The 110,702-nt window shown below is 36.7% G+C and overlaps 3 protein-coding genes across 5 annotated transcripts; 1 reads left to right on the top strand and 2 right to left on the bottom strand.

The window, feature by feature from the left end:
- Positions 1-12,625: 12,625 nt before the first annotated feature.
- LOC140157128 (peroxisomal targeting signal 2 receptor-like) lies at positions 12,626-46,548 on the bottom strand. The gene is made up of 11 exons (XM_072180206.1): positions 46,506-46,548; positions 42,925-43,106; positions 41,570-41,627; positions 39,446-39,560; positions 39,125-39,160; positions 35,956-36,033; positions 35,072-35,180; positions 34,211-34,320; positions 14,029-14,142; positions 13,410-13,565; positions 12,626-13,178 (listed from the first exon to the last, which is right to left on the bottom strand). Exons 2-11 carry the CDS (start codon positions 43,049-43,051, stop codon positions 13,113-13,115), a joined length of 969 nt encoding a protein of 322 aa, XP_072036307.1. The 5' UTR covers positions 43,052-43,106; positions 46,506-46,548; the 3' UTR covers positions 12,626-13,112.
- A 244-nt stretch (positions 46,549-46,792) lies between these two features.
- LOC140157129 (uncharacterized) lies at positions 46,793-92,317 on the top strand. The gene is made up of 12 exons (XM_072180207.1): positions 46,793-46,889; positions 52,272-52,362; positions 53,048-53,148; positions 54,703-54,763; positions 55,845-55,920; positions 57,680-57,723; positions 59,041-59,463; positions 60,184-60,274; positions 62,817-63,020; positions 64,568-64,806; positions 65,428-70,499; positions 92,122-92,317. The coding sequence occupies exons 2-12, from the start codon at positions 52,329-52,331 to the stop codon at positions 92,221-92,223; spliced, it is 6,447 nt and encodes a 2,148-aa protein (XP_072036308.1). The 5' UTR covers positions 46,793-46,889; positions 52,272-52,328; the 3' UTR covers positions 92,224-92,317.
- Positions 92,318-100,472: 8,155 nt separating this feature from the next.
- Positions 100,473-106,605, bottom strand: LOC140157130 (uncharacterized). 3 transcript variants are annotated; one of them, XM_072180209.1, is made up of 6 exons: positions 106,302-106,605; positions 105,416-105,589; positions 104,892-105,071; positions 103,607-103,789; positions 102,547-102,624; positions 100,473-101,891 (listed from the first exon to the last, which is right to left on the bottom strand). In XM_072180209.1, exons 1-6 carry the CDS (start codon positions 106,557-106,559, stop codon positions 101,562-101,564), a joined length of 1,203 nt encoding a protein of 400 aa, XP_072036310.1. In that variant the 5' UTR covers positions 106,560-106,605; the 3' UTR covers positions 100,473-101,561. The 3 variants fall into 3 exon arrangements, with proteins under 3 accessions (XP_072036310.1, XP_072036309.1, XP_072036311.1); XM_072180208.1 differs by having other exon boundaries at positions 102,547-102,627; positions 106,302-106,603; XM_072180210.1 differs by lacking the exon at positions 104,892-105,071 and having other exon boundaries at positions 102,547-102,627; positions 106,302-106,603.
- Between the last annotated feature and the right edge of the window lie 4,097 nt (positions 106,606-110,702).

Raw genomic sequence — 110,702 nt, forward strand, 5'->3', positions numbered from 1 at the left:
GAAAACATCTCAGAAGACATCCTGCTCACAACCGTCGTCTTCCACATGTTTGTCCATCTCTTCTAGCATCTGTATTAAGGGTGGTCTGAACCCTGGAATTATGGAAACTGTTGGGCCTCATAACTGCTAAATTATTAGTCTAAAGAATATAAAAGTATACATTTTTAGAATGGAAATGACTTCCAATTTTGGCTAAAATGCTCATTTTTGAGAAAATCACAAAAACAGGTTTTTGGTTTTTTTGTTTGGCTAAAAATTTTTTATTAATTTTTAAAAACTAGATAAAAATATCTAGGGACCGTTTTTTTTTTTTTTTTTAAATTTTGACCAACTTCACCAAAAATAAAAAAAAAAATGAGCATTTTGGTCCAAATTGGACCTCACAGATGAATTCATCAAGTCATTTCCATTCTAAAAATGTATACTTTTATATTCTTTAGACCAATAATTTAGCAGTTATGAAGCCCGAAAGTTTCTATAATTCCAGGGTTAAGACCAACCTTAATGTGTCCTTCTCTTTTTCTGTATGCAGAGACCCCTTTGTGGAAGTTGGCTCAAGTCTTTGGGTTTTTTTGCTGACTTAAATTGTCATCTCTTCCATGGCTGGGCTCCCGGGCCCTGTTCGCTGATGTCCTTGGTTTGCCCTGCTTATATGGACAAATATGTCTGAAAATATGGAATCGGCCATTCAGGTAACCCCATTCTGTATCTACATATCTTCTGTATATATAAACTTCAACTGAAAAGCCCATTGTGAGGAAAATTTCTAATATAAAAATACTGGAAAATAAATGGACAAGCTGTTTTTTGAAAAAAATAAGAATTATCTTGAATACTAACTGAAAGTTGTTCCCATGGAAGTTTGATTTCCTGTGTAAAGTACATCGGTTGTTTTGTGGTGTACAAATAATCCAACATAACATTAATGTTCTCTTCCATCTGTGTCTCTCACAGCTCCATTTCTTCCTCCATAAGGGGATTTGTAACCCTCAAAATACAATACAGGGGTGTGAAATTTCAGCTTTTAAGCTGATTTCAGCTTTTTTTATTGATAACATTTACGCGTTTTCTTTTATTTTCAGCCCATATTTGATGTTTTTACCCTGCTTTTACGCTGTTTTTCAGCTTTTTTTTAGTAATTCTCAGCTTTTTTGGTCTGAGGCCTCTCCCACCCCTGACAATAACAATTTTAAAAAACCACCAAATTTAGGCTTCCCCAGTTGGCACCAAGAAAATGCCAAATTTAAGATACAATGTTCTGACCCCTCAGATTTCACCCCCCCCCTCCATGCTATTACACCAATGGTTGGCAGCTCTGTGCAATGGAGTTAAAACTAGATTACAGATGGTTGACAAGTGGTGAATTATTATGGGTTTTTTTTTAATAAGTTAAAAGGTATTATAATATTTTTGAGGTCTTTACAGTTGACCAGTGTTTGTTTTTTGTTTTCAACTCCCTCAAATTATACTTAATATTTCATGTGTGAAAATGAAAGCTTTTGCTTTTATCAAAAGGTACAGGAATGTGGTAATAATAAGTCAGAATGACACAGCAGCTTTGTTTGAAATAAAGGTGTGGTTCTTGTTCCATTTGAAGTCTATACACCCCTATCAAAGACATGACTTAAATCTTCCACACAGGGAGTGTGAATTTCAAATGGGGTCAATTGAATGGGGGACTCCATATGAAATTTACACCCCCTGTGTGGGAGATTACGGTAATGTTTTCTATAGGGGGTGTATGGATTTCAACTGGAATAGCCCAAGCTTCTCAGACAACCACTAATAATATTTGGCTCTTGACCAACCCTAAAATGTACAGGAAAACTACAAAACTGTAGTTTATTTGGCCCTGTCAAGCATGTATGTTTGAAAGGGCCTATTCCATTTAAAATCAAAGACACCCCCAAGATGGAAGACATGACCTTATAATAGGGATGCCCACTCTCAATACAGTTTCCACTAGAACGATTTTTCATTTACTGTGTGCGTGCTCTCACACACGTATTGTCTATGGAGAAACTGATCGATACAAGAAATCCCAGGCCTGTCAAATGGCGTACATACTTGTTTTGATCCAAATGTAGGCCTATAGGCCTGCATGAAGAGATCAACTTTTTTAATGAAAAATTTAATGAGATGAGAACTACAACAGGTTGAAGTGACACCATTCCGTGCATCAGGTGTTCAAACGCAATTATCTCCGAATTTGGAGTGAATCAGACAAGCAAACTTACATACTCATAAAATTTAACTATTTATGAAGACAAAATGTGTAGGATGTTAAAGGTGAACCTCATTGAAAATAAAGTTATATATCAATGGAAAGCTTATGATGTCAGGAAGCAGAAAAGAATATTTTTATTTGCATAGCGTACCAGGCTAGACATAATCTCCATGCAAAGATTGGATATTGGCACCCCCTAAATTACAAAACGAAATCGTTCAAATTGGGCGCTTTAGTTGATGACGCAGCCCAGGGACACACATTTACTTCGGGTTTGATTGTAAACACAATGTCCGTGTATTACTGTGGCATGCATCGGGCCAATGCACGAATTCAGTCATTGTCAACTTACTTTACATGAAAACTATCTTCAATAAAATAAGAATAACATGAAGGAAATATCATGATCAAATTAAGAATGAAGTTCCTGAATAAAGTGTGTGGATTTAAAAATGGGAAAAGTGCTGGCCGGGGTGATTTGGGATAGGCCAAGCCATCCACGATGTGCATAGGGAATATTACAGTAAAGCACGAAGAGCGAAGATTCGCCAAGAACCAAATGAAAACAGATTGCAAAAAATAACTGCTAGTGCTACCAGTACAGATCGTCACACCAAGTTGAGATGAACTTATCACAATGAGAAAATGAAGGAATAGAATAAGGTACATGTACAGGATTTTTAATTATTTCTTAGCTTTACAACCAGTCATGGCGGTCATGTATGATAGGCGAACTCAGTATAGATACATACGGGATGAGCTCAGTGACTGCACTGAGTCTCACTACGCCGAGTGTTCAGTATCCGCGACTGTACTGAACTTGCAGACAAAATGACCGATTTGATATTCACATTCTGATATTTCCAACTTATTGCTACTTCATCAGCAAAATTTATTCCTGTAAATGTTCCAAATATAAGGGAACGATTGATCAAATCTGCTGAAACACCCCATGAAACACGGAGGACGAAGCCCGAAGCGAGTCGCTGTGTTTGTGCATATCCGTCCCTGCAATTCAGCAGCAATTTACGCATCGTGTTCGGTAATCCATAAAACATGAATGTTTCACTTTTTCAGTACCGTACACTGATTGTACTATCATTAAAGAATCATGACACAAGTGACAATATTTTAATTTTATTCAGATTTCAGAATTCCATCAAATAACGGCATACTAAGCCTAAATTGTATTTATTTTATAATAAAGTATCTGCCCGAGTATCTGTTTCTTTCAATCGCGATGCGATTGTGTGGAAAGAATGTATTACCGCAATACGCTAAATATGAAAACCTTTTATGGGCTGGATTTGATGAAATCGGCGTTTTTTTATTAATTTTTTAATTACTGCAAGACGATATTTTTTTTAATCAGACATTTTAAAATGAATCAAGAATATATAGGGAATGTCACAAACAACTATTTAATTTGTTATTCGATCATGTTTATTCAGTCCATGACATGAACGGTAGCAGCATTTGCGCATGGGATTGATCCCAGCGCGAAATTCAAACTCAATTACCCAGTTATACCCAGCCAGTTATGACTGATTTTGTCAAAAATGTACGGACAATTTATGTGTTGACAATAATTCTATTATTTCTAATATATAGAAGGAACCAGCAATTTGAAGATTCCTCTAATTTCAAGCTTTATTGTGAAAATCAGACTTGCCGGGCAGCTTGCAAAGTACAGGAAGCAAGTCTTGTTTACATGTTTCCGAGTAGGATCACGTGACTGCGAACCCTGAGCTTACGTCACGAGCATTCCCAAGGTCATAGACGATTGATTTGGGTGCTTTTTGAGCGCCTTAAAAAATACCAAAAATTCAATAATTTTGTTTAATTTTTCAGCTTTATTAGCCATCATAAAAATCGGAAAAAATAATTTTTAATATCCTGACATCATAAGCTTTCCATTGATATATAACTTTATTTTCAATGAGGTTCACCTTTAAGAAATTTAAGAATGTTTAAGCCTACCGCGGCCCATCTCAAATCATGCACTTCCCCGTTCACCTCTCACTACCATGTCCATTTCATAGGGAGTATAAAAACCGGGGACCATCATGTCTTCCATGCACACACAGTATTGCTCAATGTAGTAAAGATAACCTTTGAGTTGGAGCAAATTTCTCAAAATTGGTAGTGATTAATGTTACCAAACTTATGCCATGATGAAATATAATAATTTTTGAAGATAAAATGTGCTGACCTTAAAAGATTGAACAATGTTTAAGACTACCGCTTTTCATTTGAAATAATGCACTTATTGTTCATCTCCTCTATGGAGATATTTTCCATGGCGGCCATCTATGATCATGCTTGAGGTTTCACCAAACAAACCATGGGTTTTGAGGTCTTATATTTTTTTGTTGTATGTCAACAAAATCGATAAAATTTTCAGGATGATCTTATTTTCATGTTGTTATAAGCAAATATAATGTTCCAGATCAGATAGTTAATAAATACATTAAGAAAAAGTACCTTAAAGTTGCACTTTCTGTTAGTATTCCTTTTTTTTTTTTATCTTTTTAAGATGTTCTAGCAGCCCTATATAAAACCGTGACACTCGAAAGGCCATATCTCTGGAATGAAACGTCCGATTAAGATTATTTAAACGCCAAAATGTTTCTTTCATCAATTGCCATCCAATAAGTTAGGTCTGAATCAATTTAAAAGTACTTCAATTTTTAGTGGACATGCCTACTTATAATCATGTGAATTACAAATTGGGTTTAAATGGAATGGGGACTCCATATGAAATATACACTCCCTGTGTGGTAGATTATCTTTCAATACATGTCTTTAATAGGGGTCTATGGATTTCAACTGGAATAGACCATTTTGTTTGGCCCCTGAAGAAATAAGAGTCGAGACCCCCTGGTCTAACATCATTGGTGTAGAGAAAAGTTGTCACTCAATCCTGTAGTATAATTTCTGTATTGTGCATAAGACATTTTGTGATATTACTATGAATATTGTATCTGGTATAACATTGAATTAAATGGGCTTGTTTTTCATATTAGTTCTTCAAAGCTGTTCTGCCTTGGGTATAATATATATTTTAACTCTATTTTTACTTCACTTATAGCTAAACGTTTCAAGAAATAAGAACTTCTACATTTGTAAAATAAACAATGTAACAAAAGATTGTAAAAGCATTAGTTTCTGGAAATGTGAAAAAGGCTCTTTAAGAATGTAATAAAAGAAACTTGGACCTTTGCTCAATTTCTTGTTGTCAGTGCCAAAAAATATGCTCTTATGAGATTTTTTTTTGTTGGAGCAGTCATCAGTCAACTATTTGTATCTAGCTGAGTTCGCCAAATGTTTGACAAACATTTAGCGATCACAACAAATGTTTGCAAAACGTTTGTAATCGGCGTTTGTTGGCCAAACGTTTGGCGTAAAAATGGCTGGGGTATCTTTACATGTTCCACATTTTTTTCAGGAACAAAAGCTTAACAGTTACATCGTTGGGCAGGAAAAAACCTCATATGTGACATTGGCCTCTGAACATGTTTAAAGCAAAACCGGCTATGTAACTTGTGGGCAGTTTTGTTTAAACATGTTCAGGGGCCAAAAGCTAACAGGTACACCTGTAATATTAAATATGTGATCCATCACATCAAATCAGGACAGCTGCCTTAAAAAAAAACATTAAGATTTCTTACCCATCTATCTGGCTTATGATCAGTGGCAGCCCCATGGGAGCATAGAGACAATCCCCCAGTCAGAATCTTAACCCAAAATTACGAAAATGTCCACTTTTTGCAGCAATTTTGTGCAAAATTAGTTGATTTTCCCCCTGAAATTCACCCCGAAAAAAAAAATTCATGGCGCCGCCACTGCTTTTGAGATACACCACACATTGATGTAGAATATTGATTTTACGTTCTAACAGTTCTGCCTTGTTTTGGTGTGATGGATAGTATATTTACATTGTAGGATAGCAGTTTTGCAACATGTTTTTGGAGGGTACATTTTTAAATAATTGTGTGATATGTTTGTATGTATACGTACAGATACATGTAATGTAATAAAGGTGCTATTTATTGAATAAATTATATTTAGAAATTGACAACTTTTATGATTTATCTTTATCATGCTTATTGTGTGTATGTGTCATGATAAGGTACTGTAGAGGTAAATTTTTTATTTCAAGTATTAAAAAAAAACCTCTGAATCCAGTACAGCTTGGTTTGATATTTGAGAACACTGATCATATTTCAAAAGAAAAAGTACTATATTAGGGAACAAACTAAAAAAATCAATAACATCCTATTTACGAAACTACTCCCCATTCCAGAAAAATACAGCACTAATATTTTGGGATTAAAAAAATATTAAGTTCTGTCAAATGAAACTGGAGATAAAAGAAAAAGTTCACTATTTATTAATTTCTTGAAAAAAGGGCCAAAAACGTGCATTTTCGAACATGTGTTCTGACAATCGAGTCGCAAAAATCAGACTTGGAACAAGTCAAAGCAAAATCTTGAGTATATGCCGAAATTTTGCTTTAATTTTCACTTTTTGTGTTACATTTTAATAAATGGTTGGTTATAAGAATAAAAATTAGAATGCATAAACTGAAATTAATCTTAGTACAAGTCTTTGGACTTGATTGTCACAGCATACAAAAACTACCCTAAAATGTGTGTTTTGGCCCGTATTTCCAAAAATTGGCCAAACATTAAAATTTGACTTTTATTGCTAGTTAGGTCTAAAGGATTAGGATTATGTGGCAAAACAGAATTATAAAACCTGCACACAACCACCAACACAATGAATTTCAATTCCTGACCATAACAAATGAACTACAGCACCATTGGTGCTCTTGTTTTATTCACAAAAATTAGTTCTGCATTTTTCTGGAATAGGGAGTAGTTCTGTTTCTTGGCTGACACCCCTGCCAGAAATGTTATCCTAAACTGTTGAAAAATGTGGACCTGTATCTATAGGTACAAAGTAGTATATCGGGTAAAAAACAGTTTGTCTCATCTTCCTTTTGCCAAAAAAAGTGCAGGCATGAAAACTGGTCTAGAAAAAAACACTGAAACCCATGTTTTTTTACCATGCTTGTAGATTTATGCACCAACAAGATCCCAAAAAACTTACTTCATCCCAAACAAAAATCACTTTGAAAAATATTTAGGATCATGTTGGTGCCATATTGATGAGATGAGACACTGAACCACTCAAGAAATACATCAGTAGAAGGGTAAAATATGTATTTATAATCATAATTACACATGTAGTACTTTTATTTCATGATTCCATGAATATTACATTTTCACATTTTGCTCTACATCAAAACAAATAAAAATAAAAATCAGTGACTAAAATATGATTATTTCTGTTCATATCATATAAAATTTTATTTCCCTCATCCGAAATCCCAGGTGCCACTCAAGAAATATACTGCACACTTGCATGACCAAAAAACAAGTGAAAAGGTGTTTTTTGCGATAAAGCAAATAGCACATGTGACATATTTAGGGGCTAAAAAGCACTGATTCAAAAAAAAAAAAAGGGTAGTTTGTGGCCAACAACTTGCTATCCAGGGCAATTTTTTGTGTAACATTTTCTTGTTTAAAAGCTTTTTTTGCTGGAAGGGTAAAACTAGTCTCCACGGCAGCCAGTTTGGTTCCGCTCCCTCCACACAAACAGTCTGCCAATGATAACGAATTCGAACTGGTCCTTTTTGATTGGCTAACGGTTTTCTGACGACGTCATCCAGCTTGACGTCAAACAAAGCTTTCAATTGGTCGATCGGCTAGACGGCTACTTCATTATTCATGAGCAATTTTGACCCGCCATCTCGCCAGTTCCTGCATGTACAGCTCTACAGCTACATACGTGTAGCCAATCAGAAACGGCGTTATAAGTGGCCATTGGCAGACTGTTTGTGTGGAAGGAGCATAACCAAACTGGCTGCGGAGGAGACTAAGGTAAAACAGGAGTATTAAAATAAATTGGCCACGTATGTGTACACTATCCTACTTGAGTGCCTTAGGGTGTGGAACTTTCGCTGTCATGTCCATCACCATAGACCTGTCAGGAGATGGACTCAAAATACCACAACAGAATTGACCCCATGGACACTCCTACCTTTCTTATATTGCCGCTGATTGGCTAATAACATGATAAAATCATTTGAGTAACCAATCAAAAGATTTCTCAGCAATTTTAAGCTTTTCCCCTTCACCTTGACTGACTATCCTTACTAGATATCTGATTGGCTTAATATGTCAATATAACTGTCTTTGTAACCAATCAAAATAGTTGATAAGAGGCTGATAATTCAGCCATACTGACCATGGGGTTACCTATAGTTTGATCAGCTCGTAATTGTGCGTAGACCCATGTTAGAGTGATAATAGTATCTGGTCTATTGTGCATATTAAAGAAAGTAGATAATGTATAGGACTTGAATTAATAATTCCTGATGCTTCTCGTAAGATGTCACAAGACTATTCTCGAAATAAAATATTGATATTAATCTGTGATGTTATAAGGCCCACCGATTACCAGCTGATCAAACTATATAATGTGTCATTTTGATCATATTTTGGCTCTACAGACAGATTAAATTTCTCATTATACATATGCAAGACAATCTATGGCCAAAATTATAACTCAATTATTATCCAAATTACAAAAATATACGGTATACATGTAGTGGAATAATGTGACATAACTTTGGAATTTGTCGCCGTTTGAACAGGGTGTAGCAAGCGGGTGGACAAAGTCGAGGGGCCAAAAGTAAAAATGAAATAAGATTGATAAAGGAGATGTTAAAAGGGCCCGCCCTGCTCCTTGTCCATGCCCCCAGGCTCTTGCTATGCCCCTGCCTTTGAATTGTGACCCAGTTCACCCCTAACCATATAATGATAAAGTCATAACAAGATAAGAGTAACCACAGATATAGAGTAACTTAATTATGAGCAGTATGGAAAGGTTTTTATCACAAATAAAAAGCAAATACTGTAAAACAATTTCACAGCAACTTGATTTGGCGATTTGTACATCTTTTTATACAATTTAAATTGTAAAACCATTATAAATGCACTATTTAGCACAATTTAATTTAGCGATTGAAGTCGCTAGTGAAATAAGAGTGCTGGCGAAATTAAGGGGGTACTACATCCCTGCCCAATTTTGTGCCTATTTTTGCATTTTTCTCAAAAATTACAGCACATTAGTGAAAAGTAAGATATGTATATTATAGGGGCAAGGACTACAACTACTGCACTGAAAATTCAGCAACTCAAAGCAAGTAGTTATTGATTTATTGATCAAATATTGGTTTCCTCCTTTTTGACTGTAACTCCACAACTGTTGTCTGCATGTGCTGAAATAAAATTTCCAGTGCAGTAGTTGTAGTCCTTGCCCGGGGTCCTTGCCCCTATAATATACATATCTTACTTGTCCCCAATGCACTATAATTTTTGAGAAAAATGCAATAATAGGCACAAAATTGGGCAGGGGTGTAGTACCCCCTTAAGTTGTTTTACAGTAGCTTCATAATTTATACACTTCCATAATAATAAAAAATTATAAAATAATCAAGTTCAAAACAACAGGTACATGATAATATTAGAGTCAAAACTTCCATACTATGAGGGTCATTCAATAAGTTTTACTTCCTCTCTTATAACTTTGCATGATTCTACATTAGAATGTCACCTACAATTTATACCTTTTCAAATTTTTGTCGGTGAAAATAAGATTTGATACACCGGAAATGGTAAAAAAGCATAACAAATTTATGTGTATCCCAAACCACATGATTAGCTCGATATGCAAGTGTTATGACTGTGCTAACAGTAATACAAATGCATTTTAACTTAAAAAACCTATGCACACATCCAATTTTTCCTGTTATGTCTGGTGATCCTTCAGAACATGAGAATCTGCTCTTGAGACCACCTGTATTAAATGACTATTAAGTTCTGTCTCAGAGATGAAGAATACAAAATAAAGACACCCAGCCACTTTTTGTCACTTGCTATTTTCAAATTAGTTTCCTTGATGTCCAAGTACCAAATGACATTTCCATAGCAGGTTTAAAATGCTTCCAATTTAGCCCTTTTTCTTAATACACACAATTTCTGCATTAATGTCTTTTGGACATTTTTAAGAAAAATGTTAAATTTGATCATAGTTCTTATCTGCTCTTATCTTTTCTTTGCTAAAAACCAATGGTTTTGATGAAGTGAACAAGCTTTTTTTGTCATCAACACAATTTTCAATATGTGTATTTTATGTCAGTTTCAGTTTAAGCCAACTGTAGTGACCAAATGGTATTTTAATGGTCACTTCAATTTGGTCTACTTATTATGTCCTCTGTGTAGATATATGTTCAGATTTTTCCATTTCCGCGACACCAAAATCAGATTTCAATTTTACTTCGCCTACAACAAATGGAAAATGATATGAAAGTGCTACTATATATATGTGAAGTTGAGATATAGGCCTAAGGGTTGAACTTTTTGAACAGTTATTCAGGAGTTTACCGTCAACAGTGCAACCTTGTTTCAATACTAAAATTCATGAAAATCCTCCATTTTATCAGGCTCTGTGTACGGATAGAAACCATTGCATCATCTACCACCACTTACAATCCTTTGAAAGTGTGATGACATGGTTGTATCCTTTTAGGGTGCATCCTATATTATAGCTTTGGTTCCCTGCTGGTCATTTGGGACAGATCTTCTTTTTTTATATCAAATACACTTAATTGCAAATCTGCAGCAATTTAAATTGATACAATTTAACCTGCTTGCATTATAATATTATATCTTCTAAAATGATCTGTGTACATTCTGGAACTTGCATATTGAAACCTACACAATCAACTTTGGAATATGAGGCATATTTAGGTCTTTACACATACAGTACTCAGGGATGCCAGTTTTCCGGATATTTCCGAAATCCGGACCGCACGCTTAAAAAAAAAAAAAAATTCGGTCGGCCAGTCGCAAAAAAAATCTCCCGTTGGAAGGAAAAAAATCTGAGGAAATCTCCAATTTTAAAATGAAAATTCCTTAGAACCCTGACTGGATGACTCAACTAGATAATGGTACTCATTTAACATGCATGTGGTCAAATTGTTATATTATTGAGAACACCTTTTCATGCCCAAAATTGATGAATTTTAGTCCATTATCGGACCAGCATATTATACTGAGTGTGTCGGCTTTTGCGTTCAAAAAACTCATCTCTTTTTCCTCAACAAATATTACCCAATCAAGAAGTATGTAATGTGTATTAATGAACGATGACGTTTGAGATGATGCTGGACTGATGATGCTGATGCCGTATAGGCCTATGTATACTCTAATATCAAGTCATGTTTAAGTCTAAATGGAAATGAACTTCGGTCAAAGGTTTGATATGAACCTTTTAGCTGTATCCTTTGGCTTTGTGTAGCCGTCGTTGTGAACATGGGGAGGTTGGGTGGGGGTGGTTGAGTGTGTGTAGGCCTATGTATTTCCTTTTTAGGCCTACTATTTTAGTCCCAATTTGTAGTGACATCACTCTGTCTCTGTATGTTTAACATACCGAATTTTACAAATTACTCTTATCATACAATGTCCGGGTACAATGTATTCTTCATGCACAATCATAATGTCCCCCCCCCCATGTGGGCCCCCTCCCACATACCCGAAGGGGGGGGGTAAAATTTTTTTTGATGAATCATTGTTTTTATATTGCGCATTACATATATCAATTTCAATCATGTAGGCCATCTTATTAGGCCAAAAAAACTTTTTGAAGAATGTCTCCCATGTACAAAAGTATAGGAAACAGAACATTTAAAACCACTTTTTTAGGATGAAGGAAGCATTTTTTCAAAAAAAGTCTAAAACAGGTTTTTTTTAAATCAAAAATGGTCTCTTTTGGGGTGCTAAATCTGCTAAAATGTTTGTCGTCCTGAAATTTTAACCAAAAGGTGGGGGTGGGTGGGGTGGGGTGGGGTGGGGGAGGCAGTGGATGCCAAGCACAAATTGTTAATTATTGTTTTATTTTTCTGCTTCACATATATCAACATCAGCCATATTGGTCATGTAATAAAGCCAAAAAACATTTTTTAAGAGTGTCTCTTGTGCATAAAAGTATAGGAAACTCAAAACTTTAAAGCATGTTTTCTGGAAGAAGGAAGCACTTTTTATTAAAAGTGTAGAAAAAGCCAGGAGCTTTGAAATGTTCTTTTTACCCTCTGAAATGGCCTTTCCTGTGGTGCTAAATGTGCAGAAACGACCCCCAACAGGGGCTTTGCCCCTGGACCCCACGCCGTGAGGGACGAGAGCTCTGCTCGCTACGCTTCGCATTTAGTATTTTATGAAATATTTTTTCCTTCCCAACTTCAGGAGGCCACTGGTATCCCTGAGTACTATGCAATCATTACATTACAGTACTCTAAAAGTAAATATTTTGTGTGATTAATCTTTCCCACTTTGCCAATGTTTAACTGTTCACTTGAGTCTAATGTTCTATACATTGTATTACACACAAATTCACACACTATTATTTCCAATGTAGCCGCTTAGAATTCGAAAAGTGCTTAAAAGAAATGTTGCGCAAAAATTTCTACTTTTACAGTAAATGCAGGTGACATGATCAACATTGATATAATTGTGACACAATCTCATCCAATCAGAACAAAATTTGACAATTTTGAAAATTGATTTATTATTACGGATTTTTTCATTGTTTTTCCTCCCCTTAGTTCCACCTGTATGTCAATTTCGTTATTGCCGACTTTGGTCCGCTTATATTATTAGATTGAGTCACATACAGAAGAATTACTTCACACTTTAAATCTGACTGATAAAGAATGTTTTCTATCCAGAAATGTTAATACAGACTTGTAGATTAAGCATTACGATGGTTGGAAGGATCTTGGGTTGTATACCATTGTCTTCTCATCCCAGGCACAATCTGCAATCTGAAAGATAGGAAAAGGAAAATAAACAATTAACGTAAATTTAATAATTTATTACTTTTCCGGTTTGATTGCTTTCAGCACATTTAGGTTAATATCCCCTAAACACACCAACTGGAAGTTTAAAAACATCCCTTTTTTTCGAAAACAGGAATTTTGCCCCCCTAAATGTGATTTGTGTTCACTTTCTGAATGGCTCCCAGGTCTTTATTGCACATCAATAATCATACTCACTTGTCCTGGAACATGAAGGTTAAAATCTAATCCACACACAAACTCTGTATGATGCTCTATGGTTTCTAAAGGAGTACTGTTGGTAGCAAAATCCCACATTCTTACAGTGAAATCATAGGAACATGAGGCTAGGTGGGTCCTGCTATGTGGGGAACACTGAAATATAAAGAAATAAATAATTTGATGAGTTCTTGTTGCACATATCTCTCGTCAGTAGATACAATGCAAGTAAATGGCTTCTCTGGTCATGTATTCATGATGAAAACTTCCCTTAATAAACAAACTTTCCCTAATACAATCGGTAATAGTTATAATTACTCAATGTTTGCACGGATGTTGTGTGTATATTGATATCGCTTGTCTGGAATTGAACATAATGTTTACATAAATTATTTACAGTATCAAATAATTCAACTCAAAATAAATTCTACATAAATTATAATCTCTGATTTCTCATCTTCAAAAGTTTTTAGGGGGGTTATCCCCTGTGGGCTCACAATCCACAGGTGCAGAAGCCTCACCTACTTGGACACCACAAGTCAAAATAGCTACAAATTCAAATGCCCAAAAACATCACTAAAGCCATGTATCTACTTATATAGGCCTACAGGTGACTTACCTTTACTCGTCGTATTGCATGAGTGTGTCCCCCTAATTGAAACATTGGCTGTCTTGGATTGCGTAGATCCCAGCCACGAATCTTACTGTCTACAGATCCAGTGACAAGAATATTCTAAAAGATGAAAACACAGAATTCAAACTTAGTTCTTTCATTTACTGTCAAAGCATTTTGACATACATTTTGAAAAACCCTGAGCATGCTTGTATCAGGATTGTGGCAATGGTGAATGGTAAAGGCCAACACTCAATTCTGGACCCCACCATTAAATGTTAATTTCAGTGCTGGAGCCCACAACTCTAAACTCAAAGAACAAGTGTAGGCCTATTTATCCTAACTGTGCCCAGTATTAGTAAAATCTTGCTAAAATATCAAGTTTCTGTAAGGTGCTTCCCCACACTCAAACTCTGCTAGCAACAAACCTGCTTGTATGTTTTTCTATGCATTTGACACATAGCCACTGACATCAGAGTTTGTTTTTAAGTTGCACTTTTAAAGTGCAGCAATATGCAGTATTATAATCAATGGACTACAACTGACATACTTTCTGTAAAGTTCAACTGAAATCTGGCCTACATGTAGCTTGTTTTCAACAGATCCAGGAACCCATTCTGTATCACTTTATAAGGCACATATACTAGGAGAAGTGAAATGGCGCCGTTTTCCCAATATTGGCGTCAAAAGGCGCCAATTGGAGTCAAAAGGCGCCAAATGGCGCCACTTGGCATCACTGGCGCCAAATGTTGGCGTCATTGGATCCATTTTAGCGTCAGTGGCGCTGTTTTGTCATCAAGTGATTTTTTTGGCGTCATTGGCGCCATTTTGGCGTCATCGGCGCCATTTTGGCATCATCTGCGCTATTTTGGTGTCAGGGTATTTTCTCACATCACATATGGCGTCAGTGGCGCCAAAATGGTGGTTCTGGTGCCAAATCGGCATACTTCGCCAATTCTAACATTGCAATAATAAAATTTAATATGATTTTGATATACTAAGAAGCCAAGTGCGCATGTTACTTCTATTCCTCCTGATGAAAAGGTAACAAAATTTCAGGTCAGGTGTTCAGGTTTACTCCCTTTACTATACTGTGCCAAAATAGCTCCCCAATTTCTACTGGATAGTCCCAAGACATGCCAGAAGTTAAACTGGTAAAAATCTTAATGCTTGGTCAATGTTTCTGAAAATCTTCAGAAAATCACTTTTGTGCAATCATGAAAACAGATACAGCATATAAACAAATGTGAACAATATACGATAGTGCCAGCTAAAATATTATGCACAATTATACTCTTGTATTTTATATTTTAAGGCATTCAAGAGGCCTTGTAATAGTACAGAATGTAATTGTAGATAAACAATTGAATACATGAATCCAAAACCCACCCAAGTCCATGGGAAGTGATTTTGAGAAAAAAACCGGTGTATTATTTTAATTCCTTTAGTTAGATTTACCTGGTCAATATGGTAAGTTTTACGTGCAAATGGGTGGGTTAAACTGTATTAGGTATGACGATTAGCATTTCAGGGACTTCGTGGGGTTCATTTTAAATTCTGGACTTGGGTGGTTTTTGAATCATATACAAAGACAATAATGTTGGAATGAGATTACCACTAGTAAGATAATACAAATTAAAGCACACAGTTATGTATAATGTTGATAAGCATTCTGCCATGTAATATAAACCACACACTTTCCTTGATTAAACCCATTCTTTTTTCAAAAGTCACTCTCCAGCAATAAATGTGTTACAAGTGGACTTTTATACATACTGAATTTCAATCAATGTGTTACAAGACTCAAATCATGGACTTGGGTTGATTCTTTCATACATGCTATTTTTCACATGCTCAATAGACACAGAGGATGAATTTGATTTGTTCTTTCATACATATGACAGGCCTATGTATAGCAACACTTTCCCATGCTTAACTCAATTTGGCCAAGTATAGACTTGGGTGGCTTTTGTATTCATATATTCAATTTAGTGTTGAACAAAGGATTAGCAGAGTACAGTTACATTAATTGGGTCACAAAGACAACTGCCTTTATGTTCTCTGATTCCTGGCTATGATTGCATAGGTGAATTACATTGGAAATAGGCTGCATTGTTCTGAATTTCAAATATTGATGAGTCTTGTGAGCAAATCAAGTTGATGCAATTCAGCTAAAAAGATGTTTGCTTCTGCAGGTTGGTCGTCGGATAAAAATTGCTTTAAAATGTCATAGGCAGCATGATGTTATGGGATGGTAATTTACCATCCCCTAAAATTTTTTTAAAATGGTTCCTAGATGTTTTTATCTAGTTTTTAAAAATTATAGAAAAATGATTTTGGCCTAATAATTTTTTTGTTACGTTGAACGAAAAAGAAGTGGGCCAAAAAACCTGTTTTCTTAGGATTTGGGGCCAAAATTGTCATTTTGACCTCACATATGAATTGATCAAGTCTTTGCCATTCTAAATATGTATACTTTTATATACCTTAGACCAACAATTTAGCAGTTATGAGGCCCGAAAGTTTCCATAATTCCAGGGTTAAGACCAACCTTAAGACCCACATTTGGATCATGCTCTAGTCTTTGTGCCTCAAACTCTGAGAATTGTAGCTTTTCGCCAGCCCATACGCGGGGCTGGTATCTATTTCTGAGATTGGGTTTGTATGCTCAAGAGATTAACTTTATTGGTATTGGTAAGAATTATTTTATTTTACTTTTTTGAGGTGGAATGTTTTAAAATTATTGTTATTCGATTTGTAAGGAAAAGTAAGTATGTTTTGCCGTTTCAACGAACGAAAACGAGTGAGTATTACCAAAGTTATGTTTGAACTAATTATAACTTTAAAAGTTCTAGGTATAGGCCTAAATGTAACAATAATAGTTAATATATAGCATCATATGGTCAGCAGAAGAAAATTACATCACCTATGATGTCATATCAGTGTCCTGTGTCCTTGACCGGGGGTCCTTACTCCTTGACCACTGAACAGCGTGATATCATGTTGATAACAGATCTATAGAATCAAATTCTTCATCATATCCTCGGATCATATCACAGATTCTCAACAATCTGTGATCATATGGACCATATTGATGTGAAAGTAGTTATCTATCATATCCTGTGTCGTTTTATGGATAAAAATGACTCAAAATGTTATTGATGAAATGGTTGCTATCATAAACATCAGTTTTGTCTTTTCAACGGGAAAAATCCGATGCAAAATAAAGTTTTTAGGGCCTAGCTATAATATGGGCATAATTTATGCATGTAGGCCTATAGTATTGATTGAACAATGTACCCCATTTGACATGCACTTATAGATAAATAAATTGTCTTACTTTATTAATTTAATAACTTCTTTATTATATAATTAAAATGACACATAAATTATGTGAAGTCACTTTCTATCTTTTTTATTTGATTCATAAAATTACATTCAACAAAATGATTGAAGAGAAAACACACAAGGCACTAGGCAGACTGTTATAGAATGGAGTAGGTAAGATGCCATGTCCATAGCTTCGCAGGAGTTTCCGACTAGCAATCAACATGATCAGCACATTCAGAAAAACACAGTTTAAGAGTGAAGATTGTAGTGAGTAACCAGTAACTGGCCACTATCTATTATAATATAGTAGGCTTTTACTATATATTGCGAATTAATATCAAGTTATTTTAAAATAAAATGTACATGTAAGTTAACTCAAACCGGCAGTGTATTTGTGACGTGGTATATCGAAAGCAGTGAAATCGGACATTCCTAAGCGAAGGTATTGAGTTCGTAAGTTCTGGTATTACAAAATAGGAAATTGAGATATCGTGGGTAAAAAGCTGAAAAGACAAAAAAAAAACAACAACAACAACAACAACAACAACAACAACAAAAAACAGACCAGAACAATTTGGAGTAATGAATTAAAGAGTTGACATGAGATTAGGAATTAATGTTTTCTGCTGTTTCAGTGTGCATGTTCTCATCGTTGATGGTTTGGTGGACTGTCATGTAACATGGATGTAAGCGTGATCCTAAAAATGCCTTTCATATTGACCAAAACTAATTACAAGACCTCTTCTACATTGAGGCTGGCTTTCCCTTTTAAAGGGAATTTTATTAGTTCAAATTTGGAAAGTTTTTGAATTGTTAGCTACCCAGCCTATAGTTTGACCTAATTTTAGTTAACAATACCCCCCATGTTGAAATTTAAGTTCACAAAGTCCCTATTTTGCCTGAAAATTGGTTCTTGTACCTTGCACACCCCTACCAAAATCTTAGTTGAGTGCCCCCCCTGCCTGAAAGCTCCTGGATAAATAGGGTGGAGCAAAAATAGAAAGGGCCCATTGCGATACCCTGGTAGAATTGGGTCAATGTGGAACCAGGACTGGCCCTGCTTATGACAGCATTCAATGAGACTTTGTTTTTTTTTGTGGTAATGAAATGGGTGTGTAAAAAAATTAGTTACGTGTGAAAATATCAAAAATGTTGCTTGAAGTATTGTTTTCTTTTAGCATTGTAAAGTGCACAAGTTGAGATTGAGATTTTGACCATTGTATGGTCAATTTTGGCAGAAAAGCAGCTTGCTTGCTTGTGAGCTCTTGTGTTACATGGAATGTTTGACTTCCAAGTAGTAGGGACTGTGCCACAGTACCCGGTGGGGTCACTCCCTGGCAGGGGGGATGCATAGGACCGTTACCACAAGTACAAATTACCCCCTTATGTAGTTGATTTCAAGGACAAATCATGAAATTTTGCCCCCTTTTTTACTCCAAAACAAGGACAAAATGGTACTCTGAAACACACCAATTTTTTAGATTCCACGGACACATTTGCAATTTTGACCCTATTTCAACATTTCAAGGACGAGGCTTTTATGAATGTTTTTTCAGTAATTAACAGGGCATCACAGAATTCAAGTAGTACACCTTGCATATAAATCAGAGATACATAGTGGTGGTTGTTGAAATACAAATATTTCTGTGACACCCGAATAATTACAGTGCTAAATATTCCGAAATCAGTAACAGAACCAGCTACTGGTATGTAGAGCCTTCCCGTGGCTATAGCAAGATTTCTGCGAATCTATGCTAAGGCTACGCATGAAATAGAACCAAGAACAATATTGATTACGGGATGAGTACGAAGTAGGAAACCAAATTTATTCCTGTGATTTATTTATCTGGCCAGCTATCCACGGGATCGGGAGAAAATAATAAGAACCCCTTTTTTTCAATTTCGCAGACATTTGTGCAATAAAACACCCCTATTTTTCCAATTTCACAGACAATTTTTGTCCGTGGACAAGCCCTAAAAATGAACCCTTTTTCCGCGATTATGGTAACGATCATGCGGTCAGTACTGCAAGTTGAGTGACCCCACCGGGCCACAGTATTGGGCTATTCCAGATATTATCCACAGTCCACACTCCCCTCAAAGATGACATGGTTTTAAAAAAATTAATGTGGGATTTCCCATGGGTGAATTCACAAAACCATGTGGGATTTCCCTAGGTTCTCATAATATAGTAGTGAAAACATTTGTTTAAAAAAATGTTTCACTTTCAAGATGGGAAGTATATTATTTTTATTTTTTATTCTAATATAGTTTTTGTACAAGAAACAAACAACAACAAAAAATCAAAAAGATGTATTGTGCAATTGATGGAGCACTAAATGAAAAGGCATCAAGGCCCACAAATACAGAACTTTACTCATCAGGGAAGTAATATATACCTGGGATTATTGTAGGCCTACACTGTTAATAAATTATTATCATGCAAGACAAACACATTTGCAAATAAGAAACTCATATGTTCAACTTCAAATTGACATATTAACATTTCCTTAACCAGAAACTAATACTATTCAGTCATACTATAATTTAAAACTGTCCATATTAAAAATTGTATTGTACGGCTATGTACGCTATTGTATTCATACATATAGGTTTATGTAAGGCCTAAAAATGTTTGATTGCCGTAATCTGACTGACCCTAGAATTAGGCCCGACCCTTGAGTTTTTTTTGCAAAATTGAATTTACAATTTACAGCTTTATTAAGTAAAAAAAAGTCCCGACCTACCTACCCTAATTTTTTTTATGTTACAAACAATATTTTTAGGCCTAATTAGTGCTAAAGTATAAATTGAGATACCTAATATATGAAGAACACAACCTTTACACAGATCTTAAAAATGGCTGTTTTCTTAGAAAGCGAATGTGATTGAATTTGCCACTTAATTGTTGCTATTTTAGATTATTCTAGTCTTTTATTCATGTAACTAATTTAAATACATTGCACACAGAGAAGGCATATATTTTAAACACCTGATTCACTGCTATATTTATGGGGTAAAACACTAGAATGTGTTTAATATTAATAATTTACTCTAAATATACCAGTGCACCTTTAATAGCAGTGCTGGAATTCAAATGCCATTACAAAGCATGTTGACCTCTTGCCCCTAGCTCGCCCTATTTGACAATCATGATAAATAGTGGTAAATTTGAACTATCTTTTAACACTGTGGTTGTCTCAGAATTGTCTTATTTTTAACACTGTGGTTGTTCCAGAAAGTGAAATTATGACCATAACTTTATCCATATTTAATGAGTAATGTTTTTGTGGATTTGAAAATATATTATCCTGTTTTGTCAAATAAATCATAGCCCAATCCTACACCAATGAGGATTGCACATAAGTTTCTTTGTAAAATATTTCCGTATACTGTTCCTTCCTATACTACTCAAAAATGTAGTTCCATCTTTTATAGCTCTACTAGTAGTACTACTACTAGTCATAACTTGCTACTACTGTGACACAGTATACATATTTTATAGGAAATTTAAAATAAATTTGAACAAGAGTATGGTGGCCTATAAACTTATTTGCAGAGATATTCAAATTAGGTTTTGAATGCCTTTCAGACTCAAATTCATACAGCTGCAAACTGCATGTTTATTTTGGGCAGTTTTTCAATATTTATCATCATCTCTTCAAAAGAAAAAAAGAAATGTACATGAAAGTATTGACATTTATTAAAATATGGAAGACAAAGATATATGCAATCAGATTTTGGAAGAATCATGTGTGTTGTTCATAGGTCTAGGAAGGGGGCACCAATTTTTTTTCAACTGTCATCCTCCCCCCCATATTGAAAATCTTCCTAAGCCAATGTAGTGTATGTTAGAAATAACTTTTCAGACCTTCTAAAGGCCTGAATAGCCCTTGAAAATTTGGTTCATTTTTCCAACAAACAAAATAAAATAACCATAATATTACCTAATATTCTGAAGTTGGGTTTGGGCCTGTTAAAGTTGGTGAAGGCCAGGCCCGTACACACACATATCGATCTTTATAGAAATTTTGTCTTATTTTTAACACTGTGGTTGTCTCAGAATTGTCTTATTTTTAACACTGTGGTTGTTCCAGAAAGTGAAATTATGACCATAACTTTATCCATATTTAATGAGTAATGTTTTTGTGGATTTGAAAATATATTATCCTGTTTTGTCAAATAAATCATAGCCCAATCCTACACCAATGAGGATTGCACATAAGTTTCTTTGTAAAATATTTCCGATACTGTTCCTTCCTATACTACTCAAAATGTAGTTCCATCGAAACACTGAATGATAATATCATAATTCTTTCCACAGTGTTTCCTTTCTAAGAAAATAAGCATTATACCCTTTGGAATTTCTAGCTACATTGATTTAACAAAAATTGTTTTCTGTAACCCATTCATAAACATTTTGTTTTAAAATATACTTTTGATATAGGCTATCAGGGGCGGATCCAGGAATTTTTGATAGAGGGGCGCCTTTTGGTCGATTTAAAAAAATGGTGTCAAGGGGTTACCCCTCGAAAACTCAACGGTTTTGGCCCATTGTTTGCTGTTCATGGCCGATTGTTTGCTGTTCATGGCCAAATTTGTTTTAAAAAAATTATTTATTTCATTTTTTGTAAGTTAGGCCGGCGCCCTTTGCTAGTCAAAAATAGAGGGGCGCGCCAGCTGCGCCCCTAAATCCGCCACTGGCTATACATTGTTTGCAGCAAGCAAAATGAATTAACGATTAATGTGTAGATTTATAATATTAGTTTCAACATTGCAATATCAATCAAAATTTGCTACACAAACTTATAATTTTTTCTTTTTTAGTTTGAAATACTTATTTTGTAAACAAAATCTAGTTTTGGTTTTCAGGCCACCAGCAAAAAACAAATTAACTTGTTTGAATAAGTAGGCTATACTTTGAATAAAAACATATTATAACATAAGTCATGACCCTTCCCATACCCCTAGATCCTCGCACACATACAAACAAACACAAACACCACTACCAACAAACACACCAAGAAACAAACAATAAAAAATTATTATAAATAAATGTATAGATAGATAAACTAAATAAATATCAAGAATAATCAAGAATGATAGAATAAAACAAATATAATAAATTCAAAATAGGCAAAGAATGTACTGTACATGTATTTCTAAGCTAGGCCTATAGAGTTCTGAAATCCTTAGTTCATCTTGGCATTACAACAATGTTTCAACACAAATTCCTCGCAAATATTGCTATTTTGCCCGTCAACATTTGGAAACAAATTGTCCCATTGCATTAATAATTATTGGAATGATCGATCTAAAATTCAACAAACAAATTCATGGTACCCAATAATCTACAGCTTTGTAAAATTGATCACTGGAAAAAAAAATCAAATTTGATGGTGTTTTTCATCAGGTTCTTCAAGTTGAAACAATATCCTGATGAAAAAAAACGTAGCCAAATTTGACGGTTTCACACAATCAATTTTAAAAATTAGGTTATCGGGTACATACCATGAATTTTCTTGAAGTAATTTAATTCCTGATTTTTCACATTTAGGCTTAAATATATTGTCACATTGTTAAATATTTAATAAAAGTTAACTTATAATAATACATAAGTTGTACTCCCAGGGGGGCCATTTAAGTTTCAGTGTACACTGTGAAGAATTGGAGAACGAACGCAAATTGTGTGAATCCCGTTTAGGGGGTCAAAAACACCTGTTTTCAAGAAACAGGGGTCTTTTTTTAAACTTCTAGTTGGTGCATTTACGGTCATTTTAATGATCCCACTATTTCATAAAGCGTGTTTCCCTCGCATGTTTTGCATCAGGACCATCACCCAAACATAAATATTAGGAAATTATAAACAAAAACATGTAGGCCTACTTTAAAGGGACCATTGAAAGAAAATATGATTTGGTATCAAAATAAAGCCCATAAAATATAGAATCAATATCTAAAACAATTGAAGAACTAACTATTTTAGGAATAAAAATACAATGAAAACAACGTGCGGTACTCGATTTACCCCCTTCCGACGCTTACATCGCTGCAATCAATTATCAAAAGTAGAAAATTGGGCGCTTTCCTGATGACGTCGTTGTGGTTACGCGTTTTGTGTTGCTTTGACATTTTTGCCGGGATAATTTGACAACAGCGATCGCGATCTAAATATCAGATGCAATAATCATGGTAATACAACCACTTATAATTATTTAAAGGTCAAGTAAAAACAAAATTCCAGTTGATTGTCCACATGTTATCAAAAAGAGGAAGTGGAGGGCCTTTTTATTTATCATTTATGATTTTTTACAATGCAAATGGTTCATTTAGGCCTATGTATTATTCCCGGACATTACTAGTTGTGTAATTTGTAGAGGAGGAGGATAGGATCGAGGCTCTTGTTATTTGATGGTTCTCTGAGGAGATGATTAAAACAAAGCCTCTAAATTGAAATGTTTATTGGACAGAAGCAAATCTAAACTATTGATAATATTATTAACTTTTGAAACTTATAATAAAGAAAATACCATTGAACATTTCAGACTCCCTCAATTACAATGCCATGCGAAAGGAAGCGGGCGGGGACGATCAATTGTTTTTTTTAAATCATCATCAAGCATGCAGCTTCCTATTTTACTTATTCATAAATTCAACCCGGTCAACATGACCAAGATATGATTCCGATGACTTTATGTAGGCCCTACGTGGCATATATAAAACCATAAAACTAATTATGAGTATGCCTAGGCCTATGATAAAGTGACGATGTTGAGGGGAATATCGCCAAGATTTGTCGCAATACATAAATTGCCGATGATGTGCCGGCGCGAGCACCTCCCATGGGTATTATTATTATAGGCCTATATATTTTTTTCCGTAGGACCTACCATAAAAAATATTCAAGAGATGATTATTTTTTCCAAAACCTGACAATTGGTATAAAAAAAGCTTTTTCTTCCATAAGTTAACTTTCAAAAGTGCTTATTTTCATACCCCAAACAATGCAAAGTAGGCCTAGGCCCTTTTATTTTGCAAATTTATTCCCCTATTATGCCTACCATGTGTTATACGGGAGACTTGCCAATATTATTTGAGCCGTTGGCACTGGGGCAGTAGCTGAACGACAGATGAAGAAGTTGGTTCAGAAGAACATGACATGCAAGCTGTTCTTGAAATAAATTACGAGGAGCGCCTACAAACATACATAGGTCTTCAAAAAGCCTATTATGCTACAAACATCAAATGGGAAATATTATAGGCCTACACTTATTTTAATCCATGGATGGTTAGGACCGGGGTAGGCCTAGGCTATGCGAAATTTTCTTTTCTAAAAACGAAATATTCAGCCAGGCGCGCTGTATTTTACAAGATTTACCCAATCAACATTTAACTTTGTAACTGTAGGCCTACCTTTGATAAAACGCTCGGACACTTTGCACTTTCAAGTATCAGTGGGAGTTGAGATTGTATTAGGCCTATAAGCATTTCCATAACGTAAACTAAAGGCTGACAGTAAAATATTGTTCATATGATTGTTTGGAGTGGCCTTTATATGTTCCTCTCGTGGTTCTTTATCTTCAAATTTGGTTCTCATTTTTCATAGGCTTTTTCGGCTTTTATATAATAACGCCTTTTCCCAGATCTCGGAGGGTTCAAAGCGCTGTAATTTCGCTGCCATAGTAGGCCTACAATCAGATCGCATCATCTAGGCTGGATGCTGCCGAACCTGTCGCAAATCTAGCCGCACTTCGATTGTAACATCCACCAATTATCTTTTCAGCTCCCCAAATTTCATTGGGTGAAGGAAGTTTTTGATAACCAAACAACTAATCACTGATTTTTGAGAAGCAGGAGGAAACTGGAGATCCCGAAGAAAACCTGCATGGATCGAGATAAACCAAGTTCACATGAGTCTTTGGGCCAGCAGCCAGGGGCTTGAAGTTGAACCCGAACCTCAGTAGTGGTGCAAGGCGAGGAAACAATCACGCCAACTCGCTCTCCCGAGCCTGACTTTTGTTTTGAACCTGGTCCCATAAGTGTCTCTCTACACGGAGCGATTTTTTTAAATAGATTTTTCAATTATTTTAGACTTTGGAATGATTGATGAATTTTTCATACATAGGCCTATAAATAAGTTTATTAGAGAACAAGGGCCACTTTCAAGTCTTTTTGTGGTAGGGCCTACTCTAGGGGTTTATCCTCAGAATCTCACATTTGAAAAAAAAAAGTGCGTCATCGCTTCCTCGAGCACTGTTGGAAAAGACCGAAAACTGCAGACAATGCTGATTTTACACTGAAAAAAAACACCCTCCCTCATTAATTCATGAAAATCCTCTGGACGAGAACCAAAATATTAATTTTATACGGCCTAACCTAGGCCGCACGCCCGGGAGGTAGGCTAATTAGGCCTAAAGAAATTAAGTCGCATGTCATGGGCTAACCCGAAACATCATTGCCTTCTCTTTCCTATCCTCACCAGGTATTTCAGAGGAAATATAAGTAAAGAGTTGATATATCAGAATGCCTCAGTCAAAACAAATGATACTCTCTTGCAAACGCCGATCAGCTAGCACTGACAGCCTTGACTTGGTCAATATGAAGGCCTATGCCTTACTTATTTATTTTTCCCCGTTGTTGGCCAATTTTGTATGCCTAGCTAGAATTTATATATAGGCCTATCATAGAAGTCATTGTAGCTTTGTAATTTATATTATAATATCCTTTTAAATAAAAAATTATACTTGTTAGGCCTAAAAGGCACATAAAAGTTCATTGCTGTAAACACGTTAATGCGTTGGTTTGGACCAAGTCTGGACTATGCAGTGTTGCCATGCAGCGGAAAGGATAACCACTTTGACGTCACAGGGGTTGCCACGTATCTCTGCACATATGAATTGGGCGGAACGACGCGACATTGGGCGCTTTGTCTTTTATTTGCTGATTTGGGGGTAAAATAAAGGAAAATTGCGTTTATCATTTTAAAAATGGATTCTATATGTTATTAGCTTTATTTTGATACCAAATATGTTTTTCTTTCAATGGTCCCTTTAATACTATATTAAGGGTTATCAAAAACCTGTAAGGGTGGTTCATTTCAGATAAAATTCTGCTTAGAGGTATATCTTTTTATAGGTTTACAGTCCTGTTTATAGGGAATAAAATTTGTTGCAAAACCCTGCTAAATTCCTGTTTAGGCGTGTATTTTGCTCAAAAGGGCAAATCCTGTTTAGGCTATGTTTTAAAAGTCTCTGGCCATGCATGTGTACACTGTGAAACTTGAGTGCCCCCCCCCTGGGGTTGTACTTAATGGGTGGGGTTTGGACAGTATTTTTGTGGGACATGAGAGTAAATTGCCTTCTGAATATAAAGAATATCCTTCTGATATCAAATAATTTAGATTTTTTAGAAATTTGCGATATAACACACAAAATTGATGATAATGATGTACTTAAAGTGTATGTAGCTGGGATGAAAAGCTGACAATCAATTAAAAATTGTGACCTTTCGTATGTCCGATGTGCTCTCATGTCCCACAAAAAATACTGTCGAAACATCATACCAGAGCCTAAAACTGGCAATAAAAGTCCAATTTTAATATTTGGCCAATTTTTTTTTTTTTAAAAGGGCTAAAAAGTGTCCCTTCTGAAAAATGAAAACAGATGTGAGTTGAGATATTTGGGTTGAAAAATGGATCTTGTATGATTTTGCACAAATATTTACTAAAAAACTGTCAATATTAAAATGGCTATAAATTTGAAATCAAACGGACAACAGACTTCATATATTGGCTGCAGAGATTTCAAGTGACATGCATTTAATATAAATATATAAAATATTGCATGTTTATATCTTGATGTAAAATTTGGGGTAAAAATGCATCATGTTTGTGATTTTGGGCAAAATTAGTGTAAAATAAAAAATACTTCCAGTTAAAATATTACTGAAATAAACACAGGAGAATGTATTGTGGTGGCAAATGAAAAAATAGCAAAAGAGACCCTGTCACTAGGAAAGGGAAAAGTTCATCTTAGTTCATTTTCTGAAACTTTGTTGAGTTTACTTGACAAATCTGAAGTTTTATTAATAGACCTGTGCGACTAGAAAGGTCATAGCCACATTTAAGAACAAGTCAATATTTTAGTTCATTTTTTGGTTCCTAATGGTGTACTCTAAATTGGAGTGTGTCATTCATCCAGAAAGGCAAAGGAGTTTACCACAACTAGCCTAATTGATGCTGTGGGAATACTTGAGGAACCATAACTGGAAACCCCATTATAGTAGAACCTGTAGTGTGAGGTTAAAAGCAGTGCTGGAGGACTTGATTCCTGGACTCGGACTCAAGTAAGGACTTTAATAGGAGTCGAGCCAAGTCCTCCTGGAGTCCGGCAAAATTGGGTCTTTTTAGGTCTTTTATTTTCATTCATTTTTTCATTTACCTTAATTTGCTTTCGATGTGGAACCGCATTCAGCAGTCTAGTCCACTGCTTGCAACAATAGCTAATTAAGGCCAGAGTAATGGGAGAGAACATGGACCTTTTCAAGCATCATTATTTCTGAATTGCATATCCAAAGTCCAAAACTATACATTTTTGGAACTCTATTTTGTCACTCTATTAAGCTAAAAATTATAATGGTGTATATTTTTGTTTAAAACAAAACAAATATACAAAAAAATGAGAAAACCTTCCCTAGATTTTGATGCGCTCTAAACGATAGTGCAAAAAGTTTACCTTTTGTTTGCATTTTCAAGTTATCTTGTCACAAAGATTGTGCAATATTGTCAAAAGTGAACTCTGAGAAATCAATGTTTTAGTAAAAAAAAAGTCAAAATTATGCACAAAACGTCCTTATATTTTATAACGGTAAGACTTTCACATCTTTTTGCACCAACGATTCTATAATGTCTGCTTTTAGTGCGCCAAAATTCAAAATAATTTTAAAAATCTGTGGCATTTTGACTGCAAATTTTTGTTTTGTTTACACAACATTTGCTGGCATTAACAACATGCAGAGTATGCCTTGACTGCGTTGGACATATGTGCAGTGTTGCGCCGCGTCACGCGACACGAATCGCAATATTGTATTTTATCAGTTTCAAGTGAAAGAGTACATCTTAGTGTTGATAAATATCAAAAAATCTCAAATTCGGGCGTGGACAAATGTGTCTCACCTTATTCTGGCCTTAAATTGATTTATCAGTTATTTTACCTGCTAATTTGTGGGACTGTACCACTAATGAGAGTCGTTACAATTGCTAGCAGCTTTCTTAGCCCCAATGAATCAACGCCATTGGGCTCTCGAATGCACACACCACACCCATTTAGTGCACACAGGTGCTTTTTTACACGCCCTGTGAAATGGTAAAATGGCAAGTCGTCCAACCTGCCTTGGGTGCAATACTGTTAATGTTTATGTAGAAATCCAACGATTATAATCCCCCTGCATAGGCCTAACTGAAAGCAATCTTACTCTGTGGTTGTACTATTATTTACAAACTGAATTTATTGCATGTAAAATTACTTTCATTAATCATCAAGCTAAAGAAGTACCGGTAGTTTATTGCTATTGCTAATATTGTTTTGACACGACTGCACAGGCCCCCCCCAATCGATTTGAAAATAGGAAAAGAAGCAGAAAAATGGTGTCTCCCAATCAGGCCAGTGCCCTAACTATCATGGTTGGTGCCCCCCCCCCCATAGGATGACTCACGCTATCATGCCACTGAAGCAACATGACTGTCTTTGTTAGACGCAAGTCTAGCAAGTACATGGAATATATAACACTGCATATGTACAGCCAGAACCACCTTCCCTTCCTTCCTTATCACCTGAAGTTTGACATCACACTTTGATTGTCATACTGCATCTTTTGATGCTTTAAAACACAAGCATGCTGTACATGTGCATGACACGCAGGCTGTGCATACACGAAAGTCGGTCGTTATTTTGGGTGAGTAATGTCTGACCACCTCAGGTATAGTCACCTGAGGTGATATCACCTGAGGTGGAAAGTTGCATGACCATAATCCATGTCTGCATAATAGCTACATGTATATAACTCAACATGACTGAACATGGACACAGTTTTTAGAGTATCTTTGTTTCTTGTACATACAAAGGCTGAACATGGACACAGTTTTAGAGTCAGTCCATGTTTCTTTATATACAAAGGCTGAACATGGCTTATCATTCACTTTTAAGCAATTGATAAACAATTTTAATTTTTTGCATTTTCGCTGGGATCACTGAAAGGGCCTGTCTGTATTGATATACAGCGCTTCTTTAATTTTAAGCTATTAGGAGAATTCAAAGAGAAGCCAGATTACATGGACGGCCATTTACACCCATTTTTTTTGTCAATTTTAGAAATATAGAAAAGCATATAAGAAATTATAAGATGAAGGGAACCATTACATTAAGTTGAATTGGTTATAAGACTAGTTAGTTAAGGCAGTGTTCACAATCTTCCCAAAATTAATAGCCAAAGGTGTGAACAAAATATTTTTGGGTGGAAAATGCTGACATTGAAGATTTAAAAATGTATCATTTCTATGGTGAAACTCTCTGCAGTTTCTGATTTTGCAATCTTGCTTTTGGCCGACAAAAATTTGAACAAGATATTTTAAAATGCTCATTGTACTCTTAAAAGCCAAATTAAGTTCACATCTTTTGTTTATTAAAATCAATATATGTTATCCTTTTAAATAATATAAGTTTAATCCAGTCATTCAAAATTGACATTTGGTTTACACAAAATGATAAAAACAGTGATGCAAACAACAATGTACATTGATTAAAATTTGCCAGGCATACAGCCTGTCTCAAAAAATATTGTGCAAGTGAAAAGTGCCCTCTCTGGCAATTAGAAAATACCGTTATGACATGATGCTTACATCAACGTCAAGGGCGTAGTCTTAGCTCTCAAATGCTGTTTGTTCTGTTCAATTTGCTTGTTTTAATCTCGAGATATGTTTAGTTAAAGACGAAAGGGTAAAATCACAATTGTGCCACTTTTACTAGGGAAGAGGGCTTTACATGTAACAGTGATAGCATCGAGTTTATCAGGAGTTCCTTTTTTGACTGTTTTTACTGTTTTATGATGCAGGAATGATGATTCTCTTTTTCCACTTAAAAGATATTAAAAGATAAATAAATATTTCACATTCTGCTGTAAAAATTAAAAACATGTGCATGTCAATGATTTTATCATGGTAAATACTGTTCTCTTAGTCACTTGAGACATGTTAAAAGACAAACAAATATTGCGCACTTATACATGTTATAGGTTAATAAATACGTATTACTTGTTGGGAGAGATATTAGACAAAATAATGTACGCGCGCTGATGTTGATGCGTCTAATGCATGCTCCTGAAAGGGGGAGTGCATTAGACGCATCAACATCAGCTATCATTGATTTACATGTACAGCTCTCTTCCCTAGTAAAAGTGGCACAATTGTGATTTTACCCTTTCGTTGTTAAATAAACATATCTCGAAATTGGAACAAGCAAATTGAACAGAACAAACGGCATTTGAGAGCTAAGACTGCGCCCGTGACGTTGGTGTAAGCATCATGTCACAACAGTATTTTCTAATTGCCAAAGAGGGCGCTTTTCACTTGCACAATTTTTTTTTAGACAGGCTGTATAGCAAAATAATCAAGAGATACAATATTTTGCAACCATGAGTGACACACAAACATGGTGGAATCTGAGTATACTTTGGTTCTACCTGTAATCAATGCAGAAACATCTGCTTATAAAAATACAGTCTGCTTTGTTTCATAATGCAAACAGCAGGGGCTTGGTTGGGAGAAAAGTAAAACTTTACACCAATAGAAATTGATCTCTGAAACCTGGACACTTGTTGCAATGTTTACTTTATCAGAAGATGGCAGTATATGAATGTAACTTGTGGATTTGCCATGTCAGTTGTTCATTTGGGGGGCAGCAAACACAGTTTTACAATAATACCTGTATCAAAAACAATATTTTGTGTTCATCAATAATGATAAAGACTCACTGGTAGAACAAAAAGGAAAGCAATTATGTGTATGCATTATTTCAGTAAGTTGGGATAAAGGAAAAATTTGCACACATGTAAAAGGCATGTATTTTGGGTTTTCAATAATTACAGAAATCATTGAAATGTTCATCCTCAATTTCATAATAACTAAGGCAGAGTCCATCAACCCATCCCGACGCAGCTGTCACACATGATGGAAGACAAAATGCAGTAACCATGTATAGATTTTTAAGTTCTGGGAACATCAACAATTAGTTGGGAATGTACAAGAGGCAAAGGTTTTGCAACCCCTTTGGTATTTAATGACACCTATTTGGTTCTCTTATGCATTCAGCATGGGTATCACAAATTTAGGCACTTTCTCATGCCCACACACCAAGGTAAAATTAAAAATATCATGCCAAGGTAATGATATCACACACCATGTAGTAAAATCTCACACATCGCCAAAATATAATCAGAGACAATGTTTTGTGTCTCTTCCCTCACTCCCCCCAATTCTTTTAGATATTCGAGCGCCAGGGCGTAAAAATAAATAATAATTTTATTTGGCAAACAATATTTCATTCCCGGTATGCCTGCAGCCTGTTCAATATCTCAAATCAAGCAATTCTGAAAAATTGGCAACCAAACCAACCATGCATTACAGTGTTTGTAGGTTTTGGTACCATGTTTACTTAAAAAAATATAGGTTTTTTTTAGTGACATATTAGAGCAAAATCAACACAAACTGCTAGATATTTTCAGCAGCCAAAACCTCAAACACCATGATACCCACATTTATTTGAAGATGTGGACAGCCCTACAAAGATCAACTAGCATTACCTGCTGTTGATTTTCAAAAGTGTCACAATACATGAACCATTTTAACATAAATTTTACAATTTGATTTTGAACCCGTCCAAATTGATGACACCCAGATTCAAACTCTACGACTCGAGAGCCCTTGAAGTTTTTGTATATTGCGCATGTGAACACTAGGTTGTGTGGTTTGTAGCATCCTGGATCTCCCATCTTCCCTGCCATTTGGACTAAATTATTAAATATTTCATTTATGTTACAACAACTTTATGTATATAGGCCTACTTCAAACATCCATAGAGCTTCCCAAGGGTTCCCAGACCTCCACATTCACAAGTGAAATTACAATATCAAATGTATTTTTTTAATACTACCAAGTTTCAATAGCCTACATTTAACTATTTCTGAGATATTAACAAACTAACTAAGTATTCGTAGGTAATTTTCGGTAGCCGAATGTTGCCTACAAATACAATTTGACATCATGACCCTATTGTGAAACACTGCCATTCATGCCAATGCCCATATCGGTACATAAAGAAGGCCCATACGTTCGCTATCTAATCATATGTCAATGAAAGTTGCAAATTCATATACATGCCTGCCATGCAAAACTGAATACGGCTTAATTGTTAAAAAATATGTACTGAAATAGACGACGGTCTGCTCATTTAAAAGAAAAATCAGATTCGAGGAAGATTAGAAGGGGATAAATACTTGGATTTACCAGCTGTCATGTGTGCTTCATTTTACTATATCGACCAGCAAACCATTAGGTTTTGTTGTTGTTGTTGTTTTTTTTGCAATTTTTTTGTTCAAAATGGTTCTTCAACTGAAAGAGGAACTCAATATTAATGGAAACCTTCACATGTAGTACATTTTTGGGCTAAAATTATGCATTTTGTGGAACCATGTACTGGTATGTACTACCAAAGGATATTTTGAAAATAATTGAAAATATTTTTAGGTCCAGAATCACTATTTTAGTAATTTTGTGATTACATACAGATGATAAGGTCAGGAATTTAGCCTACATTCCATGTACGCTAATCAAGTCCAAAACATTAGGGTTGCATTCGAATACCAACATCCAATGGTACATGGCACGCATGCTGGTTGCTGGGGCTGGTTGTTGATGATTTTAATGCTCACACAGATGCATATTAAGCAGTGTTTGAAGAATTGTACAGCGAATTTTAATCCATTCCACTGGATGACTTTGTAACTGAAATTTCTTTATTAGACTCAATAGTAGGGAATTGTGTAAAGTGTGAAGAAACTGCTTAAAAACTTTTCAGAATTTATCAAAAATTCAGAAAAAAAACCTTTTGGAATTTCCAAAATTAGGGTTGGTATTCTTTTGTAAAGTAAAAAACTTTTTCCAGATTTTCAAAATTAGGGTAAGGTTGGAAAAGGACAAACAAACAATTTCTGCAGCGGGATTGATAATGGGCCTATTTATAAATTAATGCAGGTAAAATTAAGGAAGGAAATCAAAATGCACATAAAATTGGGTTTTTTTAAAATGCAATTTTATCATGTCTATTCACCAATTAATGGAAGACAATATCACAATAATAAAATATTCATTATTCAATTTAATTGCAATGTTAGAATTGACCATTGATGCAGGTTTGACACCAGATCACCACTTTAGCGCCACTAACACCATGTGGGAGAATAACCTAATGCCAAATCAGCGCCAATGACGCCAAAAATATCTCATGATGCCGAAACGGCGCCACTGGCGCCAAAATGGATCCAGTGACGCCAAGTTGGCGCAAGTGACGCCAAAATGGATCCAGTGACGCCAAGTTGGCGCCAGTGACGCCAAAATGGATCCAGTGACTCCAAGTGACGCTAACGGCGCCTTTTGACGCCATATGGCGCCTTTTGACGCCAAAATTGGGAAAACGGCGCCATTTGACTTCTCCTATATCAAGTCTCAAAAAATACATTAAGTAAAAGTGCTGTAACTTCTTAAAATTAAAATTTATATCAACTCCAGATGTATAACTACTAGCCATACCTGATCATATTTATTCCAATCACAAGTAATAATCTCAGCATTGCCAGCTGGTATCACTATCCTTGCTGACTGTGGCCTCTTGATATCCCAGATACGCAGGGTATTGTCACCTATTGTCAATGAAAACCATTATACCTGATTAGCAAATTCATTATCAACACTGTAAAGGGACATGAAAACAAACATATATGTGACACGATCTGCTCCATGGAGGCCAAAGGAGGCATTTTTGAAAATTGCGTTACTATTATTATTATCAGATACTGAAAACACCAAAGGTCTAGCATACTTGTTATAAAGTTCTGAAGCTTTGTGCTGTGTATTTTCTTATGTATTTTATTGTTTTTTTACTCCATATGTTTGCCATTCTCTCAATTTCAAATTTGCCGCCTTTGGCCCCCATGGACCAGATCATGTCACATAATATGTAAATAGTACCCATCTTACAGCAATCTTATTATGACATTATTTGGTGAATTGAACCAAAGAGTGTGCCTAAAATTGCAGAATTGTAAATCTTTTAATGATTAGATATTGAGAAAAACATCCACAGAGCACAACTATAACGACAAAATGGGTACATCAGCCTTCATTCTGAACTTTTTTTTCCATTTAGATCAAGCAAGTGTGGTCTGTGAATGAAAACACCTGTTATTTTTTGGTAAGCGATGTCTTCCAACCACCGGAGGCGGAACCCTAACCCTAACCCTAACCCCAACCATTCCCTAACCCTTACCCTAACCCTAATCCTAACACTAACCCTAAACTAACCCTAAACCCTAACCCTAAATTCTGCCTCCGGTGGTTGTAAGACATCGCTAACCTTATTTTTTCAGTAAGATAGAGGTGTGATCTCTTTACCTGAAGCCGAAGCAAAGCAGCCTGGTACATAAGGTGACCATATTGCACTGTACACTATGTGTTGATGACCAACAAAGGTAGCTAATGACTGAGAATGAAGAGGATCCCACTGAAAAACAACAATACAGGTATGCACAAGTTTTATTATACAGACTAGAGTTAATGAACAAGTATTACTGAATAAATTCATCTGCTTTATAGGTAAACAGACTGAATCTTTTTTTTTGTGCACAAAACCAGAATATATGGATCAGGAGAATAGGGATGAGGGGCTCACTTCTTTAAGTATGTTTGCAATCCCTTCCTAACTGGAAATATAACATACAGTCGGGATCCGGCAAACCAGATGTGAGTATCAACCATCGTCATTCTGAAGATGACTATCGACCATGATAGGCCAAATCGTCAATTGTCAAAACAAGGTTTTGTGCAAAAGAAATTTATTCAGTCTATAACTGTATTCTCTCTTTTATTGCATTCAAATAAACATCTCAATAACTTTGTTACAATGAAAATGTCACTAAAAAGTTGAAAATACTACATCAATGATCAAATCCAAGAAATTATGTGAATAACACTTTCGTGTCACTCTGTTGTGGGGAACTTGGGACAGTAAAAATGATACACACACAAATTGGGCCTTGCGGAAGAAAAGTATAGAATGGATTGTTTATTAAACTTCAGGTAGCAGAAGATCCCGTAGCAGAAGCTACCAGCGTAGTATATGATATGAAGATCAGGCAAGTTGTCCTATTAAGTAAGTAGCCATTTGTGATTTTGGATGGCTTAGGTACAGATTATGTCAGGTACCAGATGAAATACATTCAAGTATAAAAAACAAATGATAAAAAAGTTATGGGGTCATGCAGAAATTGTGAGCTTACCAGTTTGATGGTTTTGTCCCATGATCCTGTTAGTATCAGGTGTTGATCTCTTGTTTGGCTCCAGTGAACACTGTATATCTGACAGAAAGAGTATTCAAATGAATCAAATTAATATGCATTAGTGATGAACATACGTAAGTATTGAAGATGGATCCCCAACCATAATGGGGTTGCCAGCTTAATAAGTAGGTTACGAGATTACCCAGGAATAATGGCACATGCAACACTATTAAGTGGTTCGACTTTCAAGAACTGGGATTATTTTCTAAAAAAGGTGGTGACCCCTGACCATGTCAGTGTCACTCTTTATCTGACTCTGTGTTGGTCTGAATACAGGAAATATTCATTGAAACAGCTGAATTGTGGATCTTCTTCAGCAGCAGCTACTCAAGCTCAACTTAATATTCTGCCATGTTTGTGTTGTCATCTGTCAGCACTGACAAAATATTCTCACAGTCAATGTCAAGGTTCGATGTTATTTTTTATGTTTTAAGGACTCCGATGTGGGTATGCTGCTATCTGTAATAAGTAAATATCCAGAAGTACTGAGTATTTTCGGCTTGGAGGTACTAACGGACATAAATAAACACAGCACAAGAAATAAGTCCCCCTCTCAACATTTCGTCATAACATTGTAAGGTTTTGTTTTGTACCAATAAAACTAATTTAATAATTATTTGACTGTTTACTAAGTGTTGTGTGAAAATGAAAGATTTACATGACTTCAGGGCTGAATGAGCCTAAATTGAAGGCAAAAACTGCCCTTTTCAAAAGTCATAAAGTAGGCCTATGCTTGTCACAAAAGTTGATTCATGGCTTGTTACTAATGAAAAAACCCATGTGGTTGCAGTTTTAAATCCTCACCAAGTGAACATTTACTGTAATGTGTATCGATTCTTGATCATTCAGCTATGCAAATGCCCTTGGTGCAGAGTTCAGCACAGTGAGTTGTAAGATGGCCAGTCACATTCCTTGTCGCAATACACCTTGCAGTTAACAAGCATAGGCCTACAATGTACTTTGTGACTTTTGGAAAGGACAGTTTTTGTCTTCAATTTGGGTTCATTCAGCCATGAAGCCATGGACATCTTTTATTTTCACACAACACTTAGTAAACAATCTTATAATTATTTCTAAATAAGTTTTATTGGTACAAAATGTTACTTTACAATGTTATGATGAAACCGAGGTTCGTGATATAATCATGAGTTGTGCAAACAAATCTTGCTCCCTTGATTATATGCCAACTTGGATGGTAAGAGAGTACATGTATATTGATATTGTTATTTCTCATATAACTTGTATTGTAAACAATTCTCTGACTACTGGTATTTTCCCACATAATCTCAAGCAAGCTGTGGTGACTCCCATCATCAAGAAAGTCACCCTTGACTGAAACGACCTCCAAAATTATAGGCCTGTTTCCAGTATCAATTTCATTGGCAAGGTTATCGAGAAGGCTGTGATTAAGCAGGTTAGCAAGCACTTGGAAGAGAATAATCTTGATGAAACTCTCCAGTCAGCGTACAAAAACAAACACAGTATTGAGACCGCATTATTGCAGGTAAAAAATGACATTGATCGGGCTCTTGACAATAACCATGCAGCCTTCTTGATCATGCTTGACTTATCTGCTGCCTTTGATACCATTGATCATAACATTCTTTTTGATCGTTTTGAACTTGACTTTGGTATCAAAGGCGCAGCTCTTAATTGGTTCAAATCATATATGACCGGTCACACATTTCATGTCAGTATACATGGTTCAATATCTGATGTTTATGTTCTGAATTATGGTGTTCCTCAAGGATCGGTCATTGGTCCAAAAGCATTTACTATGTATGCTCAACCTGTCTCCTCAATAATCCGAAATCACGGTATTAGATATCATCTCTACGCAGATGATATTCAATTGTATTTCATATTCAATCCCAGTATTCCAGGTGAAGCAGCTAGTGCTCTGTTCAAGCTGTCATCCTGTGTGGAAGAAATATGTTGCTGGATGACACAAAACAAACTCAAACTCAATGATTCCAAAACTGATTTTTTCATAGCTGCATTCGCAAATAACATGCATCGCCTTCTCAACACTACAATTAGCATTGGTAGTACTGTAATAACACCTTCAGCTACAATCAAAAATCTGGGCGTAACCTTTAGATTCAGCAATGAACATGTCATCTCACATAACCTCCTTCTTCCTCTGGAATATATCCAGAATTCGTCGTTATATCGATCAAGATACTGGTAGCAATGCAAGCACTTGTTCTCTCCAAATTAGACTACGCTAATGCTCTTCTATCTGGTTGCAGGTCTACCGATATTGCTCGTCTCCAGCGCTTACAGAACAGAGCTGCTCGCATTGTATTCCAAGTCCCTCGCCGCCACTCGTCATCCAAGCTTCTTAACTCCCTCCACTGGCTACCCATCGAAAAACGCATCAAGTTCAAAATCCTCTTATTCATCTACAAGTCACTGAATGATCTGTCACCAATCTACCTGTCTGATTGTTTGACGATCTATATCCCAACCAGAGAGGGTTTTACGCTCGGCGTTGGACGCAACTCGTCTAGTTGTCCCCAGGAGCAACAGATTAATTGGTGATAGGTCTTTCAGTGTACAGGGACCCGAACTGTGGAACAACATCCCTTTAAACATCAGAGTTTCCCCCACTGTAGATAGTTTCAAGAGTAACCTAAAAACTCACTTGTACTGATTGTTGCTGCTTTTAAGCCTTTTTTCAGGTATTATATGTTTTTGTATATATTATGTATCTTTGCACTATATTAAGTGCTGTTATTATTATGACAACATTTTCAGAGGGGGACTTATTTCTTGTGATGTGTTTAGTATTTTATGCACATCCTCACAGAATAGTGTGTTTACTTTTGATCACATGACACACTTTTAACCATTCAATGAACAAGAATCTATTAATGAAGGATATAATAAACTGTTACTCAGCATTCTATACAAATCACAACAATATAAAGAGGGTTGGGGAGTGGAAAATGTTCTTTTTTAAATACAGAATAAAGCCTAGTCTCATCATAACATCACATCCAAGCAGCACATTTAATCAGCTAAGCAAGCGGCTAATCCACAGTAATATGAAATATCATTCAGAATGCTCTTGACATCCACATATAAGAGTGATAAAAATACTTACCTCTTTGGTATGTTCTCGTAGTGATTTTATAGGACCCTGAAATTAATATAAAAAAAAGGCAAGAAATTTATGATGAGTACACAACTAACATGAGTAAAGAAATTTTGAACTGAAAAACCTTTGCACTAGATGCAAATATATAAACCAATGGTACATTTCATTTCCAATTCATTTTATTTTTCATCTTCTCTTGACTGATATCTTAACAGACAATAATTGATAACATTTTAAAAATTTTTCACAAAAGGCCAAAGTTTCAGATTGGAATTATTGTTCATTTGATTTGTTAGGCCTGTCTTTTCCCACAATCATCAAACTTACTTTTGGTTGTGTTATATCCCACAATTGCATTGCACCATCTCCGCCCCCAGTCACAACAAGGTTTTCATTGTTTTCAGCCCAAGCCAAGTCAAATAATCCATCACTCCAGTCATAACTGCAACAGAAATGTAGTATCATTATAACAACAGTGAAACTATAGAAATCAAAATATACACTAGTTCATGTCTGAGTCCCTGTCAATCAAATTCAGCACGATCCGCAGGGTCTTACCTAGAAATTGAGGTTTGCCCATCATTTGAATAAAATTGCCTGTCCTAATTTGACACTTTAAAACGTTTACCGGACAAATACAGCCCATTCAGGGGAAAAGGATTTTAAATATGTATTACAACACTGTTTTGTTTTGCAAATCTGGTCTACTAAAGAGCCTTTCTCAACACCTACAATTATAATGTAGCATTTGTCAAAGGCATTAATTTTGCACGTCCCAGGAGCAAACTCCTCCCCATCTAAAATGATGGGCATGCAAAAGGGTGGCTAGCCAAGACACTGACGGTCTGTGATCAGAGGATGTTTAAAGACATTCCCACAACCCAATGGGGTTTCTGACCTTGTATGTCTGGCTTTTGTACACATGTGGACCAGTTGAACATACCTTGCATTGGGATTGTGTGTAAATATCTGGTGTTTTCATCCTATTATTTAACATTCAAAACATCGAGACTTATGAATAAAATTAATGCAGTGGGACAATATGAATGTTTCCTGTAAGAAAATCAAATATCATTCCTAAGTCTCAACTATTAGCTTGTTGGCTGCAGTTTGAAAATTACCATTTTGTGTGTGTGGCAATGGGGACTTTGCCTTTAAAATTAGGTTATATTGATCAAATTTCCTCAATCATAGTGCATTGTAGGAATGCCTTTAAGCCTCCTCTGGTCTGTGATTGGTTACCATGATAGTGCATCTGTATCTAGGGTAGGCACTGCCCTACTTACACTATACCATCAAATCATGGGCCATGCATAATTTGATTGACAGGAATGTAAGACACACACTGAAGTCAATTGCATGTTTGGTATGGCAAATGGAACATGACCCAAGTGATGTATGTATGCATGCAGACAATATAAACTCTGTGCTCTCTGTCACCAGTAAAGCATATGAGATGTAGAGTGCAATCATTTGCCTTCCACTCCATGTGGCGCTCAACATTGTTCAAGGGAAGAAGGATTCATAAAATGCATAAATCGTCCAAATATTTTCATAAATATATGGATGGAAACCTACCAGTGGCAAAACGAGCCATAATTTGGTGACAGATTCACAATAAGCCTTTTTGAAGTATGGCGGGCATGGAAGGAGAGGGCGTACTTTGATTTGGGTAATTTTATGTCAACTGAGAAGCATACAAAAGATTACCCAAACCAAAGTATGCCCTCTCCTTTTGTGCCCGCCATACTTCAAAAAGGCTTATAGTCTCATTTGAAACTATTTCACCATTTAGGCAAAGAAACAAATCAGTTTTACAGGCCAAAAGCTTGAAAATCTCACAATTTCAGTCAAAATCAATCCACTTTAGCCATAAAACAGCTGTTTTTAATTTCATGTATATCAGCTAAAAAGTTTTTTAATCCCCAAAATGCAAAATTTTGGTCGGTCGGGCCTGTAGAACAGGGGCTTTTTGTTGGTGCCTTAGCCATTTTACAATTTAATCATTTATTTAAGCGAATAGTGGCTTGAACTATCCGAACAAAATCAAGCAAAGATATTTCTTTTGTCCCATATTCAAAATTCACCTTATGATCAAATGAGTGTAAAAAAAAAATTACATGACATTTGTCTCAGTATAGTCAATTGGAAGTATGGTAGAAAAGTCAGACTATCAGATGACTTTGAAATTTTGCCCAGTATGCCACTGTTTAGTAGTCTATTCATTTGATCACAACTCAAGGGCAGATCCGGGATGGTCAATTGGGCGCAGAGACCGCAATTGGCTAAAATGGGCTGATTTTGCATGATTTTGATCAATTTCTTAGGAGTTGGTGCCCCTGGAGCTGTGCCTTCTGGATCTGCTACTGCAATTCAATGTTGAATAATCGACAGTGTTAAACACTACAGACAGCTCTTCAAAATATACTCATTCCAACATGGAATACTTACTGATTCAAAAGTACTGCTCCAGCTGGTGTAATATCAATGATGAATAAAGTCCCACTACCTGAAAGATTGCACAAGATAAAGTAAAATACAACAGATTTATTACCCAGATGAATTTAAATATGATATGAATATTTATAATTACATACATGCCTACAGGAATATTTAAAAGTTAGTTCTTTTTCCAAGAGAATCACAAGCTACATCCTGGAACAAAATGTTGCCACACCCAAACTTTTTCCCGATATTGTTTCCCCTTCCCCATTTAATGATTTTGATGTGGCTAATGCCGTCCCGAATGCTGTCAGTATTTTCAACTACATAAGTGTTTTAAAAATGTTGCCACACCCAAACCTTTTTCCCATTATTGTTCCCCCCTCTTTAATGATTTTGATGTGGATAATGCCGTCAGTATTTTCAACTTTTTTCCCGACATTGAATGATAGGGTGTTGGGTAGGAGAGGATGCAGGCAGTTGAAAGATATTACGGCTCTCCCTGCACATAGTGCATAAGGCCCAAAAAAATGTTTGTTTGTCCACGTCCGACCGACCGTGTACCCTGGTCCCGACCGTGTCTTTTTTTTTTTAATTTACGTTGATTGTGCTAGTAAAACAGTGGTTAGTATAAATTTAAAGAAAGAAAATGTAAAGAAAATGAACAGTATAACATGCAGAACCATCTCAAGAGTTAAACCAGTAAAGTGCTGTGTGTTTTGACTTATTTACCAGTCTTCAAATTGTCAGTTTCAAGTGCAATATCTGTAAAATAAAAATTTTTAAAAAAATCCGACCTACCGACCCAACTGTTTCATAAGCCTCTATGGACAAACAAACCTTTTTTTTTTTTGGCCTAAGGGCGGAACCATGATGCAAGTATCGAATGGATACAATGATGTTGGTGTGGCAACGATTCTTTGTCATGATTGAAGCTCAATTTTTCATAATATCATTCTTCTAGAACTCAAACAATAACTGCTGCAACATCAGTGTCACAACCAAATTTAAGAAAGAGAATCAGGACTTGACTACCATCTTGATACAGACATGGGGCAATTCGGGGTATTCGGTTTCCTTCGGTTGTCATGCAAGCGCGACATGGATGAAGGGTGCATTTGAGAGACGCACTTAATGCTACCTGCACGCAAGTACCAAGATGCTTCAGATGAGATGTAGAATTTTTTTTGTTCATCTTCGTGCACCGTCTGCAAGGACCCGAATACCCCCAATTTTCTCCCCATAGCTGACAGCGCGATTGTATGTGGCGGTATAGGGAGTCCCGGATCTCCTTCTCTAATTCTGTGGTCACAACACACAAGTCTATCACCTTATTCAATTGGCTACCCATATAGTCTACTTACCAGCAATGCCAAAGTTTTGTCCAGCAGCTAAACCCAGCCTCTGTGGCATGTATGGTGAGAACTGAACAGAATAGCCATGTCTCCCAGGTGACCTGAAGGCTACAGGAGGGCGACTCATCATAGCCATGTCTCACATGAGATGTCAGGACATTTACCTACATTGCCTCAGCTATTTATCTGCCCTGTAAAATATTATTAAAAACATGCTGTGTTACATAATGATTTTAATGGTACAATTTCTTACTATCTCTCTCTACTCCCCATTCCAGAAAAATACAGAATTAATTTTTTGGGATTAAAAAAATATTATCCTGTTTTGCCAAATGAAACATAGCTAAATCCTAATCCTTTAGTTAGTCCTAACTGGCATGAGTCAAATTTTAATATTTTTGCAATTTGAGGGAAAATGGTTAAAAAACATGCAATTTTTCATGTTTTCTTACCATTGTAATCACAAAATTGTAAGACTTTCACTACATTTGCCAACGAATCACATGATTTTGATGACAACAGTAAATTTTTGCCGACAAACATTGTGTATTGGGAGTGTCACATCCCCTGATTATAGAAATGTTGTTTGCATTGCTTTGTGTGTTCAGCAGGGGTAGCGCGAGCACAAAAAATCAAGGGGTCCAATTTCATTTTTCTGGACCCTTTGGTACCTGCAAAACCAACATTTAAGGGGTCCGATGAGAAATTAAGGAGGCCATCTGTCCGAAATTCTAAACTTCAGAACTTGTCAAATATTGTAGTAAAATTATTAGTGTTGTTGACCTATGGTGATTCAAAAGATTTACTGATCTTTTTATTTTTAATTGATGATTTATGCCTCTGTGCATTGTCAAATTAAGGAATCCATACAATTTTTATTGGACCCTTTGGACACTTTCAACTTGAGATTTAAGGAGTCCAAAATGGGCAAAATCAAAAAATAAGGAGTCCCTAGACGCGCAAACTCCTTAAATGTGACCCCTGGTGGTCAGAGAAAATCGATAAATGCCCAGTGAATTTACTAAACAATTTCACTGAACAAAATTGCATTGGAAAAATTCATGCATATGTACCAAGTCTCATCAGCTAGATAGTCCTTATAACTTAGGAAATTAACGTTGCATAATTGGGAGTATCATGTAATCTTTGGCCTCGCTTTCAGTTTTCTACTCCGCTAAATTGGAGTTAGCAGAGCCAAACGCTGCCAATGGCGATGAATTGTCAATTACGAAATTTGTCTATACAGTAGCAGATTGGTTTTGGTGTCAAATTGATTCTGAGAAGTTTCTCTTCCAATTATAAACAAGCAATTCAGGTTAATAGCAGTCAAGTTAGCTCAATCGATAAGGCGTTCGACTATAGTGCGAGAGGTTGCGGGTTCGAATCCTTACGGTGCCTAGTTTGCTCTCGTGAAAAATTGAGTTAGCTTGAAATTCCCTGGACAAGGAACTTACTGCTAATTGTCTCGCTTTGTAACCCGTCATTTAAACTCGGGAGCTGATCCTGGTTGCGATGGTTATTTGTGGAATGTCTAGGGTGTGCGCTCTTGAAGCAGCAAAGTCCCTGAATGGTTGTTTAATGGTTTATGGAATGATGTGGGGCCGTAGTGGTCAGCGACAACCTGTAAAGTGTGCTGAGGCTTGTGGATCAACGTCTAGGCGTGTGCCTGTGCGTAGCGCACTATAAATCACTGCGCTTTTTTTTTTTTTTTTTTTTTTTAATAGAATTAATTTGAAATTCTTATGCCTGCCCCTAACGCTGCGCTGGTTACCGGCACAACTAAGGTGCCAGTGCGTCGACTGCGCAGTGAAGTAAAATCGTCACTAGAGTGGCAAGCGGCAGGAAAGTATGAAACCGCATTAGACTATGTTTTTATTGACTGTTTAATATGATCCATGAATCCATACTTCTGCACATCCAAAGTCCAGGCCACAGTCACCGAAATGATTTAAAATGCAAGGTCAGAATTTCGGCATGAATCAGAGAATCGATTCTCGCAAAGATTCTCGTAAACAGATTTGCGTGAATCAAAGTTGATTCCATAAACGCTTAGTAGTTACACAGAAAGTTGATTTGCGAGAATCAAATGATTCCCGCAAATTTATTCTGCAAGAATCAAGATTGATTCTCGCACTGTGAAATTCTGACCCTGAAACCAGACATGAGCCAATTGCATTGTATTACATCCCGGTTGCTCTACCAGGCGCTCTAGCTGAAATTAGCCCGAAACATCATGGCCCTAGTTGTTCCTTCCTCACCACAGGGCCATGAACGCGGTACCATGTTAAAAAGTTGGGCACCCTGAACTCATGTTGCGGTGATGACGTCACACTGACCATAGACATACCACCTAGACCTATGACTGCCCATGCATCCCTTACCACAGCGGGAGGTGAAGCCCTGTATCCAAGGTGATATTGACGGATTGACAGGGTTACTAGGCGTGGAGAAATATCGCATACATGTTTGACACACTCATTTGGGGGGGTGGGGGTAGGAGCAACAAATTATTCATGACTATGCGTGAGATTTTACTCATTTTCCAGCTTTTTGCGTGAGATTTACTACCTAGGCGTGAGATTATACTACCTTGGCGTGAGACCGTGAGAAAGTGTCCCAATGCTAGACATGTCCACATTGCTTATTATAGAGGGCGACATTCAATCCAAAAAGTTGCGACCACAGAAGCTCACAGTCAATGGCGTGGATTGAATTGTGAGGATTAGTGAGTGGATAAGAAATTGACAGTGGAGGATACGAAGGACACGCCGATTGTTAGTTGTCAATCATGAATTGCCGCAACGTATTAATATTTTTACTGCATGGCATTCCGCAAACACCAAGACAAATTATGCCGTATTTTTCCAAAGATCATCTCATATGAAGTAAGCTGAATGCGATCTGTACTTTTGTAACATTCCGATCGCTTTTGATCACCTATTATCGGCGAATTTGCTTGAAAACATGTGAGTTCATGTTGTGTAAACATAATTAGCATAGACACAAATGAAATTACGATGCAATACAATGCAATTTGAATGCGCAGCAGATCTATAGAAATAAGGCTGCCCGGTTTTATGCAGAATTAGACCCTGTCTGTTGTAAGGCATTGTCAATGATGGACGCAGAAAAGTGCAGTTTTTTAAAAACAGACATTTGCTCATAACTTCGCTAGTTTTTGACCTACAGACATGGTTGACCCCTCATTTTTTAAGTTAAATAATCACCTTTTCAAACAAAATAATTTCCATGTGAAATATCCTACTTGAAAATTTTGTGAACATGCCTATACACAGCCGTTTTCGCCGAACGTTTGTCAAACAATTGCCGAGCACAAACGTTTGGCAAACGTTTGGCAAACGTTTTGATCGCTAAATGTTTGTCAAACGTTTGGCGAAAGCGGCTATGTACCAATGCGTGAGAGTTGACAGCCGGCCTGGGAAACAAAGTTTACAAAATCTCAAACCATATCTCAAGAAGACTAAGAAATCAATAACACATTCAAAAGTATGAAATTCTTGTTTCATCCAGGCCAAATACTTCCAAAAAACATACGAAGTTCATGAGTTGTTTGATTACAAAATTCTTACCATGGGCGCAGCCATCTTGAAAATTCTCAAGCTTGGTCAAAGTATTTATTTATTTGCTCCATTTGATTTTAGATTTGAAAGATAAGATACATACTTTAAGCACATTACTATATTCTATGAAATAAAAAAGTTTTTTATTGTTTCCTTTTTGACATTTAAGTAGTTTAAAATATTATTTACAAGCACAAAATGTGTTTTTTTATTTGGTGACCTTGAAAGTTCAATGACCCCAAAATTGCAAATGGCGCGGGTTCATATAAGTTTTTTGGAGTTGTCAAGCAAACTTTAACTTTGAATTAGTCAAATTTGAAAAGGAATTTAAGCTTCAATCAGAAACTGATAGTATTGACAGAAGTTCCGATGACTAAAATTCTAAATATCGAGGTAATTGTTGTTATAGTAGTGTTTAAAATCAAGTGTGATTGTGTTCGATATTGAACGATAATGATGATAAACAATGTAAAGGTTGCTGAATTTGGCACCAATAGTTTTACTTGTAAAAATGAAAATTTGCATTTTGTAAGCTTACTCAGTGATATGGTCTGTCGCGCATGTAAAACTGATGTTTCATGTTTGGTCATGCGTGTCATGAATTGGGGTATAGGAAAAGGTGGTGGCATTTTAAATAATTTTTTTCCATTTCACTTTCACAAGTTTCAGCTTCATAAGTTCATGACGTTTTGTCCCAGATCTCAACTAGGCTAGCTTAGAATTTAAACTGAAGTAGAAATAGTCTAATTTTGTTGCTAATTCATCAATCTAAAACGGGAAAGTAAAAACTTCACACTGTATTTTATCCTAAATTTATAGGTATAGGTGAATTCAAATTTGCCATCAAACTGAGTCTGCATCATTTTATTCTATAGTCCGAATAATCAGACCCAGAACAAAATATTAATTTCTGACATGATCGTGTTCTGGGTCTGAACTGTTTCCATTCGAAATCTTGATGGCAAATTGGACAAAAGAAGCACATGGTCCATTGGTCCTACTTCACAGTTTTTTAATCCCCTATTCATGTTGCGTGAATCACTCTAGTGGACCATCACCATCCTTTTGTTTTGATACTTGAGTATTTGGACAAGCGGAACAGTTTTGACAGGCCTTTTGTCTACCTCTCTGTTTGTAAACAAACGATGAGGTCGAAAATACGAAAGTCGGCATAATCCGGGAGCGTAAGGCCCTTCGCACTTGATTAGTTTCCTGTTTACCGCCCGCGTCCAAAATTGAAAATTTCAAAATAATTAATTATTTTATTTTTATTTCTAATTTTCTCCTTGAAAATAACTTTCAACTACTTCTACTTGCCATTTTCTGACTTTAAATAATATCAACAATAGGCCTAATGGCCAATTCCACCGTTACGGACGTTACAGATACATGTACATGCAACTTGCAACTTTTGAGTGAATAGCACACATGTTTGCTGTTAGGATAACACTTTATTTCTTTGTATGCTACTAGTACACACTCTAATGTTCAATATAAATGAAGCAATTTTGTTTTGGCTTTCTTAGTTAATTAGCTACAGAAATTAGAAACGAGCGTTACGGACGTTACGCGAAAGTGCCTGCCATTTTGACAGATGGTACATATGCTTATTGCTTAAATCTCCATTCAGTTCTGTGTTTTATTTTTTTCTGTTTACTATATTGAGTAAGCCCTGACTCCATTCTATGTAAACATGAAAAGCAAGTTTGAAATTAATACTCCTGTATCGTCCTACACTAGTACACTGTTAATTTAGTGTTTTAACGGACGTTACATTTTATCTCAAATGTAACGTCCGTATTCCGTAACGTTTTTCATAATGGAAAAAAACTGTCAAGGTGCTTCCTCAGATTTTTTTCTTTAATATCTTGAAGTAGGTCTGACATCAATCTATGGAGGCATCATTAGCAAATTTGAAATAAATGCTCCTGTTTTGAGCAATAATGTTCCAAAATTTTTTGTTACGGACGTTACAAAAGGCACTTTTGGCATGGAATTGGCCTAATGATGAATGAACAAAGAGTACACTCCACCTTCACTTATTTATAATCAAATATTGTTGTGAAATAATTAAATGCCCGCTCTAGTTGCTTGTAATAGTTCAAACTAAATAAAGAAAATAAAAGATAATTAATAATTAAAAGTCACCTTGTCCCTTTTTGAAAATCTTCAACAGGAAACTAATAATCAAGTGCAAAGGGCCTAATAGTAGGCATGTCCACTAAAAATTGAAGTACTTTTAAATTGATTCAGACCTAACTTATTGGATGGGAATTGATGAAAGAAACATTTTGGCGTTTAAATAATCTTAATCGGACGTTTCATTCCAGAGATATGACCTTTCGAGTGTCACGGTTTTATATAGGGCTGCTAGAACATGTTAAAAAGTTAAAGTCCAAAAGGAATACTAACAGAAAGTGCAACTTTAAGGTACTTTTTCTTAATGTATTTATTAACTATCTTATCTGGAACATTATATTTGCTTATAACAACATGAAAATAAGATCATCCTGAAAATGTAATCGATTTTGTTGACATACAACAAAAACTATAAGACCTCAAAACCCATGGTTTGTTTGTTGAAACCTCAAGCATGATCATAGATGGCCGCCATGGACAATATCTCCATAGAGGAGATGAACAATAAGTGCATTATTTCAAATGAAAAGCGGTAGTCTTAAACATTGTTCAATCTTTTAAGGTCAGCACATTTTATCTTCAAAAATTATTATATTTCATCATGGCATAAGTTTGGTAACATTAATCACTACCAATTTTGAGAAATTTGCTCCAACTCAAAGGTTATCTTTACTACATTGAGCAATACACTGTGTGCATGGAAGCCATGATGGTCCCCGGTTTTATACTCCCTATGAAATGGACATGGTAGTGAGAAGTGCACGGGAAGTGCATGATTTGAGATGGGCATGTAGGCTTAAACATTCTTAAATTTCTTAACATCCTACACATTTTGTCTTCATAAATAGTTAAATTTTATGAGTATGTAAGTTTGCTTGTCTGATTCACTCCAAATTCGGAGATAATTGCGTTTGAACACCTGATGCACGGAATGGTGTCACTTCAACCTGTTGTAGTTCTCATCTCATTAAATTTTTCATTAAAAAAGTTGATCTCTTCATGCAGGAAGGTCCTCTCTATTTACTGACCAAACAGGAAAAAGTTTGGTGAATGTTTTCTAGTGGAATCAGGAATTTCTTGAAACACCCTGATATAGGCCTACATTTGGATCAAAACAAGTATGTACGCCATTTAACATGCCTGGGATTTCTTGTATCGATCAGTTTCTCCATAGACAATACGTGTGTGAGTGCACGCACACAGTAAATGAAAAATCGTTCTAGTGGAAACTGTATTGAGAGTGGGCATCCCTACTAATAGTACGGCACTAATCATGTTACATATAAAATTAGCCCGTGAGTAAAGAAAGCCAAAACTGAAAACCTTTTTGTCACGAAATAGCACTTTCCGTAGCAAAGTTACATCTTGTCAAAGATTGACTTTCATCAAAAAGATTCTGCTAGCAAAATTCCCCAAAACAGCATTTTGGTGGTGTTTCTAGCAGGCTTCCCGTTAGTGTGCGTCATTGCGTCCAGACGCGTATTTTACAAATTTGGACGCAAGTTCACATGGCTAATCCAGTATTTTGGGTCCATCTCACATGCATGTGGACGCAGACAAAACTTCGAAATTTTATCGTTAATTGATGATAAAAATAAGAAATTTTTATTCTTTTATATTTTTAAGATAATAAAAGCCCACCTGCTAAGAATTGAAGTAAATTCTGCAATATTTGTAAATGCAACGTCAGGAAATCGTGCACTTTTTGCATGCTTTCCGAACGATCGCTGCTTGATGGCCTGGGGAAGTCCCATATATATTGATTTGTTTACAAGCAAGCATGCTGGATTCAACATGTGCCGCTAACGTGCGGTTAATGTTTATTTAATTATTTATCACAACCCGACAATATTCAATTTTTAATATTTCATGTATATTTTCTCATAAATAATCTAGGTTTCCTTTATTAGTATTATTGTTACGATGAATAAAAGCAATTTTAAAGACAAAATCCAAATGATAACCCTTTTTCGTATTATTTGTGGCAGCGCGTGTTTTAGCTTTGTAGCATCAACAACATGTTAATTTAAAAAAAGAAATGCGGAAGTAAAATTACGAACGAAAATTTGCTCAAGATTGACAGACTTTGCTCATGTTTTTGCACCTGTTTTTGACCATGTTTCGGACCAAAACTGACACAGAAATGAGAAAAATTATCATAGCGAATGGAGATGGAATATCACGGCGAAAATGCATTTTTATTTATTTTTAACAATCAACATTTGGTGAGGTGTAGACCCGGGGTACGTGTGTATCGTCATAATCGTGAATTTCAGATGGACGCACAAAAATCTGTCTGGACGGCGACGCAAGTTTTTGCAACCTCGTCAGCAAACTTGCGTAAAAAAACGCACATTTTTAAAACTTTAACGGGAACCCTGGTTTCTAGACATTAGTCTCATGATGATAGCAGCTTTTTTTAATGGAACTGCTATCAAAATCCCTCTACAATTCCATGTGCGATTGTCTTATCACCATAAAAAATCATATATTTGGTTCAAGTGAAGTATAGAAAACATATTTATGTAGGTTTCCTTGACCAGCCTGTCCAATCTGTTCTTTTAAATTTCTAATCTAAATATGTATTGTGTTTGGACCCGCTCTACATGTAGGCGAATTTGGCTGACTAGCAAATGTGTTAACTAAGGTTTGCCTCTCATTGCCTATTGTATTTACTTTTTGAGATATTATGTTGCCAGATTCAGCCACTTGCCTGCTGCTTGCTCTATGCAGCAATCACCCGATTCAGAGCTCAGACTCCAATAATAATTGTCATCCTTTTTGTGAAGGATGCCAGGTTCGGTGCACAAAATCATTAGTGCTGTGGTCGGCACCGTTTTTTAATGTCGACATGTCGATTAATTCGTATACCGACGTCGACAGTATTCGACATACAAAAAATTTTTTTTTTTAAAAAGCAAGTTATAGGCCCAAAATGACTTGTTATTCAAGGTTGGAAACCAGAGAAATGCTGCTAATCAAAAAAAAAAAAAAAAAAATGCCAATTTTTTTTTACAAAGTTGGATACAGTTGTATATTTTAATTACTTTTGCTTCTATTGAACAGCTAGCAATGCATACTAATTCAATGTGTCCCTGACTGTTCAATAGAAGCAAAGGTAATCAAAATATACAAATTTATCCAACTTTGTAAAAAAAATTTGGCATTTTTTTTTTTTAGTAGCAGTATTTCTCTGGTTTCCAACCTTGAATAACAAGTAATTTTGGGCCTATAACTTGCTTTTCTGGCCAAAAATTTTTTTGAAAATTTAAAAAAATTTTTTTTTTTTTTTTTTTTTTTTTTTTTTAGAATTTTTTTTTGATGTCGACATGTCGGGATACGTGCCGACGTCGACATTAATGTCGACATAAGGCATGTCGACCACAGCACTAAAAATCATCAGAGTTATTTAATTCTGCTGATGGGACGATGACACCCTGATGATCCATCAGTCATTTTACCCATCTACTAAAGTTGCTTAAAGGTCCGTAACCCGATCGACAGCAACATCACCCCCCCCCCCTCCGATTTTCTCATTGTTGATGAGTTTTTGGTATTATTTAATAGATTATATTTTTCTCATTACCAATACCATCCTGAAATCAGATTGAAAAACTGTTTGTCTTTACTTTGCAGCAACTTGGAAGTTGATCTTTTGCTGTTCTAATTGATGTAGCATGTGAATAAAGGAATATGCTTCCATCGGACATAGCAAGACTAGTTTTAGGTAGGTAAATGAATGATCTATAATTTTGGGTTTGTTGTTAAATTTGAAAAAGTGGTTCAAAGTACCAGTAAAGGTGGTTGATCTCGATAGACAATCTTATCTCCCACATTACCTCATCAAAATACTGATTTTAGTAAGTTGAAAGCTCATATTTTTCTCATACTAAAGTGAAATGTTAGGCCTGACATTACTGTTCTGTGGGCAGTACGGTGCTGTGCTGACACATTTTTGCTGCTAGAATCCAAACTATTGGAGCAATGTAACTCAAAATTTGCAATAAGAATGTTAGGGTGATTGGTGTCAATATGAGGTAGAAACCCACCATTTAATAGGCTATATGTACATGAAAGGTATTTAAGCCAATATGATGGTACTCTGGAGTGCACACCAGTGTCCTCTCTTTCAATAGCAATTTTGCCAGACTAATGAAACCCACCTTTAAGCGTTCAGTTATTAATTTCTATCTTAATCCTGCAACAAATTCAGATGCAAAATCTGATAGATTAGAAGCCAATGGATATATATATCATGTTTGAACTCTACATACTCCTGAAAATAACCCTAAAACTGTAAATATAGCTAGTCTGAAAGTTATCATTTTCAACATTATTTTTAGTGGAAATAGTCAATTATGCATCCAGAATTTTGGTTCTAACAATGATCACACTTGTCATTTATGCCACAGGTTACCTTCATGATGAGGGTCTTGAGGCTACCTCTAGGGCTTTCCTGATAGAAAGCCCTCACCTGGAAGAACTGAGACAGAATCCAAGTTCATCAATATTGGTAAGATAACATGTTGATATTGATAACCACACTTTGTTTCACCTCAAGTTTGATAGTGACATAATAGCACTGTTTATGTACATGTACATGTCTGCAGTGTAATGCAAGCATACCAACAAACTGCCCTTGTATGCATACATGTATGTGTATACGGTATGCGGGATAACATACAGTGACTATCGAATGTGCGCTTGTGTCACTACCAAACTCGAGTTGAATCCACACAATATACAAACTTCAGTACATAAATTCCAATGGTAATACATGTGCCAAATGGAGTGTCTATAGTTTACACAGAGTGTGACCTGATAGAGAACTCAAGACTCCATATGGGAAAACTGTCATATTGAATTGTCATCAATGTGCTAATCTGTTTAATTTAAAGTCCACACTCACCCAAATGAAAGATTTTGGAAATATTTTCCACAGGGGAGTATGAATTTCAAATGGAATTAGCACATTTATCAACTCTATTTAAAACTGTCCCTCCCTCGTGGAAGATTTAGCCCAATTTTTAGCCTTGATTCAAGGCTTCTGCCTTTTTCTCTTCTTTCTTCCTTTTAAAAAAAATAGCTTTACCATTTACTTTTGCTCCATGAAACCTTACCCAATTGACTATAAATGCTACGGTTTATACAGGCCTATATTGCTTAATATAGATCAATGTTTTTTCTGAAGTATTTCCATGTCATTCTTGGATGTCATTCTATCCATGCACTGAGCATGCTGGTTTTGACCACAGAGGGGCCTGAGGGTTCATGTGTCTGACCATGGTCAGACCAGGGTGTCACTTCCATGATCTAACTTGGGAATCCCTGCTGGCTGCTTACAAAAGCATCAAGCACACTGTATACAAGAGACAGGGTATTCTCACACTAAGAGGACATTCCTTCAGTTTTGGCAGAGGCATGGCTGGATGATGTTCTATTCTGTCGGTCCGTGTCACGTCACTTCCGGATGATGATGTTCGAGGGAAAACAAGTCCCTGATTCGATTTTTGTTGATGATTTCTGTCATTGGTGTTATGTAAATTTCGACCGCAAATAGTCAGTGGAATCAAACAGCCGTTTCTAAGTCTTCAGAGTGGAAGAAACTTACTTAATTTACCGTTTATATACTGACAAACTTAAAATTAAATTCCACGGTCGAGTGTCGTTTTGTTCCAAAATTGAATGCCACTCCAACAACATCGCTATGTAGCCTCCTTCACAGTCGGTTTCTGTTGTTCATAACAAACCGTGAGCCACATGCAGTTTGGGCCAGAGACTAGAGATAGCCCGGATCTTGGACCGACAGAATAATGTATGTTGTGTGGCCATGGTTTTAAATAGGTCTATATACCAATGGAAAATGAACAATTAAAATTGATAGAAAAATGCATCAGTCTATAGAAAGCCTGAGGACTTGAAGCAAGTCTACCCAATTTTATGTGTAAGAGTTGGGAATTTGTTCTATTTATTTTTGAATAGATAATTTATAAAGTCTTACCATTTAGCCCTTTGCTTTTAATATTAAAAATGATATTGAAGTACTTGTTTCTCTTCATTCTTACAGCGCCCAAGTACTAAATCACTCATAGCAACTTTAGAAGAATATGAAGACATCAAAGACAATGGTAAGGTCAAAGTTCATGGTATCCTGAAAGTTTTTTGATAAAGTATTTTTCATTGTAATACTAAGCACAAAGTACGGGTGTACACACACACATGTCTGCATGCGAAACATCTGCCTCAACGCATTAATATTACTGACTCACTGGGATGAAAATAGTGGTTGTTGTATTCAAGGGATGAGAAACATTCACTTTGCGGCAACAGAGTAAATGTACAATGACACTTTCAATTCTTAATTAACTTAGCACCAGATTCACCTGTGTGCTCCCCATACCAAGATATGTTGAGGTCTTTTGGAGCCAATGTGTCAAAAACTCTTTTTTCCACAAAATTACCTTCCCTTTAAAAGATGATCACATGAACTTAAGTTGATTGGATTTTGTTTGTTTATTTGTTTGTTAGTTATTAATATTAGTATTGTAGTACTTAGTCAGAATTTGAGAAGGCGTCGTCATAAACTTAACTGAATTGGGACACTTTCATCATCCACATTGTGGCATCTTATACATCTAGTGTGTATAATTTAGAATAAAACAATGTGTATTCTGATGAATTAAGGGATCTAAAATGAGCGTTTATTGCGTTTCGACAGTATTTTTTGTGGGACATGAGAGCACCTCATCAGACCTATCGAATTGCATTCTGAATACGAAGCATGTCTTTCTGATATCAAATAATTTTCATTTTTTGAAAATCACAATATAATACAAATTTTATGACAAATTATAAAAATGTGATATTTTTCAAATTTTTGATATATAACAGTCCTCAAGTAAATTATATAAATCTAATGACATATTCTTAAAGTGTATGTAGCAGGGAGGAAAAGCCGACGGTCAATTGAAAATTTTGACCTCTCATATTGAAGATATGGATTTCTTCGTATTCAGAATGCAATTCGATATGTCTGATGTGCTCTAATGTCCCACAATAAATACTGTCCAAACATTCATACCCCAGCCCTTAACTTGATTAGGATTTAAACCAACTTAGATGTTATGAAAATAGCATTCAGGAGAAAACCAAGTGATATTATTTTGTTGTACATTTACTTTGATTGTTGTTATTTTTTACTATGCACAGAAAAGAGAAAAAATGCTCCGGATAAAGTATTGAATGGACTATGGAGAAAGTTTGACAGTGCCTTGAGTCAAATAAAGTAAGTTTTCACCATGCTGAAAAAGTGTTATACACCCTCCACCCGTAGTATACAGGGTGTATCAAAATTAAGTATACAGTTTTAAAAATGCCGTTAGATTAAAAAGTATGAGGTCTTTTGTCAAAATTCTCTAGTGGATAACTTAATCAACATCTTATCCTCCTACGGCTGAAAAATCACTGGCGTGTGACTATTAATAAGGATTTGGTGGCTACTTTTGTGAGCCGAGTACAAAAAGCAGTTGTGCGAAGTCAACTGGGTTTAAATGCACGGTGCTTGTTATTGTTGTGCAGCCAAGAGACACGTGCAGGTGTACAGATCATTTGTCCACATTGTTAGGGTTCCAATCCTGTGCATGTATGATAACACATGACTTTTGGTAAATCTGGGCGACTATCTCCTTACATATGCTAGGTTTTACTTGATAAGGATAATAGCAATATTAAAATGGATACTCCACAGTACACACCAGAGCAAAGAGCCTTCCTTGTTGCAGTGTACCCTCACACCCAGAGTCCAGCAAAAGTGCTTCGAAGATTCCGTCAGCAGTACCCAAATACATGGCCCCTTCACGTGGCGCTATTTACAAAAAATTTGCGAAGTATCAGATAGAACTTCAAAGATGCATAATTGCTTAAGTTGACATTCTCAGGCAGGACAGACCTCTCATTTGACGTGGTGTGAACGCCATGTTGAGGAGAGCCGAAATCTGCATACAGAAGAATTGTGGGCATGTGGAAGGCTAAGACTAAAAATGTCAATAACTGTAAACAGTAAAGAAAGTGGTGAGACTTTTTTGGTAATTTGTATGTTGTTTTGATTTTGATTGACTTCACGCAACTGCTTTTTGTACTCGGTTCACAAAAGTAGCCACCAAATCCTTATTATTGGTCACACGTCAGTGATTTTTCGGCTATAGGAAGACAAGATGTTGATTAAGTTATCAACTAGAGAGTTTTGACCACAGACCTCATACTTTTTAATCTAGCGGCATTTTTCAAACTGTATACTTAATTTTGATACACCCTGTATAGGACATTCTTCAAATCTGGGATGTATTGCATATTTTGCACCACTCCTTTGAAAATCTAACCTGCAATGTATCAAAATTGCACTCATTTGTGACCCAACATGTATCCCCCCAGTTCAGTCAGCAAATTTGAGTTTAAGATACAGACAAAGTCAGGTCTTGTAAAACATTGGTAAGCAAATTCATACAGTATTCATACAATCAGAAATCAACTTTCAAATTGAATATGGTCAATATCCAACTCATGTTTGATTACACCACATTTGCAGATATACTGTAAAGAATCGCCTAATGGTGCATATGGGCTCCTTTGACATAACTGGAATTTTAGGCACAAACTAAAAGTGCCCGCTCATAAAAACCCACCAGCAAATAAGGGCATAGACCCTTATTTCTTGTTGGGATTTTCAGAGGAGGAAGCTCTCTATTTGTATGTGAAATTTGCCCAAAGGCAAAGGAGCCCATGTGCACCATAGTTGAATCTTTACGGAATGCTGCAAGTTCTGTTAAGGCCAAATGTTAAGGATATATTGAGAGGTGAAGATTATGTTTTATACTTCCACATGTAGGCTTTATCTAGGCTGACACCTGTCATTACACTGGGCAGATTCTCTGGCAGAGGAGGTTTGTAGATATGAATATGCAATGGAGGAAATAAATCTCATATCAGTAATGCCTAGATTTGACAATTTCAATTTCAAAACATATGTATGTTTTCTCTCAATTCAGATACAAGTACCAACCCAGCGAAAACTCTTTAGAAGCTCAGACAAGTAAGTAAATTATGAGATATTTCAAAGATTGTTTTTGTAAGATGATGACTTTCATCAGGGCTGGCTTTACCTTTTTCAAGGCCCTGGGCCAGGCTAAAATTTCAGGCCCCGGCTATCTGGATCCACATGTTATACGCCCGCCTCACCCCCACCCTATCCCTGTAATATGTATGCATGATGAATAGCATTTTGGAATTGATTTAGTTAGGATATCTTTGATGACTCACAAGCAGGTAAAGTATGTTTAGGTGGTACAACACCCCTTGATTAACTTGTGACAATTTTTGCATTTTTCTCAAAAAATAATAACACACTGGTAACAAAAGTTATGTATATTATAGGGCAAGAATCCAGTTACTATACTGGAATTTGAGTGACTTAAGTCAAGTGATACGTTATTTATGATAAGAAAAGAGGTACCGCTAGAATATACCTCATTTCTTAACATATATCCACTTGTCTTGAATCACTGAAATTTCAGTGAAGTAATTGGATTCCTTGCCCCTATAATACATAACTTTTGTTACCAGTGTTTAGTTATTTTTTGAGAAAAATGCAAAATTAGTCATAAAATTTATCAGGGGGTGTAGTGCCACCTTAATTGTAGAAACATTCAAGACCAATATATGCAAGCAATCGCTGTATTACCTTTCATGTTGTAAACAAATTCCAGTGACAGTTACTTTAGCACTGGCGTTGACACGTCAGAACTTCTTCCATGGCGACATAGTGCTCAGGAAATGGCCCAGGAAAACTTTGTCATGCAAGCTCATTTTCACTCAAAACTCCAATGTATTTTCAACAAAATGCAGTGCCAACTCTTATCTTTTACCTATTATTTCACCAACTTTTCTTGTTATTTGCCTTTAGGGGTCATACTTTTGGCAGTATTTTGCCTTGTTTTCAGCATTTTTGCTGATTTCAGCATTTTTTGTTATTGTTTTCAGTGTTTTTCAGCCTATTTCTGAATCAAATTCACAGAAATGGTTAAAAAAACATGGTTTTAAGACCAGTTTTCATGCCTGTTTCTGGTGTAGGTAGCTATGTGATCGCTATGAAGACGGCCATCTTGAATGTTGCCAATGGTGTTTCTAGATATTGTTAGAAAAAACAATTTTACAATTATCCTAAAATCATGAAAAAAAAGTCCTGGTAAGTTTCGGAACCCAAATGTATGTCAACACACTGTCGACTTCGAGATACGAAATATGTCGACACCAAAAAACAGTGCCGACACCACCACTAAGTTACTTTAAAATTAATAATGAGATTCCTTGATAATTTAAGTCCTTGACAATTCTACATGTCCTTTCACAGAACGCTCGAGACAGAAGCTCGTAATTCTTCGTCAGCAGCAAGGTCCGCCCGGAAGCAACATTGTTCTCCAACCAAAAATTCAAGGCCAGCTGATCATTCCCAATACCTCCACTCCAATAACCATAGTAACAACACCAAAAAAGTCGCAGGTGGTGACGCCGCTAGCGAACCCAGTGACACAGTTACCTATACCGTATACAACAACACAAATTGTTATTCCAAATGTGTCGCCTGCTGCTTCTACAGAGACTACCACAGATTTTACGACAAATCCAACATTGATAACGAGTCCAGGGAGTAAGCCTGTGTTCAGTAGGATTCCTCAACAGATATCACAGAATTCAGTCGATAATGTGGGGAGTGTGTTGGAGAGTGGCGTAGTTCATCGGCAGAGGAGGGATTCTGGCAGTTCAATAAACAGTGGTAGGTTCTTACGTGAGTTTAGTCAAATCCAGGTGTGCTACAAATTGCTTCCCTGAATTTGGGAAGGAGAGTTGTCAGGAGTGTATTTCACATGAATTACGGTGGGATATGAAGCATATTCTGGAAACCATGATTAAGTGTGCTTGGAAGACTATTTAGAGAGTGGATTTGAGCCCTTCTTTCACACACAAGGAAGAACTGTCTGCTAGCAGTAAAATGCTGGGTCTAACTTATTTTTGTAAAATGATGGAGTTGGGCCCTTCTTCCACTTAGGTATTCAATTGCATTACAGCACTGCACTTCCGATGTTGGGAAGGTTTGTGAAAACTGCACTCTTGATATTGCTTGTTTCAAATTAACTTTGGGATGCCTTCAAAACCCAACCGCCAGTGTGGTGGCAGAACCAGCGGTTTAACTGCTTTCTATTTTTCCAAACAATAGAAAACCAGACCCAATTGCCAGGTCTAGCAGGTGCCAGCAGTTGATCAGCATTTCGTCATTGGGCAGGAAAAACCTCCTATTTTCTTGTGGCCCTTGAACATGTTTAAACCAAAACTGCCAAGAGGTTACATAGGATGGTTTGATTTAAACATGTTCAGGGGCCAAGGAGGTTTTTGAAGCCATCCCTTACAAGCTTGTCATGGAACTTTCTGAACCCTTGCTGTAAAAATTTATGTTAAAAAAATGGACCAAAAGAGTATCATGTATGTTTTCTTACAGGTTTCTCAGCATCTGATGTAGATTATTCACAGCTTAGTCCCCTGAAGCAAGGCCAAGACAAAAGGCAATTCAAATCACCAAAGAGGAAAAGGTTTGTGTATAATGCACATATGTGATGTGATCAAGCAAAATCAGTCGGAAGTCGGAAATATTGATTTTAATATATAGCCAAACAAAGAAAATTTTGATTTTGAGAAATATTTCCTTTGTTTACTATTGTTTTGGAAACTCTTTAACTGCTCATCATATCTTTTGAACTGGTTGTCCAATTTCAATGGTTTTTTTTGCAAAATGTAGCTTTGCGATTACTTTGTATAATCCTATAAGAAACTAAAAATTGAATATGTCTGACTTCAGACTGATTTTGCTTGATCACACCAGATAAATTCATGTAAGAAGTTAAGTAAATGGTGTGAAATGTAGGAAACATCACTTCTGTCATGAATTGGGTATTAATATTGCCAATGACCTTGATTTAGACTAGGCTTGTAAATGTGACTCGAATCTCTAGTTACATGTACGCCAGACCCGTGTTATGAAAGGAAACTTTTTTTGTAAATTAAAACACAGCATTATTGCCAAAATTGGGATAGAATTGGAAAGAAAACTCCAATTTACAACATATGACTCTTACCGAAAGTGTAGACATCAAAAGGCGATGGGTTCAGTATAGTTCCCAGCTGTTTGAGGCACAAGATGACAAGGTGTATGTACAGTGTGAAACGAGTGAGGAAGAACCTCCACCATTGAGATCTGAAGTTGAGCTTGCCATGGAACAAATGAAAAATGTTAAGTCACCTGGCATTGATAATGTAGCTTCTGAGTTGTGGAAGGCAACTGGGAAAGAAGGGATAGACCTAATGTGGCGTCTATGTGGTATCATCTGGAAAAAGAAGAAATGGCCGAGAGACTGGTGCAGGGCAGTATTTATTCCACTGCCAAAGAAGGGAAATTTGAAAGAGTGTGCCAATCACCGGACCATCAGCCTGATTTGTCATGCAAGTAAAGTGCTTCTGAAGATCATCATCAAGAGAATGAAGAACAAAATGGAGCAGGAAATATCTGATGAGCAGGCAGGATTTCGTGAAGGAAGGGGTACTAGGGACCAAATTGTCAATATCAGGAATGTGATTGAGAAATGCAGAGAGCATAGACTTCCTCTTTACATGTGCTTCATAGATTACAGTAAAGCTTTTGACTGTGTTAGCCACCCTCAGATGTGGGAAACTATGAAAAAGATGGGTTTTCCAAGTCATCTTGTGGATCTGATCAGCTGCTTATATGAAGACCAAGAATCGGCAGTCAGAATAAGTAGTGGAGACACAGATTGGTTCAAGATTGGAAGAGGCTTACGACAGGGCTGTGTGCTATCACCAAACCTATTTAACATCTACTCTGAAGACATAATGAGAACAGCTTTGGAGGGGTTTGAAGGTGGAGTGAAGTTTGGCGGTACAAGAATTACTAACACTCTTATTTGTAGCAGCAGAGTAGAGCTGATTGATCTTTTGAAGCGCATCAAAGAGGCCAGTGAAGAAAAACACCTTCTCCTGAACACAAAGAAGACAAAAAAATAATGGTTGTAGACAGAGAGAGAAAAGTGATGAGTTTGTGATAGATGGACAACAGATTGAGGAGGTGAAGCAATTTGAATATCTGGGTTCAATGATTAACAACAGTGGTGATAGCACAACTGAAATTAAGAGAAGACTGGCTATTGCAAGGACAACTGTGCAGGGCATGTCAATCATATGGAAAAGCAGAGGCCTATCCATTGACCTCAAGGTACGCCTACTTCGTGCAACTGTGTTTTCCATTGCCACTTATGGATGCGAGTCTTGGGCTATGACCAAGAATGATAGAAAAAGAGTAGATGCTTTTGAGATGTGGTGTTACAGGAGGCTTCTACGAGTGACATGGAAAGACAGGAGAACAAATTCCTGGATCCTTGACAAGATTGGTACAAGTCTAACCATCAGAAGCGGCATAATGGAGAGAAAGCTGAAGTACTTTGGCCATATTGTCAGGAAACATGGAGGTGTAGAAAAACAGATTTTGCAAGGGGCCATGGAAGGCAAACGAGGAAGAGGACGCCACCAACATCTTGGACTAATGACGTGAAGCTGGTTTCTAACCAGGGAATGCAAGGTGCAACACACTTGGCATCGGATCGAGTGAGATGGCGTACTCTTGTGAAGACCACAGCAGCGCTACACAGCGCCACCTGACACAGAGAGAGAGAGATTTAAACAAGGGATCCACAGTGTATTATCACCAAATATCGTACTTGTCAGCATTGCTCATATGTGTGGTGCCATTACTTACTGATCCCTTTCATTGAGGTGCACTGGCAGCCTCCTAGATAAGTTGGGCTCACGGTAGACTCATTTCATACCCATATTCAAGGAATAATACAAGCATAATTCAAGGATTAAACATTAAGAATAGATCTAAGTGTGTGATCTCCTATGCAAGAGCAAATAAAGGCAAATATGATATACTAGCAAATACATTGCCATACTTCAGAGAGAGGGAGAGAGAGAGAGAGATAGAGCGGCAGAGAGAGTACAGTGAGTGGCAGACATGTGAATACTGAACCATTTTTGACATTCCATGTTCCATTATTTTTGCAGCGGTGCACCCAAAAGAAAACCAGCGCGGATACCAACAGACCATCAGAAGAAACCCGACCCTCCCCCACCACCACCAGGCTTGACCCCAACAGAACAAGAACTGGAGGAAACACGGAGGGATTTACCACAAGTTCTAGAAACACTGTTGTCCAATAGGGAACTACAACAGAGACTAGCAGGCAACATAAATAAAGCCCTGCCTACGTAAGTTGGCTTCCATATATGTGACTGTTTCACACAAGATTATCTATAACAAATTGTTTTTAACACAAGTATCCACATATAAATGATGGCCACTGCAAAAATTCACTGACCATCCAGGATTTGAACTTGGGACCTTAAGAGCACCAGACCTATGCTCTACCAAGTTTGTCACTCAAATTGATTTTGAGGTGTAGTTTAAAGAAATATTGAACCACACTTCAGTAGTGTCTGCTGCATGAAAATATACATTTGTGTACATCCATATCAAAACGATGCACTTGTCGGCTGCTACATGTGTCTCATTTCACATAATAGCTAGGAATAAATACCAGACTCACATATCAAGTGTAGGTCACTTCATATCATCCCCAAGTCAAATTATATAAGGAATGATCAATGTATTCCTAAACCATGTGAGTTGGGATGATTTGAAGTGACCTCCACTTCGAAGATGACCCTGATATTATTCCTAGCTATTATGTGAAATGAGACACATGTAGCAGCCGACAAGTGCATCGTTTTGATATGGATGTACACATTTGTGGATTTTACAAAGCCACTGTAATTTAACATGTAATCCTATGGAAGAGTTACGGCAGGTTAGATGCATCGTTAACTCTTTGTGTGCAATGCGGACTATACACAATCAATTTTATTGATCAATATCAAAGACCCTAGAATACAAGAGTGGATACAAAATCTAACATTGTGCGCTGTACACACAAACATAATAGTGATTTTATTGTCCAACCGTCAATAAAATCAAACTAGATTAGATCTCTTCAATAATATTGAAGATAAATATTATTTTGTATCCAGTCCTGCATCTAGGGTCTCCGATATTGATCAATCAAATTGATCGCGTATGGGCAGCATAACTCAGTCCCAGGAACCACAATTGCAATTCTGTTAGTTTACATCAAATTGGGGCCTTTTAAGGGATGGGGTATGAACGTTTGGACAGTATTTATTGTGGGACATTAGAGCACATCAGACATATCGAATTGCATTCTGAATACGAAGAATAATTTTGATTTTTTGAAAATCGCAATGTAATACACATTTTATGGCAAATGATTAAAAAATTCAAAAATTCAATATGAAAGGTCAAAATTTTCAATTGATCGTCGGCTTTTCCTCCCAGCTACATACACTTTAGGAATATATCATTAGATTTATAAAATTTACTTCGAGGACTGTTGTATATATATCAAAAATGTGAAAACTATCAAATTTTAATAATTTGTCATAAAATTTGTATTATATCGTGAATTTCAAAAATGAAAATTATTTGATATCAGAAAGACATTCTTCAGTATTCAGAATGCAATTCGATATGTCTGATGTGCTCTCATGTCCCACAAAAATACTATCAAAACGCTCATTCCAGATCCCTTACAGGAGTATGAATATTAAATGAAAACTGGAACCTAAAACTGCATTTTGTTGTGGGGAAACTGGAGATTAGACTACCATTCGCACCATCCTCATTTATTTTGTTTCGGTATCGGTACAATTAGTCATTGTATGTATTGTTCTTTCTACAGGGGGGCACAAAAGCAGGACCTGGGAGTGCCAGCCTCGCCACAAGATCCCAGTGTTGGTCTGTCACTCTCCATAGATGACATCCTGAACACACAGATGTCTGAAGATACTGTGACTGAGATCATTGATAACACCAGTCATGATCCAGCCTTTGAGTCCCTGTTTTCTTTATTCAATGTCGATAAGGACCAGTATATGGAGCAGCAACGAGAGGAACTTGAGAAACGGAAGAAAGAAAATGGTAAGCACTACATCACTAAGACCCAGTCCACACTAGTATATTTTTGAAATTGTGTTGTAATTTCCCAATTATGATACTATTATGATAAATGAATGATGAGAGCATTCACCCAGTCAGCACCTTGTCATCATGTCGTAATTACTTCTGGTTATTTAATGTTGACATTTATACAGCACCTTTCATGTGTATCAAAGCGCTTTACACTTATTCCCCTGTTTGTTATATTTGTTAGCATATTCATTAGAATATGTCAGCTACCATACAATGCCCAAGGCATGCTTATCTTTCGGAGGCGCTAAATGGACAATATTCCTAGCAGCTCCCCATTTCACTCATGGGTAGAGAGAGGCAAGTGAGGTAAAGCGCATTACCCAAGTGCACAACACAATGGCACCGTCAGGGCTGGAACTCGCAAACAAATAGTGTACCTTGGGTATTTTGGATTTTCTGGGGGTTTAGGGGTTTTCAGAACCCCTGGTTTTAAAACCTTATGCTACCCCTGCTCAAAATATGTTATTAACAAAACAAAAGGGTATGAAGAAACAAAATACATTAATTTTGTTACATGTAATTACATGAAAATCTTTTTTACTAAGATATTTTTTCCTATTTATTCCACAGATCAATCAATATCATCAGAAAGTGATTTTGCTGAACCTATGGAAACTGACAGTGTACATAGACATTCATTAACCAATACAAACTCTGTACCTCCTATGGCAATATATGGCAAATCACCGACTGAAAGCGACTTGGCATCTGACGCTAACAAATCTAAGATGTCGTCAACATCCCAAAATGCTCCTTCCTTATCAACGGTGCTGCATATCAGCGAGGATTCTCAGATAGTAATGGAGCCGGTTGTACTACCTTCTCTGGATGGATCAGAACCGCAAATTATGTCACCTGTGTCTTTTACGGCGCCCTCACCAGCACCTATGCAACAAACAAGCGTGGCAAATGTTATGCCTGATCCACCGATTTCTACTAGTTATACATCGCGAAGCGGATGCATGGTGCCACCGAAGAAACGCCAGATTGGCTTACGGATGGAGAATCACCAGGGTAGTAAACCTGGAAGTGTTGCGTTCAAAACACCTGAAAATAAGACATCAACATTTACAAGTCAACAGGCGAATCCTCTGGGTAACGAAAACTCAAAGTCGTCTGTGATTATCACTCCATCTCCATCTAAAAATAAGCTCTCAAATCCGTATAAATCGGTGGTGGACAGTGATGCGGCATTGCCAGTCCAATCACCTGAATCTGTAGAAAAACCAAGCACAAGTTGTACAATTAATGATATTAACAAAATAATTGCCCAAGCAAAAGAGAAGAGAGATATAAATGAGTTGCTACCATCAAAAGAACAGAGAACTTCCCACACAGAAAATACAATTGCACAAGCAAAAAGAGATCTGTTCAATCCAAAGAGCCCATCCAAGCCAGTAACTGAGATGCCACCATCAAAAGAACAGAGAACCTCACGTGCAAGAAGTCGTAAATCTGGTACACAACCAAGACGATTTTCTGGACGGAAAACAAAATCTCCTGAACGTTTTTCCCCGTGCACGACATCGAAAAGTCGACAACGCGTCGTTTCGCCTGAGAAGGAACCCGATCAGTCTTTAGATACACAAGAACCTGTTGGGCATGATACAAAGAGTACAAAGCCAAAGGCATCAAGGTCTAAGACACCAAAAAAGGTTGAACAAGTTTCAGAACAGTTGAAATCTTCTGTCAAGTCCACAGCTTCGCCATCAAAGCTTACGACCAAATTACCAAAATCCGATTACTCTACTCCTGAAAAAGCTGATAAACAACCCTTGAGTTTGGAAGTGAGACAACCACATGATGCTGAAAGTTTCATGGCTGCTCTCCAGATGTCTCCATCAGGTGCTAAAGCTAAGAGTGGTACAAACATTCCTTCCCTTCCTTCAGAACACCATTCCAGGGACACTTCAGAAATGGTCAACCCAGAGATGCATCTAACATCAAGGACACCTGTGAAGGCAGTTAACGAAAGAGACCAGCAAATGCGTAGTCCTCAGATATGTAGATCACCAAGAACACCTGGAAAATCACCGAACAAAAGAGTTGCACATCCTTCCACACCTCATAGGGATGGCACTGTAGATTCCAGTTCTGAAGCCTCTGTAGAGACACCTGTTTTTGTACCCACAAATGTTCACCAATCGGAAGATAGTGTGGATTTGTATTCGGAGCCTAACACACCACAAATGCAGATCATATCACAGCCAAACACACCACTTGCTCAAGCACTTATGTCTCCAGGTCATGCTTCGACACCTGTACCTTTGACTCTGCAGGTGGGAGAGACTGTCGAAGTAGAAACAACTGAGATGGAACATACTGCAGCAGATGATAATTCTTTGGCTTCAGTGATTACAGTGGATTCGCAAGACTCTCAAGGAAGTGTTGAGGTTGTATCAAATGAATGTGTTGAACAGGGTATAGATGATAATGTACCTGTGGGTATGGGTAGGACTGAGACTACCCAAGTTGTTGATAAATCGAATGTCAATGTGGTAGAAACAAGTTGCAGGACATCATCAGAACATGTTGAGCCATCAGCATTGCATACATCGAAAGAAACAGAGACAGTTGAAGTTGAATTTGTTGTAGAGGAAACGGGTGAAAATGTTGATGTCAATGCGGAAGCACTGACTGAAGGGATTAACTTGACGCCTTGCAATATGATGGAAGTAGCACACAACAAAGAAACTGTTAGTGAAGATAGAGAGATTAGCATAACAACTAAAACTTTGCAAAGTGATCCAGTCGAGACTCCGCCTTCGCTTATTACCTCGGAACAAGTTACTGTAGATGAAACTGAACAGCCATTAGTGTGTGAGCCATCAGTATCAAACACAAAACCTTCACAAGTATCTGAAAACACAAGTGCAATGTTACCATATGATTCAAGTGGTGATGAACCCATGGACTTAAGTAAACCTGAACACACTTTATCGACCAAACACACAGACTTAAGTAAACCTGAACAGAGGATATCGACCACTAAGAGTGTACCAACACAACAGAGTGTGACTGAAGAAAGTGTTGTAAAGTCCACTGAAATGGAATCGACCGTGTCCACTACTGTCATAGAGTCGCTGGAAAGTGTGAAGTCCCCTGAAATAGCAATAGAATCTACCGTGATATCCACTACTGTTGAACAAGTTCCTGAACAGAAAGTTGAATCCAATGTGTTAACTTCCATTAAAACTCCTGAAAAGAGTCTGCAAGTGGAAGAAGAATCCCAGGTAGATAGACCAGGAGAGACAAGTGATTCAAGTGAAAAATCCATTGTATCACATGGTGCTATGCCTATTGAGGTCCAAGACAAACTGATGTCACCTAGACGGAGACATGCGGTCGTCACTGTACCTGTCGTCATCAGCAGCGGTGACGAACTTGAGCCTACCGCTATACTGCAAGCTCCAGTTCTGCTTCCGCATGTGAAAACTCCTGCCAAAGGTCAAGGCATGAATGTGTCAGAAGACATGCAGGATTCGATCAAACCCATGCAGGCTTTACTCAAGGTTATGTCACCAGGTGGAGACGCAACAGCTGCTGGTACTTTACCACATGCTGTTACATCAAGCCAACTGCCGATGCAGTTGGTGCATTCCAAGTTGAATGTGAACCCAGGTGCAAGTAAGGTGCGGAGGATTTTACCAAAGAGAATCGGACCACCAGGTGTTACCATAGTAACATCCAGCATATCAAATACGCCCATTTTTTCTTCAGTCTCTAATGTTTTTGCAACCACTCTAACTACCTCAAGAACTTCTCACCTTCCAAATGGTGGACATGATGATGACAGTCATATAGGTGTAACACCAAAGAAAACCGAACCGATTGAAATGGTTACTCCCAGACAAGCAAAACAACCTGTCGTCGTAGCCGGTAAACACTCTGCCGGTAAGTCTTCAAATACAAGACCTCCGTTGAGAAGGTTTGTTAAAACTGATTCACCTCTTATCATATCAGGCACGCCTCAATCGCATAGCAAACGTGGAATGATCATGAGATCGTTAGATATCGGAGGTAATGCTACGGAAGCAACAACGCCTAAAGTGTTTAGTGTTCCCCGCAGAGGAAAAGGTGGATATGTTGTGCGAACTCTGGATTGTCAACAAACGGGTAGCGCCGGTGATCAAACACCCAAATCATCTGTGTCAAAATCAAATGCAAGTCCAAAAGAGCAAGGGTACAATATGGCAAAATCAAAGCCAAATGTTAGTCCACTTCATCACGAACAACTTTTTGAGCGACCTGCTCTGTCCACAATCAGTTACACACCTGGACAGAGTCAAGATAAATCTGAACAAATAACACCTAGGAAAAGGACTCCCAGGAAACAAGATTTATCAGCTGCTGTATCAAGAGACTTTGAGGCAACCGTCGACTTGGCTGCTGAGGTCCTCGCAAGTTGTTCACCAAGAAAGACCCCTATAAAACAGGGTCGTCGTAGCTCAGGAGGCAACTCGGCAGAAATCGGCCAAACTGCGGAGAGTCTCTTCAGTCTTTCAACCAGTCCCCAATCTTGCTTCACTGCCATTCAAAGTGCTAGTGTTCTGAGAAATGTCATGAATGCACCAAAGCGTAATTTAATGGCAGAACAAGAGAAAGCAAAAACTACCAAAGACAGCAATGCAAGCACACAGGGTAAACCAGAGGAAAAGAAAAGGGGTAGAGGCAGACCCAGACTAAAAGATCGCATTCAGGGAGCTCAGACAGCATCTGTTAATCAAGGACAATCAAGGAAGGAACTTCCTAATAAAACAGGAACTGTACAAGACCATGCAATGAGAGCTCCAATGACATCTGATAATCAAACACCATTTAGGAAGGAACAGCTTCCTAGCAGAACATTGGGAACTGTACAAGATCATGCAACAGGAGCTGAGATGGTATCTGGTAGTCAAATATTATCTAGGAAGGAACAACTTCCTAATAGAACATCAGATCATGCAACAGGGACTCAGATGCCATCTGGTAGTCAATTATCATCAAAGAAAGAACAAGTTCCTAATAGAACATCAGATCATGCAATACCATCTAGGAAGGAACAGCTTCCTAACAGAACATTGGGAACTGTGCGAGATCTTGAAACAGGATCTCAGATGGCAACTGGTAGTCAATTATCTAAGAAAGAACAAGTGCTTAAGAGAACATCAGATCAAGCAGCAGGAACTCAAATGATATCTGGTAATCAAGTATTATCTAGGAAAGAACAAGTTCCTAACAGAACAATGAGAACTCTGCAAGATCATGCAACAGAAGCTCAGATGTCATCTGATAATAAACCACCATCTAGGAAGGAACAACTTCCTAATAGAACATCAGGAATGGTACAAGATCATACAACAGGTGCTCAAATGACATCTGACTCTAGTGATCAAGTATCGTCAAGGAGTCAACAACTTCAAAAGAGAACATTAGAAACTGAAAAATGTGATAATCCCGCAACAGAAACAAACTCAAAACATATAGAATCAAGTAACATTCCAAAAATCAATGGTGATATGAACATTCCACATGCTGAGGAAACGTTGACAGGGACACCTGGGACATCAGAAGAGGGAGCAACAGGAGATACGGGTACCAAACCAAAGAAACAGATCAAAGCAAAGAAGAGGAGGAGAGAGGACGGTTCTTCTGATCAGGTAAGAAATTTGATGATGTTCATATTTAATGTACGTGGCATATACACGATCAATTTGATTGATCAATAGCAAAGACCCTAGTTACAAGATTGGATACAAAATCTGCTATTGTGCACTGTCCACACGAACATCAGTGATTTTATTGTCCAACCGCCAATAAAATCAAACTAGATAAGATCTCTTCAATAATATTGAAGAGGAATATTATTTTGTATCCAATCCTGCATCTAGGATCCCCAATATTGATCAATCAAATTGAACGTGTATAGGCCGCATTACATTGTGTTCATCCATATCAAAAGGATGCATGCACTTGTTGACTGCCACATGAGGGTTGACCCTTCATGTAATTATTTTGTGTAAGCTAATCCTAACCCTAAGGTTTATCCTAACCCACATGAGTCTCCTTGTACGTAATAGCTTGGGATTAATGCCAGACTCATCTCAAGTGGAGGTCACTTCAAATCATCCCCAACAGAGAACATTCCTATTTGGTCTGGTATTTATTCCTAGCTATTATGTAAAAAGAGACACATGTGGTAGCCGACAAGTGCATCATTTTGATATGGATGTACTCAATTTGGAGCTGTGTTTAATTAGATTAAAGGAAGGTGACCCAATATATTTGGAAAAACAAATTCTTAGGACTGATGTAAAACATAAATTGTTGCCCCTTTCAAGCATTCATGCAAAAAGAACACATAAATGTTTTTTGTAAATGTGACTAATTACTGACATTTATACAGCGTGATACTGGTAAACAAGTGTATAATGATCATGTAATACTGTAAATCAACTTAATTTCGCGGATACTTTATTTCGCGAATTGGGGTTGTCAACATTTTCGCGGAGATTTAATTTCGCGAATTCAAAATTTTGACATGAATCTAAGTCATCCGAATTTTGAAGTCAGTAAGCTTATGCATTTTAATTTTCAATTTCCACCCCAATAATATTACAAAAATACCTTAATGGGAGCATGCTGTACTGGGTCTATAAAACATGCAGTTCCATGGTTTGAGTAGGTCTACTCTAGTAAAATATATTCCATCACAAGGCTGAATAATGATTCCATGAATTAGCTGGTGATCGTAAAAATTGCTCTTCTGTTCTGATCATTAATTTTCGGCGATGTTTTGACGTGTTGACAGCTGACAGCTACACCGCTGTTGCAAATTCATTAGTACTTCTGAATTCCCTAAACGGCTCTTCATTTTATAGTCACAAAATAGGAAAGCAGATCAATTCTTTATTATATTAACACTAGTCCAAGAAGAATGGCACGAGTGGTGTGTTCAATATGGTTCAATCAATTCGATGAGCTGACCACATGTTTTGTGGGTGACATTCCGCTATCTCTAAGGTTCGCTATCTCTAAGGTTCGCTACCACTAACGTGTAAAGTCTATGGAGATCAGAATCCCGCTATCTCTAATAGAGAAAAGGGATCGCTATACCTAAAAAAAGGTCCGCTACTTCTAAGGTTCGATATCACTAATTTAGAATAAGGTTCGCTATCACTAATTTAAAATAAGGTTCGCTATCACTAATTTTGAATAAGGTCCGCTATCACTAATTTATTGAAGGTTCGCTATCTCTAAGGGTCCGCTATACCTAAGGTTCGCTATCACTAATTTTGTTTAAGGTTCGCTATCCCTAATTAATTAAGGTTCAAGCTATCTCTAAGGTTCAAGTTATCACTAATCTTAAATAGGTCACTATCTCTAATTTTAATAAGGTCCGCTACCTTATAGATAGCGGACCTTATTTAAAATTAGAGATAGCGAACCTTAGGGATACCGGGATTGTTAAAATTAGAGATAGCGGACCTTATTTTAAATTAGTGATAGCGAACCTTAGAGATAGCGAACCTTCAATAAATTAGTGATAGCGGACCTTATTAAAAAAATTAGAGATAGCGAACCTTATTTAAAATTAGTGATATCGAACCTTAGAAATACCGAACCTTTTTCAAAATTAGTGATATCGAACCTTAGGTATAGCGAACCTTTTTCGTAATTAGTGATAATGAACCTTAGAGATAGCGAACCTTAGAGAAAGCGAACCGTAACCGTTTTGTGAGCTATGGCTAGCCCGGATGTGCTCGTAGTCTTATTCTAAGTCTCACTTTACTGACACTTTAATTGGCACGCACAGATCGGGTGGGGGGGGTCAGATGCTGGTGAGGCAGTAAAGTTTGAACAAATTATATTACTTGGTGAAAGGAAAATGTTTTATAATTTGCCTACAGAAGTTATAAAGAAATTTAAAGATGGAGAGGAAAGAAAATGAAAAAGAAATATAACAGAATTAAAATAGGGAAATAAAAGACATGTTGACATCTGGGATCAAGACTAGCAAACATGTTGTGACTTTTCTGTGGCCTTCGCTATGACAAACAATGTCAGTCGAACAGAAACCTTGCATAAAATATGCCATCAATATGCACCAAAATTAATAACTAAGGTAAAATTTTGTCAATATTACAATAGAAAATACTGAAAATATAGAAAATTGGGCAGTAAAGTTAAATATTTTTTACAGAGAGTCGATGCTCCTGCAGCTAAACAACTTCCATTGCACGATCTTGGCTGTATTGTGAACTGTGTGAGACGTTGGAAGCTTCATGCACTGTGGGCTAGTCGGCATGATTTCAAACGCTATTTTAAATTTGTGTGATATTTAATTTCGCTAATTTTACCTCCTCATGAAATTCGCGAAATTAAATATCACGCTAAATTAAGTTGATTTACAGTAAATTGATTTCAAACGTAAGACCCTAATATTCTCACTGTACTGTTAGTGAGAAAAATAGGGTCCTTCAATATGTTGAAATTAGATGTTCCAAAGTGGTGTATTTCCAAAGATACCATCAAAAAAAAATCTGTCAAATTAGTCTCAAACGTGGTATACCACAGTCAAGACTAATTTGACAGTTTTTTTATGATTTCTTCGGAAATTTACCGATTTGGAACACCTAATTTCAATATGTTAATGAGAAAAATTCAGCTGATACCAAAATCTGCATTTTGATGGGATAAAGGAGGGGATGAGGCTGTCAATCAGGTCACCCTCCTTTAATGATTGCCATTCAGGGATTCTGATCTTCTATGTGCTCATGGTGCTGACCAAAGTGTTTTTACAGTGTTATGGGATGTCATTAGACTAGAAAATTCAATTGAATAAACACAGCTTTCAACAGCTGTACTCGATCCAGCCACTATGGTATTTCGCAAATTTCAAGCTACAGCAAGAACGCAAGACCTTGGATACACTAATTGAAATACCATCAATCGTGCAGTATATGCGAAAAATCATCACGCATGTCAGGCTGTGTTCATTCAATTGAAATTTCTAGTATAGTGTAAGGATCGGACTTTTGCATGATTCATGACATTAAAAAGCCGCTCCTCTGTTTAAAAAAATGAGCTTAAAAATAGGCCAAAAAAGATGATATTCATCTCATTTCCAGTTCATTTACAAAGTTCGATGCAACTGTGAGCTGTCATGTTTTGCCCTTAGACAGACTCTTTTACCTCTTGGTCTCTCTCCACTCCGGTATATAAATAGGTACCTTCAAAATATAGTGCTGTGAAGGTAAAACAGACTCGTTGTGCAGGAGTGGTGACACACACACAAAATTCATTCAGGGAAAAGAGATTGGCACTTTTTTTTTTTTTTTTTTTTTTTTATTCATTTTGCTTTTAGATTAAACAGGACAAAAGACAAATAACTTGAGAAAAAATAAACAAAAGATAGAAAGAATAAAAACAACACACACAAAATACAAAAGCATCTCTTATATCACTAGTACAATACAATATTATGCATATTTTTAAATTCGTTTAAATACTTTGTTTGTCCGTAAGCACATGAGAAAGACAATAATAATTAATATGTTATATTTATATATAATTACTTTGTTGTTACATTATTTTCTTACACAAAACCTTCCCATTTCATACTGAAAGATATTCAATCTATTTATTCTCTGAAAACAAGCTTTTTCTTCTTCAATTTTTTACTTAAAAATGTGAGAACGTGGCGATATATGGTTTCTCATTTGAAAACCTGTTCCTAAATAAATAATACTTAGCACTCAGAATAATATAGTTAAGCACTTTGAACCTTGAATGTCCTTCCAGTCCCAAAATTATATCTTTATAACATAGATGTATTCGAGTCTGTATCTTTCCATTTAACCATGTCTCTATCTCCATCCAAAAAGAGTTTATTTGATGGCATTCCCAGAACATGTGATCAATTGTTTCTTTATTTTGACATAAATGACAATTTTCGTTCTCTTTCAGATTAATAAGCTTTAAATAACTATTGCTTGGAATTATTCTTTCTTCAGTGGTAATTTGAAAAGGTAATGTCCAAATGTATTCCCAATTTAGATTACCCAAATGATCAAACAAACGATCATAATAATTCTGATTTACTGGTTTTGTTGATTGTGACATGTTAAATTGTTTAGATACATCACAAGTTGTTAACTTCTTTACTTCTAACGAAATATTTTTTTCAATACTTTTAAGTTTTCCCATATCTGTTTCAGAAAGTTTCGTTATTTCTAATTTCCATTCCCTTGGTAAACTATTTATAACACCGTAATATGTTACAAAATCAATACATCGTCCATATTTTTCACAAAGCTTTTCGTATGAATAAAATGAACCTTTATCATCTAATATATCTTTAATCTTTATTAGTCTTGTTCGAGCTCTATTAAGAGACTTGTTTACATCTTTTGAAAACAACTTGTTATAACTTAGTGGCATATGCAATACATCTTCCAAATTGATTGTTTCTTTGTTATTACATTGTTTAAAACTTTGCCAGCTTAAAATGACTTCTTTGTAAAACTGGGGAAATTTGCAGGAAAAACAGAATCATCAACATTACATTGTAACAGGAACTCCAGACCTCCCATTCTATTAAAGAAATAATTTGGGACATCTTTCCACGGTGCATAACCTTCACTCAAAAATCTTTTTAGCCACATTATCTTTAATGCTTTGTCTGTATTGAATATATTTACCATCTCTATTCCTCCGCTTTCTTTTGGTGCAATTAAAACAGAACGTTTGATTTTTTCTGGTTTTCCACTCCATAAGAAGTTATACAGTATCTTTTGAACATCAGATAACACATTTCCACTCACATAATCTGTGGACATTAAATAAGTCATTTGTGAAATACCAATACTTTTTACTAATAAGACCTTTCCTCTAAGTGTTAGATCTCTTTGTCTCCAAATATCTAATTTGTCCTTTAATTTTGTGAGTCTTGGTTGAATATTATACTCATTACATTTTTTACTATCATAACCAACAAATAAGCCCAATATTTTTACAGGTTCCTTAGTTGGTTTAATACCATAAACATAATCATTACAGTGTCTAAGACTTCCTATCTTCATCAATTCTGTTTTCTCCAAATTTATCTTCAAACCAGACAACCTTCCAAACTTATCTATTTCTCTTACAAGATTCTCCACAGATTTTGAATCGGATAGAAAAAGGTTGCATCATCTGCAAAAAAGGAGCACTTAAGCTCCACCCCACTTGGGAGTTCTATGCCATTAATATCCTTACATTTCAAAGTTATTAAAGCCAACATTTCTATCACACACACGAATAATGCTGTTGATAACGGGCATCCTTGACTTAACACCTCGTGTCAGATCAAACCAACCAGTAGAAAACCCTTATTTATTACACAACTTTTAATATTTGAATAAAAACATTTTACCCATGAAAGCAGGTTTGGACCAAAATTAAATTTTTTCAAGGTTGCCATAAGAAAACTCCATTCAACAGAATCAAAAGCTTTCTCCAAATCGGCAAAAAGTAACATACCAGGAATGTGGTTATCATTTGTGTACTGCAGAATATCTTCAACTAAACGAATATTTTCTCCAATATATCTACCTTTGACAAAGGCTGTTTGATGATTACCTATAATACTTGGTAGTACACCTTCCATTCGTTTAGCAATTGCCTTTGTACCTATTTTGTAATCGATATTTGTGTGTTTGGGTGGAGGAACGACAACAACACACCAACAGATGCCCCATGTGTTTCTTGTATACAAAAAAGCAGACAAACGAAGTATTTTTGGTCAGTGACACTTTCAGGATATGTAAAGTGTGTGCTAATGATGACACCTATTGTATTTTAATCGTACCAGAGATGTAGAAACAGAGAAATTAATTAAAAACCAAAACACCCAAAAAAACAGCAAAGGCATTGAACAGCTTTCCGGTCACCCAATACTGGTTGCTAATTATGTACATCGGCAACTCTTTTATCCCTACCTATCCTACACTAAAAGGCGTTGCAGTGGGTGGGTATTTAACATATGGGTGTATGTTTGCCGCACTCATGATGTTTTGAGCTCTGATATGGGCGCTAGAGCCAAGATAAATCTGGCTAGATCTGTCATTTTGTCTACATACCCGGTAACACTGAGACTAGGTCACTAGATTATACGGAGGTCAGACTAGCATTGAACCAATCAATGTTGATCAATTCCAAAGTATAAAAGTGTCGCTGGATTTCATTGGCTCGCTCTAGAGTCGCCTGGGTTTTATACTAATTTATTGTGCATATCTCCACGCCGCCGACAGACTTGATAATTGGTAAACACATCTGACGGCACAATTCTGACCAGTCAATAGCCTGTTGCATAGCGAAAGTTTGACCAATTAGCGGCGTGTCCACCTTCACAAGCTGCATGACGTAAGTTTACATTACAGCCTATTAGCATAGTGACACCCTCTCATGTCCCGAACATGTATCTGATTTTGTAATGGTAAAATTTTTCGTTCCAGGCATCGTTCTCTGCTTGCAATGTTTTGAATTATGTTATAGGACATTATTCAAGTTTGGTAAAGAATATTAACTAGGATTGCCCATCACTGAGACGAAAACTTCGAAACAAGGATATATTTTAAGTCTTTCAAGTTAAGGTATGAATATTTTCGCTGTGCAAATTTCACGTTTTATCTTAATAAATGTTCATAATTGTCTAACAATAGGCCTTTTCTTCTCTGATTTATTGTGACTTGTCGGCCCGCTTGTCGGCAAATTTTAGTTATATGTTTGATAATAAAATCGCTAAATTGTAATCTTCTTTTTTTTACTATGAAGCTCATCCAGATTTCAAAATCAGTACAGAAACATAATAATTAACTTTTTTTTTATCAAGTATTAGCAAACGAATTTTTGTTTCATCTCTGGATCACCCCCGTAAGTTAACTAACTTTTCATTCATATGTTAATTAGAAGTATACAAAATAGTAAATAAATTAAGAGAACCCCGGGCGAGAACCATTTAATACTAGTAAAAATATAAAACATGCATTTATAGACTCAAATTTGAAGTTGATTCGCGTTGAAGACTAAAACAAAAATAAAAAAGAGAAATGCAAGAAACATAAAAGAAAGAAAAGAAAAGAATAGACAGAAAGAAACCAAGAGAAAAGAAATAAAACTTTTACATTAAAACAAACCATCAATTGCTCACATACACGGAGATCACCCATCGATTTACACGAGTACGGAAATCCCCTCGATCGCGTGTCGTAGGCCATTTAAACCCAACGTGGTTGTTTGTTATGTATCGAGCACGCTGATTGGCTTAGCCAATGTTTTAGTAGTTGATCGACCAATCAGAAAATTCGTACTTCGCTTCACTGCCAACAATTGTGTGCTGCCAAACCAGGCCGTCGCATTCATTGATTGGCTTATGATTTAGTAAAATCGTCTGTGCAACCAATCACAAAACGGGTTATGGAGCACGTCGGTATAACAATTTTGCTGATGCCATTGACAGCGTGTGTGTTTATTTGGGAGCAATACATGAATATCGGGAGATTTATCCGCACCAAAAAGAATTATAAATGAACTCATACGGGGGAATTAATGGCTGCAGGACTCAAACAGGGGATATATAGTAGACTTGTTAAGAGGTTGAACGCTGCATTTTTTAGTACAAAGGTCCCACTTGGCATGGATGTTTCTTGAGGCAAGAGAAAAAGATTCATCCAAAGAGACACTCTGTCTCTATGCATAAAACCCCTAATTAGCATAAATTATGCTAATTAGCACCCAAAATATGGTATTTTCTAATTTTTAGCCCATTTCACTTAAAAGCAGGTGAAAACAGTTGAATTTGGATTAATTTAGGATAAGAAATTAATTTTGGGGGTTGTTTTGGGAATATGTGTCCATTCTGACCCCCAAATCCAAGATGGCCGCTGGCTGCCATCTTTAAAATACACGTTTTTACAACTTTTGAATCATACTGGCTACCAACTTGTGTGATATATCAATTTATACTAATTTGGGGCTGTAGAGCTCATTTCCGGCATTAATTTGATTAAAGGAGTAATTTAAAGGTGTATTTATTTGCTATACAGGGTGAGTCAGAAAAAAACTGCTCTCAATCATTCCTAATTTTGTACCTTCAAAACATGCATGGGAAATGACACACTGGTTTATGGTATTACATTAAACAGATTGAACTAGTACCATATCAGTATGACTTTGGGGTCATGGTAGGAGCGTCCGAACCAATAGTTCACGCGGCCCTGGATAACCAACCAATCCTGCCCACCAAGCACAACTTATCATCTAGAAGCTTTCCATCATGCCCAGAATCGCCAAAGGAAGTCCAAGCAGACCTTTTCTAAGGCCTGCTTGGACAGTTACATCACTGGATGTCGAAGGATTCTCTACCGCCAAGCAAAATATCATCAGCGGATTGTGCAACAATCTCCACTGTGATCCCCTGTGCCTACAGGAAACCCATAGAGGAGCGACAAACCACCGCCCAACCATACCAGGTATGGTCCTTGCCATTGAGAGACCACATCGTCAATACGGGAGTGCAATATTTGTGAATGAAGTTATTGTGATTGAAGCCACTATGATGTCTGATAACAGCAACATTGAAGTCCTCACTGTTGAGCTCAGTAATGTAACAATAACATCAGTCTACAAGCCACCAGCAGAAGACTTCAAGCTCCCTCTCTTCACTTCTAACACTGACACCAATGGGGTTACAAAGAAACCAACAACGATGGAGCTGCAGTTGAGGAATGGATAGAGAAACACCAGCTGGGCCTTATTCATGATTCCAAACTTCCTCCTTCGTTCCATAGTACCCGTTGGAAGAGAGAATACAAACCTGATCTAGCTATTGTCACTAACAACATCTCTGACATGTGTAAGAAGATTGTATTGGATCCAGTTCCCCAAACACAACACCGGCCAATTGGTATCCACGTTAACATCGTAATCTCACCAAACATAGTGCCTTTTCAGCGACGCTTCAATTACAAGAAAGCAGACTGGAACGGATTCACAAAAGAGCTAGACCAGAAGGTGAAGAGAATTACTCCAACTCCAGACAATTATGACACCTTTGCCCAACTAGTTTCCAAGACTGCTCGTAGACATATACCAAGAAGTTGCAGGGTGGAATACATACCAGGCCTTTCCAAGGAATGTGCAGAAGAAAACAAGAGTATGTAACCATGTTTGAAGCTGACCCTTTCGCCAAGGAAACAACAGCAAAGGGTGCGACAGTTATGGAATCCGTCTCCAAAGAGCGTAATAAGACCTGGCATACCCTCATAGAGTCAGCAGACATGACCCGCAACAGCAAGAAGGCATGGTCCACCATCCGCAAACTTCAAGGTGACCCTACAACAGCCCCACTGCAGCCCAAAGTAACACCCAACCAGGTTGTCCACCAACTGCTCCAGAATGGAAGAAGTGGCAAGAAACATAAGACCAAATTAGACCGCAAGAAATACAGCGGAGACCCCGGCTTCATCAAGCCCTTTACTATGCAGGAGCTGGAAGCAGGAATCGCCAAACTCCAACCAGGGAAAGAAATTGGCCTTGACAACATCGCAACTGAGCAGCTGAAGAACTTTGGTCCAGAGGCAAAGAAACGGCTCTTCCACGGCTCTACAACACCTGTCGTGCAGCCACAGACTCCCTAAGATCTGGAAGAAGTCTCACATCATCGGTCTGCTGAAGCCAGGAAAGATCCATCCATCCCAAAGAGTTATCGACCAATATCGCTTCTCAGCCATACCTACAAGCTATTCGAACGCCTCCTGCTCAACAGACTGGCACCTGTGGTAGACGAGCAACTCATCCCAGAACAAGCAGGTTTCCGTCCTGGCAAATCAACAACAAGCCAAGTTCTCAACCTTACCCAGCACATTGAGGATGGATTTGAGGATGGATTGGTAACCGGAGTTGTTTTCGTCGACCTCTCAGCAGCTTACGATACCATCAATCATAGATATGTCTCCTCAGCAAAATCCTGGAGCTAACCAAAGCTATCCACCTGACGGAGCTCATCGAATGCATGCTTGACAACAGGATGTTCTTTGTTCAGCTTGGAGACAAGAAGAGCCGGTGGCGAAGACCCAGGAACGGACTACCCCAAGGCAGTGTTCTCGCACCTCTCCTGTTCTATTTATACACCAATGATCAACCGAGAAGTGACGACACCCAACTCGTCATATATGCAGACGATTTTGGCATCAGTGCACAACACACCAACTTCACTGTTGTGGAACAGAGACTCTCCAAAGCCCTGGATGAGCTCATGCCATACTATGAGGAAAACTACCTCCGTGCCAACCCATCCAAGACACAGGTGTGTGCTTTCCACCTCCATAACCGTGAAGCTAAACGTCAACTGAAGGTGACCTGGTCTGGAACCACACTAGAGCACTGTGAAACACTCGTATATCTGGGAGTCACTCTCGACCGTACACTCTCATACAAGAGCCACATTGAGAAGACAAGGAGCAAAGTTTGTTCACGAAACAACATTTTGAACAAGCTCACTGAGCCCGACCAGACACTCTCAGATCAGCAGCCTTGGCTTTATGCTACTCTAGTGCTGAGTATGCCTGCCCAGTGTGGGGAAGATCAACTCATGCCAAGAAGGTGGACCCAGCACTCAACTCGTGCTGTCGACTTATCACTGGATGCCTCCGATCAACACCAACGGAGACTCTATACACCTTAGCTGCTATAGCCCCTCCAGATGTACACCGACAAGTGACCAGCATGCATGAGCGTGTGCGTCAGACCACTGATATGAACACCCCATGTTCAACCAGACTGCTGCACCCAAACACCTTAGATCCAGAGGAAGCTTCCTAAGCAAAGTTCATCCTCTTGGGACAGTCTCCAAGGAAGCGGAAAGACTCACCCTGTAGAAAGAGCGATCTCCCAATTCACCAGCTATGGGACTACAACCCAGTGAGCAGCTACCACCTGGAGCTGATTCCACATGGCCTGAGTGGCGGTGTCTCAACAGACTAAGATCAGGGGTCGGAAGGTGCAAGGTCGCTTTGCAGAAATGGGGATACCTACCAGAAGGACAAAACACTACCTGTGTGTGTGGAACGGTTCCACAGACTATGGAACACCTGTTGGTCTGTCCACAGATGGGGTAACATTGCACACATGAGGACCTAGCTGAATTCAACGATTCTGCTTGTCACTGCGTCAGCTATTGGCTCGGGCGCATTTGACTTTGCGCTTGGACACGCTAAGAAGAAGTATGACTGCATAGTCCAATAAAAAGTAACTATTTCAGGTTCAAGGTCCACCTTTAGGAACTGAACATGACTGCGTAGTGTGCAGATTAACCGCCATTTAGGATTGTCAAAATGGCCGCCATATTGGTATTTAAAAAATGGTAAACATTGGTTTTCATTACAAGTGAATCCTAGACTTCAAAAAAAGCAAAATATAGAAAATCCCCACAATTGCCAACGACCAAAATTTTGGTGACGCACTGAACCAAACTATATATTCAAACATAAGTTTGATGTTCATCCATCTACAATATTGTCAAAGACTGGTACATTGGAATTTACATTAAAAAACCACTGTGCCCTTTTCAAATGACTTCCTATCTTATAAACAGTGCCAGAAATGAGTTTCCCACCCCATGTTAGTATTAATTGATATGCCACACAAGTCTGTAGCTCGATTGGTTCAAAAGTTGTAAAACGCATATTTTAGAGATGATGGCCAGCGCCATCTTGGATTTGGGGGTCAGAATGGCCACATATTCCCAAAATTATCCCTAAAATTAATTCCTTATCCTAAATTAATCCAAATTCAACTGTTTACACATGTTTTTAAGTGAAATGGGCTAAAAGTTAGAAAATACCATATTTTGGGTGCTAATTAGCATAATTTATGCAAATTAGGGGGTTTTATGCATAGATACAGAGTGTCTCTTTGGATGAATCTTTTCCTTTTGCCCCAAGGAACATTCTTGCCAAGTGGGACCTTTGTACTAAAAAATGCCGCGTTCGCCCCATTTTCACCCCTTAACAAGTCTACTAATAGCACGATTAGTTTGTAAGCTTTTGCCAGTACTTGTTGCCTGTCATCATTTATAAATAACTGTAAACGTATAACTTGGTTCATGAGTTGTTAACCGGTTGTTAAGCTTACATTTATTAATTTTCATGATTTGATTTTGTAAAAGCCTGTAGTTTTTTCATGTCATATTCACTGATTCTGTCATGGCAGGAAAAAGTGGGCAATACGGGAAGCTCATTGCAGGGAAATTTTTGGTTTTTGACCAAAAAATTAAAGAAATACATACCGGTATGGGAAATATATGTCATACTGGGGGAAATTTGGTAAAACTGGAGGGAAATTCTGGATTGTTTGCCTGGAAAAAAACATTCTGTGTCTGGAACCGATTCATGGATTCGGCTCCAGATGCGTCGCCTACTAGGTCTGTTTCAAAGGCAACTCTTTTGAAATGGAAACAAGAGTTGATCGACACGCGTACAATTGGCAATACGACTCTGACGGGATTAAGGCAGTTAAACTAAAGCTACCTGTAAAATTTGTAACAAGTATTGGCAAAAATAAAAACTCATTACCCATTTGGCAATTTTCGTTTCAGATAGTCATATTTAGTACAAGGAACTTATACGATGTCCTCATTCACAAACTGATACTATCTGTCCATCGTAGGCCTATAAGCCTCTTACCGTACGATAATGTGGTGAAGGAATATTACACAGTCAAGAATAGGCTCCATCATCTTTTGGTTCTGATCCCTCCCAGTCTCCCAAAACATCAAAATCATTGTACATTTACTTACTTAAGACTGTCCTTTTCATATAAGCGCCCAGACAAAGTAGGGCCAACTTGCCTAGAAATGGTCAAATTTTGGCAAGAAATATCTCTGTGTAATCCTATATGTAAGTCCCATATCACATCGTTATCGGCGATCATGTTTTTTTTCTGAAGTTGGCTGGTACCTACCAGCGCGGCGTCATGCACATGACGTGACACAGCTAAAATAATCGACCGGGAATCAGGGATCATTAAAACATCAACAAATTTCAAAACATAGAAATCAGTAAACTTAATGGTGAGCGGTCCGAATTTTGAGCCATACAAGTTTACGTGGTGAACTAAGTCATATTGCCATTTTGAAACAAAAATTTACTGAGACACATTTTCGCAATGAAGATTTTGAACATTTCTGGATATATTTCTTGAAATATTGGTCATAAATTTTGTGAAACGGAGGCTCCAAATAAGGACTCAGATTGCACCAGAGAGCATCTAGAACCCCAGAGCTGGACCCGGCCGTAAGGCCGTATAAAATTAATGTTTTGGTTCTCGTCCAGAGGATTTTCATGAATTGATGAGGGAGGAGGTTTTTGTTGTTGTTTTTCAATGTAAAATTAGCATTGTCAGTAGTTTTCGGTCTTCTCCAACAGTGCTTGAGGAAACGATGAGGCCCTTTCTTTTTTTTTTTTTCAAATGTGAGATTCTGAGGGATAAACCCCTAGAGTACCACAAACAGACTTGGAAGTGATGCTTGTTCTCTAATAAACTTATTTATATGTATGAAGATTTCATAAATCATTTCAAAGTCTAAAAAAATTGAAAAATCTAAAAAAAATATAAAAAATCTGACAAATCCCAGAAATTGAGGAGGGAGGGGACGAGAACCAAAATATTAATTTTACACGGCCTAAGGACTTCGCGCTATGCGCTCATGATGTGTGGGGGGCAAGCGATTTTTGGCCAGCCGTTCGGAAATTTTACCCGGGGGGGCACCTAGGTTTCATTATCATTGAGGTATAGGACTTTTTATTTTTTCGGAGAAGAGCAGGTAGGGCAACTACTTGATTATATTGCTACATGTTCATACTACATACTCTGAAAATTTTAGAAAATTCGCACGAGTCCGTTTTTTAAAATCACATTTTGTTCCTAAAATGGGGTTATAAGCGCCTCAACGGGCACTCTTCCCATAGGGCTACATGTAAAGACCCGTTATAGACAAATGGCCCTAAAATAAAACGGACTCGCATTTAATTTCCTCAAATTTTGCGTGTATGATGTAGATTTAACATCTGGAATGTAATGCAAGTGATGTCGTTGCTGCTCTTCTAAATTCATTTTTAAAATGTCCGCCCCAGACCAAGGTGGGGGGCTCATAATTGGCTCAATTGGTGCATCAAACTTATCTATTTAGACATAATCAGAGCACTTTGATTTATTTTTGGATCCCCATAGAGACAAAAACGTGACATTTGACCTTTTGGTTATGACTCAAGAATGGTACGTCCCTAGATAGGTCAAACTATACAATTTCTGAATGCTTGAGGGAGTCTAGAGGAATACATTGGAATGGTATTTAACACAATTTGAGCAAGTTTGAAATTTGACCCTGGGGTGCAATTTTAGGTGCTCAAAAGTTGAGCTCCTGAATAATTCCAGGAGAACAAATAATTGAGCTCCTCATATTTCTATTAAAGGACTGAGGAACACATATATATGACGGCAATTACTGACATTTTTGTATTGTCAAATGTTCAATTCATCATTTTGTCACCAACAATATTAACACAGGCAATCATTACGGTACAGATAAACTTTAACTCAAATATTACACTATCGTCCATGATGATTTTGAAGAACCATTAAAAAACATACACCATGCTGTTGTTTTAATGTATGATGAAATATTTCTATATTATTTTTCCTAACATGCCCAACTGAAGACTAGCCAAGTATCAAAATAGTTGTCAAAATTTCAAAATTCCATTCATATTTCTATTTTTTCATGATTTAAAAGTGTAAAAAACCTATGACAATTTCACATAGTAATAGAATTTTTGAGACATGCACTGCATTGGGGTAATTAAAAAAGTTTACACTTATTTTCATATATTCTTTAACCATGTTAACAGTCCATGCTCATATGTTGTATTACTTCCTGAAAGGCCTGTTCAGTTATCAACATAATCCGAAAAGCGTAAAACACCTTAAAATTGTGTTTTTCTTCCTAGGTCTACTGTATCAGTTCTGTTTTTACACCTTGTAATAAAACCATAGCATAGGTCAATATCAATAATTGCCGAAACTCGAAAAACAATCTACAATTATATTATGTTATTGTTGTATCCATTTTAATATTTAACTCTTCTTTAAATGTTTTTGTAAACACTTTCATAGCAATTTCCAACTATGTCATCTCTCCATATTCAAAACCAAACAGTCTAATTTCCCAATATTACCAAATGCCCCACCCATCGACTCGTCCAAACACACAAGGTTCTGAAAAGAAACAGTATACAACCAGCTACAACCACACACGTTTTCCAAACACTACCACTCTCCATCTAACACCAACATCAGCTAATAACCGCCAAACCCGAGAACCGTGAAAGCCGAGAACCGCTCTAGTTAATAATGATATTGGACGCCAATTTTTGATAAGCTTTGGATCTTTTCCAGGCTTAGGTAGAAGAGAAATTATTGCTTGTGATTGCGTTGTTGAAAGTTGACCATTTAAGTAACCAAAATTTAAAGAGTCAACTAAAATATTTCCAAGCAAATCCCAGAAACATAGGTAAAACTCACTAGAGAAACCATCACTCCCAGGAGATTTATTTTAGACATATCTTTTAAGGTTTTGTAACATTCGTCCAAAGTCAAACGCTTTTCACAGAGCTCTTGCTGTTGTGGAGAAAGCTTGGGAATCTCAATTTGATTTAAATATTCCTCAATATCTTCATAACCTTCACCATCTTGTTTACTTGAGAAAAGATCTTCATAAAAGACTTTGATTTCACCAAGAATATCTTTTGATGTTGTTTTAAGGACATTATTTACAAGTAATTCATCAATTCCCTTTTTGAAACATTTCTTTTTTCCAAGTTAAAAAATATTTAGAGCTTTTTTTCTCCTTCATCATAATACCTGTCTCTTGATCTCACAATACTACCATTAACTTTGTATTTATATATTTCCTCTAAGTTTTTCTTCACTTCGGCATACTCGTGTACAATTTCTTCTTGAAGTTCATTATTTATCTTTTCTTCAAGATCAATTAATCTTTTATTCAAAGATCTTTCACGTGCATTTCTTTCTCGATTTTTTGTGGTTGAATATGATATGGTTTCCATACGTAATTTGAACTTCATAAATTCCCAAAATTGTTGATCATTTAAGTTAGCATATTCACGTTTAACATCTAAAATGACACTTTTAATTAAATTATGATAATCAACATCTTCTAGAAGACTATTATTGAACTTCCAAAAACCCGGCCTACGAGGCTCGGTATCACTCAAAGAAATCTTCATAATAATTGTTTGGTGATCGGACATAATACTTGGTACAATATTACAATCTACTATATTCATTTTAAGCGACTGAGGTATAAACCAATAATCAATCCTTGATGCAGAATTGCGATTACGTGTTGACCATGTGTAAGCTATTTTGGTAGGGTTTCTTGTACTTAAAATGTCTATTAAATTGTTTTTAAAAAGAAGACGTTTGAGGGAAATTCGCCATTCTTATGCTCATCCTTAATAGTATTATTTTAGATTTTCTATCCAAAGTGATATCCATAGCTAAATTCATATCGCCTCCTATAATCAAGTATTCTTTAATTACATGTTTTTCTATAATATTGCTTAACTGATCATAAAAGATAACTTGATCTTTGTCATTATTGGGAGCGTATACATTTAAAAGGTAAAAGGTTTTTTTCGATACTAACTTTTGCTAAAATGAATCTTCCTTCCGAGTCACTTATCACTTGGTCAAACGTACATGTAATTGTTGGATTTACTAAAATAGCTACACCTTTACTGTCGCTTTGTTCCATGACTAAAAACAATATTACTTGACCATTCTCCTTTCCACTGTTTTTCTAAAGTTTTACAGCAATGTGTTTCCTGAAGGAATATAATGTCTATTTTTTCTTCTTCATATACATAAAGATTGCTTTACGTTTTTTACATTTCTCAACCCACGGACATTCAGAGATGCAACATTTATACACGACATAAATAAGAAGTACAAATAATAAAAATAATAATATTAAATAATAACTTGAGATTTGAAATAACAAAAATGTAATCAAAAGATAAATCCTGATCTACTTGATCAGTTTAGCGGGTGTCTACCCATCCGAAAATATTACAAAATGTTCACCAATCAGTTCAAGAGTTCACCTTGCTTTTATAGCAAAGTTCTTTCAATAGTTCTTAATATTTAATGTTTGTTTATTTTCATTGTTTGCGCTTTAAACTTTCAGTTATGGTGTTGAGATTCACTTATTGATGCGGAACTCCGCTATCAAACTGTCTTTCATTATACTTGTAAACAGTATTGTGTCTATAATAATGTGTTAAGATTAGTCTATCATGGGGTGCAGCTATCATTCTAACTTTCGTTTCCAGTTGGTTGATCATCTCCAAGGTCTCGCTGATCATCCCTATGGTCTCGTTGTTCAGTGTGCCGGCAATTCCTGTGTATTGGGCCTGTATATTCTCCATAATCTCGACCAGTATGTATCATCTGCATAAAAGGCGCCTTGTTTCCTTTTTTGTCCCTCCAGTAACCAGCGACAAACCGGAAATAAATTTTCTTCTTATACAGTAATTTTACTCGTTCAGAGAACGCCTTTTTCTCCTTTAAATCCTTGACCGTTAGGTCCTCTACCATGTGATAATTTTCATACTTAAGTTTCTCCTTCTTTTCGTTCATAATGTCCATTTTATCTTGATACCGGAGAAATTTGACCAAGATGTGTCGATTTACACCGTGTGAAACTTTCCATCTCTATGAGCACGTTCTATTTCAATGTCTCCTCTGTCAAATTGCTCCTTCAAAATGGTATCCACTATCTCAAAGACATTTTCCCCTTTTTTCGGGTACCCTATTATCCGTATGTTACTTCTTCGTGAATGTCTTTCAAGCTTATTAATGTGATCATGCAGCTCGGCGATTTTGCTTGTATTTGATACGATCTTTTCTTTCTGATTTTTGCTATTATGTCCAGGCGTTTTGTGTCCTTTTTTATGTCTTTAATTTCCTCACCTTGGAAATTCACGGCAGCTTTAATATCATTCAGTTCCTTCTTCAGTTCATTCTGTCCAGTAATAAGGGTTTCTAGCGATCGTTTAATGTATGCGTTTACGTCCTGATCCTTTGCACTATCGTTGCCAGTAGGCTGGGCATTAGCACTACGGGAATCATCTGCGAAATATTTACTTGTAGTCGGCCTTGGAACAGCGGCGTTTTTGTTTACCGCTAGTGTTACGTGCAGTACTCACATTACTACCGCCGCTGTTTGAATCACCCACCGTATCATTTCCACCTTGATTTTTTCTTCTTCTGGTATCCATTTCATTCGAAATTTTGATCAGTGTGTTCGAAACTGCTAAATACGTCGACAGTATCAATATTTCTGATTCTGGTGATTATTTAGACAGTCAATTTAACGTTTATTCCGGACGGTGACACCCTCGCGTGCTTCATACCGCCGCCATGTTGTTCATCCTTCTTGGAGATTGGCACTTCGTCATTTGTTTTAATGTTTTCTACCAACATGTACAAAAGCCTACACTCATTCAAGTATTTATAATTTAACAAGTATGGTCTGTTTCTAAAAGCATCCTCCATCAACCAGGCTGAAGAATCATATATACTGCACACAAAATGTATCCTTACACTTTAAAGGAAAAAAAGTACCAAACCTAAATTACCAAATAAAGTCACCAATAGATGAATAATTTTGCATGTTTTTATCTAAGCCTGCACGGTGTGACTCTATCTCCCCAACATAGATACCAATTTGAATGAACAAGAGAACATTTCAAGAGTGACAAAATTCCATAGATCTTTCTCTCAAAACATTTTTTTTCTGATGCGACTAAACCTTCAATCCATGGCGCCAATGGCGACCAACTGTTGAAGCTTTTAATCGCCAGCAAATGCAAAACATGTACATATGGATGATAATATAGGATAGGTCAAAAGTTTTGATTGTTTTTAAGCACTCAAGATGGTGTCAAAATTTTAAAAAAAACTTTGAATTTGATGGAGCTTTTGGGAAACAAGAAGGATGACGATGAAACAATTAAATCAGGGAATCCAACAGCAGTTGATTGATACTTTTAATGAACCTAGTAGAACCCGGAACTGGAAATGGAAGTAAGCCTAAAAAAACTTAAAATATTTTTTTTACTTGGGAGCAAAATTTGGGCGCCTAAATTGATAAAGTTAGGAGCCATTGGCTCCTCAATCAGTTTTTGCACCGTACAGCACTGGTACAGTGAGTGAGTGTTAATATGTCACACTGTAATGAGCCTGTTCAAAAGCCAGCAGGATTCGCCCTGAATGAGGAAATAGCCAAATTTGTCACTTTAGAGAATAATGCTCTCATTTTTCATTGAAATTGGTAAACTAATTGGAGGAATTAAAGTCGTATTGTGCTGACTGTATCAAAATATGCAGAACAAAACTGTCCATAAATTTTTTTATTTGATAATTTAGGGCAGAGTCTTTAAGAAATGACTTTTGTGGTGTATGCAAGGCTTATATTATTCAGGCACCCAGGCTTTATTTACCCCATGGTTGCAAAGTTTGACTCCTGGTGTGTCCAATATTTTACATTACAAACTATAGGACCAGGAACAATCTTTGGGACCAGAAGCTCATTTTAGCTCCTGGTCCTGGCATACTGGGTGTATGGATCTTTTTTGTGTGCAGTATAGATAGTCTTCTAATGCTATTGGGTGCAGGAGACAGGAGTTATCGCACGGTTGGCTGGTAAATTGATTTGATTGCAGGGTTTAGAGGATAATCATTAATCAAAGGTCTTTTTCATAAAGATAATTCCCATTAAATCATCACTAGTACTGTCAGGCAGAGGTGCAGTGCTCCACAAACAATAAGAATGGAAGCACACATGGAGATCGGTGATCACATGTTCGAAAATATGAGTGTACTGTATGGTATTTTCAGCATTTATGGAACAGTTTGATTGAATAAAATGGTGGGGTGTTTATTATAATTGAAGACCGAATTAAAAAGACTAGTTTACGTCTTGGCAAAGGCGCGATGTCAATGGTTACTGATCTGCGCAGTACGGCATTTTTGGTCTGGTTGACAGGACGTCATACACAAACTAGTCTTTTTATGCCTCCACCGCGAGGCATACTGTTTTTGCAATGTCCGTGCTTCCGAGCTTCCGTGCGGACGCTATATCTCGGGCATGCATGGGTGGATTGACTTCAGATTTTCAGGATAGGAGGGTCATGGTCAAAAACTCTGGCTACTTTTTTTTGGGTGAGGTTCAAGGTCATATACTGAGGTTAAAGGTCATTTGAGGTCAGGGGGCCATTTTCCTTATTTACCTCTTTTCTCAGAGACTAGGGGTCGCACGTTCCTCAAACTTGGTGGGTGGGTGCATCTTGACCCCATGCAGAACAAGTTTGTATTGGTTAGTGGGTCAAGGTCACCTGAGGTCAGTCACCCAGGGGTCATCTGAGGTCAAATGAGCAAAAACTGTTGTATGGCCATGATACTTGGTACATACAATCAACATTTAGAGCCAAATTTTTGGAAGGTCATTTTGGGGTCATCTGGGATCACCCAGGGGTCATCTGAGGTCAAATTAGTAAAAACTGTCGTATGGGCATGAAACTTGGTGGGTACAGTCAACATTTAGAGCAAAATTTTTGAAGGTCATTTTGAGGTCATCCAGGGGTCATGTGAGGTCAAATTAGTAAAAACTAGCATATGGGCATGAAACTTGGTGGGTACAGTCAACATTTAGAGCCCAATTTTTGGGAGGTCATATTGGGGTCATCCAGGGGTCATCTGAGGTCAAATTAGTAAAAACTGTCATACGTGCATGAAACTTGGTGGGTACAGTCAACATTTAGAGCCAAATATTTGGAAGGTCATTTTGGGGTCATCCAGAGATCATCTGAGGTCAAATTGATAAAAACTGCTTTATCAACTTTTGAGTGCCACATCGCTCCCTTTGGTGGAGGCATCACGGTCGACGCTGTGCGTCGAAAACCGCTACATCCGAGAACCGCGGTCCATCTAGTTAATTCTGTCTTCAATTATAGAGGGTGCTTTATTAAGAGTGAATACAGTACTGCAGTTTATAATTTTAGTACCATGCTTATAAAATTGCTATTTCAATTCTGATTGGATAAATAAAATAAGTTTTTTAAACATGACATAATATTATGTTTCCTATTTGTATTTCAGCCTGAAATGAAGAAAGCAAAGAAAAGTAAATTGAAGAGGAAAAGTTTCCCCACAAATATGGATGTGGACAAGTTCCTAGCACAGCTGCAATACCCACAGTGATACGTATTGGATTCTGTTACAGCAGGTTTGAATCTAGATTATCCATGATGGGCTATTCCAGTTAAAATCCACCCACCCCCTGTGGAAGATTTCATTTGGCCATTCCAATTCTAGTAGCACCGTATGTCCAATCTACATGTAGCTGGAAATGTCGGCTAGTTTTATGTTAAAATTATGAAAATTTACCAATTCCAGTTGATCATTGCACAATTTGGTCTGCAACTGGACAATTTTGTTTGAAATTTCAAAATCTTCCACACATCATCAACTTATTATGGATGAAAATGGTTGGATCTGGAATTATTTAAACTGTTGGATAAGATTGGAATTCCAAAATCTTCCATTGTGGGGGTGTGGTTTTCAAGTGGAACAGCCAAATGCAGGTTGTGATTTCTCAGGGCAGGCTAAAAAATGTGATGCAATCAAGCAAAATGAGTCGGATGTTGGGAATATTGATTTTGAGATATAATCACTAATGGTATTCAACTTCCTTTGTATTTTATTGTTCTGAGCAACACTAAAATGGCCATATCTCTGGAACCATAAGTCTAATTATGATGGGGTTTTCAGCAAAATAAAGCTCTGAGAATGGCTCCTATAATGTGATTGAAAACTGAATTTTGATGGACATCAGACTCATTTTGCTTGATCGCATCACAAATGAGTTATTCAGTTATTATATTGGGGTGCAGTGGGAAAATAATCAAAATTTCCTTGGGGAGATATGTTTTTATAGCTCTATATTGATCGACTTTGCATGCTCAAATTCAAGGACAAGTACCATTTTACTTTCATTGTACATGTGTATGTAAATATATTATGGATCCAAAAAATGCTACAATTTCCTTTAGCGATATGTTAAACTACATATTTGTAGCTCTATATTTAACTTAGCATGCTCAAATTCAAGGCCATGTACCAATATTTTTCATGTGCAATTGTGCGTAATGTGAATGAAGGTATGTCATGTACATGTATGTAAATAACAAACAAACCAAACCTTAAATTAAGCTTTGTCACAGCACCCCAATTTGCACTCCAAAATTTGAATTTGGTGCACACATTGGAAGTAAATTATTTGTATCATACTTTTTACGGCTTGTAATTGGCGAAAAATATTTGGTTTTTGTTACTGCGCGCATCAAAAAAGTCTCAACTTACGCTCACGTAAAGTCACATATGCGAAGCGTGCTAGTCACACATTGCACAAAGCGCATCTAGCATAGGTGCTGCGCCCAACTGTGTACACATCATTCTATTGATTTTATATCAATCCACAATGTTATGAGTCTTTGCCAATTATAAGTCGAAACAAAGTATAGAAGAAAAGAGTAGCATTATGTTTGCCTTGGCATTGCGTCCTAATTCATGATCTGTGACACAAGTTGGTTTTTTTAAAGACATTTTTGAGACCTGACATTTGTGACAGAACAAATGTTGATGTGATTTCAAGGTGACATGAAATGTGTTATGCCCAAATGTTATAATTGAAGTACAGAGACTCACTGTTTATTCCAGTTGAAATCCATACACCCCCTATGGAAGACATGACTTTAATCTCCCACACAGGGAGTGTAGATCTCAAATGGAGTCACCCATTCAGGTAACCCTAATTGAAATTCAATTGGAATAAGCCCTTGATATCATAAAATGATGACTTATTGTTTTAAAGTTATGCAACAAAATACAGAATGTATTTATAGTCTATACAAATTTATACATTGAATGAAACTATAATATTGGGGGTTGTATGAGAACCAGAAAGCCTTAACTCACAGAGGAATCCTTTGTGAGATACGGCTTTCTGGCTCTCAACCCTCAATATGTCTATGTTGAATTTTGTAACTTTAATTTAAGAATGTATGATTCTTTTTAAAAGAATTCGGTAAAACAGAAACACACTGAGAAATTCATATTATTCTGCAATGTTAATTTGCTTAAAATATATCTGCAACAAGAAACAAAAACAATTTACAAGAATTCAATTTTATTGTGAACTTATGAGTTAGATATATACAAATAATCACACTTAATTTTAAATTAAGTTCTATATTAACGCTCACAGCACATAGTTTTGTACATTTATGAAAGAATTTTATTATTATTATCTCCTGAAATTGTTGGAATAGATATTTCATCTAAATGATTTCATCAACCATTCTTTGTACTTCAGGTTAGCAACTATTTTAAACTGTTGCAATTTGGTAGTTCACAGCATCTTGCGAATGGTTAGTGAGCTTTGGCAAAAATTGCATTGATCATTTCATAGTGAGTGTGTATAAGAATTCAAATATCACAGATACTTTTGTAGGTCCTATGGTACTTGAGTTATGTTGTAAAGAGGGCTGAAACAACAACACTTTTATAAAATGTACATAATTCATTAAAACAATAAATCAAGCAAGTTTTCAAAGTAAATGATTTGTAGAATGAACTTTTGCAATGTACATCAAGTGTTATTTTTCAATAATATATTGATTTAGATAATGAAAATCTGCTTCAACCAACAATAGAGAATCTACCCTTAATATTCTGCGGGGAACATAAAAGTCCCAAGATTTGAGATATTTTTTATTTAAATATCAAAAGCTATCTCAAGAACCACTGAACCAATACTAGGAAACTCATTTTAATGCATTTTTCATGCTGATTCCAAATATGGGCATGAAAATGTACAATTTTGAAATGTTTGAATTTCAAGAAAATTGGGAACTTGTCGTGTGCAGTTGATACCTGCATGGAGAGAGTTAAATATCACAAAAGATAATACAAAATGGCCATGTGTTTTCAGCAACCTGCATATAACATGCTTGATTTGGTTAATAAAAAGAGTCTCTCATTGTACAGTACTGTATAAGCAGACATTTTCACTGTGGTTTTATTTTTGTGCATTTCGCTGTTTGAGACAGGCCCGCAAATTCAACACCCTGAAAATGTGCTTGATGATGAAGCTTAATTACTAAGAAATCTACAACCGTGAAATCACCACCTGCGAAAATGTTAGTGAAGCTCGCAACGCAACCGCAAAAATATCGATACACAGAAATAGTGGCTTATACGGTAATTATATATAATTATCATTTTAAGGGCTCGGATAGCGATGTTTGCAGAGTATTTTTTTGTAGGACCTGAGAGCACATCAGACACACCAAACTGCATTCCAAGTATGAGGAAAGACCTATCAAATAATTTTGATTTTTTGAAATTCGCGATAACAATTTTAGGTCTTTTGGGGAAAAATGTATATGCGAAAAGTCAAAATTTTCAAATGATGGTCCTCCCAGCTACATACACTCTAAGTTCATATCATTAGATTTATAAAGTTTACTTTGATGACTGTTAAATGCCAAAAATATCAATTTTTAATAATTTTCCATGTACTTACTATACTGTAAAAGTCAATATTTTCGCGAGAAGATATTTTCGAGATTTTGATGATTTTGTGAATTGCGCGAAAATTTCTACTTTTACAGTATCATAAATTTCAAAAAATCAAAATTATTTAGTATCAGAAGGACATTCCTCGTATTCAAAATGCACTTTGGTGTGTCTGATGTGCTTTCAGGTCCCACAAAAGATACTATGCAAACGTTGCTATCCGATCCCTTAACCATTTGCAATTTATTTTCAAAAAGGCTGTTTGTTTAACAATTCATAGGTAAAAGTAATTTTAGTGTGGAAATTAGATGTACAAATGTAAGATAATGACCTTTTATCTCAATTTATTAAACATACTTCAGGTGAGAATGTTGGAGACAAATTGTCAAAAGCAGCAGTTATAAATAAAAACCTGGCAAAATTGATGCTAAATATAATTGCCAAATGCCATTTAAAAATATTTAAGATCTATATGGTGAATGAAAAATATGTGCAAGCAACTTTCGTAAATTTTGGTCACCTTTGAACAATCAAAAATGTAAATTTTTAATAATTTGCCATAAATTTGTATTATATCTCAAATTCCTCGCATTCAGAATGCAATTTGGTACATGTGTGTCTGATGATGTGCTCGCAGGTCCCACAAAAATACTGTGCAACTTAAGAGCCCTTAAGTTGCAAGTACCATTCAGATTATATTCCCATCATCCCATGGCAGCTTATTAGTTGTTAACTGTTGTGAAACATTAAGAATGATTCATGTGTAAAAAAATGGTCATTGTATAACATAGGTCATGGTAAGGCTAAAACACTTTGATGAACAACATGTCTGTTTCCTGTGACCACATTTATTTCATTTTGTGAAGCAAATTTAATTACCCACATGTCATATTTTATTTGTCAAAGAAAAAATTGTTTAAATCAATAACATATTATTGAAAATGAGCCTGTAGCTTTGCACTTTTAACCTACTTTGCAACTGATTGGGCTATTCCAGTTGAAATCCTACACCCCTGTGTGGGAGATTAAGGTCATGTTTTCCATAGGGGGTGTATGGATTTCAACTGGAATAGCCCATTTGCAGGGCTATTTAAGTTAGTTGACAAAGACTAATAATTGATATATTGAATTGTGGCATGTACATGTACTGATCATTTTGAGATTCCTATATACAGTAAGCCAAAAAATTAAGGTACCAGTTACGTTCACCCCCTGTATATCCTAAACAAAGGCAGATATGTAATAATTGGAACCAACAGCCAATAGCTGCATCTTTTAGCTCGAATTTAAGACCTCATTCGTTGACATTGTTTAAGAAATAAAGACACGACGATCCAAAAACCCAAGGAAGATGCAAATTTAAAAGTTGCAGTTTGCTACATTGCATGCCCTATTGATTTGTACACAAAGTGTTCGTGAACAAGATAACTAGCGCTGTGCTTTCATTGATTAGCACAAAAAACTAGTGTCGTGCTTTCATTGATTAGAACACAAATGTGCAACTTTTTATTTTGTATCTTCATCAGATTTTGGACTACCGTTTCTTTAATTCTCAACCAATTTCAACAAATAAGGTCTTAAATCAGAGCTAAAGAGTACAGGCATCGGCTGCTTGTTTGAATTTTGACACATTTGTCTTTATTTAGTATATACAGTGGTGAACACAACTGGTACCTTAATTTTTTGGCTTACTGTATTTGTAAAATGAGTTGAACTTGTACTTCCACTGTCACCAATCAACCATGCACCACAAAATAATTACATAGTGCATGGGTGATTTCTTTAAGTTGCCTTGCCAACACATAATGATTGTTTTGCTATGAAGTTATCACCTGCTGAAGAAGCCTCGGTCTGCTGCATGCATGTAAATCTGATTTAATGTATGGAAAAAATTGTATATGTGTTTAATGGCTGCATGCATGGGTAATACAATGTACATGATCTAAATTTGTATCAGCAAGCTGGGTAGTGAAATATTTTTGTTGGCTCAGGGTTTGTTGGGAGAATTTTGCATGATTCTGGATCAAGTGTAATAATTTTAATTTCATGTTTAAAATTTTTTATTAAAATTAGGTAAATTTGTAAGTATAATTATAATTGAATGAAATGATAAAATGTAGGTTACAAAAGGCAAGGCATTGTACCCTGGAACATTGAAACATTACACAGAAGTGGCACAGGGGCATGTGCCCCCCCCCCCTCCAATCGAACAGAAATTTTAGAAAATCCCACAGGAAAATTGTTGAAAAAACGGCTTGTGCCCCCCAATCAGACCCAGTTCCCCCCAATCACAATATCGAGTTCAATGATGCAATTCTTAACATATCAATGTACAAGGGGAAGAAAGAAACATGCATCTCACACTAGAACATTTTTAACATAAAATTACTTATTCCAAGTTTTTAGTTAAATTGCTGCAGGAGTTTGGCTTCTGCAAGCAAGAGTGGAAGAACTCTCCTGCTCTGGAGGTTCACTGGAAGTACTGCTTTAGAATCTTTGAGTAAGGTCAAATAGAGATCCCTCTTTGCTTCCAGACTTGCGAGAGCCTGGAACGATCTTTCTGCCGTTTTCACCTGCTCATACACGAAGGAATGAGTCACTTTTGACAATATTTCCTTCGGATCTGGGTTTTCATCCCTGCTAGTGCTAGCATGACTATCCTGGGAAGGCTGTGTCTCCATAGATGAACTTGGTTCTTTAAAACCTAATTCTTGTTCAGACAGCAAGTTGTCCTCTTTGGAAAACATTGCACGGTTTTTCAAACTAACTTTGTTGAAATTAGTCCCAGTCTTTTTAATTTGCGTGAGTGACATAATCGGAAAGCTCCAACCATCCCAGTGGATTGCATTCTCAGTGTTTACTTCCGTTTTCAGAGTGTCAAGTTGAAGAAATCTCAACTTCTGAGGGATGATGCTTGACACATATATGAATGCATCAACCAATCATTTCCAACCAACTGGATCTATTATTTTACTAATTAAGGGGGTACTACACCCTTGGCCAATTTTGTGCCTATTTTTGCATTTTTCTCAAAAATTATAGCACATTGGTGACAGGTAAGATATGTATATTATAGGGGCAAGGACTACAACTATTCTTCTGAAAATTCAGGAACTCAAAGCAAGTAGTTATTGATTTATTGATCAAATATTGGTTTTCCCTCATTTTTTACTGTAACTCCACAACTGTAGTCCTTGCCCCTATAATAAACATATCTTACTTGTCCCCAATATGCTATAATTTTTGAGAAAAATGCAAAAATAGGCACAAAATTGGGCAGGGGTGTAGTACCCCCTTAATTGACCTTTCTCGAGTATTATCTTTCGGTGATGAATTAATTCAAGATAATAATTATTGACAGTAATGGATGTTCTAAAAAAATATTTTGTGGCATTTAGAATATTACCTGCAATCGCTATCGCCGTGATAAGTATAAATGCAAAAGCGAAGGGCGATGCATCGCAAAATTGTGCGATTGCCAATCACTTTCCAAAAGCGGTACATCGCAATTGCTTGGCGATCAAGTATAAATTCAGCTTTAAACTGATATATCACATTCAGAGATACGAAAGTGGAAAAGGACACTCTAAGGAGATAAAAATGCCCATCAAAAAGTAACATTTTGCTATATTGCAAGTTTATTTATATTTAAAGTAACAAGACCAAATGTCGCATAGAAATTTCAATAGTTTTTCATTATGTCAGTCACTAGTGAATGTCATTTTGAAATATTTTCATATAACATTTATTTTAAAAATGTTATGACATAAATGATAACGGGTGTAGTATATCAGTTTCCATTTTAATGAATTCACTTAGTGAGAAAATTTTGCTCCATTCTTGTAAACTATCAGTGTCAGAAAAGTTTGTCATACTGTGTTAAAACCCTGCCTGCGCTAGGAAAAGTCACCATTCAATTGTGACTTATTCACGATCAAATTTGGTTTATTGCAACTTCCACTATGGAATGTTGCGTAGGAAGTATCATTTAGTTCAATTCAATTTACTTTGTTTTGAATTGCATCGTTTGTTATAGTCTGTTTGCCTTCCTCAAGGCAGTAAAGTAAAATCAATTTTTGCGATTTTCTCAGAAATTACTCATTTTTGCACAAATCTGTTATGCTAATTGGATTAATGGATTCATTACAACATTTCCTGTTTTGAAAATGTATACAAGTTTATAAATATCATCATTACATTTAGAGATACAATAAAACCAATATTTATATTAATGCCTTCCGAGTGTTACAGTGTAAAAGTGTAAACACCCGACTCCAAGTAATGTAAGGTAATGTTGTAATTGAATTTGAGATAGAAATCAATTTTTTTCCAAGAATGTAAAAATGTAAATTTGTGTTGACAATATAAAGATGTACAAAATAGTTCTAAAAAGGTATTGATGCAGTTATAGACCATTCCTATCATTGTCACCTTCCTGTCCTTTATGGGATATCAATATCACATATTATAGGGTGGTGAAAACGAGATCAAGAAGGGTATCATTTTGACTATTCATTATTTTATAATCATGTGATACCCTTGACCTCACTTTTAATGTTTTATAGTATGTGATATCATTGTTCACCCCATCAATAGCAGAAAGGTGTCAATTTATGAATTATAGGAATTATATAGATATTCTCTATTGGGCTAGTCCAGTTGATATACATACACCCTATGTGGAAGTCATGGCATTAATCCCACACAGGGAGTGTAGATTTCAAATGGAGTTACCCATTCAGGTAAACCTATTTGAAATTCATACTCCCTGTGTGGAAGTTTAAGGTCATGTCTTCCACATGGGGTGTGTGGATGGCAACTAGAAGAGCCTGTTACAACTGTACATAAATGTGAATATTCAGTTGTGTATATTATAATTTCTATTCTGCATGTACAGTTATTTTATTTTATATGATTTTGACATAAACTTTGATACATTTATTTATGAACAATAAAAGAATTATTTCTATTGAAATATTGCATTAACAACTGATCAATTTTGTATTTGCTGTTTTTATTTTATTTTAGAAGTGACATGTATGGCCTTTGTCCTGAAGTAAAATGTGATATTGAAAATCAGGTGATGTTAAAACTGAGGTAGGGCTAAATTGAGCTACTCCCCATTCCAGAAAAATACAGCACTAAGTTTTGGGGATTAAAAAAATATTATCAAGTTATGACAAATGAAACATAGCTAAATCCTAATCCTTTAGTTAGTCCTAACCGGAAATAAAATAAAGAAAAGAAAAGGATCACTATTTTACTAATTTCTTGAAAAAAGAGCCAAAAACATGCATTTTCGGCTGACAATCTAGTAGTCTAAGAATTCAAAATCTTAAGTATATGCTGAAATTTTGCTCTAATTTTCACTTTTTTGTGCTACTTTAATTGGTTATAAGAATGAAACATGTCTTTTTCCAAATATTAGAATGCATAAACTGAAATTAGTCTTAGTACAAGTCTTTGGGCTTGATTGTCACAGTATACGAAAAAACACCCTAAAAACGCATGTTTTTGGCCCTTCCAAAAATTGGCCAAATATAAAAATTTGACTTTTATTGCTAGTTAGGACTAACTAAAGGATTAGGATTTAGCTATGTTTCAATTGGCAAAACAGGGTAATATTTTTTTAATCCCAAAAATTACATTTCTTTAACCCCAACATTTTTACATTAGTAGAAATATCGCAAATTATTCTCGGATGTCAGACATCCCTGTCAATTTCAGCAGCTGGGATGTAAATCTTCGGAATTCCAGAAATTTGGCCCAAAAAAAAATCTGGAAATGTATTTTTTACCCCATTAGGGAGGGTGATAAACTATAGCGTATTGCGCAGACCAACTCCCTTAAATATTTTTAAATACCGCACGCAAGCCCTCGGCCATCTATCCAAAGACCAGATGGATTTTAAGGAAATGAATATGTTGCCCATAAATCGTATTTGGTATTTATTAGGTTTATCACAAAAAGTGAAACTCTGCTTTCATTAACAAATGATCTGACGGGAACACTATATTTGGATTACTGTGAAACTGTTCAATCTTGCTCTCATCAATCATTTCCAATACACCATCGCATTGAATACGATCCGATCCGTACCAGATGTAGTCCAGAGCTGCAATGAATACTTCCTTGCCACAATTTTCTGGCTCAGTTCTGTAACTTTTGGGCCGCAATTTTTCCGTTGTGGCACTGTCGTCCATCTTTGCCTGTTTTGTTGGTGGAATTGGACACTCTTCAGCATCTTGTGAAGAAGGATCTTGGTGGCAAGTAAAAGGTGCCTCAAAGCCCTGAAAAAAAGCATACAAATTAAATTCACCACTAAGTTCAAGTTTTTTTCACCATCATCATATCATATATACACTGTAACAAAATATTAAGAAAAGGAAGGTAGGGCAATCAAAAGAGCAAAGCTCGAAAGATGTGATTGCCCTCAGTGCAAAAAACAAATAGACGCCTACAGACAGAAGACAAGGACAGGGGTGCAAACGGCAGACTGACAAGACTAGTGCAGACAGACAGACAATGGCAATGGCATATAAAAAAGTCAATTGAGAAATATATATAAGTATGCATGTTAACTTACAGTACAATATATATATATGTAGTGTGAAATAAACTTGAACTTGAATTCACCACCGTCCACATCGTATTTAATAATATTAAATACAAAAGCTATATTAAATCAGACTTGAATATTTTCCATAATACTTTCTTCAGTTATTAGTGCATTAACAAAGCAACGCTGGTATAATTTCGCAAATTCTTTTTTTTTTAAAGATTATAATCATGATAACAAGATTTGGACAACAACGGCTTTGGAGAGGTTGAGAGTCACTGTACATAATTTTTCATATTGCTGACAGAATCTCTAACAATATCTTTCTGATGCAACATCCATCTCAATTTTGCTTGATCTTTATACTGATTTAATGAATGACTTACAGCAATTTCCTTGTAGGAACTTTTCAGATGTTTCGACTCGTGTGAAAATAAATCTGGAACCTGGTCCACAAGGCAAGGCTTCTGTGATGAAAGACAATACAACGTGTCTCAACAAAGGTTACATGCAGATTTAGAAATAATCTTAGTTGACGCTTACTAATAAATTTCCTTTTCATGACATAAACCCATGTGAATGTCAAGTTGGGTAGGCCCTACTTTTAAAGCATACATTCCCGAGTAAGCTGTTTGTGTGAAAATACAAAATGGAAATCAAATGGATCATGAGTTTCCAATTGGACACCTTAAATAAGGGACGAGATCATTGTTCATTATCAGGTAAAACCATAGACCCTTAAATTCTTCTTTCAAAGTCTGGTAAAACTTTATATTGCATCATTCCAACTTTCAGGATGCTGTATTGGCTTAAAACTAGACTTCTCCGTAGTCCACTTGCCCATTTTGCATACTCTGGCTTTTACATGAGCATAAAACTCTGATTTGTATTAATTTGTGTGCAATTGATAGACCTTACTTTCTTTTACTGTCACTTATAAACTCTTTATGGACATTTACTATTGAACACTTAAACGTCAGTATAATTTTAAGTTCAACGGAATGCGTTCATCATGATTAATAATAACATATTTTTATTTATCAAAATTCAACTACGACACAGTCTAGCTTAAAACGTGCTTTGATTATCTGAAAGGCGGTATAAATGATGAGGAATAGAGGTTATCCGTGTTCTATAAGCTGCATACTTTATCAGCGAAGATACCTGCATGTGCAACCATAACTGTTTCAAAGTAGCCCGCTAACTGTCATGCAAGTAACTCCGAGGTCGTGCATTGAATTGGTTTTGAAAACTAACCGCTGGGGGAGGGGTGAGTAAATGTCGGCTCATATACTCTTATAAAGCATCGATGTTATTTTGACCCATTTAAGGTTTCGTTAGAGACGAAACATCCCACACCCCATGACTGCACCCTCCCCCCCCCCCCCACACCCCCACAAACCACCCTCAGTCACCCCTGCAAACACACAATAATATATGGTATACCTTCTTATCTCTATTCTGGTCCACTCTACGTCTGAAAAAGTCTTTGTCTTCATCAGTAAGACAGCCATTCTGCATAAATTGGTATCCAGGAAAGTGAGGTTCTTGATTCATATCGCCACACATGATATGAGGTTGATCTTCGCCTCCTGCGAACTCAACTATGTATCTCATTGCCGAAGACAGCTAGACATGGAAAAGGACAATCGATTGAATTATCAGTCAAGTATATACACTGAAAATCCCTAGCTGTATTAAACACTTTTTAAACATATATTAGGCGTTTAGCCAATTTTTTTTATTATTATCTATACATGTACCTTTTCAGAAAAGGTTTCATATTATAAAACTGATCCTCCTACACATACACAATGTATCTAAACGAATCCTAAACACTAACACCCGTCTCTAAATGCTACCGTTTAGCTAAAGGTTATAATAGAAAGAACCACTGTTTAGCTTGTGTTGAATTATATACACGCCAAAGAGCTCCGAAGTATTCATCTGCTCATAACGATTCAGAAAAAGTATAGTTTGACCTATCTGCGACTTACCGTTCTTGAGTTATAAGCAGAACGGTCAAAATTAGGGGGTAATTTTCGTTGGCCACACGAGGGTCAAAAACTAAAAGTGCTCCGATTTCAAAGGAAATGGTCTCAAATTGCTCGTCATGTAAAATGAACTCAAATAAGGAATATATCTCACCATGGTCTCACCTTCTAGGATGCTTCGTTACCTTGGAAACATCATAAAATATGCCATAGTCATTGTCAATATGCCCTATAGGCTGCAATGGGGGGTTGACCTTTATTAACAATAACAATATTAAGGGACTGCAAAACATTCTACATAATTAGGGGCTGTGCAATAATTATCAGCCCCCCCGGGGGGGGTAAAATTTCCGAATGGCTCGCCAAAAATCGCTTGCCCCCCCCTCTCGGCCCGCCAAAAATCGCTTCCCCCCCCCTCGCGGCCCGCCAAAAATTCTTTCCCCCCCCTTGAACACGCCAAATTTTTGGGATCCCAAATTCCAAACTTTAAATGGTCTATATGTATGTTGCGAGCGCAGCGAGCATGAAAATTTGCATATTTAAGCGTTTCCGTACCGTTTTCCTAAGCCTTTTTAAAGCATTTTATTAAAAAGGTGCCCCGTGAATGCGTGCCAAAATCGCTTGCCCCCCCTCGGCTTGCCAAAATTGCTTGCCCCCCCCTTTCGTCTCGCCAAAATGTCTTGCCCCCCCACAATTTTACCCTCCCCAGGGCTCATAATTATTGCACAGCCCCTTACCTGCAGTGTTGATAAATCTATAGATTTGTAGCGATCATATATAAGATGAAATGTTCCAATGTTTAGAAATTTGCCAGTTTTTCTACAGCGTAGTCTGCAAAACAGCATCGGCTTGATAAATTCTTTATGTGCTGCTGGCAATGATGCATCGGCGTCAAAATCTGCGTAACAGGCTAATTCCTGCAGAGAGATTTCAAAATTAATTTTTTCAAATGGACGAAAATTGCCATGTTAAAAGAAACCAATACTCGCATATTTTCTAACAAAAGGCGCGTCGGACATGTCGGAGAGGAGCATGACCTAGCGGTGTTTACACTCAAATATTGAGACAAATTAAGGTGACACAAAAGAGGAATAGTATCGGTTCTATATAGTCCGACGAGTAGGACCTGATTTTTTTCTTAGTTACCAACTATACTCTGACTCTGATCGCTCAAGAATGATTAACCACAAAAACCCACCATTCATAAATATTACAGATTTTTATAGATTTTTTTAAACAGCTGTAAGTGAAAAATCAGTACCTTTTCAACTACTTTGAAAGCATCGGTAAGCTCTTCTTTCTCTAGTTCAAATCGGCTTGTCTTAACAAATATAGCTACTCCGATTGCTCTCGAAGGCGATATGCTGTAGAGTCCCTGATATCCACGGTTGCGTAACATAGGCTCCAAGTGAGTCCTGTGAAATTCTTCACCGACCTGTAAAAAGAAGGAGACTTATGAAAAGAAGAGAAACTAGAATTTCGCGGTTCTCGACTTGTGCGGTTCTTGACGCAAAGCGTCGGCCACAATGCCTCCACCTTGACGCGTATCATTTTAACCAGTGCAATTTCACTTCACCCCAAACTGACCTTCATATTATTTGCCTCGCTAAGGTGGTCAATCCTAAAGAGCTTGTAATAGAATAGAGTGGCAATAGATTATATAATGCTTTGTTCGTTTGATGCCGATTAGAGATTGCGACTGGCTAATCATAAAAGTGGTAACATTGTTTCGAACAAAGTGGTTCCGCTATTAAATTGGTCACTGATCCGGCATCATATTAACGCTCTACACAACAGGCGAGTATCAAAAAGTGACCACAATACAGTCATGTGTAATGGCAGTCATGTGTAAAGTGGTACCATTGTTCTCACGTATCCCAAATGTGTGCTTGTGTGGGTCTGAAGTCTATAAAGGAGGCGTTAGCTGTCGATGCAATCATCTTTAATACCACCCACCTGACTTTAGGCGCTTCATTTAAATAAATTGAATGCTCTAGCTGATCGATTACACATCAGAATGAATTGAGGCTGCCATATCCACATATCTTTATTACTCTATATAATGGTAATGTGTTACATTTTTGTGATCTTTAGGCCCAGAAGAATAATTTGACATGTTTTTAGCGAAATTGGAGCAAATGTCATACCTCTTGTAGACACACTATATCTGCATCATGATAATCCAACTCACGCATGATCTGTGGAAAACGTTGAAATTCCTTAAAATATTCCCGAGGACAATACGGGAAACATTGTTCAGGTGTATACCCGTCAGCCAAAATGTTGTAATTTACCACCGTGAAACTCTCCTGATGCGGCTCTCCTGAGTTTGACACATTCGTTAACCATTTGCGTTGCAGGGGAATGGTTCGGTCAATACTTTCCATGTCGAGCACTTTATACATGTAGGCTATCCCGGGAACGAAACAAGTAGATTTTACTCTGATAGCTTCTGATATGTAGGCCTACTATCATGTATAGCAATCCAATATCTGTGATCTTGCTCAATCCTGTTTCCAGATTTCACAACTTACACACGGGCTTACACAAAAACAAAGGAGTAAGCCATTGTGCGTAATTTCAGGTCAGGGCCACGGCAATTGAATGCCAATGTCAAGCAACATTTATTTTTAATTGTTCATGTTTGACTTTATGGAATGTTCAGTGCCAGAAGTGTATGAAATAGCTGCCATATGTAGTTGAGAACAATATACTGTAAATTGCTAAATGTTCACCGTTCACTGGGCAGCTACTGAGCATTCGTTATGTCCGCCATAGAACTCCAAACGACCCATTTGCCAGCAGTGCAATGATGATGAGTTCCGGTTAAATGTAGGCCTATATTGGTACTGGAGACTCGGGACTGGAGACAATGTAGTGTCCTTTGGGACCATGTTCTTCGTGAAGTTGGCATGTTCTGATTTAAATGAAAGATACTAGCTATACGAGTTAATACCATTTATTATTTCTATTACTTTCAACCAAATATGGTAGGTCCTATGTTTGGAAGTTATTTAAGTATTAATTATTTCAGTATAAGATGGCATGACCTTTGGAAAAGTACACGGATCCCCAGGGGAGACAAAGATCAAATGGCATACAAAACTTTTGGAAAATATGTGGTAGCTTTAGTGCATGTTGCCACAACTTTTCTGGAATAGAATTATTGACATTTAAGTGAAAAACAACTGTGTCATGTGCCATCTGGAGTGGACGTCATAGAACTGGCCAAACGCCTGTCTAATAGTCAGTTATACACCAATCCGAGAAGCGTTTACTGTATTTGGCCCTCTATTGACGGCAACACAGATGAACCAGAGCGGGAGATTTAATTCGTAATTCAATACTCATGATTGTGTATTGAATATCACTATTGTGTACAATTCCCGGGTACAATTCTGTATAGCACACAATAAATAATGGATGGAACCCCCGACCTCGGGACACCGCAGTTTTACATCGGGGACACCGCAGTAATGGCGAAGTCGGATAGGTGTATAGACGCAACAGTGTGCCTCACATACCACGAATGACGTTTCAAATTGTTGCTGCATATTTTGAAGAAACATCTTTTAAAAGGAATCACCTGACTGTCAAAAGAGAGTCAGTTAACTATACCTGTGGAGTCGATTGACTCGATCTGTGGAGTCGTGCACGACGCGGTAGATATTTGGCACTGACTCTCAAAAAGAGTCGGACCTGACTTTCAGTACAGTGTCAATTGAATACCTGAGTGGAAGAAGGGCCCAACTCCATCAAAACTGTTGTTGAGATATTAAGAAAAACTTAATATTTGGACAAATTTTATAGACATACATTTGAAATCATATAATTATGACGTTTCCATGACAACGGTACAGGTCTTAATACGAGCTGGAGTTGGGCCCTTCTTCCACTAATATACTGCAAGTGCCAGTTCCGTAAGCAGATGTGTTATAAATAGCTACAAAAATTTGGAAACTATCCAATAATTGCACAAGTAGAAGCATGTAATATGATATCTACCAAAAAAACGTTGACAACGGAAAGAAATCAGCAAGTTTAAAAAACACCACCTCGGCTCACTTTTTGAAACTTGGTCCCATTTGAACACCAACAGCAAATCAGTGTTTTTATTTTATTTCAACAGAATACAGCGTTTCCAACAAGATTACAAACAAGCCTACTTGTTATTCGTTTAATTCAATCATTAATCATGATATTATAAAACAAAACACAAAAAGATATTGGCTTATCATGCAAGAACAAGATAATAACCTTTCAGGTCGTTCCAGAAAGCTTACAAATTAATATCGCATCTGCACATTAAAGATACATATAACACTTCTGGAAATGTTTTAAATTGATATAAATATGATAAAGTTTAAATCAGTACCTTTTACAAATGGGACCAAGTTTCAAAAAGTGAGCCGAGGTGGGTTTTTTAAACTTGCTGATTTCTTTACGTTGTCAACGTTTTTTGGTAGATTTCTTTTCTTTTTATGAATGTAGCCAAGCAGCTCCAAGCTTGGAAAGTCATCAGGTTACGAAGTGCACCATAAAACGAATAAAACGAAAAATGGATGTTTGAAGTTGCTATTCTTGATTCATGACAATAAATAATTAAACAAAACTTTATCAGTCGTTTATTTTAAAACTTGCTCGTCACGCGTGACTGTAATGTTCAGAGGCGTACACAATGATCAATAAACATTTTAATATACTTTAATTATTCAAGGCTACGTAAATATGTAAAGAAAATGTAAATATGAACAACACACACCCAATATTGACAATGCCAGAGAGACACACAAATAGTAAATCCGATTTAGGCCTACTTCATGTCGGAACTGGTAAATGCGCATATATTTAAGCCTATACTACGGAAGCGTCTAAATGCCCCAGATAATCGTGTTTTAATGTTTGTGGTTCTTTGTAGCCCTGCGGGGCAATCTACTTGGCTATCCGAGTTTCGCGGTTTGTGGTTCTTTGTAGCCCTTCGGGGCAACCTAGTTGAATATTCCTATTAAGCGGCGGTTGTCGGTGATCTTTCGTGGTTTGTGGTTTTCATCAAGCCCTGCACTCTATCGGGAGCTAATTTATAGTTTAAGCTTGTTGAATATCCATATTTCGTGGTTTGTGGTTCTTTGTAGCCATGTGGGGCAATCTAGTTGCATATCCAAATTTCGCGGTTTGTGGTTCTTTATAGCCCTGCGGGCAATCTAGTTGGTATCAATATTGAGCGGCAGTTGTTGTTGATCTTTCGCGGTTTGTGGTTCTTTATAATCGATAGGCCTGCGGGCAATCTAGTATATATCCAAATTTCGCGGTTTGTGGCTCTTTGTAGCCCAGCGGGGTAATATAGTTGAATATCGTGGTTTGTGGTTTTAATTTCCCTCATCAAGCCCTGCCCTCTATCGGGAGCTAATTTATAGTCTAAGCTTGTTGGATATCCGTATTTCGTGGTTTGTGATTCTTTATAATCGATAGGCCTGCGGGCAATCTAGTCTTTCGCGGTTTGTGGTTCTTTGTAATATTTCGTGTTTTGTGGTTTTAATTTCCCTCATCAAGTCCTGCTCTCTATCGGGAGCTAATTTGTAGTTTAAGCTTGTTGGATATCCATATTTCGTGGTTTGTGGTTCTTTGAAGCCCTGTGGGGCAATAGTTCCATATCCAAATTTCGCGGTTTGTGGTTCTTTATAGCCCTGCGGGGCAATATACTTGGATATCAATATTGAGCGGCAGTTGTTGGCGATCTTTCGCGGTTTGGGGTCTTAATTTGTTGGATATCCATATTTCGCGGTTTGTGGTTCTTTGTTGGATACCCCTATTAAGCGGCGGTTGTCGGCGATCTTTCGCGTTTTGTGATTTTAATTCCCCTTATTAAGTCCTGCCCTGTATCGGGAGCTTAATTTATAGTTTAAGCTTGTTGGATATTTCGTGGAGTGTGATTCTTTGTAGCCCTGCGAGGCAATGTGGTTGGATATCCAAATTTCAAGGTTTGTGGTTCTTTATAGCCCTGTGGGGAAATCTAGTTGGATATCAATATTCAGCGGCAGTTGTTGGCGATCTTTCGCGGTTTGTGATTTTAATTTATAATATTTATATCAAATATAATTTCAGTCTGAGCTGTGAACAGAGCCACTAATAAATGTGTTTTAAATGACGAAGATGCCATGATAGTCAGGCATGGTGATAGCATCTGGATGGTGAAAGTAGGCCCTAGGCCTAGGCCTAAATGTGAATAAAAAATCAAACATGTTTGTTTGATGAAAAAAAATATAATATCACAATAGCAATGGATGTTCGAAATGGTGTTATTCTTGATTTACGACAATAAAATGATTAATAAAACATTAAAAAAAAAGTGGTGGGAAGTTTCGAACTTGAGCAAAAATTCATAAATGGATTAGAAGTCCATGGCCTTAACCACTTCGCCACGGGGACGTCCCGTTATTACGATGTGTGAAAGTGGAGTATTTATTAATATGAATATATGCTGTGGTCCGGAAAGAATAAAAGAATTGTGAAAAACTTGATTTTTTGGCGAATGGGGTCCAGAATTTGTA

Source organism: Amphiura filiformis, chromosome 7 (assembly GCF_039555335.1).
Source record: "Amphiura filiformis chromosome 7, Afil_fr2py, whole genome shotgun sequence".
Classification (NCBI taxonomy): domain Eukaryota; kingdom Metazoa; phylum Echinodermata; class Ophiuroidea; order Amphilepidida; family Amphiuridae; genus Amphiura; species Amphiura filiformis.

Bases quoted from the DNA above. Each gene is read 5' to 3' on its own strand.
- LOC140157128 (XM_072180206.1), bottom strand. From the start codon at position 43,051: ATGGCTATGATGAGTCGCCCTCCTGTAGCCTTCAGGTCACCTGGGAGA. The intron at 34,321-35,071 runs GTAAAGAGATCA...CATTGACAATAG, and splicing joins CTGCTTTGCTTCGGCTTCAG to GTGACAATACCCTGCGTATC. The intron at 13,179-13,409 runs GTGAGTATGATT...CCTATCTTTCAG, and splicing joins ACCTTCATGTTCCAGGACAA to ATTGCAGATTGTGCCTGGGA.
- LOC140157129 (XM_072180207.1), top strand. From the start codon at position 52,329: ATGCTTCCATCGGACATAGCAAGACTAGTTTTAG. The intron at 57,724-59,040 runs GTAAGTAAATTA...GTCCTTTCACAG, and splicing joins CTCTTTAGAAGCTCAGACAA to AACGCTCGAGACAGAAGCTC. The intron at 70,500-92,121 runs GTAAGAAATTTG...TTTGTATTTCAG, and splicing joins AGGACGGTTCTTCTGATCAG to CCTGAAATGAAGAAAGCAAA.
- LOC140157130 (XM_072180208.1), bottom strand. From the start codon at position 106,559: ATGTATAAAGTGCTCGACATGGAAAGTATTGACCGAACCATTCCCCTG. The intron at 105,590-106,301 runs GTATGACATTTG...TTCTTTTTACAG, and splicing joins ATATAGTGTGTCTACAAGAG to GTCGGTGAAGAATTTCACAG. The intron at 103,790-104,891 runs GTAAGGGGCTGT...TTCCATGTCTAG, and splicing joins TAGATTTATCAACACTGCAG to CTGTCTTCGGCAATGAGATA.